General features: G+C 48.0%; 1 long non-coding RNA gene and 1 pseudogene across 3 annotated transcripts; one reads left to right on the top strand and one right to left on the bottom strand.

Moving 5' to 3' along the window:
• On the bottom strand, positions 6,628 to 7,541 carry Gm19208 (predicted gene, 19208; annotated as a pseudogene).
• Gm34828 lies at positions 32,450 to 108,858 on the top strand. Of its 3 annotated transcripts, XR_001779197.1 has the most exons (7): positions 36,836 to 37,748; positions 40,701 to 40,839; positions 42,414 to 43,438; positions 86,348 to 86,556; positions 93,388 to 93,498; positions 99,881 to 100,034; positions 108,099 to 108,858. It is a non-coding gene; the product is annotated as a predicted gene, 34828 (long non-coding RNA). The 3 variants fall into 3 exon arrangements; XR_379522.4 differs by lacking the exons at positions 86,348 to 86,556; positions 93,388 to 93,498; positions 99,881 to 100,034; positions 108,099 to 108,858 and adding exons at positions 32,450 to 32,782; positions 35,465 to 35,647 and having other exon boundaries at positions 37,658 to 37,748; positions 42,414 to 43,641; XR_001779196.1 differs by lacking the exons at positions 86,348 to 86,556; positions 93,388 to 93,498; positions 99,881 to 100,034; positions 108,099 to 108,858 and having other exon boundaries at positions 42,414 to 43,641.
• The last annotated feature ends 22,729 nt before the right edge of the window (positions 108,859 to 131,587 follow it).

The following is a 131,587-nucleotide window of genomic DNA, read 5'->3' as shown; positions in this document are numbered from 1 at the left end:
ACCAAGGTGGCCCACGGGTCGCCCCTGTGGAAGGGGCTGGCCTATGAGGACAGCAAGACAAGGCTGCCTGTCAGTTGATGACAACCCACAGAATTGGACCTTATGGGGCATGAATTTGAAGCTATAAATTCTGAGTGACTTTCTTAGGTGGCCATGGGTCACTACACAGTCCACAGAGAGGGGTTGTCAGGTTGTACAGTTCCTGTGTCATTGGTGTTTGGAGAATTAATCTGTGCTTGCACGTGTGCAAATACACACACACATGGATGTATGTGTTCATAGGAGAGCCTCAGTTGACATTAGGTGATGTTCACCTTTTTAAAAAAAATGTATTTATTTTTATTTTACCTTCATGAGTGTTTTGCGTGCATATATGTATGTATGCTGTGTGTGTGCCTGCCACCCATGGAGGACAGAAAGGGGTGCTGGATTCTTTGAAACTGGAGTTACAGATGGTTGTGAGTTGCCTGATTTGGGCACTGGGAACCAAACTCTTGTTTTCTGTATGAGCAACAGATGCTGTTAACCACTGAGCCACCTCACAAACCTTGCATGCCGTTTTTTGAGACAGAGTCTGTCACTGCATGCATGGCTCTGCCTGCAGTTGTCTCCCCTGCCCCTTCCGCAGATCTGGGCTTCTGAGGAAGCTCCTGTGCTGTGCAGGACAAGGTGGGTAGCTTCATAACCCACAATGATCCCTGTTTAGTGAGGGCTGCAAAACAGAGCTGAGCCTCCTCCCTGGCACCATTTCGCAGGGGCCTCCTGTTTCTCCGAGGCCCCACATTTCTAGATATTTTTGAACAGTACAAGATCCTGGTCCATGATGGTCCCAGAGCTTTAGCGGAGTGACAGCACTCTTAAACCCAGAAGATGCGTTAGTGGCCTAGCCTCCCCAGGCAGGGACATCCAAAGACTGGGGTGTGCTCAGTCTCGCTGGCTGCAGCTGCAGGCAGGAGTGTGTAAGGCCTGTGGTCAGACCTGAGTGGGGCTGAGAGGGGCCAGGCAGAGACCCCAGGGTTGCTCTTGGTCTGTACCTACCCCTTCCTCAGGCGTAGGAAGTGTGGCCAAGACCTCGTTCCAGAATGATCTGGGCAAATCAGCAGGGAAACCTGAGAGTTCAAGACCAGTTAGTTCAAGAGGGAAATAACCCACCAGCACTCATAAGTGGCTGCCGCTGACGTGAGGTCACTAAGTCATTAAATCGCATCTCTTGCCTTTTGCCTTCTGTGGCTTCTGGCTGGCTTTCAGCTTCACCACTGTGTGTGTGTGTGTGTGTGTGTGTGCTTCCTTTTTCTCTTTCTGGGGTGTGGGGGCAGGATCCAGGCCTCGGTTCTCCTCTAGCCCAGGCTGGACTCCAACTTAGTATGTAGCCAAGGCTGACCTTGAACTTCTGACCATCCTTTATCTACCCTTTCAGTGCTGGGATTACTGCTCCGTGCCATCATCCCTAGTTTGATACTGTGCTGGGGACAGACCTGGGGCTTTGTCCATGTTAGGAGAGCATAACTGAGCTACATCCGTAGCCAGCCTCTGCTAGGTGTCCTCCCCCTCCCCCATGGAGCTAGAAAGATAGGACTGGGTATCTCAGTCTCTCAGTTATACAGGGGTTCCTGAGAGATATTATCTCCTGGTTGGCAATGATGGGAAACTCCCAAGACAGCTTCAAATTGGTGACAATGGCAGTACCAAGGTCTCCGAATTCATTACCATGTCCCCCTTCAGAGGACTATTTGAATAAGACAGGGGCAGACCTACATTGTTACCAAGGAAAGTAGGGGTGTGTCCTGATTGACAGCACCTCAGGCCATCAGCAAAGGTTAGGCCCACAAGTCAGGGAGGAGGAGAAGGAAAAGTGTGGTAGGCCCCTGTCTTAGTTAGGGGTTTACGGCTGTGAACAGACACCATGACCAAGGCAACTCTTATAAGGACAACATTCAATTGGTGCTGGCTTACAGGTTCAGAGGTTCAGTCCATTATCATTAAGGCAGGAGCATTAAGGCAGTGCCCAGGCAGACACAGTACAGGAGGAGCTGAGAGCTCCACTTCTTCACCTGAAGGCCACTAGGAGAAAACTGGCTCTCACGTGGTTAGGAGGAGGGTCTCACTGTCCACCCTCACAGTGACACACTTCTTTCAACAAGGCCACATCTCCTAATAGTGCCACTCACTCCTTATAGTACCACTGTAGCCCCCAAACAAAGACATTGGGAATTAAAGTCCCTAGCAAGTGCCCAGTGTGTGGGCTCCAGCAGGGCCACTCACTCAGTCTGAGCCTTCAGGTTCCTGTCTTCAATGTGGGATGCTCTCAGGACTGCTGGCTCAAGCTAGGTCCTGGGGACACAGCTCTGGGCCCAGAGCCACATCCTTCTTTGTGAGGCTCACAGGGAGCTCTTCTGGCTTGGCTCTCAGGCCCAGACTTAGCCATCTCAGCAGTTGAAGACCCTGCTAGGGTGGATTTGTGGGTTGAGCACAGAAGCATCTTGGCCGGAATGAAGATCTTCTAAAGAGATAGCTGTGTCCCCCTCATTTTGGAAATCAGACTATTAAAAAAATTGGAATTACTCCAGGAGTCTCACACCAGGAAAAGAGAAAGGCTGAAGGCTGTTGCCAACCAGAGGGGGGACCTTGTCTCTAGGAAGAGATTTCACACAGCTCCCACACCTTGTCACACCACCTCACAGGACAGACCGGAGCCTGGATGATGGACAACATCACCCCTTGACCAGGACTGCTTAGCTACGCACACCTCTTGCCTCATTGAAACCTGGCCTCACTGAGTCAACCTTTTTTTCTCTGCTTTTTACTGCGTCTTTACTTGGCCTATTGAGGAGAGATGGCCCGAGCCCAGGCTTTTATGGCTGCAGGGGCTAAGGTATGACAATGACAACTTCAGTGACAGGTCCACCCAGGGTGTGCTGAGTAGTCTTGGAAGAACTTAGTCCCCTCTATTCGCTGCCAGCTCCTGCCCCTCCCCAACTTCTCATCTTCTGCAAGGTGCATAGAACCCCCAGAGACGTCCAGTCTGGGAAAGATGTATGTGACCTGGAATTAGCATGCCACAGGCAAGTGATCCCATGACTGAGAACTCAAATGGACTCTCTTACGAAGTCTCACCTTCAGAAGGAGGTGACAACACAGGACCCTGACACTCTGTCTCCAAGTCCCAGCCCCTCTCTGGCCAGCTTTGGGAGTCATCAGAGCTCAAGCCAAACTCTCAGACTGGGAACAAAAATGCAGATTCCCCTCTCCGTCTCTCTGCTTCCCCTCCCCAAAAGAGGGAGTCTGTGAGGACAGATGGCCCTGTGTCAGAGTCCCTGTGTGATATTGATGTGAACAGCGAGGGAAGGCGACACGTCTCGTGGCTGTAAAAATAGACACGCATGAAGTCGGCCTCCCCCTCCGGCCAGGCGCTATTCTAAACCCGGCACTCATGGCTTTGGTATCCAACCACCCGGCAAGGCAGAGCACTGGGCTGGAACTTGACATTTAAAGAGTTTGAAAGAAATAGAATAAAGCACAGAGATTTCTTTTTTTAAGTTAGTCTGGTTATTTCTGAATGGGACATGCCAACCCAGCACGAGATCAAATTCACAGCATTTCTGAACCGTGGCGTCTGAGACACCGTGGGGGCTATGGGAGCTGTTCTGTCTAGTGTCCTTCTCAACACAGGGTCCCTTGATAGCTGGTTTCTTCTCGGATGCCTCTCTAGATGGAGTGCTCTCTACCTCCAGTGATGGATCTCATGATTAGGCAACCCAGGATGCCTTGGATAACTACAGCTAAACGCTTTTGGAGAAATACCGAGTTAGTAGCTATCTCTCCAGAACAATCTTTCACAGATTGTGGGGGGTAGGGTCATTTTATATTCTTGAAGTTTATAGCTATTGGTTTTTTTTTTTTTTTTTACTGGGCTCCTGCTACGAACTCAGTCCTGCTCGAGAAAAGTTGTGGGAGCTAAAAGAGAAGATGGTTTCAAAAGGCAGCTAACACGCAATCTGGGCAGATAATGAACACGTGTGGCATAATGAGATGGCGCACGGAGGCAGGGTATTATCCGACATTGTGTGATGCAGCCTGTTTCCTCCCCGCTCAAAGTCAGCCGCCATTTTCACCGTCTCTACGTTAGTTAAGGACACCTGCATTGTAGAAACCTCTCTGGCTTCCGGGCTCAGGATGACCCTGGCTGTCTCGCCTGCCTCTTTAGCTCGTTCCCCCCAGGAGTCTCTACCACATCACGTTCAGTTTGGAATGAGAAGCTTTAACCTGGAGCTCATCACTTGGGCCCATTGGCCAGCGAGCACCAAGGTCCTCGCGCTTTTTTTTTTCTTTTGTTTTTTTCGAGACAGGGTTTCTCTGGGTAGCCCTGGCTGTCCTGGAACTCACTCTGTACACCAGGCTGGCCTCGAACTCAGAAATCCGCCTGCCTCTGCTTCCCGAGTACTGGGATTAAAGGCATGCGCCACCACGGCCGGCCGGTACTCATGCTTTTGCGCATTCAATTTCCTGACTGAGCTATCTCCCCAGCCCTCCCTCTTACTCAGATGTCCTCTCTGTTCTGGGAAGGCTTCGCCCCATCACCCACCTCCCAGTCTAGAATCCAGAGCCCCTTCCCTTTTACCTGCTCTCTGGCTGGCCTTGAGCTGTGCTTCTTGATTTTCCCATGGGTTCAAGCCCCACCTTTCTCCAAGGTCTGGGCCAGCTTGCCTCTGCTGTGGCCCCGTAGCTAGAGCAAGTGTGCATTTCCTGTTGGCAACAGTTATTTCCTGACTACCCTAGGGACCCTTACCTTGGCTCTGAAGCCTTCCGCCACCCCATGTGACAGAAAAAAATCATGGGTTTGGGTTCAAATCATGACTCTGACATTTATTAGCCACGTTCTCAGGCAAACCACGGGCTCTCACCGGCCTTTACTCTACACCTGCGCTGTGGTTTCCTTGGCTACAGGTAGAGACAATAATTGCAGCCAGACTTTGCCAAATATAAAATGCCTTCCAGGCATTCACTATTATTATGGTTGTATCTTCTTGGAAAAGAGGAGGAAGTGAGGCTTAGCTCTGTTTGATGCCTTTGCAGTGTTCAGCGCAGGTAGTTGTTAGGTACCTGTGGCTTGTCTAGCCATGTGGAATGCATCGAGGGGTTAAAAGTGAAGGCCTGGTTTCCAGCCAAGCGAGCTCCCACTTGGAAGACATAATGAACACATGTAGGATAATGAGCCTGTGGGATGAGGCAGGGTATCATTAAATGTGGTGTTGTCTGAGCCTGCCTGGAAGGAGGAGAAATGTTCTGAGCCTGGGATAAGGAGAGAGAGCCAGGATGATGGGAAAAGCCTGGAGCCAGAAGCTGGGAGAGGTAAATGGATGCAGTCCAGTAGGGAGCACCCCGCACCCCAACTGCTGATCCCTACCTCCTGGGGTTGGATGAGAGAGCTCACCGTCAGTGGATGCTGAAGACTGTTTGCTCCCTATCACAACCTAGGGCTCCAAGCTGGAGGCTGATCACAGCCATTTTTCATTTGTAGGGGAGAAAATGGTAGCTTGGGGACTTACTCAAGGGACTTCAATCTCAGGGAGATTTTTCTCAGCAAGCCAGCGAGGCTGGTAAGGGAAAGGACTTTCCCAGGGCTTTCTCAGCCAGCCCATGCCTGTGCTCGCCCTGGAACCCCAGTGATCTAAGACAGGCAGAGAACTGGACCCGTGGGCATCAACTCCCAGTGGGCCAGTGACCTGGCATGTGGCCTGGGATGAAAGGTGGGGTTGAGGTGGGCAAGTAGAATCAGCTTGGATGAATCAGGATAAGAGCGTCAGGGTGGATGAAGCCGGAGGCTCAGAATCCAAAGTAGTACCTCAGGGGAGGGGCAAAGCTGGGGTCAGCTTGTACAGGTTGAAGCTGGGAGACACGAGAGACCATAAAACAGCAGAAGGAGCTCTTCGATCTTGGGGAAAGGACTTGAGGTCGGAGACAGTGTGGGAGACCGTGAAAGGAAGTACTGTACTTTAGAGTCTTCCCAGTCAAATCCCATGAGGATCTCAATCATGAATGGGCTTCCCTAGTCCCTTCCTCCCAGGGTATTCTTCGTGCCCAACAGCCGAACAGTCAGACATTCTTGTTCTGTGGTAGGAGAAGGGATAGAGACTCAGAAAGGCTGGTGTAATAGGAGGAGGGAAGAGCATTGAAGACTATGATGGTTAATCAGCCTGGTCAGTTTGATTGGATTTAGAGTCACCATGGAACCATACTTCTGGGTGTGTCTATGAAGGTGTTTTCAGAAGGGTTTGCTTGAGGAGGGAAGACCCGCCTTGAATGACCACCGCGGGCTAGGGTCCAAGACTGAATAAAGAAGAGAAACTAAGGGCTGTTGGTGTGGCTCAGTGGTTACGAGTGAGTGCTGGCTGCTCTTCCAGAGGACCGGGTTCCATTCTTAGCACCCACACAGTGGCTTACAACTGCCTGTAACTCTCATTCCTGAGGATCTAGCGCCCTCTCTTGGCCTCTGTGAGTACCAGGCACAGGTGTGGTTTACAGATGAAGGCAAACCACCTACACACAGAAATTAAACTAGAAACAATAATATATTTTTTTTTCAGAAAGCTAGTTTTATTTCTAGGATGGTGTTATAAACTTTTAGTGGGTGCTAATAGTCACCTGCAACACTCACACAAGGTTGTCTGTGTACCACCAGCAAACAGTCTGACCTTCAGCAGACCACAGCAGAGGGGTACGGTGGGGTGGCTCTGCCTTACTGCTGGTGCTGGTAACCTCTTGCTTCAGTCTATCTATTGTGGTTTTGCCCTCTAAGTCCTGGATCTTGATAGTGGGGCCAGTGGCAGCACAGAGCCATAGAGGTTGGGGGCTGAATCACAAGGCATAGATGATGTCCCCGAGAACTGGTAGTGTATAAAGATGCTTGCCTTCATTGATAGCCTGGCCATCCTTGCCTCCAGACACACAGCGGCACCCATCTGGAGAGACCATCATTGTCTTTAGATAGCCATGTGGCCAACGTGGTTGGTGTTCAGCTTGCAGTGGGCCAACCTGACTAGCTTGTCCCATCCATAGGAGGTGATGATAGGGTGGCTGATGTTCTCAGAGAAGTGGATACAAGACACTCATTTTGAACGACTCTCATTCTAGACAGTGTACTTGTAGGAACCGAGAGTATTCTGAAATTTTATGGTCTTGTCTCAGGATCCAGAGACAATCTGCCAGTTGTCAGAGGAGGAGGCTGCATCCTTGGTATGGCCTACAAATTGTCTTGTGGTGGTGACTATTTTGAGATCCAAGAAGCACAGCATTCCATTCCAGGAGCCTGAGAGAGCAAACTGACCATCAGACGAGACATCACTAACAAACTAAGAGCGACCTTGCAGAGCATAGTGTAGTGTACGGTACTTGGTCTTATCTCTGGAAGGCTTCCCCGTGATGATGGCCTTGTTTTGAGACATGAACAGGATCATATCTGGGAGCTGTGGGGTGGTGTCCATCTGTGCTATCCAACTGTTATGGTCCTTGAGGATCCCATAAAGGGTCATCTGCTCCATCATGCCTGCAGCTGATGTGTCAGCGATGAGGATGACACTGGGTAGCCCAAAATGCCAAGCACTGCAGCTGCTGCTGCAATCCTGTGGAGAAGAAGTGTATAATATTTTTAAAAGAGAAAGTGAGCTGGACACCGACCGGCATCCATCTGTCTCTACTTCCTTACTGTGGGCACAGTGTGACCAGCTGCCATACCTTCCTGCCATGGTGGCTGTGTTCCCTTGAACTGTAGGATGACACAGACTCTTCCTCCTGGAAGGTCTGTCTCTTCATGTATTTTTATCACCCAAATGTCCCAGAAGACCAAGCTAGCTCCCTCAGGGCTCCCTAACCTCCAAGCATCTCCTACTTCACTAAACACACCCTTTTCAGCTTTCTGAGGTGACAGTGGCCAGGGTGTGGGCTTTAGGCCACACTCATTCTGACCTCTAGCTTGGCGATTTTTTTTTCAAGATGGCCTAGTGTGGTGGTTGAATGGGATGTCCTTGGACATTTGAATACTCTGTGCCAAGTTGGTGGCTATTTGGGGAAGCTTAGGAGGCATGACCTTGCTGGAGGAAGTGTGTCACTGGGGGATGGTCTTTAAGGTTTCAAGTATGATCTACTTCCTGTTCGCAGATGCAGATGTGGACTGTCAGCTGCTGCTCCAGATGCCATGTCTACCTGCTCCCTCTGCTCTGCCATCATCGACCATTATACCTCTGAAACCACAAGTCCCAACCCAACTCTTCTGTGAACTGCCTTGGTCATGTGCTTTATCAGAGCAACAGAAAGGTAATCAATACACCTAGTGAGAGTATTTCCTCTCTGCAGACAAGATAGCCCCATTGTTAAGGAGTATGGGCAGTGAAGGTAATGGGCCTGACACAGAAGGAGCTGGGTCCTAGGAGCCTCCGCCAAAGAGCATGCCACCAACTGCATCAGTAGCAGGAATACCTGTGTTCTGGCTTCCTTTCACCTCAGTTGTGGGCTCCAAAGGATCTATGAAGAGGTCAGATGGATGCCAATCTTGGGCTTTTAAGCCTTCTTGGATGAGAAGCCAGCCCAGGAACTGCCCACACCAGCAGCCTCAAACTCTGCCTCTATGCTTGTCCTTCTTCCTCTGGTGTCTGATGGCTGTAGTCTGCCCCACCCATAACTCAGCACCTCTTGAAAGGAAGCTTTCAAGGGCTGCAGAGTTAGCTCAGTGGTTGTTTGTCTCACAAGTGTGAGGACCTAAGTTTGATCCACAGATCTCAGGTAAAAATCTGCCACAGTGACATGTATTTACAATCCCAGTCATGGAGGCACAGGAACAGATACAAGTGTCTTCTGGGACTTCAATAGACATTTGCTGACTACCCTACTTGAAAGACACTGTTCTAGACAGGAGGTGGAAGATGGCTGAGGAATAGCACCTGAAGGTTGTCTTCTGACTCCACATGCAAGTTCGCAAACACGCATGAACATGTACATTCACCTATCCACAACCTCCTCTTTGTAGACAGCCTCCTGGGTGTTGGGACTCTCAGCTTGAAAGCTTTCTCTGGTGGCTGGCAGTGAAGAATCTTCTGACCTCTCCCTGCCTTTTCTCCCACTGAGCCATCTTGCTGGCCTTCATTTGGGTTCTCATGTCAACCTTATTTGACAGGATTCTGACTTCTTCCAATCTGGTTCTGGGGGCGAGGCCATGGCACCACACACAATTCACCTGGTCCTTGTGAGGGATACTGAAGACACCAGGCCTTAGATCCCTTGGCATCTGAAGAAGAGGAGTAGGTCAGAAAAGCCATGATAGAACCATGAGGAGCTGGCCAAGAGGCTGTGCCTGCACGCACTTATATCCCAAGTACTGTGCTGCACTGGGCATCACGGACTTGTCCATTCTGATCCAGCATTGCGTTAGCTCTTCCCTGACTCCACCTGTCCAGTTTCTGCCTTCCTCAGTAATTCTTTATGTCTGCCTCGTGAGAGCAGGGTCCAGCCAATGGTGGCCCAAGTAGTTTATATTAGTATTTTTTAAGAATATATATTTAGTGTGTGTGTATGTCTGTATGTGTATGTGTGTGTATGCCTGTATGTGTGTGTCTGTGTGTGTGTGTGTATGTGTGTGTGTGTATGTATGTATGTATGTATGTGTGTGTGTGTCTGTATGTGTGTGTGTGTGTGTGTGTGTGTGTGTGTGTGTGTGTGTGTGTGTGTGTGTATGCAGGTACACATAGGTGAGAGGACTGGCAGAAGTCAGTTCTCTCTTCTCACCATGAATCCTGAAGCTCAAACTTAGGCTGTCAGGTTTGGCAATAGATGCCTTTAGCCATGGAGCCATCTCATTGTTGGTTCGTTTGTTTTTTTGAGACAGGGTCTCATGTATTTCAGGCTGGCCTGGAACTCCCTACATAGCTGAGGATGACTTTGAACTTCTGTTGAGTCCTAAGGTTTGTCATCACACCTGGGGGTTGAACCTAGGACCTCATGCACACTAGGCAAGCACTTGACCTTCTGAGTCACAACCACAGCCCTGATGACAAGGTTTCATCAAGATCTGGCCACCCTTGGTGGCTTGTACATTGTCTGGAACGGTTTTGTGCTCAGATGGCCGGAGCTGTGGCATCAAAGATGCTAAGTTGGAATTAGAGACCTGGTCTTTTGCACAAAAAGCTTGCTGGTCCCTGGTTAGAAGATAGGCAGGCAGAGGTCAGGGGCTGGCTCTTGTTCACACCTCAATCCCTGGGCATAGTCCTTTGCAGAAGAGAAGCTGGACTTCCGTAAATGCTTAATTACAAGGGAAGTGTCCAAGCTGGAGAGAATCAATGAAGAGCATCCAGAGGAGACAGTTAAATTACTCAAGAGCAAAAACAGGTTTCAAGGACTTTAAAAGCCTTCATTTACATACACAGAGTTGATAAGCTAATTACACAACAATCTTGTCCTAACCAGTAAAGCTGCCCCCTAAGGTCTTGTTAGATAACACCTTGTTAACCTGGCTGTCTTGACAATAATCAAAGTTCAATTTTCTGTAATCCACACTTGACTCTCCCACCTCTCTGGTCTCTCTCTCTTGTCTGAACTAGACTTTAAATAGACAGTCCTGCTGAATTGGAAGGGCTGTGCGAATAGTTGTCCTGCACTGTGAGGGTGACCTTTCTTGGAGCAGGGCCTGGCTGAGGGCAGCCCATGTTCACCTGGCAAGCACTACAGATTCACCCGAGAACCACAGATTCTCCAGGGTCCAGAAAAAGGATTGTGGCTTGGAAGAAGTTTAAAACACATTGCTTTCAAAACTAACATTCCTTGCAGCTGACCATAACCAATGTGAAAGGATGTTTATTTAAAAATCTACTAGGTAAATGGCATTATGCTGATTATAACCCCGACTCTTAGGGTTATTCATAAATTTTATTAAATGAGGGATGTGGTTGCATTGAAAGATGTTTGCCACGGTTTAGGGACAATCCACTGGAAGAACGGGAAGACTTCTTAACCACTGAGCTATCTCTCCAGCCCCTGAAATCCAGGTTGTTGAGCTGATGACAAATGGCTGCACAAGATGACGTACATTTTGGAGGTAACAAAAGCTCATCTAGATTTAGGGACTTTCTTTAAGAACCAAGACACATCCATGTCTTGTTTTTGCATGTTTTATACACATACAGGACATTTTTATTTATTTATTTTGTGTTTGTACCTATGAATGGAGGTTAGAGGACACTTGAGGGACTCTGTTGCTTTAGGAATGGGACCCTAGGTCTGAAGGCTTGGTTGCAGGCATCTTAGTCTGCTGAGCCATCTTGCTGGCCCACATGAGCCTATGAACTGTGGATGCTTTGATAGGGGCCTTCTAGAGACTTGTAACTATGTGGAGGAAGAGCTCTGAAATTCATATATACATATATATACATATACACATATACACATATATGATTTATTTGTTTATGTGTTTTATATATATGAGGGTTCTATCTTTGTACATATCATTAATCATTAACAGGTCATCAGATCTCATTAAAAATGGCTGTGGGCCACCATGTGGTTGCTGGGAATTGGACTCAAGACCTCTGGGAAAGCAGCCAGTGCTCTTAACTGCTGAGCCATCTCTCCAGCCCAAAATTCAGTTTTAAAGAAATTAATTTTGATTTATGTACACATGTGTGTATGCTGTACATGTATGTGCCTGTGCCCTTGGAGGCCAGAAGGGGGCATGGGATTCTCTGGAGTTGGTGTTAAAGGCCATCTTGAGTGGCCTGATGCGGATGCTGGAACTCAAATGAGGGTCTGTCTGGAAGAGCAGAAGTCCTCTTAGCCAGTGAGCCATCGCTGTATTCCCTGAAGTCCAGTTATCAGCCTCCTAAACAGTGTCAACTGTAGCAGACCAAGCTCCGGTAGTGCTGCTGTATGGTCTGGGCCACGAGCCTGGTAGTGCTGGAGATGGTTTTGCTTGAGCTTTCAGTACGCGCTTTGCTGTGAACATATGCTTTGGTTTGCATGTGCCCCTGAGGTCTTTGTGTTGGAAACTATCCTTAATTCATGAAGTAATGGCCAGTGAAGGTGAGGCCTTTTTGATATAATTAGGTTAGATGAGGTCATGAGACTTGGGCCTCCGTGATGACATTAGTCATTGTTGACTGAGCCATTTCTCTAGCCCTCAGAAGAACTTCTAATATAACAACACTCTTTTGTACACACAAGCCAAATTCCACAGACTCAGTTTAGCTCAGAATTGTAAAAATGATGCCCATGTTGATGCATAGGAAGCACAGGAGAGATCAAAGCTCGCACCCTTGCCATACAACGCAGCAAGAAGATCCTTGGGCGGCCCCTAAGCAGACAGATGTTGGTATCATGCCTCTGGATATCCCAGTCCCAGAACCATGAGCCAAATACACTGCCATTTACAAATCATCCTGCCTCAGGCATGTTGTTATAGCAATGGAAAATGGGCTATAAGACATGGTCTTGGTGAACAGTTTTGAGCAACTGAGAAACAGGCAGGGTAAGGCTGACTTAGTTCCTCCTGGGCCCAGACCCTCAACCCCTCTGACTTTACAGCAGAGGAAGCCAGTAAGAACTTGGGCTGTCAGGCAAGGGTGGGACTAGCCCCTTACATTGGCTTCTGACTGCAGAGGTAGCAGGTGAGAAGGGTGTTTCCCATCGGCATGTGGTCATGGAAGACAAAGGCTGGCTTGGGGTTATACTTACTCACAAAGTCGTGTGTGTGTGTGTGTGTGTGTGTGTGTGTGTGTGTGTGTGTGTGCAGTGCGTGTGCACATGCCTGCAGAAGCCAGAAGTCAACTTCAGGTGTCATTCTTCAGGAAATGCCTACCTTCTCTCCTCAAAACAGCACCTCTCATTTTTACCTGGAAGCCTAGGATTTGGCTAGGAGTTCTTTCCAGTGAGTCCTGGGCTGCGTCTATCTCTGACTCCCCAGTGCTGGGGTTGCAAGAACGCCTGGCTTTTTTATGTTGGTGCTGGGGATTGAACTCAGGTCTTCAAACTTGTGCAGCAAGCACTTTGCTGACTGAGCCGCCTCCCCAGACTGTCATTAAGACTTCTAATGTAACAAAACCCATTCTCACAAACAAACAAGTCAATTTGCACAGCTCAGAATTCAGTTTGGTTCAGCATTATAAAATGAATGGCCATTTTAACCCAAACGAGGGCCAAGGGGACATGGTGCATGAATCCCCATCTTTGTCTCCAACAGCGTCGTCTCATTTTGTCTCTAACGTTTTTGGCACAAGACTAATGATGCTGTTGGCAGATCCCTGGGCAAAAGGAAAATGTTGGGGCCTCTGTTCAAAAGTTAGCCTGAATTCCAAGAGAACAGCGGGAGAGCATTAGGCCAGGCAGGAGCCCCGAAGCAGCAGGCCACACAGGTAAAGGCTGTGGCCAGCTTGGCCTTTTTCAAGGCCATGTCTTGTATGTGCATATGCTTAAAAAACTTTAAAAAATGATTGATTTTTATTTTATGTGTCTGCATTTTGCCTGCAGGTATTTGCATGCACGGTGTGCACACTTGAAGTCCTCAGAGCCAGAAGAGTGTGTCAGATTCCCTAGAACTGGAGGTAAGGATGGTGTGAGCCACGATGTTGGTTCTGGAAACCAAATCTGCATCCTTTGGAATGGCAGCCAGTGCTCTTAAGTGCTGAGCCATCTCTCTAGGCTCATATGCATATATATATATATATATATTTTTTGATACAGGGTCTCGCTACATAGCCCTGCGCTGGCCTGAAACTGTTTATGTAGACAACGTTGGTATTGAACTTACAGAGATCTACACGCAGCCACCTTCTGACTGCTGGCATTATAGATATGTGCTACCATGTCTGGGTGGTTTTGAAGATATTAAAGTGAATATGAAGTTCAGTGGTTGAAGGATGACTGCAGTTTCCATCATGGGCCAGACCTAGGTAACTGCAGAAAAGTGGTTAGTTTTTTTTTAAGAGGTTTTTTTTTTCCATTTTAAAAGATTTATTCATTTTATATATGTGAGTACACAGTTGCTGTCATCAGACACACCAGAAAAGGGTACTGGATTCCATTACAGATGATTGTGAGCCACCATGTAGTTGCTGGGAACTGAACTCAGGGCCTCTGGAAGAGCAGTCAGTGCTCTTAGCCGCTGAGCCATCTCTCCAGCCCCAGAAAAGCAGTGTTTACAAAAGGAAAATTTTGTTCCTTTTCCTGTGTGTGCTTGTGCATGTGGAAGGCCTAGGGTGATGCCAGGGGTTACCCTCCTTTGCTCATTGAGGCAGGCTCCCTCAGTTGAGCCCAGAACTCAGTGTGACTGATGGTTAGTCTCTCTAGCCAGCTTACTCTGTGGATCTCCTGTCTACCTTCTGAAGTCGAAAGTACAGGCAAGCTTCCAAGTGTGTCCAGCTCTTCTGGATTGCAGGGACTCAAACATTTGCTAGGCAAACACTTAGCCATCGAGCCACCTCCCCAGTCCCAGGTTGTATTTTGCAGAGTGACTATCGAATTGAGCATTCCGGGGGATCACTCAGTCTCCCCAGTGATCTGTCAGCTTGTATCCACCGATGTGCAGTCCTGATCCTTCTCATTAGCTGGCACATCCCAAGAGAAGGCAGCTCTAACCTGAGTGCTTTAAACCATTGCTGGTTACTATGCATTCAGGTACAGGAGCGTCCCTGTCTTGTAACAATTACCCCCTCCCAGCAGGGCGTGCAGTGACTGTCTTTCCTGTTGGTAACCATGAGGTGACGCGGTCTGAGAGTGTAAAAACAAGGGTGGGAACAGCTTGAGGACCTACAGTTTTTAGAAGCAGGAGTGTGGTGCATGCTGGGGCACAGTAGAGCAGTGGAATCAGGCCTGGCCCTGTCACTGCCTGCGACTTGGGCTACTGAAGCACGTGCACGCGTATGTGTGTGTGTGTGTGGCACTGCAGGCCTTTGAGAAGGATTTCTGGGATTCGTTGCTTCACAGGGGTGCTTATTTACTCCTATCTTAGTTTACTCTGAGGCTAAGTGGATAGTTGAGCCACTTAGCTTCCCCCGAGTGGACTTGTTCAGTGTAGTTTCCCAGTTGTAAGCTCACTGGGCTTCCAGCTACCAAAACCTAATCCTGCCCCAAACCAGAGATTCCCTCGGTTTTGCCCAAATGGGTCCTTTGTGTAACAAAAGGGAGGCTGAACTCTAAACTCTGAGGTGAGCAGGGAGGGTCACATGCTGCTGGCAGGCCCTGTATTTATGTATTCATTCATTCATTCATTCATTCATGCATGAATGCATTTATTTCTGCAGTTGGGGGCACCCTTCCTTGGCCTTGAACATAGCAGTGATTTTATCTTAGTTTTAGGGACTGGAAAAATGGTTCTTCAGTTAAGAGCCCTTGCTGTACTAGCAGAGGACTCAGGTTCTGTTCCCAGAACCTACACGGCTGTTCACACATGGTTTTAACTCCAGCCCCAGAGGCTGATAGCTATCTTGCTGGAGTAAATGGCACGTGGACAGTTGAGCCACGTAGCCTCTCCCCAGTGGACTTGTTCAGTGTAGACAGTACAGTTCTTCCCGTGAACTCTGACTGCTCTGCTGACCTTCACGCTGTCTGCACACAACCCGACTTGACCGGTTCCAGTGTGTGTGGACAGAACAGTGCACCTGTGTTTGAGCTCTTGGGCAAGAGGGCAAGACTGATTTTCTCTGAAAGTGAGGCAGTCCATTGATACGCTGTCCACAGCTCCTGCCTGGGTCAGAAGCCACAAAGGGTGAGATGTTGCTGGGCAGCTGCTGTTCCCATGATGCCTGCCTATTTTTTCTGTCTAATCACTATAGATCTTTAGGCATGCTGGAGAGATGGCTCAGTGGTTACAAACACTTGTTATACTTCCAGAGAACCCACTTTCAGTTGCCAGCACCCACATGGAGTGGTTCACAATCCTAGCTTTGGAGGATCTGACACTCTCTCCTGGCTTCTGTAGGCATTGCACACACACACACACACACACACACACACACACACACACTCAAATCAATTTTTAAAAATTTAAAAAGAAAATTCTTAGCTAATGAGGCTTTGATGAGAAGAAATCACTGAATCGCCATCAACTCCACCGTGTGTGTGTGTGTGTGTGTGTGTGTGTGTGTGTGTATGTCTGTGTGTGTGTGTCCATGTGCACATGCACTTCTGTGAGTGCCTATGGAAGCTAGAGGACAACCTCAGGTGTTTTTACTCAGGTGTGCTGTCCATTATTTTGAGACAAGGTTCTCTCATTTGCCTGGATCTCATTGAATAAGCTGGGCTTGACCTCGTGAACCCTAGGAACATAGCTGTGTCTCCCTCCTCAGGGCTGGGATTTACAAGTAGGATCCACCACTCTTAGCTTTCTACCTTGCTTCTTGGGGTTGAACTTGGGTCTTTGTGCTTACAAGGCAGGTACATTATCAATGGAGCCATCTTCCCACCTCTGGGCTCTCATTTCTTAGACAACCTGCTGTGCTCTTGCTTTGGGAGGTCCAGGGTCATCACTTCTCTATTGTCACAAATCACTTGTGTAGCTGGTGCCCTCTTCTATGACATTGGAACAGTCTCTCCCTATCTCTGAGCTCCTGATAATCCAGCCTGTCTATGGACCCACACACTGGCCTCTCTGTAATTGGGGAAGTGGTCTAAGAACTGGGAGGGCTGTGGTTCAGGAGGAGGCAGTCTCAGGGTGGTCAGGCATGGAGGAAGCTTCTAGGAGACCTGACATAGTGCTTCCTGGCTATGTCCAGTGCTTCTGCCTAGGTAGGGATGTATATGGCCTGGGCTCCAGGATCCCTTGGAGGGACATGCTCTACCTTCCAAACAGAAGCTAAGGCTCAGAGAGGCCAGGTTCAGCTAGCCAGAACCCAGGGCTCTCAAAGTGTACGCAGCTAAGGGGTCGGAGGAAACAACTTTGTAGGGCTGAGAGGATGGCTTGGTGGGTGCTGTCATGCCGAGCAAGCATGAAGACATGAGTTCAGATACCCAGAAATCATGGAAAAAGTCAGGCATGGTAGTGCACACCTATAGCCCTGGGAGGTGGACACAGGAGCAGCACTGTGGACAGCTGCTCTGTTGAGTCAGTGAGCAGCAGGTTCAGGGAGAGACCCTGCTTCAAAAAGATAAGGGGTGGGGTGATGGAAGAAGATGCTCAGATGTTGATATCTGGCTTCCATGTGCATGCAGACACATGCAGACACACACACACACACACACACACACACACACACACACACACACACACCACAGAGGGAGGGAGGGAGGGAGAGAGAGAAACTTACATTGGAGTTCTTTTCTCCCTTCCTGAAGCCTTCTGGGTATTCAGAAACTCCCACCTAAATGTTTCCCACCTGAGGCAGTTACCTCCAGGAAAAACAGAAAGGCCCAGTGGGCTTCTGAGGAAAGAACTGAGTCCCAAGCCCCCATCTCTCAGAAAAGTTGTTATTAAATTCTATGCTGGGCCCCGACCTGGATTTAAAGATTTGCAAGAAGACAAATGCCAAACAGATGCCCATTAGGGCCCTGACAGCCGAAGCTTAAAGATAACATTTACAGTCTGCCTGGGTCTGTATCTCTCTCTTCCCCACTCGGCCCCTCGCCTGCCTCCAGTGGGATCAATACCTCGGCTGAGGTTACGTGGAGGTGGTCACATTCTTTTAAGCTGTTTGCTCTGCTAACACTCGGGCTACTCCTTCCAACAGGCCTGTTTGCCCAGCATTAGGGCTGTTTGCCGAAACACCTAGTCCAATCCGAGGGGGCTCAGCTTTCTAAACAGTTGGTCCCCGAATCTGTCAATCAATAACACCAATTGGGTTCCTGACATGGACAGTGAGTGTGGCCAAGTCTAATATTTGCCCAGACACCACTGGTCCTCACTTTCCCAGCACCTGACAGTCCTCAGCTTGACAAGAAGGACATTAGCCAAGCGCACAGGCTGCTGGGAAGACATGGTGTTGTCACATAGGAGCTGATTCCAGGAGAGAAGGGCACACGATAAATATGATGCTCGCTTTAAGAAAGGTAATTTACTGAAACACACAGCTATTTACCTGCTCATCTGGCCTGGGGTCATTAAACATAGCTGGCACAGGCTTTGGCATCTCTTGGGCTGGTAAAGTAGCCAGGGTTTGGCCTCATAAAATTTGAGGTTGGATCTGGGGGCTGGCTTGGTGACCAAGGGGATGGTAGGAATCTACTCGGGCCAAAACCCAAAAGAGCAAGATACATTTCCTAAAATGAGAACCGTAGAGGTTGGTGAGATGCTTCAGTGGCTAAAGTCATTTGTTGCCAAGCCTGGTCATATGAGTTTGATGGGACACTCACAATGGAAGAAGAAAGCCAACTTCCCCTAGTTATCCCCTGATCTCCCATGTGAATGCACACACACACACACACACACACACACTAAATAAACATAATAAAAAATTTAAGAGTGACAGTTTAATGGGACCGGCTTTTCCTTGGTCCTTCGGGATGAGAAAATCTTTTGGAATCTGATAAAGGCATTGGCTAGGCAGCATTGTGAATGTACTAAATATTGCTAAATTATTCACCGCAGAGGTTCATTTTATGTTCTGTGCATCTGAGAGGCCCTCATGCCTAGCTCGGGCGTCGGCTCAGAGTACATGCTTAATAAATGTTTATTGAAAGAACGACCTAACATTTACACAGCCCACAAAGCCCTTTGTTATACATTGGCTCATTTTATCCTTAAAGAACCCTCTGCAGTGGGCGGAGGTGAGTGTTAGCATTCTCATGTTGTGAAGCAAAGCTAAGGCTTAGGGAACTGGGTACACCTCACCGTCTCCTGCAATGAGGGATGGTGGGTGCTGGGATTTGAACCAGAAAAGCATGTGGTCCCATCTGTGCCTGTAGAGCTCTGCTCTTTCCAGAATGGGAAAGAACTAAAGTCTTACAACTATCTCTGCCTCTTCTTTCAGGATACCTACTTACTTTTAAGCCTTTTAACTGGCGTGTATTGATTATATATCATAATGGGTTTCACGTTTCACGATGGGACTTCCACACGTGTATGTAATGTACTTTGATGGTGCCCATCCCTATTTCTTTCCTGTCTACTTCCCACCTCTGCTGACTCAGTTCCTCACTAGTAGTTCCCTTCTTCATCCATGTATTTGTATGCATGTGCCTGTGAATGCTTCTATGTGTGCATGCATGTACACATGCATGTGCGTATGTATGTGTGTATACATGTGTATATGTTCCCTTTTCCGGTCACCACTAACTGCCTATAGATTCTCAGAGAGGGGTGGGTGGGAGTGGGGTGGGGGCTCATGAACCAGTCTCCGGCTCTTACAATCTTTCTTCTCTTAACATGGTGTTCCCTGAACCTTGCAGATGATGATATGGATGCCTTTTTAGGGTATTTATTATGAAAAAATAATTAAAAATGGTTGTTAAGGCAGTGCTGGTGTCCCCCTCCGTAGCTAGGTCTTTACTAACTCATCTATGGTTTCGTTACGGGCACAGAGGCCTCCCTGCAGAGGAACCCAGGCATCTTGGAGCACCAGGGAAATCTCAAGACTGGTGACACAAGGTCTTTAGAGAGGAACTAGGTCTGGAATGGAGACTTTGCAGGAGGCATAGGGCCCTCCCTGTGGCCTGGGTGTCATGTGAGGGGGTCTGCCTGATGACACCTAAACCATCTTGCCACTGACACCTGTCAGACTGGGTGTGTCTGCTGTTGTCAAGGATTCTTGACTTCAAAAGCGCCATCATCACTTCTACATCTCGTTTCTTTTTCTGCTTCTTCTGTCTGTGAGGTCTTGGGATATCCCTAAGTGAATATCTCGTAGTCTTACAAGATGGAGCAATATTGTCATGTCACAGGACCATGCTGGCGAGGAGACTGAGGAAGTTTGGGGAGTGCTCCACGCAGTGCTTAGTGCCAGGGAGGAAAGATACCCAATACTTTCTCTGCTGATGCGATCTTGGCCTCATTTGAGGCACCTGGACTTGTGTGCGAAGGTTGGGCCCTAGGAAAGGTTTTCCCTAGTGCAGGCCATAGTTAGACTCTTTATTTAAAAATAAAACATCTCCAGGCTGGAGAGATGGCTCAGTGGTTAAGGACGTGTACTGTTCTTAAAGAGGACCGGAGTTCCATTCCCAGCATCCATGTCAAGTGGCTCACAACTGCCTGGAGATCCATTCTAGGGAATCCAACACCCCTGATTTCTTAGGGCACCTTCCCTCATGAGCCCCCCAGCCCTACCCCCCAAACTATGGATAATTAAAAGCAATACAAATAAACCTTAAAAAATACGTCCGACTGAAGTTTGTCTGCTCCCATTGTCAGGGCATCCTTTCGAAAGTTTGAGAGAAAAGGCTTCCCCAAAAGACAACGAGGAAACACACTGTAAAGCTGTGGGGCTTTGCAGGACTCCTGAGATACTGTCAGCGTGTGAGTCTTAGGCCAGGGCAGGCGTCTGCAGACCCTCTGACCCTCTGACCCTCTGGAGTGAATGGCACTCACTCTAGGAACATCTAGTCTATGACACTGTCAACAACAACTGTGTTGGAAACTAACTCTTCAGACAGGACACAAAGGGACAGTCATCCTTCCTTCCTTCCTTCCTTCCTTCCTTCCTTCCTTCCTTCCTTCCTTCCTCTGATCACCACACTTTTGCCTGCACACACACAGCCCTCACATACAGTAATTAAATAGAAATTAAAAAGATACATAGAAAAATGATAGAGGAAGACATGTGATGTTGACCTCTGGCCTTTACATATGTACATATGAGTGTGCATACTTGCACTGCGCGCGCGCACGCGCGCACACACACACACACACACACACACACACAGGATGGAGTAAGACTGAAAGCTCATGACCTGCCTGGGCTGCAGAGTCACTTCAAGTCAGGCTGAGATATATAAGGAGACCTTGTCTCAAATTAAAGTGAAAATAAGCCAGGCAGTGGTGGCGTCGCCTTTAATCCCAGCACTTGGGAGGAAGAGGCAGGCGGATTTCTGAGTTCGAGGCCAGCCTGTTCTACAGAGTGAGAGAGTGAGTTTCAGGACAGCCAGGGCTACACAGAGAAACCCTGTCTCGAAAAACCAAAAACTGAAAGGAAAAAAAAAGTGACAATAAACAAAGGGATTGGGACTGTAACATTTTAGTAGAGAATTTGCACAGTACATTCACAGGCTCAGGTTCAATCCCAGTGCACACACACACAAAAGTAATTTGAAAATGAACCCTGAAAACAGGGATTATAAAGCAATGCCAGTCACCAGGAGGTCATTTTTGGTACCCGCTGGAGTTTACTTTTGTTTAGAACTTAATAGGTCAGGTATGGTGGCACACACCTTTAGTCTGACACTCAAGAGGTAAAGGCAGGTGGATCCTCAGAAGTCCAAGTCCAGCTAGGGTTACATGGTGAGACTCTGTCTCAAAAAATTCGAACTGACCAACCAAACAAGTAAAAATCTTATATCAAACTTGCATGGACTGTTAATTTTAAATGTGTATAATTATGGTTTAGTTCTTGCTTAAAATGTTTGACTTGCTTAAAAGGTGTCAATAATGCTTTATAAATGGAGATTTAATATATTTTTATTTGTATTTTGTGTGTATGCTGTTTTTGCTTGCTTGTATGTTTGTGCATCACAAGGGTGCCTGGTACCCTCAGAGGCCAGAAGGTATCAGATCCCCTGGAATTGGAGTTACATATGGTCGTGAGCTACCATGTGGATGCCGGGAATCAAATCAAAATCCACTACAAGAGCAGCCAGAGCTCCTAACCACTGAGACCTGTTTTTTAGGCCCCAGATGGAGACTTTTTGTCTTAAAAATCAGAGAATAAATCCACATGGTGGATTAGTCAATAAATTGTACCTTTTGCTGGCATATTGGGTTTGTGAAAATTCTCTTAGTGGTCACTGGATAATTACTAATGTACGTGATTATTCTAGTAGTCTGTGACCTGAAGCTCAAAGTTCAACCTGATACATATACAGAAAGGCCACTGTGACACAGTTGCACTCTTCTGTCTTGTCCTTGGAGCAATTTAGTGTCTTGTGGCTCTGCAAAACCAGCCCCATAATCATAATGAATCTCCATTTCTAAGGAAGTTTGAGATAGGGGACGTGGGCCAGCCTCAAATGACATGAGCTCAGTGGAGCTGGACAACAACCACGGGGGGAAAAGAGGAAGAGAGAGAAAGAGGCGACCACATAGGGGTTGACATAAAAATACATCATGGTTGTGCTAAGAATATATGTGTGTGTATGAATGTGTTATCTATCTATCTATCTATCTATCTATCTATCTATCTATCTATCTATCTATCTATCTGTCGCTAAATATCTGTAAGAACAAAATAAAAATATGTTTTTAGGTGTGGTAGCACAGTTTTTATTCCAGGCTTCTAGGCAGGTAGCTCTCTATGAGTTCAGGGCCAGTGTGATAGTCTACAGAGTGAATTCCAGGTCAGGTATAGTGAGACTGACTACCTACCTACCTACCTACCTACCTAACTACCTACCTACCTTTGTCTGTCTGTCTGTCTGTCTGTCTGTCTGTCTATACATACATACATACATATACACACACATATACACATGAATGTATGCAAGAGCAGGAGGACATGAATTTAAAGAGATTGGGTAGGGGGTACATGAGAGGGTTTAGAGGGAGGAAAGGGAAAACAATGTAATTATACTATAATCTCAAGAAAATAAAAAAGAAAACCACGTCTCTAGGTATGGCGGTACATACTTTTTATCCCAGGCATCAGGAGGTAGAGATAGGCAGCTCTCTATGAGTTCAAGGCCAATGTGGTCTACCTAGTAAATTCCAGGTCAGGTATAGTAAGACTGTCTCTCTGTCTGTTGTCTGTCTGTTGTAGTTAGCGTTTTATTGCTGTGAAGAGAGACCATGACCACAACAACATTTATAAAGACAAACATTTACTCGGGTCTGGCTTAGAGTTCAGAAGTTTAGTCTGTTGTCAGCATGGCAGGAAGCATGGCTGCCTGCAGGTAGACATGGTGCTGGAGAGGAAGCTGAGAGTTCTACATCTGGATCTGCAGACAGCAGGAAGAGACAGTGAGCCACTAGCCTGGCTTGAGTTTCTGAAACCTTAAAGCTCACCCCACAGTGACACACATCCTCCAACAAGGCCAAATATACTCCAACAAGGCCACACCTCCAATAATACCACTCCCTGTGAGTCTATGGGGGCCATTTTCATTCAGACAATCACACTCTCTATCTATTTACACACCACACACACACACACACACACACACACACACACACACACACATCAAAAATCACATGGCATCAGTGGAAACTCTGAGAACTATGCCACAGGGTATAGCTATCCAATGTACGAAACAATCATTATTCATTTATTTCATGATTTTTATAGAAAACCATTTTGCCAGAAGGGACAGGGTTGGGCTAAACCAAGCACCAAGGAGCTTGTAGATAGGTCTTGGGCAGGGGTGAGCAGTTACCATGGCATCCTTTTCTGAGCCAGTGCCCAGCCCCGAGGAAGGCTGGAAGCAGTTGAAAACAGTTTGGGCTAGTATGCTGGTTAATGTTGTCAACTTGCCAGCGTCTAGAATCACCACTGGGTATGCCTGTGAAGGAATCAGTAGATTGGGTTAAATAAGGTGGGAATATCCACCTTTAGTGTGTGCAGTGCCATATTCTGAAGTCCTGGGCTATGTTCCAAAGGAAACCACAAGTGAAGCACCAGCAGCTGTCGGCTTTCCGACTGGATACATTGTAACCAGGCGCCTCAGTCCCCTGCCGCTCTTCCTTTCCTCCCATGTTGGGCCCTCAAACTGTGAGCCAAAATAAATTCTCTTCCTTACATTGCTGGGTCGCTGATAAAGAAAGCAACTTAAACAGCTGGTCCAAGTGAACTCATTCAACTGATGGAGGGCCAGTTTCTCTATCCTCTCTCACCCTTTTTGGAGCAGGACATAGAGGCTTCCTGGGGGACTTGACAATGTCACCAATCCTTAGAGCTGTCCCCTTAGAACAGCTCTTCTTCTCCATTTAGGTGACTAACAGTGAGGTCATCTAGCAGAGGTAAGTGGTTGCCATGTATCTTCCAAGGCCCTGTGGGGGATTCTTCTTCACTCAGTCTATTCTGTGTATTCTGTGCTTTGTTGGGACCAGGGATTGTGGTCTTTATCATATGCAAACTGACTGGACTCTGAGTGAGCTGTGTTGGGAAAGAACATCTCTTAGAGTCTGACACGCTGTGCTTGCCCTAGCTTCATGACCTTGAACAAGTACCCTGCCTCCTGGGACTCAGTTCCCTTCCCTCGGGAACCTTGGGATGGGGTGTAATAGTAGGGTCCTCTGAGCTGGATGTCCCCAAGATACACACAGGAGATGTCATTCCTGACCAGTGCTAACTTCTCAGTAAGAGATGATTGATGCCAAGGGCTCGGGGGGAGGGCTCAGAAGGGAAAGGGCTTGCCACAAAAGCATGAGGACCTGAGCTGGGATCTCCAGCACCACATGGAAGTCTGGGTGCAGTAGCACACACCCGTGACCCCAGCACTTGGGAAGCAGAAACAGGAGGCATCTGGGGCTTGTTGGTCATCTGGTCTTGCTAAATTAGCTGTGCTTAGGAGAGACCTAGTCCTTAACAAGCAAATAAACAACAAATAAATAGACACACACACACACACACACACACACGTGCTGGAAGACTTCTGATATTGATCTTTGGCCTCCGCATGTACTGGCATACCCACACACACATGAATAGGGCACACCTGAGAACATGAGGAAGAAAGGAAGACAGAGAGAAAGAACTGATGTCACATCCTAGACTCCCTAGACCCCCAGGATAGCCTCCCTCATAGAGGGGGCTCACTCTCCTCTTCTTCCTCCTCTTCCTCTTCTTCCTCCTTTTCCTCCTCCTCCTCCTCCTCCTCTTCTTCTTCTTTTTCTTCTTCTTCTTCTTCTTCTTCTTCTTCTTCTTCTTCTTCTTCTTCTTCTTCTTCTTCTTCTTCTTCTTCTTCTTCTTCTCTTTCCGTCCCTCCCTCCCTCCCTCCCTCCCTCCCTCCCTCCCTCTTTTTCTCTCTGTAATCCAGGATTTACCACAAATCTCACCCCGGAAGGCTTTTTTCATGGGGCTGTGCTAATTCTAGGCCTGTGCTTCTCTGCAGAGCAAATCACCTTGAACTTGAATACCTGGAGGAAGAGGCAGACTTCCCTGCCCCTCCTCTGCCCCCATGAAAATTTCCTCATATACAAAACCTCAGAGGAGAGGGTGTGAAGGAGTCTGACTGTTCTTGAGAAAAGCAAACTGTTTTCATTGTTAATGACCTGGAAGTAATTTTAGACTGTGTCTTGAAATCACAGTCTATCAGTGGACAACTTTCTTTCCATTGTTCACCCAAGGTCTGGCCCAGCACCCAGAATAATAACTTCACCATTCCTAACCTCATCACTGCGATTAGGAGATTACGACCAGGCCTTGCTCCCCTCTGCAAGGGCTGTTTGCTGGCTGTGCCAGGGATTTCAGGCACTTTAGACACATCAGCTGTTATAATCCACAGCTACCCGTGAGGGAGGTTACAGTAAGATTTCCACTTTACTGTACCTCAGAGAAGGTAAGGGGCTTGCCCACACTGGCTGCATCTAGAGCCTCAGGACCTAGCTGTCGTTTCTTTATCCTCTGAGGGAAACAGGCCGTGCTCTGGGAGCTGCAGGTCAAGGTGATCACATTGCAACAGGCTTCTAAGAGCAAGAACGACCGTGAAGTGGGGATCTAACTCAGCAAGGCATCTTAGCGGCACTCTGCTGATTTCAAGAGTCTGATCCGGCCTGCCCTGAAGAGGCCTTGAGTGTTCTCCATCTGAGTGGGAGTATTTGACTGAATAAGATGCATTGCAGAGGGGAGCTGGAGAGATGGCTCAGCAGTTAAGAACGCGTGGTTGGTTTGCAGAAGAGTGAGTTCGGTTCCCCTGATGTCCTCTTCTGGCCACATTAGGCACCTGCACACACACAGAACATAAATAAACCTTTAAAGAATCACATTTATACTATTTATAGGAGAAGCCCTTAACCCACAGAGGGAAACACAGTTTGAATGCATTTTCAAGTGGAGACACCCTTTTCCACACTAATAATTGATAGACTGCCCTCAAATTGCTCTTATTTGTTCGTTAACGTAAGTCCCCCGAGGGCTCACTAGGCAACACTTTATTAGCCTGGATGAAGTAATATATTTTAAAGTAATAAAATGACATTATTTTTAAATTATTTCTTAATGTGGACTTTGCAGCCACTGACTGCCCTCTCTGATAGGTCTGAATTAGTGAGTTTTAATTGTGTGTAAAAAAGCAATAAAATCATCATTATAAAAATGATGGGGTGTCTCACTCACGGCAGGCACCATGCAGCTTGTTCTGCTCTGCTTTGCTGAGCCCACACTGTGGGCACTGCACACCCTTGCCACAGGGCCAGTGGGCTCAGCTGGGCGGTCCTCATCCAGGGCCCTTGCTTGTGAGCGTTGTGGGGGAGGTTAAAGGTTAGGCTTAGCATCTCCATTCAAGATCACAGTCTGTGATACCCACTGGACCTAGCCAGACATGAACATAATGTGGTGATGAGTGTGATTTTTTTTCTTTCATGGATAAGTGTGTGTAATATGTACGCCAGACTTGTATATATGGGTTTCCCATGTGTGTAGGCACGTGTGTATACGTGTACATGTACAAGCACATATGTGTGGCTGCTGGAGATTGAAGTGTCTTCCTTGATTGTTTTCTACTTTATTCATTGAGGCAAGGCCTGCCAATCGAACCCAGAGCTCTTTGATTGGGTTTGTCGAGCTACCCGACTTGCTCTGAGATTGCCCTGCCATACAAATTCTGGAGTTACAGGGTGGAGCTGCCATACCTTCCTGGCTTTTACATGGGCATCTGAATGATTCATGCACTGAGCCATCTCTCCAGTCCTGATGGCTTATATTGATTGTCACCTTGCAGAATCTACAGTCGCCTAGGGGACAAGCTTCTAGGCATACCTGAGAGGATCCAGACTAGATTCTCTGAGATGAAAAGAATCTCCCTAACTTGGGTGCACATTTTAGGGACTGGAGGCCTAGGCTGAAGAGAAGGAGGAAGTGAGATAAACAACAGCAGCACATCACATCTCCTTCCTGACTACCCTGGGTGCAACGTGGCCAGCTGCCTCAAGCTCCCACTCCCATGCCTTCTCTGCTGCAACGGGCTGCACACTGAAACTGTGAGCCGGAACAAACCCTTTCCCCTTAAGTTGCTTTTGCCAAGCATCGTGACACAGAAGCAAGATAAGTCATCAATCAATTCATCTGTTAAGGCTGGCCCTTTGGACCAGGAAGCCCCAGGTTAACAAAGACTGTGAAAGAATAGAGACGTGCCTTGTACACACAAGGTTTCCCATGATCTGGCGCAGAGTTGATACTTTGGCACATGCTTGGTGGACACACAAAGCCCACGAGGAGTGCGATGGCTGATGGCATGTGTTGATTTGCATATGCTACGGTGACTGGTGGTTTAGTCAGACACCAGCCAAGGTATCACAAAATATTTTATGTCCGAGACTAACATTTAAATCAATCAAGCCCACTGCCTGTTTCTGTCTAGGTGATTAGAAATCCAGTGGATTCCAGGCCGATGTTGTGAAGTTGAACTAGAGACTGTGATCTAGAGCCGAGGAGCCCCTCTCTTTGGCTTCTCTGGGGGCATATTGGTTGATGAAGAGTTGTCTTGAGCTGCACTTTATTCCAGGGACATCCTACCCATGGCCCAGGCATTGCTAGACCAGGCCTATGGTTATTTTGAGTGGCAGCAGGCAGAATGACATCATCTACAGAGTTCGTGATTGAGAATCATGCACTCAAGTTACAAAAATTGCAACAGAAACCACTTCATAGTATTTTAAGTAAGTTTAAAGTTTTGTCTTGGGCCAAATTCCCATATATTCTGGCCTGTACTTGCTGTCAGGTGGGTTAGACACTCCCGGCTATGTCATCTCGTCCCAAAAGCTTTAGGCACTGGTCAGCTCTGCAGACAGTGGACAGGGGACAGTTCACAACAGTTTCCCCTTCTCCCTTTCGACCTCCTTCTTTCTCTTTATATGTATATTCATGAGCGCGCGCGCACGCACACACACACACACACACACACACACAGACAGAGAGAGAGAGAGAGAGAGAGAGAGAGAGAGAGAGAGAGGAGAGAGAGGCATGTGTCTTTGTATGTGGCTCTCCATACCTAGCCATACATCTCTAGCTATTTTACTTCTGTGTTCTTTGACTCTTGGGGATCCTAAGTAGGGCAGAATTAGGGAGGCTATTGTCCTTGTGAGTAGTGATGACCTTGAACTACAAGTTGGGGACACTGGAAGCAGCCTCTGCAGAGAGACAGTCCATGATGGAGAGGAGCCTGTCTTACTAGCAGCTCTTTTCTGATCAGGGTCTCCCTAGGCATCCCAGATTGGCTGGAACTTGGGATCCTCCTGCCTCAGCCTCTCTGGGTGTGGGATTACAGATGTGCACTACCATGCTGGCTCACTAGCAAGCCATTCCTCTAGGTGGTCTGTCAACAAGACACACCCTGCTGATCTACCCCTGGCAGCGGTATCATGCTTTTTTGGATCCCCTTGGAAAATGGATGGAGGGGCTGTTATAAACTGGGACAACCCAATGGGGGCAGGTGCCATTCCCCAGTCTCCCCTGCCAGCCTTGGTGCCATCCTCCAGCTATGGTGCAGGAGTGTCAAACAGTAGAGGGCACCAGAGGCCTGTCTCTGCTGTGACAGCCTGTTTTGGTGGCATCAGGCATGTGTGGGCGAAGGTGGTGCGGCTGCTGTAGGAGGTGGTACTCTGTCGTAAACAGGGAGAGCTCCGGATTGCTGCTGTGCCTTTTTAACTGTAGTTTCATATGGCTGTATGAGGCCAACTACATCCAGTGGGCTACAGAGAGCACCTGGGACCAGGACCTGGGGGTGTGACGCGCCTTGGCTTCTCAGGAGTGGGTCTTACATGATTAGGTGCTTTTTCTCTCGGTCAGCTCTGCATTTCACTGCTGTGCGTCAAACCTGGGAGGGCAAGCTAGGAGCCAGGACAAAGCACAGTGGGGCGCAGTGTACCAACAGCCAGGCTGCATGGCCCAAAGTGATGAGGCTGTCCCCAGACTTCTTCTCTCCAGTACCTTGAGTTTCACCATCACACTTCTGCCCACTGGCTGCCCTACTCCCACCTCTCTACTCTGCACAATGTTCTGGTTTCAGGAAGAAGGGAAGGATGGAGGTTGGGGAGGGCGGCGACTGACAGTAACAGTTTTCACGGACAGATGCGCCTGGGGGTGGGGTGATGCAGGGGTGGTGCCATGTGGGATGGAGAGCTTCATCCTTGCTCTGCTTTGAACTGGTGTTCCGTTCCAGCAGCTGCATGTATGCTCTGCTGAGCCTTTCCTTTCCAGAGCTTCGGTTTCCGTCTCTGTAAAAAGGGGCTCAGGTGATCTGGGGTTCTCATCTGGTCCTTGTACCTTGAGGTCCATGTGTTGAGGATCAGGCTCAGGGAGGCACTTTGGTCTTGGGGAAGGGATGGGAAGGAAACAGACTCTGAGAGTTGTTAGCTGGCTGTGCTGTTCTGCCAGGAGTTGTTCCAGCCTCTGCTCCTGTTTGATCTCCTTTGGTGTTGGCACGTGGTCATGATTGACACATCTCCAGATCACACAAGACCAAGGTCAGGTGAAATCTGTCACCTCTAGCCCTGCTTGGCTCTCTAGGAAGAGAGGTTGTTAGTGACACCAAATTTCCCACACTCCCTATCTGTCTTCTGTAGGTCACTGTCCTTTACTTCCCGGCTGTGACCCCTCCCACATGGGCAGATGATCTGTCCTCCAGAATGTCAGGCATGATCTGTGGGCAGTCACCTAGGGATGGATTGGGGCGGGACATGGAACTGTTCCTTGGCACTCAGCTGTGGGGTACTTCTTTTTGGAATGACTTTGTTGTCCCTCCTCTAGGATGGCCAACTCCTGAGGCTCCAACCTCTTCATAAGGCTACTCCTGGGTGGGACTGGCTAGAGATGCAAGTCTTCCTCAGTCCTTCAGTCTATTTACCTTGGCTCAAGCTCTGGATGCTTGGGGATGTAGTAGGGAGAGAGACCACTTTTTGGATGTCTCCAGCACTCCCAGGATTCCATCCTAGAGTCTTAGAGTTCAGCAGTGTCCACAGAGCTAATCCCTCACCACTGGGCTTCGTGAGCACCCTGGATGGCTCTCAGATGCCTGTTACCTCCTTAGAGCTCCTGAGGTAGGGTGCTAGTGTTTTCCTCCTCTTCATCACTGGAGGCATCTTCAGTCCTTGTGGAGTGTCTTGTTATACCACTAGGCCCACCCTGCATCTGGTTATTTACATAGGCCCAGCAGGATGCAAAGCCACCGGGGATGAGACATATGGAGATGAACTGAAAATGGTCCCCGTGGGGCTGGGAATTAGTGGGCATAAAACTTGTGAGTAAGTGGCCTGAACTGGCTCTAATGGAGCCAGTGGAAAGGGCCTGGCCCTGCCTAGGAGTGGGGCAGGAGTTGGAGGCCAGAGGTTGAAACCTGGCCTCTTTGAGTTAGGGCTGAGACCCCCCAGGTGAGAGGCCTGTCCGAGAAGGGTCAGGTTGTGAGAGAGCATATAACTGGGCAGGTATGGGGAGAGTGGCCTGTCTGCGGCTGGATATGTTTGGGGTTTCTAGAGTGAAGGCACCAGGGTAGAGATGAAGCAGAAGGCTAGGTGGGCTTTGGCCATAGAGCACTTTGTTGTCCAGGCTAAAGCAAGCCTGGAGGAGGCATGGGGACAGACAGGAGCTGTCACCTTGTTTTAGGGAAAGAGGAGGTGGTCAGGAAGATGGGAAGACACTGAGATATCCTGGGAGGGTGAAAGGGAGGAGGGTGGGAAAAGTGGGGGCATACACAGGTGAGGGTCCCATGATCCTCTCTACTCATCCCTTCAAAGGACTGTCAACAGGGAACAAGCCTAGCCATGATGATCTTCTGCAAGTAGACTCAGCTCAACTCCTATAGTTGGCAGATGGTTGACCGAAAGATTATGCTAGTTCAAACGGGACTGACGAAGTCAATTTTTAAAGAAATAACATTTATTTATTGTGCGTATGCATGCACATGTGCACACACAGAGGGCAATGTGTGAGAGTCAGTTTAGCTTCCATTGTGAGAGTTCTGGGGATTGGTCTCAGGTTGTCAGGCTTGGTGTCAGGCCCCTTTGCTCACTGAGCCATTTCCCTGACCCGAAACTTTTGTTTTTAAGGGTGATCGGTGTCTCATCTCTTCCATCTCTCTCTCTACCCGCAGAGTGAGTCAGAATGAGAGAAGCAATGGATGGGAGTTTCCAGTTCTTGTGAATCTGGAAATTATGACCCTATCTGGGAAAGATGTGAGACCCATTTGGAGTGGCATGGATTCTCTCTGGCTGGTGGGGATTCTGTTTTCCCTGGAGGCTTTCCTGCAGAGAGTAGGAACCAAAGGGCTCTGTGTTGCTATGCTATGGCAGCAAACACCTCTCTTTCAGGACTGGGCAGATAGGAACTCTAGCTGAAGGCAGTATCGACCAGGCAGGAGAATGGACAGATTATTGCAACTGTCTCTCTGGGCCTCAGTTTCCCTACCTACAGAGCAGGGCTTCCAATATTATAATCACAGAGGTATCCCACGCATCATATGGGATGATGGATTCAAAGGCAGTGTGAAGACAAGCAAGCAGAAAGTGGGATGTGGAGGAAATTCTCCTTGTCTGTTCATTCACTCCCACATTCCCTTGACAGAGAGTGACAAAGCATCCCCCAGGGGCTGTGGCCATACTGTGCTAAGTGTTCAGAGTAGAGCAGTAGACAGGCTTTATAATAAGAGCTTATCTTTGACTGTCTTATCCCTACCTCACTTTCGGCAGGGTCAGCAGGTATCAGCACCCTCTTGGGAGGATGCCACCTGAACTGAGGTTAGCCTCTGGGATGCTTGGGATTTCCCCTTCTGTTTTTTGGGGGGAGGGGTGCAGAGGCAGCCTCCCCTGTTATCTGGCAGTAATGATGCACAAGCTAATGTCACTCTCGGTCCTAAGAAGTGCAGTTAGGGGCATAGAGCAACTGTGGCAGACTGTCAACAGAACAGACCCTGTTTATGGATATGAAGGACCTGGGTTAATCACAGTGGATGAACTAACTTTTGATGAGATCCAGCTCTCCTCATCTGTGACATAAGACTCACTGCTTGCCAGTGTGCCCAGAGAAGACAAAGTGGGTATGATGTGTGGGCATTTCTTCCCGTTGTCCCTACAGCTTCAGGCTGGGTCTGACTGAGCTGGTGAGGTCCAGTAGGTGAGCTAGCTGCCTTAGCCCTCCACCTCCCTCTGTGACTGGCTTCTAGGCTAGACCCTAAGGCTTCCAGTGTTTCCAAACAGTGCCACGAGCTGGAACCAGGAAGGGTGTCTTGTTCTAGGCTTAGCTGTAGGGCAGCACCAGTGGGAAAAGGGTGGAGCCTAGGAGCCAGCTGGTGTTTTTATTCCTTTTAGGGATTTGGCTAGTTTCCTCACTAACTGCCAATCCCCAGCCCATCATGGTGGCTGTGGTGGGCTCCTGTGGCTCTGAGCCGGTCTGGGGAGAGGAAACTAGCGTTGCTCTAGATACCACAGGAAGACTAACTCTCCTGCCCTTCTCTCTGGGGGTTTCATCATCAACCAAGGAACATGAACACATCAGGCAGTGACAAACTAAGCAAGCAAAGGGAAGAGGTAAGTTCCAGAAACTTCTGGGCTCTGACCCTTGGACATTCTCCTGCACGCTGCTTCAGCTGTTTTTTTTTTTTTTTTTTCATCTGCTCTGCCTTGGCCTCTGTAGTTTTCAGGGGAATTCTGGGAAGGTTAGCTACTTTCCTGAAACATGAGGCTGACAGAAATAACCCCAGGGAAGAGTTTATTTTGGCTCCAGTTTCTAGAAGCAAGTCCTAGCGGTGCCACATAGCTCAGTGGGACAGAAAGCAGAGTGGTCAGGCCAGAACCAGAGTGGACATCACCTTCAAGGCAGCTCTCCAGACATCTAGTCCTTACCACGAAAGCTTCCACACCTCCTCCACTCAGTGCCACCAATGGGGACCAACTATTTAGATATATGCAACTGTAGGGGACATTTCACATTAAAGCTATGACAATGAGCTGAAAAGCCTCTGCCTTACCCTGGGCCCTTTGTCCCTTCATAGTCACCTGGTTGTTTACCTATCTGCTGGACTGTGGGCTCTCTGAAGGGAGGGAGGACTGTGTGTCTCTGCTGCCTGTGACCTCAAGGCTACTTTAAGCCCGGCTCAGAGGAGGGGCACAGAGAGCCTTAGCTGCAGGCTGAGGACTGTCCTTAATTGTCACTGGCTCTCAGCTCTCTGGTTTCAGCATCTCCCACATTGTATCTGTGGTGTCCATTTGCCATCCAGAGGCATGTATATGTATGTGTATGTGTATGTGTATGTGTATGTGTATGTGTATGTGTATGTGTATGTGTATGTGTATGTGTATGTGTATGTATATGTATATGTATATGTATATATATATATCCCTAGCTCATCCTCTTTCAGATTGGAATGAGGATGCTTAGCCTAGGGAGACGGGCAGATTCTCTTTTTCTGTCATAGTACATGGAAGTAGAACCCAGAGAATTCTGGATCTCTGACTTGCAAGCATCGGGGGAGTGGGGTGGACAGGGGAGGAAGCCTGGTGACTGGTTCTAGTCTGATAGAGCACGGGGTGGGGGGGCGGTCAATGATTATTCCATTGGAGGCCCTGGAGTGATCTCAATAGCTCTGGGCACTATAGTGATCTGGAGGAGCAGGGTGGGCACTGTTCAAGTGCAGGGTCCCCACACAGATATATCCCACTGTCTCCCAGCAGGCATCTCTGTAGAGGTTCAACTTTGAGAAACAAAGGATCTAGGCCAGTGGTTCTCAACCTATGGGTCTTGACCCCTTAGGGGTAGAATGACCCTTTGACAGGAGTCACTTAAGACTCAGAAAATACAGATATTTACGATTCATAACAGGAGCAACTGTTACTGTTATGAAGTAGCAACAAAAGTCGTTTTATGGCTGGGGTCCCCACAGCGTGAAGAGCTGTGTTAAAGGGGCAGGGCATTAGGAAGGTTGAGAGCCGCTGCACTGGCTTCACAGATTGAACTTGGCAAGTTTAACGGCTCATAAATGATTTCAGGGTCCATTTCCTGCTGCCGTTTGTAAATTGGCTGAGGTCATACAATTCTCGAAGCTTAAGGTTTCTGGTGTGTGTGTGTGTGTGTGTGTGTGTGTGTGTGTGTGTGTGTGCATGTGTGCGTGTTCATGTGCATGTGTGAATGAGGAGAATGGCTAACCTGAAAATAGAAACTTGGGGTTGCTAAAAGCGATTAGCTGTATTTGGTTATATTGGGTGGAAAAACTTGTCTGTGGCATTAGCAAACTGAGGGATCCACAAAACTCTTGAGACCAATTCTTTGGAAATATTTTAGGGAACTATATACATAATACAAGACCCCTCAAAACAACTAAAATATCCTTTAATAGGAATATGTATACCATAGACACTATAATGATGCTATATATTAAAAATAATTACTAATGATAATATGTGCTAATGTATTGTGTTTTGTTATAGCTGTTGGAAAAGCATAATTTAATAAGTAAAAAATACAGAGCGCAGAGGTGTTTCAGTGTAAATTCACTTATGTAGGTTTTTTGAAATGCCTGGGCTATAGCTCAGTTGGTGCAGTGCTTGCCCAGCAGAACAAAGCCTTGGGTTCCATCGTTGCTTCAAAAACTGTGCTTGGTGGCACATATCTGTCAACCCAGTATTCAGGAAGTGGAGTCAGGAAGATCAGAAGTCAAAGTCATATTTGAACTGTATAGTTAGTTTAAGGCTGTTCCACATGAGCCCCTGGGTGTGGGAGAAGGTTGAGGGCCTCAAGGGTGGGCCATGTATGACCTGTTGACTCTACTTGTCAGATGGGGTAGGAGGAGAGTGGTCTTTCACTTCTAAGCCTCAGCTTTTCGCACATGTTTGCAGTGATGGAGACCCCAACATAGCCCCTGATTAGAGTTCCTGATGTTACACTGTAGGACTCCGATAGCTGATTGGGGGTGGGCAGGAGCCTTCAGGGGCCAAGGTACCATCTCCAAACCTCTCAGGCTTCCTGGCCTCTGCTCCTGCTGCTTCAGTCCAGAGATCTTTTGAGGGAGGCAGCAGGAGAGGCCTGCTTCCCTGGAGCGCCCCTGTCTTCCAGGCTCTGCACACTCTATTGACTGCCGAATTGCCTTCCAGGAGTGAGGCCTAGACACCCCAAATCAATTTGCTAAAAGCCAATTTCCCAAATGATCAATTCATTGAATGACTAATTTGCCATGGGTTGAGGGTTCGTTTTTTTTTTTTTTTTTTCCATTGCAGTTTCCCGGCAACTGTGCACAGAAGTTCTGGCAGCCAGATTCTACATGAGTGCCGTTCTACATTCCGTATTTCACAGTACAAGGGCAAGTGCGCCCCACCCCCAGGCTGCCTGGCTCTGCCTTACTTGGCTTGTGAGGAGAGGTTCCTTTCAAAGCACTTTCTGTCTTCTGTGTTTCCTTACAGGTTTGACCCCATGTTGGCCTTTGGATATCAACAATGATTGTAGGTTAATGATTGGGTGGAGGCACAAGCCCATCAAGACCATGCATGGGGTCAATAGAAGGAATGAAAAAGATACATCTTGAATAGCTGAGTTTATGATCTAGGCCATATACATACATACATATACACATACATATATAATTGTTTGAGATAAGCTATGTATATATATGCATATGTGCATGTGTATGTATATGTTACATGTATATTTTGTATACATGCATGTGTATAGGTATAAGTATAGTATAGGTATAGATGTGGTGGTTTGAATGAAAATGGCCCCCAAAGGCTCATATACTTGAATGCTTGGTCCACCCTTGGTGGAACTGTTTGGGAAGGATTAGAAGGCATGGCCTTCCTTGTTGAAGGATGTGTGTCACTGGAGTTGAGCTTTGAGGTTCAAAAACTTGTGCCATTCCCAGTTAGTTCTCTCTCTTTGCTCTTGCTTGTGGATTGGCTATAACTCTCAGTTACTGCTCCATTGTCATACCTGCCTGTTGCCATGGTGATCATGGGCTTTAGCTTTCTGGAACCATGAACCTTCAAATTAAATGGTTTCCTTCCTGAGTTGCCTCCATCATAGTTTTGTCACATAAATAGAAAAGTAACTAGGATAATACATATATGGTTTCATTTGCATGTATATAAATATGCATGCATATACCTTTTTTGAGATAAGGTCTAATGTCTCTCAGGCTAGCCTCAAACTTAATGCATAGCTAAGAATGTCTTGAAGTTCTGATCCTCATGCCTCTGTCTCCTGAGTGCTGGGATTACAGGTGTATATTACCATGTGTGATGGTTTGTATATCCTTGGACCAGGGAGTGGCACCATCTGGAGGTGTGGCCTTGTTGGAATAGGCGTGACCTGGTTGGAATGGATGTGTCACTGTGGGTGTGGGTATAAGATCCTCACCCTAGTTGCCTGGAAGTCAGTCTTCCACTAGCAACTTTTGGATGAAGACATAGAACTCTTAGCTCCTCCTGTGCCATGCCTGCCTGGATACTGCCATGCTCCACCTTGATGATAATGGACTGAACCTCTGAACCTGTAAGCCAGCCCCAATTAAATGTTGTTTTTTATAAGACTTGCCTTGGTCATGGTGTCTGTTCACAGCAGTAAAACCCTAACTAAGACACCATGCCTATCTGTTTTTATGTGGTACTGGGAGGGGGTAGTTTCTATCCCAGGGCTTTGTGTGTTCTAGGCAATCACTCTAGAACTGAACTACATCTCCAGTCCTTCCTAGTCATATTCTTATTTATCACCATGTAAACTTAAGTTGTAATGGACACTGAAATACTGAACATTTCTAGTGAAAAATCTGTGTTAGCTAGCAGTCTGTTACTGTAACACAATACCCAGCACAGTCAACTTATTAGGAGAAAAAGTTTCTTTGGCTCATGGTTTCATAGGTTTCTTTGTACATTGGTAGGTTGGGTTGCATTGAGCCTGTGTTGAAATAGGATGTCATGTGAAGAGCACGTGTCAGAGCTTTCTGTTCATCACGCCATCCAGGAAAGAAAGAGGAGGAGACCAAGGTTCCACAAATCTCTTAGAATGTACTTACTCAGTGACTACTTTCCTTCCACTAGGTCTCACTCTCAAAGACTCTGCCACTTCCCAGTGGAGTGATAGACTGGGACCAAACCTTTGCCACAGGGGCCTTTGGGGGACATTTACACAAAGCACAGCAAGAGAAAACCTTTCGTTCAATTACCTACTAGGGTTTAGACTCTGAGGTTAGTTAGAGCCACCTCTAATGACTCACGGCCAGCTGAAGCCTTGCACTATGGAAAAAGATCAATTATTCTAGCCATTGATTTCCCTTTGTCTATTGTTTGTCGCTCTCTCTATGCCTTCATCTATAGCAGGCTGTTCAGGGAAGGTAGACACAGCTCACATGGTTTGGTGACGACATGCTGTTTGTCATTAGCTTTTCCAGTCTTTGTTATTCCCAACTATGTTTGTAGCTATCCTTCCAAGGTCACTTCACCACCGTCCTTGTCTCTTCATGGGGCCACTGTGGAATCTTGAACAGAAAACTGTGCAGATGAGTTTTGGGTAAGTTGGGTGTTTTTGTGTGTGTACATGTATGTGTGTGTGTGTGTGTGTGTGTGTGTGTGTGTATACTTACGTTTGGGTACACATAGAAAGGCTAGCCAGCTGTCTTCCTCTATTGCTCCCCACCTTATTTTTTGAGGCAGGGTCTCTCACTGAACCTGGAGCTTAGTGATTGAGCTAGGCTGGCTGCCCAGCAAGCCCCAGAATCCTCTTGACTCTGCTTCCACAGTGCTGAGATTACAGGATTGTGTTTCTGCCTGTTTGCTGGCTTGTTTGCTTAACGTGGGTTCTGAGGATTGAACCCAGGTCCCTCACACTTGTGTAGTGAGCACTTTGCTGACTGAGCCATCTCCCCAAGTTATATAATTGTACTGAGCCTCAGTATCATCTTCTGCAGGGTGTGGCTAAGGGACACCTACCCAATGTGCCTTCCATGGATGTGAAAGGAGACTCTGAGAGGGAGGATGTTGTAGTTCCTCAAATATGACTTGACTCTGCTCTAGGGGTTTATAAGAACACATTTCAACGTGTGTCTTTCTTTCCAAGAGCGGGCCTAAGCCGAGTTCTGGAGCAGGGACTTCCTTTGCAGAGGCAGATACTCCCCTCAGGTTCTCTACCTGCTAGTTCTTCCTGGCTGGAAGCCCTGCTTCTCCTCCAACCTCACTCCAGCCTCCTCTAACCTCTAGGACTCTAAGCTCTGACCACATGATTTCCAGACTTCTGGAATGTTCCACACTATCTACTGTCTCAGGACAAGCGGGTCCTACTTTTCTATCTCTTTGCTACAGACTATTTCTGGTCTCCACTAAAATATCATCCCCCCTCCCCCGCAAGCTTCCATGTCCTTCCCACAGGCAACCCCAACTCAAATCTGCAGAGATAATTCTATCCTTAAACTTACGTTTTTATCAATTTTGCTCACATGCACATAGGCATGCTCATGTCCCGCGGTGTGCGTGAGTCGAGTCAATTCTCCTGGGGATCGAACTCAGGTTGTCTGACTTAGGGTGAAGTGTCTTCATGTGCTGAGCTATCTTGCCAGTCCCCCACCCCCAAGTCAATTATAACAGTAATTAGCTTGTACTTGGTCAAGGTCTGCCCCTTTCCTGTCGTGGGATGATTCTGATGCAGAGGCCGTGGCTTGTCCTGTTTACTTTGGCACGTCAGCATTTAGCATCACACCCAGCACGCAGTGGGTTCCCAGCATTTTGCATCACGCCCAGCACACAGTGGGTTCTCAGGAGCCACCTATGAGTGAGTGAGGAATGGCTGATGGGAGCTGAGGGTCCACTTTGGTGCAGCAGTTACCTCTCTCCTTGGCTCGTTGGTTCATCCCTCAGTTCTGGTCTCTGCCTCTGCTCAAGGGGCTGCACTCAGTCAATCTGTAAACATCCTGCCAGGCTTACAGAGAGCAGCTTAAGTGAGGGAGTATAAGGTTTGTAAGTTCTTGAGTAGGAAGACAGCTCTAAAGCTGGGTAACTGATTGGGGGAGAGCAGAGGAAGTCCAGGCCTGTTCCACCTGCTGTCCTATGAGGGAGGACCTTGGCCATCCATCTGCACTCAGGGTTAGGGGTGGCTTAGGACCTGGTACCTTGGGTGAGCAAGGCCCTTTTTCTAGAGGTCTCCTCAGTCTAGGCCAACTCTAGCTAACTTTGGCCAGGGTGCCTCAGGGTTGGGCTTGGGCCCCTCCTGCCTGATGAGGCAACGGAGTGAGGGCAAACCGGCTGGCATGGGCTCAAGCTCTAATACCTCAACTTCTCACAGGATGCTGCTCTCTTTAGATCTCGTCTGAGCTCCTGCAGGAGGCAGCTGGCCATACTGCCTTGCCCTGCAGGCATGGGAGGCAGTTTTGGTCCCTTTCTCCCAAGTTTCTGCTGGACTGAATGGCCAGCATGTACACTAGCTGTTTGCCTCTCCCTTGGAAGTTGATTACAGGACCGGTGAATGCTGGGAATAGCAGCAAGCTGGTTCAGTGTGACTTTTGTAAGACAAGGGGCTGAGGCTAGAGGTAAACATGGATATCCTGACCTACCTGCCATACTCCTCAAGGCTGGGCTTCAGTCTAGAATGTTGAAAACCAGTGTCTTAAGCTATATCCATTCATCCATGTAGGAGTCTGTGTCAAACAGCTGACATCTGGGCCCCAAGGGTCTAGGAAGCAGGACAGAAGCCTGAGGCAAGAATGACAGAGAAAGTTATTCCCTCCTACCACACTGGCTGTGGCTTCTGATGAGCTGTGTGCATCTCAGGCTCTCTGTGGAATTCTAGCTCTGTTCTTGGATGCTACTGGCCAGGAGATCTGTGAGGACTCTACCAACAGTCTGTGGGTGGGAAAGTCATGTGGTTCTCAAAGTCATAGGTCACAGTCTTCCGGCTCACTACGACAGAATTTGTAGGTGGGGATGCTAAAGAAGTAATTAAATCAAGTGATGTCATCAAGACGGGGCCTGATCTAATGGGATTATAAGAAAGACATCAGCGATCAAACAATTCACTAATTCCTAATCTCTCTCAATCAACCAATCTGCTTTTCTCTCTCTCTCTCTCTCTCTCTCTCTCTCTCTCTCTCTCTCTCTCTCTCTCTCTCTCTCTCTCCATGAGTTCTTTATTGTGTGTGTTCAAGTATGATTGTATTGTGCATATGTGCACAGAGGTCAGTGGCCAGTTTCCAGTGTAATTCCTCGGATGCCATCTTTCCTGTAGTTTTGAGACAAAGTCTCTCACTGGCCTGGAGCTCACTACTGCAATAGGCTGGCTGCCCAGTGAACCCAGGAGATCCGCCTCTCTTTGCCTCCCCAGGGATGAGATTGGAAATGCGTGCCAAGAAGCCTGTGTTTGTGTGCACGTATGTGTGTACATGTGCGTGTGCATGCGTGTTTTCTGAGGATTGTACTCAGATCCTCGTCTTGATGCCACCTCACGTTCCAGCTCTCTCCATGTGTTCTTGCACAGAGGAACCCGAGGATGGAGAAAGAAGGCGGCCCTCTCTCTACAAGCCATCAACACAATGTGCTGGGACTTTGATCTTGGACTTTCAACCTCCAGAACTGTGAAGAAATCAACTTCTTTTGCTTAATCCACCCAACCTATGGTATTTTCTTGTAGCTGTTTTTGCTGTTTAAAGCAGAAAGCCTGGTTTATAAAGTCACTCTGTAATTGTAAGTGTATGTGCTGGCTTTTGTCAACTTGACACAAGCTGGAGTCTTTTGTGAAGAAGGAATCTCAATTAGGAAAATGCCCCCATCATATTGGCTCCTGGGCCAGACAGTGGGGCTTGTTCTTGATTAGTGATTGATGTGAGTGGGCCCAGCTCGCTGTGGACGATACCACCCCTAGCAAGTGGTCCTGGGAGCTATAAGGAAACAGGCTGAGCAGCTCAGGAGAAATAAGTCAACAAGAAGAGTCCTCCATGCCCTCTGCTTTAGTTCCTGCCTCCAGGTTCCTTCCATGATTTCCCTAAGTGATGGAGTTTGACCTGGGAGTTGTAAGCTTAATGACCACTTCTCTCCTGGGGTTGCTTTTGGGCATGGTGTTTTATCACAGCAGTAGAAATCCTGACTAAGACAGGGCGCCTGTCTTGGAGGTTGTCTTGGAGCAGGAGGCTCTTTACCAGGCAAAACTAGGAGAGAAGGCTACAGGGAGATTTGCTATGGTCACCTCCTGTGACCCTGGCTTCTCTTGGTCTCTTCCTGAGGGCTACCAGTCCCTAGCCTCCCTAGAACAGTCTGTCTGCTGGTGGGCCCATCTTAGTCCCGTCCTATATGAATGGCACCATTTCTAGATTCCTGATTAAAAGCTCACTGGGAAGAAATACACTAAGCAGAAATACTCTGTAAGATAGAAAGCCTGACATTTCCTCTCACATTTTATGGGGAGCTAATTGCTGACCTCAGCACCTTGGGGTCCAGTGTCTTCCTCTTCTGCATCCTAGAAATCTCATCTTTGTCAGGCTAATCAGTGGCCTTTGACAGGAGAGCAGTGTCCTAGCTTGACATTGCCGAGACAGTCACTTTATCCCAGGTACCAGCCTTAGGTGCATTGCCTATGCACCTAAGAAGGCATGACCTTCTGACCCAGCTCATTTCTTTCCATTGAATGGACCTGGCTCCCTTTTCCTCCCTGATGAAGAATAATGGGCTACCCTGTCCCCCACTATTCAATAGTCCTTCTTCCTTTTCTCCCCTCTGACCTACATGCAAGTGAAACTATTAGTATATAGAGAGGAATGGGATGGGATGGTGGGAGAGGTGACAGGCTGGGACAGGCAGGGTGTCCCTCCTGGAGAAGGAGACATTCCCAGATTGGGGCGTAAGGAAGGTAGGAGTCTTTGGACAAAGCCCGAGAAGACAGGAGAAGCTGTGGAGCTGGAAATGGGTGTGGGGACTCAGACGAAGCCCTGCACAGGCTGTTTGGTGGGGTGGATGTATGCCTGTGAAACCAGTTGGGAGGCCAAGGCCCAGGCACCCCCCCTCCCTGAAGAATGCGGTGGTCTCTTAGGCTGTGGTTGTCTTAGCTAAATAAAGCAGTCGCTGTGATTTTGAAACCACGATGGGCTTGTCCCTCTGTGATGGCAACTAATTATGGACTGTAATTGTCTAAACACAGGGAAGTGCTTTGACCTGAATAGTAATAATGAGACCAGGCTTCTCTGTTGCCTTCCCACAGCCAGCCACCAGCCATGGACACGTCTCCACACACCCCGCCCTGTTCCACAGGCCTGGCATGGACAGAGGTGAAGCCGAGGGCACTGTCCACTCCAGAACAGATTGGTCTTGTCTGCATGGGGATGGGCAGAACCACAGAGGAACCTCCCTCAGGGCAGTTGTGGGAAACACACCTGCACATGAAGGGCATCGGATGCAGGACAGCTCTTCTCCCTGTGGCTGAGCGGCTCAGCGATGGGGGCTTGATTTTACCCACGGATTTCTTATGGAATCCCACAGAACCATAGGTGGACACAACTTCAGAGTCTGCCACTGGTACCCACTCATCCACATCCACATGGTATGTTACCCCACCTCTGTATCTGTGACACCAGAATGACAAGCCGCTCACTGATGTGGTAATGCTGAGTGCTAGGGTGAGGGCTGGGACTCTGAGCTGGGCAATCTCTGAGCCCCATCCTGTGTCTCAGAACTGGCCATCCTCTTCTTCCTCCACCACCATCCAGCCCCACGTGGCTCGACTGAAGTCCCGGAGAAGCCTTTGGGGCTGCTCCCTGCCGCTGCCTCTGCCCCTGTAGGGAGAGCTGTTGGCCCAGAAGTGGGATGAACCGGGGTCACCAGGAGGCCAGGACTGGTGCCTGCTGCTGGCTGCATCTCACCCTGCAGATGTGACCTTTGACCCCTCCAGGAGGTTTGCTTTCGGGGCCTGACCCCTTCTTACCTTACAGTTTTCGAACGGTGTGCGTTTCCTGCCCGTCTTGTCCACCAGCCCTGGAAGAACAGGGCTGTGGAAAAGCTACTCTGGCCTTCCTGTGCCCCAACCTTGCCTGGCAGAGGCTCTCATGCATATTTTACAGGGTCTGAGTGCACAGTGCTCACTTTACAGCCAGAGGCTCCAAGAGGGTCCATCTTTCTGAAGTCAAGACCTGAAGACAGGTCTCCACCTCCTCCAGGTGTCTGCAGTCCCATTGAGCTGGCGCTGAATTTGTCCTCTGTCCCTCCAAGTCTTCCTGCCTCTCCGCTGAGGTACAGTCTGCAGGTCCTTTGTCCTTTGTCCCGTTCAGTGATGCTCCAAGCTGAGCCTGACTGCCACCTCTACCTAGTTGAATTCCCATGGGGATTGCTGGCACATATCATCTGGAACGGAAACCACACATTCCTCCTGCTACTGTGATCCACAATTCTCTCTCTCTCTCCCTTCCTTCCTTCCTTCCTTCCTTCCTTCCTTCCTTCCTTCCTTCCTTCCTTCCTCCCTCCCTCCCTCCCTCCCTCCCTCCCTCCCTTCCTTCCCTCCCCTCCTCCTCCTTCTTTTTCCTTTCTTTCCCTCCCTCCTTTCCTTCCATTTCGTGTTTTCTTTTTCTTTTTCTTTTTACAAAATCTGATTTAACAGAGATGCTATAGGTAGCACTGAAAAAATGTCAAAGCAGTTAGGAGATTGCTGGTGGGCCTGCTAGGACATTATAAAGGAGTCTTTTTTCCTGTTTGCAGTATGTATGTATGTATGTACAAGGGTTCTTTTTTTTTTGTCTCACTTCAAGCAGACTGTGATGGCTGGTGCACTAGCACCGACTTTGGGCTCCTATGTTAAGGTGTGCAGCAGAAGATCCAGCAAGCCTGGGCTTTGAGGGTCTCAGTGGCTCTGGTTCTAGCCCTGGGCTCTCTTCTTCCGGACTTGATTTCTGTCAGAGCTCAGCAGTCTTACTGCTGACCGCAGCCAGGCTCAGGCGTTCCATGCCTCCTAGCATACTGTGTGGCGATTAGATGTAGGGCTGTTCAGTATCTGTTTACTAGGGACCCTTACGGGGTCATTCAAGGAAAGAGAGGCTGTGATGGTGGCTTCAAATGACTGTATGAAACACTTTAGTGGCCAGGGTGCTTGGGACGACTTTCCATTCCCAGGGATAGAGCTCCTTAACATTATCCTCTAAAAATAGAATTTTAATTTTTCCAGTCTGCAAGTCTGATTGAACCCCTACCTGTAATTGTTCTACCCAGAACTGCTCCTTAGAATACACTAGGAACAGCACGCAAGAGGCCCAGGCTGTGCTCTCCTTTACCCACCCTCCAAGCACCGGCGCCTGGACTCATTTTCTCCCCCAGTGTGGCTGAGCATCTGCTGTGTGCTCTGTTTTATGTCCTTGAGAAGGCCAGAGTGCTGTGGGGAAAGCTGGTACCTGGGAAAGCAGTGGGAGGTGACTGGGGGTGTGGGTGATGGGTGGGTGGTAGCTGCACATCCTACTTGGCTCCTTGGGGCACCTGTGAGGTATCACCATGCAGCCATATGTGGCAGCCTCTAAAGGGATGCTGGGGAGAGTGTGGAAGAACAAAAAAGGCTCCTCTGGGCAGCGGTGTGTGTGCGTGCGGATGTGTGTGCATACATGTTTGTACAGGCCAGAGGGCAACCTGGGTGTCATTTCTCAGGTGCTAGTCACCTTGGTTTTTTGTTTTTTGTTTATTTTTGAGGAAGGGTCTCACTGGCCTGGTGTTTGCAGGCTGAGCTAGGCTTATGGGCCCTTGAGCCCCTGGGATTTACCTGTTTCCATATTCCCAGCCCTGAATTTGCAAGGTGTACCACCATACCCACTTTTGGGGTTCTGGGGACTGAGCTCAGGTTCTTGTGTGACAGTTTACTAACTAATCTATCTCTCCAACCCCTCCATTAGACTTAACTGGGTAGAGATTTGTATGGCGTTAGAGGCAATATGAGCATGGGAGTTGCTGCTTATATATGAGACATTAGCAAGAAAGATTAAACAGCCAATTCTAACCTTACATGTATGCTGGGGTCAAGTCTATATGATAATACCACTTGTGACAGGTAACACGGGGTGGGTGGAGAAGAGGATGGTGAGGATTAGAGAGTGTATAATTTGTTTGTGATGTAAAAACTTTCATCTCATCATATATAGTTACACAATCCCATCATTTCAGCAATAATTGTGCAGATGGAGATGGACGATCTCTCTGGAGAATTCCATTTGGATAGCCAGAGTGCAGGTGGGAAGCTCAGTGCTAACTGTCAACTTAACACAATCTAGAATCATCTGAGAACACAGTCATAATGAGGGATTATCTAGATCTAGTTTGTCTGATGGAGTGTCTCTTGATGTTGATTGAGATGAGGCCCCTCCCACTGTGGGTGGTACCATTCCCTAGGAAGGGGCAGTGTAGATCCTAGGTTGTATTAAAGTGGAGAAAGCACGCTGAGCACTGGCTTGCATGCATGCATTATCTGTTCTCTGTCTGTGGATGTAATTGTCTAGCTCCGTCACATTCCTGCTTCCTTGAATTCCCCACATGATGGACTATAACCTGAAACTAACTGTAAGTCAAATAAGACCTTTCTCCCTTAAATTGATTTTGTCATAGCAACAGGAAACAAAACAAAACTAAGAAACAAAACAGGACATGACTGATCCCTGTGGGCCTTCCTTGCCCAGGCCAGCAGCCAGACTCCTCCTCATTTCTTTTGGGAACTGGCTAGAAAATCACCCCCCCCTTTAATGGGACCGATTTTCTGATAATGCACCCCATCCCAAGATGGAAATTGGGTTTGTGTTGATGCCTTTTCTTTTACTTCTCAAAAGAGACAGGATTTCCTGTTATCTAGGCTGGCCTTGTACCTGCTATGTAGCTGAGGCTAACTTTGAATGTCTGATCTTCTGGCTAGCACTAGGGTTAGGATTACAGGTATGCACCATCATGCCAGATGTTGGGGATTGAACCCAGAGTTTCCCACATGCTAGGGCAGCACTCTATCCACTGAGCCACATCTCTGGCTCTGACACCTCCCTTACAGAGTGGGTTGTGTAGGGGTGACATCTGGCTGCATTTGGGCTGAAGGCATATCAGAATTACTCCTTGATGCTGCCAGAAAAAAAAGAAAAGGATGCTCATGCTTGCTCAGAAGTCTCTCAAAGCCTCCTTTTCCTTCCTTTACAAATGTTAAAAAGATTTATTTTCATTTTATTTATAATGTGCATGTGCTCACATGTATTTGTGTGTGTGTGTGTGTGTGTGTGTGTGTGTGTGAGTGTGTGTGAGTGCGCGCGCACGCAGAGGCCAAATGGGGTCTTGGGATTCCCTGGAGTAAGAGTTACAAATGGGTGTGGGCCACCTGATACGGGCATAGGAAACCAAACTCGGATAGTCTCCAGAAGCAATATGTGGTTTTAAATGCTGAGCCACCTCTCCAGTGCCCCAAAGCTTTATTTTCTTAATGTATCTATGCTGGGGTTGGGTTATAGTTTAATGAATGTTTGTGGAATGACTAATTATTGACCGATAGGCTAACAGCCCTCACTGAAGAAGGCTGAGCAAATAAACTGCTAAGTGGAACACGGTGTCTAGGTTACACAGTGCATTTACTAATGGACGGCCTCGGCTACTATTGTGTGAGACACCACAGCAAAGACAGCTTACTTGCTGGGCAGTGGTGGTGCACGCCTTTAATCCCAGCACTTGGGAGGCAGAGGCAGGCGGATTTCTGAGTTCGAGGCCAGCCTGGTCTACAAAGTGAGTTCCAGGACAGTCAGGGTGACACAGAGAAACCCTGTCTCAAAACAAAACAAAACAAAACAAAACAAAACAAAACAAAACAAAACAAAACAAAAAGACAGCTTACCTATGGAAGAGAGCTGACAGGGGATGAAGGCCCCAAATGAGATCCCAGCTATGTAAGAAGAGTGTGCAACACAGTATTGCTAAGCAAAATCTGGAAATAGGTGAAGTCCCACTAGATGTGTTGCTCCAAAACCATTAGTTTTTAAGAAACAGAATTGGTATAAACTTTGCTCAGCTTCTAATCCCTTTCTAGACAGGTCTTATGTAGCCTCGAACTCACTATGTAGCTGAGGATGACCTTGCACTTCTGATCTTCCTGCGTCTACATCCTGAGTCCCGGATTACAGGTGTATACCATCACGCCAGGTTTATGTGGTGCTGGGGATAGAATTCAGGACTTTAAGCATGCTACGCAAGTTCGCTACCAACTGAGCCATATTCCCAGCCTCTCTCTAAACTTAGCTTTATATTATTGTGACTTTGTTAGTTTAGTGAATCTCATTGCACTCAGAGGTGGGATGACAGCCAGTCTTGGAGAGATGCCCCATTAGAAGCCCTCATAGACACTAGGCCTGTCCCCTGACTCTCCTCTGGATCTCTAGCTAAGCTCATTTTGGTTTGTTCGGCTTTTTTCCTTTGCAGATTGGCTTTCTTTGTCCCACCTTCCCTAGGTCTAAAAGTATTCAGTTCAACCAGGACATGATACTTGGATGATGCTTTCGAGTTCCTAGAAAAAGAATCTGATTGGCCCCTGATTAACCAATGAGGTGCCTTTCCTCAGTTCAGGTCTGTGTCAGTCAATTTCTGTTGCTGTATTAATACCACAGGCCGTCGGCTTATGAAGAAGAGAGGTTGGCTTCCACTCTCAGCTTTGGAGGCTTCAATTCTGCTTCCTGCTTATCCTCTAAGCTTTGGGGGCCGTGCTGAGGTAGCATGCCATGGTAGGCAGGGCAGAGGACATCAGAACTATTTGTCACATGGTCAGGGTGCTGGGAAGGGAAAGTGGAAGGGGCAGAGCTCCACAATTCCCTTCAAGAGCGTGTATCCAAAGGACCTAAAGACCCCCAGATAGGCTGCACTTGTAAGAGATCGGCTCAGGACCCACAAGACCAAGTTCTCAGCACAAAAGAGATTTATTTGCCCCCAGAGAGACAGAAGGCAGGGATAAGGGACAGTAGCCAGGGGATGAGGGAGAAGAGGAAGGGAACAGGGGAAAGAGGACAGGGCTATTTGTCCCAGATTGCCTCTGGGTAGAGAGGAGACAGATGTGACACACAGGCATGTGGTGGTTTATAAAGGTAAAAGGGGAAACCCTGTGTTAGGATGAGGCATTTAATTTTGATTGGGCATGCTAAGTAGGTGAGCCAAAGGGGCTTTTGATTGCTGCATCTCAATACTTTGAGAGCTGGACCTTGGTAAACAGCCATAGAAGGAGGAAGAAGCCAAGTAAGGGAATAGACCATGGTGGCTAGCTTTAGGATTGTAATCTACTGTGATTTTTTTTTTTTTAGCAAGGCAGAGAGAATAAGGGAGAAGGGCAAGGCCTGCCAGAGTCATGTTTGCCAGACTGAGCTGGCCAGAGTCCCTTCAGCATTTCCTGAAGGTTCCACAACCTCTTCACGTATAACCCCAGGAGTAATCCCTTACCACATTGGCTTTGGCAGAATTCTCAAGGCTGAGTCAGAACAGCATCTCTGTTTCATCAGTTATAGCCAAGAATGGGTTGTGGCCAAAGGGACGATGTAGACGAGAGGGTGTTCCTCAGAGAAGAGAGCACTGACGAGGTGGGCATGTTTGCTACAGTGTCAGAAGATAAGGAACCCAGATGGCTTTGCCATTGGATGAAATAGTCACAGGCTCGCAGAAGATGCCCTCTCTGTATTTTTAACAAAAAAGAACTTCCCAAGCTTGGAGTCCAAGTTGTCACAGGGGCCTACGTGACAGCTGATTTGTAGTCCAGGTTGTCACAGGGGCCTACATAACAGCTGATTTGTGAGGCATTTCTCCCTCATTTACCAAGTCTTCAGAGAGAACAGTTAGTAAAATATGCTAATGGCCAATTTTTGCAAATGACCATTTTGGTGCTCCCAGACCATTGGGGCAGGCTGAAGCTAATTTCTAGAATGTCCCCTTGATGATGCTGGCAACCGCTTTAATACTGACCTAGAGTTAGGCCATGGATCCTGTTCCAAAAGTGCTAAGTCTGAATTTGCTTTACTTGTGGGCAATGAAAAGCCACCCTATGTGGGTGCCTTGCCCCTGGATATCCTGTGGCTGTCTAGTCTCAGGAATGGCTGGTTGTGGTGTGGGAAGTTGGGCACAACCTTGTGAGGTAGTCATCTTTAAGCACTTATTAACGCCGCCTTGAGCCTTCATCCCATACTGGCTTCATGAGCTTCTCTGCTCTCCATTGAGATTGGAAGCTATGTATGTGACACTGAATGTGTCCCCCCCACCCCCATCTTTTTTCTGAGACAGGGTCTCATGTGTCCCACATTGGCCTTGAACTCACCATGTAGTCAAAGATGACTCTGAGCTCCTGATTTTCCTGCCTGCATCTCTGGAGTGCCAGGATTACAGACGGTCTCCGTCATATTAGTTTATGTGGTGTTGAGCAAGTAATCTGCCGGCTGAGCCACATTTCCGGCTGATATGCATCCTTCCTCTATATCACCCAGGGCACCCCCAAAGGCTGACGACCACTGTGGCTTTTCCCCGACCACCCCTGCTTTGGGTAGGCCCCCAGAATGATCCTGACACCTATCCCTATACCCAAATATGAATGGAGGTCACCATGGCCCGTCTCCTGGGATGACCATTGAGAACATCTAATGGTGGCATATCATTAGGGCTGCCAAAACCATTCTTTCCAGAGGAGAGAGTTACTCTTAAATATGAACTCATAGCAGCATCAAAGCAAGCCCACAAAAGCCCACAGCGAGGAATTTTTTTTCTAAATCTATGTCATTAAAACATGGTAGGTGCAAGGGCTTGTCTGCAGGCCCCTCCCACTAAGCTACGGTGATTGACGTCCAGTAGGCCTTCATCTGTCATGCTCGGCTGATGAGGGGATTCATCGATTCTCTGCTTAGTCACCCGGGGCCCGTGAGTACCAGTCCCCACAGGCCTTTCCCATAGATGCCAACTACAGGGTTTGGCTAATAGCCCCAGACTTCTTTACCTTCCCTTTTTACTGACCCCACCCCTAAAGGGCAACCTCCCCTAGTAACCTTTCCAGTCGCTGTGACTCCTCTGGAGTGTTGACTGAGCCAGAGAGCATGCTCCCTCTCTCCCCTCTTGTGTTTGCTCAGTGGAGGAGCCAGCCTTAGGTTCCTCTGTCTTTACAGGAGCCTCTCACAGGGAGGGGTTGTGTGTGTGTGTGGGGGGGGGGTTGTTGGGGAGCAAGGGTGGGGGAGGCAGGGTGGCTTCCTGCCCTGCTGTTGGTTATCACAGGCTCTGCTAATGCTGCTCAAACAATATCGAGAAGAACCCAGCTCAATAGCACCAGTGTTAGGCCGCAGAGTCAATATTGGCTAAGCAAACACCAGAAAAGAAGGAGTTGCTATTTGCGTAGCTAGGAGTGCTTGTGTGCTGTGGCTGCCTTGTCAGGGGCCCTTGGAAAGGAAGGAAGGAGGTGGGGTTGTAGGTGGAGGGCCCAGGAGAGAAGGGCTAACAGGGACTCCTACCTAGCGGGTGCCAACAGTCGGCTTCAGGATTCCTTGTGGTACATCTGAGCACATCTAGCAACCTGCCTTCACCCCTCTGCGTTTTCTACCCAGAATGTTAGAGTGGTTGCCAGATGTCCATCGGAGAAGCAGGGAGGGAAAGCCTCCCCCTGCTGAGATCCAACTGGCAGGTTGTTTAGTTAGACTGAGGAACTCAGGGTCAGAGTTGGGAGAAGGTTTCCCTTCCATGTCTCTTGGGCCTCCAGCTCCCCGTTTTTCCTCTGTGTCCACACTGGCAGCCCCCTTGAAAAGAAAACGCAGTGTGCAAGTATTTCTGCAGCCCGAAGGCCATTCAGCAGCTGACCAGCCAGCTGTGGCCACCGCCCGGCCTGGCCTCAAGAAGCGAGGTGGCTGCGTCTCAGCTCATGTCCCATGTTTGTCTCTAGAGAATTTTGGGCTCTCGTGGCTCTGAGTGGTGACCTTCCCAGAACGATGTACCTATTTATAGAAGTCTGTCCTTGGTTTTGCTTCTTCTTCTGGGCCACCAAGGATGGGCCTGGGTGAGCTTGACCCCTGTACGTGGACAAGGCTGGGTTTGTGGGAGGGCATGTGGCAGGTTGGTGGGGGAACAGGCTGTGTCTTGGTTCTTCATGGAACACTGTAGAGTCCCTCTTTGTACTTGATGGGGTGTGTGGTACACAGACTATTTGTAGACTGGGGAAGGCACAAGGCTTGGGCTTCTGGTGCCACAATCACCAGTCCTAGATACCAGATTTGAGCTGGAACACCGGAGACAGTACCCAATGACTTTAGCCATGTCCTAATGTCCTAACCCTCGAGTCTTTGCCACTCAAGGCTCCTGCCACTCCCAGACAGAGGTGAGTTCAGGAATTCAGAGAATGAGGTACCATGCAAGTTTTAGATACTATCCCTCCTCTGGAAGCTGAGTGCTCTGTTGACCCTGGAGCACAAAGGGAGGCCACCCTTGAGCAGTTTTGAGGGTATGTGTGCGTGTATGTGAATGCCTGACCACAAGCTTTGGCTCTGAAACATGGCGTTTTGGCAAGGAGGGAGGGGAAGCTCCTTTGTGCTCACATATGGCAAAGGATGGAGATATGTTCCTGTGTCAGGATTGAAGGCAAGAGGATGTTGGTACAGGGCCATGTTTATGCAGACTGAAGACGGCCCCTCCTCCACCCCACTCAGCCTTCCCCTCACCCCTGGTGATGTGAGGACATCCAAGCAGGTATCTGCCTGTTTGGTTCTCATAGCTGTTAGCCTCTTTCTTGTCCCCAAGCCATTCTTCAGAGCTGCTGCTGATTTCTTCATAGACTTGGTTGGGGCCTGCTTAGCTGAATCGGCCCAAAGATAGAAGTATTTCCTATATGGGTACCCCATTTGTGAGGCCATGTGTGGAAATGGGGTCCTGTCCCCTCCAGAGGTTGATTGTATAAGAAGGGATATCTGGGAAGGCTCGGGACATAGCCCAGCCTAGAGCCTCTCACTGTGGTCTTATCCTGGGCCCTTCACTCCAGGCTCTCTGCAGGTGTCTTTTCCATTCTGGTAGAAGGTAGGTAATGAGACTCATGGTGTCACAGAGTAACCATAGGGACTCAATGGTGACAGGGAGGGCAGCCATGGGCTCCGCACACAGGCCTTAGGACCCAGCCTCATTCTTACTTCCTAGGTATTCTGAACCATGTGTCATGATTACGAAGGAAGGAGAGAATAAGCTCCAATTGAAAGCAATTTGATTTCAAATTCACATCCCGCCACTTTGGGCCATACAGGAGCTTTAGATATCCTACCCTTGGGGTGCTACAAGGATGGGAACAGATAGCATATGTGTGGATCATAGATATATCATGGTCTTGATGCCTGAAGCTTAGTCCTCAACACCCTGTGCCTTCCCTCTGATCTTTCCGAGCCTCACAGGCAGCACAGGTTTCACATCGATCAGATGGTCTCTGTAGGACCACACTTTTCATGCCCCAGTGGGCTCTTCTTTCAGGGAAGGGTGACAGGATGCCAGTGATGAGCACCTGATGGCTAGGCTTTAAATGCCAATTCAGAAGCTGTTCACTACCAGGCCAGCGCCTGAGCCCCTGAACTTGCTCCATCTTTGCAACAGGCCTTATGATGTTTAATTTAGAGGTCACAGAAAGTCTGAATGCGGACACAGTTACAGGTCCCGCTTTAGTGTGGTTTAAAGGCACAGCTAGCTCCAGAAGATTCTGATACACAGCAGGTTGTTGGAGTGAAGATGGCTGCTGGGAAATGTCCCATGATCCTGCCCCACAGTGCGGGCAGCTGAGCAACATGTGGCACTGACAACAATAATGTCTTTCATCCCTCTGGGTCCCCCAAGGCCATTTTGTGCTACAGTTACTAGCAGTATTCTCCACTCCCCCCTGCCTGGTCTCCCACTGGGGCCTGGCTCTGTGCTAAGGCTGTTTGCATGCTCCCTGCACCAGTTGGCAAGAACTACCTCAGAACATGCCAGTCTGTGGCCACAGCATGTTCTCTGATGTCTCTGAAGAGGCCTGTAACATGAGTACTCAATGGAGCAGGTCCAACAAAGAACACAGGATGAAGAAGTCTGGGACTCATGGTCACCTTGCCACTGGACGTGAGGACCACATGAGTGTCTCTAGCCAAGAGATCCTCAGCGTTATAAAGGGGTGGAGAGATGGATCAGCAGTTGAGAGTGCACAGTGCTCTTCTAAAGAATCCACATTCAGTTCCCAGCACCTACATTGAGGGGACTCATAACTGCCTCTAACTCTAGTTCCAGAGAATCTGATGCCCTCTTCTGACCTCTGAAGGTACACACACACACACACACACACACACACACACACACACACACACACAGAAGCAGGGCATGAATGCTATCCCTCTCTATCCCAAGAGGCTGAGTTCCTGGTGGTTTTTCCACCATCAGAGTCCCTGTGGCATCTTGTGAATGGCTGGGTGGAGTGTATACTTCGGGAAGTGCATAGGGACAGGCTAGTGACTCTTTGGGACACACACTTTTGCCTCTCTGTTCAGCTCCATGCCTCCCCCCAGGGGCTGCTTGCCTGATGACAGCCAGAGAGCCTGACTGCCAGGCTACTGTGCTGATGAACGCACACCTTGAGGCATCACACTCTGGTATCTGAGTCATGGTGTTCCTTTTCTCAAAGACTTACCAGCATCACGGGTGACTTTAGTGTCCCTGTGACTAACTAGCCTCTTCATCGCTCATGCCTTTTTAGACACAAGAGTGCTACCACTCTGTCACTCCTCCTGGGTTCTGCCCTAAATTCTGTGGCCCCCCAGAGCTGGTTGGTCACGAGCACCATGGGGTGGGGGGGCTTTAGATACAGATTCAGGAAGAAACTGTTGACTGCACCCCACGTGGGAATAGTGTGAGGTCAGGTGAGTAGAGGCCCCCTGGCAGGGCTCAGTCATTGCAGCAGGTCCCAGAACAGGTGTCTGTTGAGAGCTCTCTGGGAGTTGTGTGGAGCCTCCAGGATGTTTAGACAGAACTGCAGCTGTGTTCAGACACTAGCTGGACAGCAGCTGCAGCCTCACATCTGGCCATGGCTCTACTTGACTTGATTCCTCTCTTTGGCTTTCTGAAATGTACAGGAGTGCCCATTGGCAGGGTCAAGCCTGGGACCTTAGGGAGAAGAGGGGATTGGGAACTGGGAAAGGATATCCAGTATGAGAGAGGACAGTAGGGCTTGGATGCCACAGGCTGTCTCAACTTCTACCGTGCCTCGCAACCATGCCAACTCCTGTGAAACAGATGCTTAGGGAATGCATCTTTCCACCCTAGCCACTCTCAAGAGTAGTCTGAGATGCCTCGACTACTGGTTGCCACTGAAGGCAAGCACAACCCAACCCATCCTGCTCTTCTCTTACTTTGAAATCTCAGCTTTCATTTCGGGAGGAGTCCAACACTCAATGGGTGGGCTGCCAATCTTCTACTTCCAAGTTCTTTGTTCCAGTGTCACACTAAAGTGTGCTGTACATGACAAAAACTAGGCATGCTGAACCCATGGTGACTGTCGGGGTCTGGGAGTGTTATGTAGAGAGAGAAAAGAATGTCATTTTGACTCAGAAAATCCTGCTTCTGAGGCCTCCCACCCTGCATGAGGCACTGACTTGCTTGGCAAGAAAAGGGGGGTTTGGGGTTTAGTATCAAGGGATGGAGGGACAGACAATTTTCCATGTCACTGGGCGGCTCTGCCAGGATCCCTGGGGATTCTTTATCGAGAATCTGCCCCAGGCTGAGGGAACCTTCTTGAAGTTCATACTTTCATTCTTTTTTTCTCTTCTTATTTTGCAGAGCTGGACTGTGTGTGTGTGTGTGTGTGTGTGTGTGTGTGCTCATGCATGCACATATGTGCCTGCTTGTGTAGCTATCAAAATGACAGATTCTATGGCCTACATTCTTCATAAACTGCAAATATTGTGAGCTGTGTTCATGCTCTGGGCCAAGACAAATGTAATTTTGGATTATCAAGTCCGCATGACAAATGAGCACCTATTAATTTGTATTTATCTTGAGTGGGTTAACAGGAACTAGCAATGGGGGAAAAGGATGTCTTTTTGTTCCTCGGTAGAGAGAAGCGGATTCAGGGATGACCCTCAGAAATGGCAGCACACTACCATCAAATGCTGAAGCAGAAAGAAATATATTTACTTTTGTTCGACACAAATGCTTGCCTTCTAGGTCTCAGGCACTCAACACATTTGTATGGCATGCTTTGTAGGTGCTGGACGCTCAACACATATGCATGGTGTGCCTCCTGGGTTCTGGGCACTCAGAAGCAAACAAGGCTCTTCCATCACTGTCAGGGAGCTCAGAGCTCAGTAGGGGCAATGGAGGGAATCTGATGGCAGAACAAAGGCCATGGGAGGCTAGGGCCAGCTGTCAGTCACAGCTCCCTGAGGAGGAAAAGAGGGCTGGAGCTGGCCTCCTGGAGGAAGTGATATCTGTATTGAATTTTGTTGAATAAGTCGGAGTTTGTTAGGGAAAAGAGCTGGGGAAAGGTATGATTGTCAGAAACAAGAGTGTGGGTGTGTTCAACCGTGAGGTGGGTTTATAAATCTGGCCTTGTGAAGCTGTTAAGTGGAAGGATCTGAGGGGAGGGAGGTGGGCTCAGGCCTAACCTGCCAGCTGAGCTAAGCACAGGAGGGACTTTCCTCAGTGATGGGGAGCCAGCCTCAGGTGAGAAGCTGGGGGCAGACAACTCAGTTCTTCAGGAGGGTGCACTGGGGAAGTCAATTCTGGGGGGCCAGAGATCCTGAGAATACAGGTAAAAGCTGGGCAGAGGTGATGGGGAAGGAGGTAAGACAGACAGTGCGTTGTATCAGTTTCCTTGCAGCTGCTATGATAAGTCACTGCTAGCTTAGCAGCTTGGAAACATTGCATGTTTAATTTTTCTCCATCTCTGGAGGCTAGGGGTTCAAAACCAGTTCCACAGGGCTCAAGGCAGAGATGAGCAAGGATGATTCTGTCTCGAGGTGCAGGTGAACCGTATTCCCTAGCTGCCGAGGCCACCTGCAGTCCTTGGCTCTCTCCCTCCCACCATCAATCTGCATCCCTCCCATTCTGTATCCCTTATCCCATCACCTTCTATCCAGGTCTGGTCCTTGTGCCTCAGGTCCTTTGCTAACCACAGCTGCAAATTAGCCTTGTTGTGCAGCTTCCAATTTCCAGGCTCCCGGGATTAGGGTGTGAACACATCTGGAAGGTCATTACTCAGTTGACATCCACAGAGAAAGCCTGCACATTAGTCATATTTGCTCAGCTTTTTTTTTTTTCATTCCTCATCTCTCGCTGCCTGGAGCCCTTCAACCCTTAATTCCTGGAGTCACTTTTCTCAATTATTATTTATGCTCTTATACCTTGTCCTATGTTTTGCTTCCAGAAAAGCCCAAACCAAGAGCTCAGAGTTGTCTGTTACTATGGAGTCATGGGATGAGATGAGGGTCATGCTGGATAGGGGCTATTGGCCTTGGAAAAACTGAAACACAGGGAAAGGTGTCTCTGGTGAACCCCTGGTAGGTTGTGGTGTACCCCCATTTACAGCATCTGTTTCTCAGTGATTTACCCCCTATCTCTGGGGTTCCCCAATCCCTCCCAACAGAAGTCCTTTTCAAGGCCTCTGAATTTTGTGGTCAGTTCAGTTAGACTCTATGTTCTTGCTGTGTTGATGAGGACATGTGTGTCCCTTCTTTCCTCTCAGTGCCTTCCCCAGATGACAATGTTCTTGCATCAATATGGGCCTCCAACATCTTTGAGAACGGAGCGGATGAAGATGTCTTAAGCAGTACTGTGTGCACTTCTGCTGTCTCATTTACTCTCCACAGCACCGCAGGGAGTGATTGCTGCCTCTGCAGATGAGGATGCTGCAGCTCAGAGAAGCTGAATGGCCTTCTAGGAGTGGGCTGGCACTTGGATGTTAGTTTGTCTCTAACAGACGCAGGACAGGGATTAGAAGATGGCCCAGTTTACATACTGAGTTCCAGGGCATCCAGGGTTACATAGTGAAAGCCCCAACTCAGGAAAAAAAAAGACTCAGGGCCAGGGATATTGGTTCAGTGGGTGAAGTGATTAACATGCTGAGGACCTGAGTTCAGGTCTTCAGAGCCCTTGTAAAAAAACTAGACATGGCCAGTACTGGAATGCCAGCACATGAGGATCATGGGAGCTCACTGGGCAGCCAATCTGGCTATTAGGTCAGGTTCAGACACACACACACACACACACACACACACACACACACACACACACACACACGAAGATGGTGCCCACACTCACCTTCCAGTTCCTAGTCAGGCTCAGAACCACCATTCCTTTTGATGGTGCTTTGAGGGGTGTAGCTCCCTGGACTCTCAGACTTGGGCGATACTCTTTTATTTTTTAATTAATTGATTAATTAATTTATTTATTTTTGATTCATTTATTTCTTTTTTTATTATTAGGTATTTATTTCATTTACATTTCCAATGCTATTCCCAAAATCCCCCACACCCTCGCACACCCACTCCCACCTCTTGGCCCTGGCGTTCCCCTGTACTGAGGCATATAAGGTCTGCACGACCAATGGGTCTCTCTTTCTGCTGATGGCTGACCAGGCCATCTTTTGATACATATGCAGCTAGACACACAAGCTTTGGGGTGGGGGGTACTGGTTAGTTCATATTGTTGTTCCACCTATAGGGTTGCAGATTCCCCCCAGCTCCCTGGGTACTTCCTCTAGCTCCTCCATTGGGGACCCTGTGATCTATCCAATAGCTGACTGTGAGCATCTACTTTGTGTTTGCTAGGCCCGGGCATAGTCTCACAAGAGACAGCTATATCAGGGTCTTTTCAGCAAAATCTTGCTAGTGTATGCAATGGTGCCAGTGTTTGGAGGCTGACTATGGGATGGATCCCTGGATATGGCAGTATCCTATCCTCTGGTAGTACTATGTCCAATTTTTTGAGGAACCGCAAGACTGATTTCCAGAGTGGTTGTACAAGCTTGCAATCCCACCAACAATGAAGGAGTGTTCCTCTTTCTCCACATCCTCACCAGCATCTGCTGTCACCTGAATTTTTGATCTTAGCCATTTTGACTGGTGTGAGATGGAATCTCAGTGTTGTTTTGATTTGCATTTCCCTGATGATTATGGATGTTGAACATTTTTTCAGGTGCTTCTCAGCTATTTGGTATTCCTCAGGTGAGAATTCTTTGTTTAGCTCTGAGCCCCATTTTTAATGGGGTTATTTGATTTTCTGGAGTCCACCTTCTTGAGTTCTTTATATATATTGGATATTAGTCCCCTATCTGATTTAGGATAGGTAAAGAAAGATCCTTTCCCAATCTGTTGGTGGCTTTTTTGTCTTATTGACGGTGTCTTTTGCCTTACAGAAGCTTTGCAATTTTATGAGGTCCCATTTGTCGATTCTCGATCTTACAGCACAATCCATTGCTGTTCTATTCAGGAATTTTTCCCCTATGCCCATATCTTCAAGGCTTTTCCCCACTTTCTCCTCTATAAGTTTCAGTGTCTCTGGTTTTATGTGGAGTTCCTTAATCTACTTAGATTTGACCTTAGTACAAGTAGATAGGAATGGATCAATTTGCATTCTTCTACATGATAACCGCCAGTTGTGCCAGCACCATTTGTTGAAAATGCTGTCTTTTTTCCACTGGATGGTTTTAGTTCCCTTGTCAAAGAACAAGTGACCACAGGTGTGTGGGTTCATTTCCAGGTCTTCAATTCTATTCCATTGGTCTACTTGTTTGTCGCTATACCAGTACCATGCAGTTTTTGTCACATTTGCTCTATAGTAAAGCTTTAGGTCAGGCATGGTGATTCCACCAGAGGTTCTTTTATCCTTGAAAAGAGTTTTTGTTATCCTAGGTTTTTTGTTATTCCAGATGAATTTGGAGATTGCCTTTTCCAATTCGTTGAAGAATTGAGTTGGAATTTTGATGGGGATTGCATTGAATCTGTAGATTGCTTTTGGCAAGATAGCCATTTTTACTATATTGATCCTGTCAATCCATGAGCATGGGAGATCTTTCCATCTTCTGAGATCTTCTTTAATTTCTTTCTTCAGAGACTTGAAGTTCTTATCATACAGATCTTTCACTTCCTTAGTTAGAGTCACGCCAAGGTATTTTATATTATTTGTGACTATTGAGAAGGGTGTGGGTGACACTTTTGGTCTGCCTCAGCTGCAGGAGCACTGTGGCTCTTAGCTGTCTAAGAAACTCTGTGCTGTGGCATCACCCCTGCTGATCTGAACATTGTACCTCCCTCTCTGACCCATGATTATGTTTGCCCTGGTGACAGCCATGGCCTTGTGTGAGCTCAGATGAAGTTCTGGGCAACCTTCAACCCCTGATCCCTTCCTCAGAACTGCTGCCAGCTCAGGGTACTTCTGCTAACAATCATTTCCACTGTCGTGCTGGCCTTGACATGAGCCAGGACTACTGTCCTCAAGGCTTAGAGTAACAGTACAATAAAACCATATACAAATGCAACAGCTCTCTTCCTCTCCCTCCCTCTCCCCCTCTTCCTCCCCCCTCCTCCCTCATCTTATGTAGTCCAGTCTGGTTTTGAACACTTCTGATCCTCCTGTGTCTATCAGCTTACTACCATAACCTGTTTCTGAAGGTGCTAGCAGGGCCTTGTATACACACCAGGCAAGCACTCCATCCACTGAGCTACATCCCAAGTAGAGGCGTTAGTTTCTCTCTATGACTGTCCGTACACCTCTCATTCTCAAGTCGGTGGCTCATCCTCTGAGCCAAGAAGGCGTGCTTCTCCTTTGCTTTGTCCATGGGACCTAGTACAGTGGTTTATCCCCAGCAGATGCTCTGCAAGTACTTTTGTTGTCTAAGTGAGGAACAGACCCCTCCCCTGCCACACACATACCAATCCCGACCCCTCCCCCAACACCAAGCCTTCCAGTGTCATTCCACAGGGCAACTCCAGCATCTGGGGACTCTGGTACATACATGCACCCCAAACCCCCATCTTGATTCATCCTGCAGACAGATGTCCCTTGGGAGTGATGGGGCAGTATAACTGAGTAAGAAAGGATGCTCACACTAAGAGATCTGACCAGGTTCCCAGCACCAGCACCAGTACACGGCTGTATGCAGTTCCCAGCCCTGTAAAAGGAGAAGAAAAATAGGTCATATGCACCAAACCCACACTATACCATGTGATCTGAGAAATCTCTCTGCAGTCTCATTTCAGTGAGCCAGAAATAGCCACTCTCGCATTACTGTGTGGGCACACATGCAGGTTCACATGTACCTATATGTGCATATGTGTATGTGTGTGTGCACGTGCACACACAAGCCTATGTGTGCTCATATGTAGGCATGTGTGTGGAGGTCTGAAGACAACCTTAAGTGTCGTTCTTCCCCAGGCACTGAGCCTGGGTCTCTTGGACCCAGAGTTTACCCTTTGAGCTAGGCCTCCACTTCCCCAGCTCTGGGATTACAGGAATATGCTACAGCACCTGGCTTTTTATGTGGGTTCTGGGGACCAAACTCAGGTTCTTATGCTCACACAGCAAGCGTTTTACAGAGCTGCTTCTCCAGCCTCATCGCTCTATTTTTTTTTTAAGATGGAAAAAATCTAAATCAGAATAGTTCATAAAGCCAGGTGTGGTAGCAGAGAATCGAGAGTTCAAAGCCAGCCTGAGCTTCATGTCAAGAGTCTATCTCCAAAAGTTAAACCAACCAAACAACAAGAAAACAAAATTAAAAATTAGAATAGTTTATTTGCTCTGAGTTAGGGAACAGACAGAGGCGAAACCTGAGCTCAGGCAGCCTGTTAGTCAGCAGATACCCATTCGCATAGGTATCTCATGAATAAACAGAGCACCTCAGGAAAAGGCGACAGCCCCACGCCTTGCATATAGTAAGCACCCAGTTAATGCTGCTTCCCTCTCCTGCTATCCCTAACTTCTTAATTTCTCCCCTAATCATGGCAGTGCATGGGTCAGAGGTTGGAAGAACCTGCAGTTTTAATTAAATAATAATTTAAAAAGACTCTGATGGTGAGTCCCTGAGAAAGACTTGGGAAGGTATATAGCCTGCCAGCCAGGTGCTGCTGAGTTCTGGGTAGTCTAGGAGGAGGGACGGCCTGCAGCCCCAGGTCTTTGAGGGAAACATTCTTTCACCCCTGGCTTATCCCGAATCCTATCTCCTCTGTGTCCCCCATGCAGTCAATCAGTGGTTATACTGATACCACCTCAGCCCCTGGCATCTCTTCACCTGCTTCTCCCCGAGCTCAATGCCATGATGCTCTGAGCTATGAGAGGCTGCCCCTACCTTGGCACTGACTGTAGAGCTCCGTGTGTAGCCTCCGCTGGCCACACCACTGCAAGTCCTCCTGAGATGTGATGTGTGAGATGTGACGTGTGTGTCCTACACCAATGCAGGACATCACCGCAGGGGAAAGCACTCAGACCATCAGAACTTTGTGCAGGACCTCTCAGGACACCTCCTTCTGCCTGGGAGCCTCTCTACCTCTGCCTGGGTAACTCTCCTCCCGTGGGTTCTAGCTTGTACATTTCTTTCTCTTGGTGGTCCTCAGGCCACCCTCTTTCCTCCCTCCCCATCCAAGGATGTGGGCTGAATCCCCCTCATCCATGAGATTAGAGACCCTGCCTCTTGTCTCATCTCCAGGGCCTTCTTCTAGAAGCTGCTGTTGAGTTCTCCAAAGCCCACAAACACCTTGGCTTGACTCCAAGGACACATGAACACGAGCCATGTTCCTGGGCACAAAGCAGTTCTTGGTTAGAATGGACAGCTTGTCCAGGTCAGCAAAGAGTGCTGTGGGGACACAAATAACCCTTGCTGAGGAAGGAGGACTTCCTGGAGGAGGTGCAGAAATGGAGTTTACGGCTTCATTGCGAAAAAGGAGATCTAAAGGGAAAGAGACGCAGGTGTCCAGCTAGAGTCCTGGTGAGCTGCTGGGGACTGCGGGGCTGGGTCGGTATGACTCTTGCTTACTGCTGCTGTGCCAGGAGATCAGGAAGGAGGGCCAGAAGAACTCCCATGGACATGAGCAGAAGGACCAGGCTTGGGGAACAGTCAGGACACATAGGGTTTGAGTGGGTGCTCATGTGCTTCCGCACAGTATGAATGAATTCACAGTAAGCGTGAATGGCCTATGGGTAGAAAGGACAACACAGACACCTGGTTGAGGCTGGGGGAGGGACAGGGTGGGCCTGGTGAGCTGGGGGAATCCCGAGGGGACCCTGTCTTGTGCTATTTGCCTTTTTTTTCTTATCATCTTCACAACACCTGGCCACCAGCCCATCTTAGAGATTGAAGCTCAGAGGACTTAAAAGCTTGCTGAAGACCATGTCTCACAGAATGGGACCTGGTGGGCAGTTGGTGCTTTTACACATGAGTGATAAGTTTGAGAGTATGAATGAGTTAATGAATGGATGGATGGATGGATGGATGGATGGATGGATGGATGGATGGATGGATGATGGAAGGTGAGGCCAAACATGTCTGGCTTTAGCTCCAGCTCTGGCCTGTATCACATGGCAGGAGTCCTCTCCAACCACAAGATGATAATCCCATGGGAAGGAGGGTGAGTCACACAAGCTCCCTGCAGCCTGAGGTGCCAGTGACTTTGAGCACCATTTCCTCTCACGGCTGGCTGACCAATGCATTTCTACAAAGACCCTTCCGCTCTCTACTGTCCTTCCAGATGCCTGGGAGACCCCGTGAGTCTTTCCTGCTCACAGGCCACATGCTTCTGCCTTTCCGGAGTCTTTCTGACCACTCCTGGGACACTACACTAGCTGCCCTTTGCAAGGTGCTGTGTGCTTTCCCTACCTCAGGTTTTATCGTTTCTCCAGGACAATATTTGTCTTCCCATTACTTTAAGCGTGCCTCTCGGGTCCAGCAGAGAGAGGCCTTGGAGGGGAATTAGTCGGAGTTATTTTTTGTTTGCTGTACTGGGGAGAACAAACAGGCTTGTTTGATTTACCTGTGTTTTCCCAGTAGGTAGACCCCTTAGAGCAAACACAAGCAGCCCCTCTTCCTGCCCTTCCGACCTGGAGCATTTAAAACCCAGAGGGCTTTGCTAAGGCCCAGCAGGGGAGAGCTAGAATGCCAGTGTTGCTCTCTGTACCAGGTTGTCTGAGCTGAATTCCCAAGCCTAAAAAAGAACTGTTTTCTCTAAAGTAACAGCCAGCCCCAACCACTGCACGACTTGATCTGAATGAAACTGGAAGTAAAGGGCTCCGGGGATGAGCTCAGGATTAGAAGTTAAGACCCGGGAAAGAACTGGCATTTGTTGCTGAGCAGGGACCCTGGCTGTGGTGCCCCATAGAGCTGTCTCGCTCCAGTTCTGGAGGCGATGTCTATGCCCACTGCTCCTTCCACCACTCATGCTACCCTCGGGCACTTCCCATGAGCCACTGCGATGTTTTGGGGAGCAGAAGACGCAGCGATGTCTGCCTTCTGGAATGGGAAAGGGAGCGTGCACCTCACAGGGCAAGTTAGAAAGGGATGTGGAGAGTAGGCCCACATGAGGGAAGATGCCACAGGTGGGGTCAGGGACGGAAGGGGTGGATACGGGAACACACCTTACACTCAGTCTTCTGAAGGCTGATTAACTGCGTAGAACCTCAGTGACTATGGAGAGGTTGGAATGTTGCAAGTCCAGGGTCAAATTATCTTGGGCTAATCTTTACCCTTCCATAATAGTCATTTATTCTGCTCTTGGGCATGGGCCCTAACCACCAGGTAAATCCTAGTTCCCACCAACCAAAAGTCTACAAGACTGAAGGAAAGTCACAGGAATGCCGCCCGAGAGCATCTGACATCCAGAGTTGAGTTTTCCCCTCTTTCTTTTAGCCGCCTACCTGATGTGCCCACCAGAGAATTTTTAAAGTGCCTTGATTTTTCTCTGTTCTGTTACTATAACAACTCCATCAAACTGCTACCATGCTGGAACGTGGAATTTAAAGTGAATCTGTGTCCCCCAGGCCACGGTCACTCACATTTGGCTTCAGGATAAGCTATCTCTTATGCCCGTTGAGGCGAGAGCTGAGGTTTAACATCAACAGAAGAGAATCTAGCCCAGGTGAGATCCTTAAACCAAATTTCTAGGCTCATGCCACTTCCTGCCTGGTTGAGGGCTTCGAAAGCTGCTTTCAGCTTGGTGCTCTGTGACCGTTAGCTCTTCTCCCATCTGCCTCTGAGGATTTCATCAGCCAGGGAACAGGCAAGAGCTGGGTGGTGAGACCCCAGTATGGTGTTGTTGTTACATCAGAGCATGCATAAGGCAGGGAGCCCAGGGTAGGGAGGAGCCAGCACCAAGAAGGCTGTGAGTGCCTTTGAAATTACTGTGGACTGGCTGGGAGTAGAGTTGAACTAGGGAGGGACAGACTCAGTGATGTCCCTGCACTTCTCAGTGGGCCATGGAGATCAGTGAACCAACAGATCCATGGAAGGCTTACTAGCAACTGGTGGCTTCTGGGAGTTTTCCCACCTACATTCTTCTCAGAACTCTCCACTGGGGCAGGCAGTGAGCTCTCTGCCTTACTGTGTGGGGAGCCGAGACCCTGAGATGGAAAAGCTCAAGCTTGCTGACTGGTTGAAAATATATTATAGATTTAGATCTGTCTCTCTCTTTTTTTTCTCCCACAACCTCAAAATCACGATCAGTTTCTCTCAAGGAATAATCATCACCATCAATACCCCCAGCATCAGCATCACCATCATGGGTACTGCCATCACCAGCATCAGCATTATCCCCAGTCCCACATTGTGGGTACTGCCATTACCAACATCAGGATCACCATCAAATCCACATCATGGGTACTCCCATCACCAGCATCAGCACCACCACCAGCCCCACATCATGGGTACTGCCATCACCAACATTACCATCACCAGCCTTGGGATGGTGAGAGAAGGGAAGCAGGGTATAATCCTAGCCCTGCCACTCAGATGACTTTAGTCATGCCTGGGCATCTCTCTTGGCTCCAGCCTCTTTATCTATGAGATGGGGCTAGACAGGTGGAGAGCATAAGAGGGGAAAGGTGATAGAATCTAAGTTCTGCTGTCTCTACTCCTCCAGTGTCACCAGGGAGCTTAGTCACCAGGGAGCAGCACTATTTGAAAGGATTAGAAGGATTAGGAGGTGTGGCCTTGTTGAAGGAAGCATGTTATTGGGGGTAGGCTTTGAAGTGCCAAAGCCCATGCCTGATCCCTGTCTGTCTGTCTATCTATCTGCCCCACACACTCTCTCTTGATTAGGACGTAGAATCCTCAGCTACTTCTCAGTACCATGTTTGCCTGCTTGTTGCCATGCTTTCTGTCATGATAATAATGGGCTAAACCTCTGAAACTGTAAGCTAGCCTACAATTAAATGCTTTCTTTTATAAGAGTTTCTTCTATCAGGTCATGGTGTCTTTTCACAGCAGTAGAACAGTGACTAAGGTGCTGCTCTGGTTAAGTACACTCATCAGTGACCTCCACGGTGGCATCCTAAGTGGCCTCTGAGAACCTCTGATGCAGCAGCTGGCCACATCTGGACACATCTGGACACTTCTTCCTCCTGCCTGGGACACTTGCTTTCTACTTTTCCTTCCATCAGACCCTCCGACCTGACTCCCTTGCCGCCATTGTTAAGCCTCCCCATCTCCTAGACTCTGATGCTGCTTCTGCTTTCTACAGCCAAGGCTGCCATCTGCTTTCCTTTCTTTGAGCCCCCTCCCCTCCCCCAACACCAGTCTTACAGCGGCAGGACATGTTAACCCACTGACCTTAGAGTAGCTGTGGAGAGCCCCTGACAGAGGAGGAAGCTTCCCTTGTTATTCTGAGAGGAAAAGAAAGTTCTTTAAGGAGTTACAGGCCCAATCCTGAGCAGAGACTTTTGTAGGAGGTTTGAGGGCCTGTGCTTCTTGAGTGTGCATCCCTTTAGCCTTTCTGACGTTTACTGGGTAGACTAGCCCCTTAAGATTCTTTTAAAAAGAAGATTTATTTGCCTTAATGTTATGTCTATGAGTGTTTTGCCTGCATGTAAGTATGTGTACCACATGTGGGCCTGGTACCTGTGGCGGTCAGAAGAGAGTGTCAAATCTCTTGAATTTATGGATGATTGTAAACTGTGACAGGAGTGTTGGGGTCTGAACCTGGGTCCTCTGCAAGTGCTCTCAACCACTGAGCCACTTTTCTAGCCCCTAAGTTGGTCTATTTTTTTGTTTCTGTGGCAAAACACTAGCGATGAATCAACTTCAAAGACCCACCTTAGGGTTTCTATTGCTGTATAAATTCCATGAATAAAACCAACTTGGGGACAAGAGAGTTATTTTGGAGTGTTGTCCCAGTCCAACACTGAAAGAAGTCGGGGCAGGAACTCAAGGCAGGAACCGCGAGGCAGGAACTGAAGCAGGGGCCAGGGAGGAGTGCCAAGTTCCTGGCTTACTCAGTGTCTTGTTCTTTTGTTGTTGTTTGTTTTCTTGTATACCTTGGGACCATCTGCTCAGGGGTGGCACCACTCACAGTGGGCTGGATGGATGCCTTGATATTAATTATCCTTTAAGAAAATGCTCCTCAGTGGTGACAATTCCTCAACTGCTGTCACCTCTTCCTAAGTGACTAGTTTATGTCAAGTTGATAAAACCAAACAAACAAAAATTAACCAGCACTGGAGGGAAGATTAATTTGGTTTGAGGTTTCAGGGGTGCCTGTCAAGGTTGGACAGCTCTGTTGCTTTTTATTTTATCCTGGTTGGGAAGCAGAGAAGAAGCCAGAGTGGAGGAGGGCCATTGCAGATGGTTGTGAGCCACCATGTGGTTGCTGGAAATTGAACTCAGGACCTCTGGAAGAGCAGTCAGTGCCCTTAACTGCTGAGCCATCTCTCCAGCTCTCCAGTGGCTTAACTTTTGATGACATCAATGTCCTTATGATTCATTCACCTCTCTACTGAGTGACCAAACCTTCACCCCACAAGTCTCACAGGGATGTTTATTATCTAACTCATTAACACTCAAATAACACTGGGGGGTTTAGAACCCCCAAACTCCTCAGACCCCATGCATATCCATTCTGAGATGTCTGTGATTCAGGATTTCTTCAAGGCGTGTTTCTATACCCGCATTTCTACATGGAAGGGCTAAGCAGAGTGCCAGAGAAAAAGCCCGTAGTGACTGGGGACATCTCAGGTTGTGTTCCTGGAACTCTGAAATAGTGTTGCTTTGGGGTGTGAGGTACTGACTCTGCCTCCCCCATCAGGGGTCTGTTCAGAGACAGAAGGCCCCATTGGGCTGTACACACATACACACACACACACACACACACACACACACACACACACACACGAGCAGAAGAACTCGTTCGGGTCCTCTTGGCCTCAGGAGCATTCTGATCGGATGCCAGGAGAAACAGATTGCCAGCCCCTTTCTGGGACTGTGGGTGGCTGGGTTGAGAGAACTCTCTTCCAAGAATGTGTTTTCTCTTCCCTGTTCAGGATGCTACGATGCGCTTCCCGCTGTGCTCTTTTGAGGCTGGCATAGCAGCAAGAGCTGCTGCGAGGGGAATCCTTTATACTCCTCTCTGTGGTCAGGAGAAGTGTGTGAGTGTGTGTGAGTGTGTGTGTGAGAGAGAGTGTGTGTGAGTGTGTGTGAGAGAGAGTGTGTGTGTGTGTGTGTGTGTGTGTGAGTGTGTGTGTGTGTGTGTGTGTGTGTGTGTGTGGTCACCTTTGCCATTGTCCCCTTGTGCCTGTTGCATAGGTAGGACTACCCAATTCAGAATTGCCACTTTCCACACCTCACTACCAATAGCTCAATGCGATTGGTTAGTTCCTTGCTCAAAAGCTACACAATGGCTTCCATGATCTCTAGGATAACTTCACAGGTTTCATCTTTGCTCGAGGATCCTGAAGTCTGCCCTTCTTTGGTCTTTCTAACCACATTGTCTCAGTACTTACTGTCTCCTTCCTGGGCTGACAGGTCTGCCCACCCTTCTCAGAGCACACTGGCTTTGTGGCAGCATCCACACATCTCTCCCCTTCACACTGGCTGTCTCTCTAAACTACTTCCTGTTCTCTTATGTGGGCTGAGTATAGCCCTTGCAAAGGTCCACCTGCTGCCTGTGGGACCCACCCTATCTCTATTATCTTCTGTACTATGACTTTACTCATTTACTGAGACCAAATACCTAATGAAAGCAACTTAAGGAAGAGTTCGTTTGTGATTACAATTTGCCTGTACAGTTTATCCCAATGAGGAAGTCATGGTGACAGAGTGTGACACAGTTGCTCATATTGTGTGCATGTCTTTGTGTACATGTATGTTTGTGTGTGTCTGTATCAAAGTATCTCTGTGTGCCCCTGTATATGCCTCTCTGTGTGTATGTGCATTTGTATCTATGTCTCTTTGAGTGTTCTCATGTGTGTGTCTATGTGTGCACATAATGTATATACCTTTCTTTCTTTATGTGCATCTTTATGTGTTTCCGAGTGTGTGTATGTGTGTGTGTGGTATACTTTGTGTATTTCAAGGGTACATTCCTAGGGGTGGATCCTGATAGAGCTGTTACACTACAGCATGAAACACGGGGGCCCCCAGGCAGCGTTGGCTGCTCAGTGAAAGCAGAATGGTTTAAGGAACTCGCTCCCACGCAGATCCTGCTTCACGTTAGCTCTCTATTACCCAACGTCTTCCCACCTTTTTGGAAAATTAAGGCAGTTCTATAGTATTTCACAATTTTCAAAACTTCATGTTGATTCTTTATATCTCACAGTAAGCCTGCCAAGAGTGAGGGCAGAGACCACACTAGGCTACCTCAGATGAGGGAATGATCTCAGAGCTCTACTACACAACCCCAGGCAGACGGTGACTGAGCTGAATGGCGGACCTGTCTCTGAAGACCGTGGTGACCTTTGGATCATGCTGTCTCTTCCCCCACAGGAGCGCAGTCTCCGAAGAGCTTCATATTTTCTCTTACCTTTTTTTTTTTTTTTTCTGAGACAGGGCTTCTCTGTATAGCCTTGGCTGTCCTAGAACTCACTTTGTAGATCAGGCTGGCCTCGAACTATTCTATCTTCTCTCTGTCTTCTTTGTTCTCCTCAAAGGAAGATTCTGTCTCAAGCTACAGTGTCTCCACGTCTCTTCTTTTTTTTTCCCAAGTGTATTCTAAGAATTAGTTTTAAAAAATTGAGACAGGGTCTTTCTAAGTATCCCAGGGTGGCCTTGAACCTATGATCCTCCTGCCTGGATCTCAGGAGCTGTTGGATTCCAGGTGTGCCATCACACCCAGCTTTCTTGTTTGCTACTTGATGTCAAGAGTAACGGACTGCAAATCAGCAGATTTGTCAGGAAAACCCCACTTTCCTGGGGGGAGAAACCAGCTAGGCAGCTTTCTGCATTACAGTTCACAGCAAGTACAAGGACCGCAAACCATTGAGCAATCTTTCCTTGAACCAATTAGATCCTGACATCTGCTTATTGTTTAATTATCTTCTGACTAAAGAAATGGAAAAGTTGACAAATAGTTGAACCCAACAAGAGTCAGGTTCCGCGTCCCCCTCTTTGTGGACTGTGTATAGAACACCAACATCTCCAAGTCTGCCAACATCTCCTAGTCTCTCTGGGACACTGGCAAAAAACACAGACAAATATTTATATTGCATGGACTCAAGATGGTTTTCATTTTTTTTCATGTTTAACCAATTTCAAATGAACGACAATGGCCCTTAATGTGGTTACAAGAATTTGCCATTAATTGTCACTTGAAATTGGATCCAGCTGGTCTGTATGCCTTTGCTAGGTTCTGGTTCTTACTGACGTGGGCTGCTTCCCACTGGCTGGCTGCATACCAGCTTAGAGGAGGCACTGGTCCCCATTCCATGTGGACAAAAGGGAAGTTCAGAATTCTGCTGCTATTTCTGAGCTCTTTGCACACGGCACTCGAAGCTGTGAAGCTGTGTGAAGGCCACAAAATCAAGACTGGCTAGGTACACTGTCCTTACTCAGCAGAAAGATCCAGGCTCCAGGCTCAAATAGGTGGTGGCAGGGCTGAATGGCCAGGGGACACAGGGGTGTGCTTCAGGGTTTCAGAGTCTTTATATGGGCATGTGAAAGTCTGAGACTGAACTTGGGTGTCTTCCTCCGTATATCTCAATGTTATATTTTTGAAACAGGGTCTCCCACTGAGCCTGGAGTCCACCGATTGGCTAGACTGGCTGACCAGAAACCCCCGGGGATCCATTATCCACTACATCCCCAGCATGGGGGTTACAAGCTGGGCCAGTGTTTTAGACATGTGATGGGAATCTGAACTTGTATCATGCTTACCTGCCAGGGACTTTATGCTCTGCCTTCGGGGCGGGAATCATCATTTATACTTGGTGGCTTTCAATTTCTGTTTCATTACAGTTATATCGTTTATTAAATACTTGTAGAGGAAATGATTAATGGGATGTTAGGAAGACAGGTTTAATTAAAGTGGATATAAGGAACCTGTGAATAAAGAAGGGGTTAGATCACATGGTGGGATGCGTAGAAGTGGTAAGAAGGGTCCATAGTTCCATGACAAGGTTTCCTACATTCCAGGAGATGAAGAAAATGCAGCTTCTGCCTGAGCATAGAAAGGAAGAGTCACCTGGTTGATTAGTAATGTCTGCCCTGGTAATGGATGGGATGGTTGTACTTGGGATATGTATTTACCACTCAGGGAAGTGGATGGTCCTCTGAGGACCTTTAACAGGTAAGAAGTGAATGGAAATGGCCTCCCTCTCCGTCCATCACACTGGAGGTTGAGACCAGGAGGCCAGATAGAGAAGCTTAAAAGCAGGGCCTCTTAGCGTGTTGATCCGGAAGCAGGAGGTTGGGGCAGGGCCTAACATTCTTCATTTATAACAGGCTTCCAGGGACTGCTGTTGCTGCTGGGGTCTGAGCAGTTCCAGAATAGCAAGGACAGCTCTGGAACCTGAACCAATGTTCCTTTGCTTCAGGCACAACAGCCTGTGTGTGGGGTCTGTGCAATCTTACTCTAATCATGTCTGAAGGGTGACTACTCTACCACTGCAGACACTCACTGAGCAGATACTGAGCACCAGCAGGGTCTCCCCACTCTGCCTCCCCCGCCTCTGTGTCTGTCTGTCTGCCTGTCTGTCTTCTGTCTGTGTCTCTGTGTGTGTGCATGCACACATGCTCCGTCATGCGCACCTTTTTAAAATTCACTTTCATATTTTTAGTACCACTCTGCCCACCTGTTTGACTTGGGTTTTGGGGCTCCAACTCAGGCCCTTGTGTTTGCAAAGCCACCGCAGCTCCACCAACAAATATTTTCTGACTAAGCCATCTCCTCAGCCCTGGATTCAATGTTTAATGTGATGCTTTCCTTTTGCAATGGGTTAGGAAAGTGGGTTAGTTATTAAGTAGCATCGTCTCCTGATACAACAAAAACAGCTTAGACAAACTTCAAAACTGTTATTCTTTAGAGCACACCAGAACTGAAGGCCATGCAGGGGAATTAGAATCAAACTCCGGACAACTCCACTGTGACAGCAGCGAAGCCATCAGTAAGTTTCACAGCTTCTGCTGCCTGTGTCTTCAGTGTGTGGTGTTAATTCTGTTAAATGCTGTTGTCACAGAGTTCCTTAAATAGTTTTTAATGGGCTTTAATTTGCAGGAAAACGTTCTGTTCAGGATACAGGGGCAAGAATTGTCGAAAAAAATTAAAATGAACAGATAGGATTCCTCAGATAAACTTTCAAGCAGTCATTTTACTGGTAATGGTTCTAACAGATGATGGGGGTCTGTGTGTGTGTGTGTACTAGCAAGCAGTCAAGAGGGAAGAGAGGGAAGGAGGGAGAGGGAGAGAGGGAGAGAGGGGGAGACAGAGGTGGAGAGATGGGGGGAGAGGAGGGGAGAGAGGGGGAGAGGAGGGAAGAGAGGTGGGAGAGGGGAGGGGGGAGGGAGAGAGAGAGAGAGAGAGGGAGTGAGAGAGAGATTGTAGAAATTAATTCTCTCCTTCTGGGATTTGAACTTGGGCCACAAGTTTTGGCAGCAAGCCCCTTTACCCACTGAGCCATCTCATTGGCCTGAACCATGGAAGTAATTCCTCTTTATCTTCTCTGTGTTCCTGGAAGGGGCTCTTTCCACCACATGAACTAATTAGGATGGTAGGGAAAATGCCAGCAGGTTGGGAATGTCCTTGTGCTTTGAAATCTTAGATCTGCTTAGGTAATTAATATTACTGATTAGCTGTGAGGAAAGAACCTATAACATAAAGTCTTTCTTAAAGAATCTGCTGGAAGTCGAACTGCCACCATCCCAGCAGCCAGGAAATGGACAGGTGCAAGCAAAAGGTGAATGTCAATTGGACACTAGAGTTGGGATCTCTTCCCTGTGCTTAAAGATGTCAGCATAGTTCCATATGTCAAAAGCATGGTACTGATAAGGAATCCCATGTCCCTTCACAGACAGGGACAACAGCCCCCTACCCCCACCCCCGCCCTGCAGCTCCACCTTTGCCAGTGCCAGCCAAGGTGCCCATGTACTCCTGGCTTCACAGGGGACAGAGGTCAAAAGCCATCCTAGGAGGTTCGGGAGAATGACCCTGATCTAGAGGAGAGATTCTCAAGCAGGCCCCACTCTGTTTAGGTGGCATCTGGTGGGAACTATGTATTAGAAACATTATGTTTCTAAAATAGAGAGAATGTGACTTCTGCAGGGAGAAAATTGTCAAGCACAGTCATGCTGTGAGATTCCTACACTTGCGTGCTCTGTAACATGTCCTCAAGTTTGCTTAGCCAGCAAAGTGCAAAGTGGTAGGATTTGAATGTTCTTGTTCAACAGGCAGACACAGCATTCTGTAGGTCGCTATATACAGATACTCATGGGTACTACCAGGAGTATGACAGTTCAGCTCGTGTGACTGTAATCAAAGCTGGAGTAGAACTCTGTTGAAGTACACTCTTGTTGATTTAGACTTTTTTAAAAAGCAAACTTTATTCCCAACTACTACCCCCGCCCCCCAAAAGTATATGAACTGAAGCATGTAACAGATTTTATTTAAATTCATGTATTCACATCACAAACCACCAACCCCAAAATATCTCCTCAATTTGCCCAGCCATTTTCTTTTGTTGTTCTTGGAGACAAGAGTCTTAGTTTGTAGCCTGAGCTGTTCTGGAACTCACTGTTGTAGCCCAGGCTGACCTCAAATTTGAAGTTCTCCTGTCTTAGATTCTCAAGTGCTGGATCTCCAGATATGTACCACCACCCTGGCTCACTTAATAACATTTAATAATGAAACAGCTAGGAAACATGTAGATACCCAATGTACAATGTGAGAGCTGTTTAGTTAAGTAAATATTTAATATTCAGTAAAAATCATAGCATTAAAATTGGGAAGTTCTTGAATTTAGAGAAATGCCTATTTACCTGTTTTGAGATGGATTTGTGTGTGAAAATTGAAATATTTTAATTGAGAAGAAACCAAGTGTGTGAGCTTGTTTCTTCTCCCAGTGGACTCTCCAGGGCAGCCTTCATTTGACTACCGACATACAGTTTTGTTTGTCCTCTGGGGTGTCATGTATATTCAAAACCCTTTGCCAGGCTCAATATAGAGAGCATGTCTGCCACTCAAGAGAGCCCTGGGCTTGATCCCCAGTGCTTTGTAGCCTAGCTGTGGCGGTACAAGCCTGCAATTTCATGGGAAGCAGAGCTCATGAGGACTGGGAGTTCAAGGTCTGGCTCATACATGAGATTCTGTCTCAAAAACTATAAATGAATGAATGAATGAATGAATGAATGAATGAATGAAAAATCCTTTCTCTATGTGCCAGTCACACTTAACGCCATAGGAACTTCACCCTTGGACTCCCAGGGCCCCATGGCCTGGAACAGTACACAGCCCTAGGCTGACTGCAGTCTTTGTTGCTCACAATCTATTCACCTGGTGACCAAGGCCTCATGACCTGGGCCCAGCTTTATCCTGGGCTCCTGACATACCAAAGCTGCCTTTACCACTCAGTGGCTCTTGGTCCCCAGAACAGGACCCTACCTCTCTGCCCCTGCACTGTAGCCTCACCCTCTGCACCATGGTTTGTTTCCCATCCTCCAACCGCACTGGTCTGTCTCCTCCTTCAAGCCTTTGTTGAGGCATGGGTCCCCCGGCTCTCCGAGGCTCTGATAGGAAACACAATGAGTTTGTGTCCCCAGGGATCCATCTCTTAGGTTATTCTAGATCCTGTCTAGCTGACAATTGGGATTGACTGTCCCATGTGGCAAGCACTTTAGCCACTGAGCCACCTCCCAAGCTCTTCACTGGAATCTTGCAGCATGCTGAGTACCAGGTCTGAACAGGTACTTGGTGATGCCATATAATTTTATTAACCTTTAATTAAAAACATTAAAAATGTCTTCAGTACTGACTATTGATTTTAGCACTTGCTCCTCCATGGGCATCCTGAAAACAAATCTCTGGCTTTAATTCAGTGTATCGATCGCAGAGGGCTTGATACCTGGGAGACTTGAGAAGCAATGTGGTCCCAGCTGGAGAAGGAGCAGGCTGGCTCCTATTTAGGAAACTCTTAAGTCACAAAAGGAAAGCTAGGAACCCTACCTGGCTTTGAACAGAGGCAACCCTAAGCAGAGGTTTGGTATGTCCTTGGGCAAGTTATTTATTGTTCTCACTGTTTTTCTGCCAACTTGACACAAGCTGAAGTTATCTGGGGAGAGGAACCTCAACTAAGAAAATGCCCACATCTGATTGGCCTATAGGCAAACCTGTGGTGCATTTTCTTGATTGATGATTGATATGGGAGGGCCTAGTGCACTGTGGGTGGGGCTACCCCGGCAGGTTGTCCTGGGTTGTATAAGAAAGCAGATCCAGTAAACATGGGAGGCAAGCCAGTAAGCAGTGTTCCTCCATGGTCTGCATCAACACCTGTCTCCAGCTCCTGTCCAGACCTCCTTTTCCTCCTCTTCTTCCTCCTCCTCCTTCTTCTCCTCCTCCTCCTTCTCCTCCCCTCTCTTCTTTCTTCTTCTGATTTATTTATTTTATGTATGTGAGTACACTGTTGATTTCTTCAGACACACTAGAAGAGAGCATCGGATCCCATTACAGGTGGTTGTGAGCCACCATGTGGTTGCTGGGAATTGAGCTCAGGATCTCTGGAAGAGCCGTTGAGTGCCCTTAACCACTGAGCCATCTCTCCAGCTCTCAGATTTTCTTCATGATGGACTACAATTGTAAGCTGAAATAAACTCTCCTCACACCCCATATAGCTTTTGGCCATTGTGTTTCATTCAGCAACAGAAACCCAATTAAGACATCTATGCTCTTGGGACTTCCATTTCATCATGGGAAGATAAAAAAAGTCCTGCCCTTCCTATGGGGAGGTCTTGAGTGTTGAGGACTCTGTATGGAGACCCTGGAGCTGGTGCCTGGAAGTTGAGGCCCTCAGCAAATTGACTTTTCTCCCGACCCCAGGAAGCTCCCAGGTCATTGTGATCTGTCTGGCTAAAGACAGGAGCTCCTGTTGTCCTGGTCATAAACTGAAAGAAATCAGTGCTGGGTCTGCAAAGTTATGTAGTCCTGTTAGTTTTAACCTTGAATGTGAAATCTCTCATTTCCCAGCTTCTATGTTAATATGAATTGGAACTGTTATGGGACGAGAAGATGCCAAATTCAGACATCACCCTCCACCCACCCCCAGCCTCTCCAGAGCTGGGGTCTGGGTGCTTTATAGCTGTACCTAACATAGGCACCCTGGAGTGTCTGTCCATGGGCTATGCCTTCTAGATCCTGGATGAAGTTATAAGAAAGCCCTGTGGACCCCAGGGCTAACCCTGAGATAGAATCAAAGAGAAAGAAAATCATGAAATTGGTTAAGTCCTTGGGAGTTAGGAGAAAGGGGATTGGATGACACCAAGGCTCCATGTACTTCCGAAGCCTGAAGTTCAAGAGATGCTATCAGCCTGAAGAGAAGTTTGGGGCTCATCCACCCTTCCTGACACCATTCCCTGTCATGTCTCCAGCGGCTGCTGTCCACATCTTCCTGGAAACATTTTTATTGTTTCCCCTGGTAAATTTGAGTCCAGTGAGGTCTTTCCCAGGGTTGTTATTGGGGTTGGAGGTAGGGATGGAGATTATGAGTGCTGAAATGTCTGAAGATACAATGTAACCAAATGTCAGCCTCAGGTCTCCAGGGATGCAGCGAAGTGTCTGGCAGGTGTGGAAGGTTCTGCCGGACTCCAGCCTGCTCTGTCAGTTAGGGTCTGAGCATCTATGGGCAGCTACTTCAAGTTGCTGGCACTGTTGGAGCAGGTACCAGGGTTCCTGAGGGAATGATGCCTTCTTGTCACACACAGACCTGGTGGAAGGGATGGTATTTTCACTTGGCAGACTGAAAACAGATTTCAAGAAGTGTGGGCTGGGGAGATGGCTCAGTGGGTACGGTACCTGCTCTGTAAGCATGAGGTCCTGTGGGATCCCAGCACCCCAATAAAAGCATATGTCTTCCCAGAGCTAGGGTTAAGGTGGAGATGGGAAGGCCCTTGGAACTGATTGGCCAGCCATGTTAGCTTAATTGTTAAGCCTGAGAATCAGTGAGAGTATCAAAAATATGGTCGATTGTTTCCACATGTAGTCTGACCTAGATGGGTGCCTGTCCCAGCTCTCATCAGAAAAGCTTATCCTCACTATAGATGGCAATCAACACTGAGACCCTCGGCTGGTCAACACGGAGAGAATGAGACTGTGGAGTTCTCAGCCCTAAATGGGACACTCCCATCCCTCCCTCCCAGGCTCAGGGTTCTTTGTGGAAGAGGAGCTGGAAAAAGAGTCTAAGAGACAGAGGTGGCAGATGACTTCAAGGAGATGGGGGTTTCTGGACACAGCAGGGCAGCTGCATGTACAAACTCACAGTAACTGGGACAGCATGCGCGAGACTCCCACAAGCAAAAGCTGGGCAAAACTCCAGCCTGGAGCGGGGAGGTGGGCATGCAATCCCACCACAGTCTGAAAGGCTGTGGGCATTTAATGGCTTCTGGTATAGGGAGAGTCATTCTTCTTTAATGGTGTGTTCCCTGGCATGTTAACCACACTCCAGGACAGACTCCAGTCCAAGAGTGGCTGGCAACACAGACTGGACTTGATGGGAAAAGTTGGGCGGGTAGAGAGATGAGGGTAGACCTGGGAGGAGTTGGGGGAGGAGAGGTGACAATGATAGAGATACATAGTATGAAATTCCTGAAGTACAAGCATATTGTTTTAAAATAAGGTGGAGAATTATTGAAGAAACCATTTGACACCAACCTTTGGCCTCATCATGTATGCAGTCATGGGCATGCCCACACAAACATTTGCGCGCGAGTGCACACACACACACACACACACACACACACACAGGAGGGGAAGGGAGAGAGGTTGCGGTAACTCCTTCCTCTTTTGATTTCACAAACGTTATTCTGCCGTGGAAAGGTGTGGCTTTGGGATCATGCTCCCTGCTGTATGTGCGTACATGCTACATGTTTGAAGCTTAGATTCAAATATTTCCCAGGGGCGCTAGTCCTGCTGGCTCCTTGTCCCCAGCTGTTGTCATTAAGGCTCTAGCTTTGCAGTAATCACCCACAGAGATGATCATTCCTTCCTCCCTCCTTCCTTCCCTCCCTCCATCCCTTCCTCCTTCACTCCCTCCCCCTCCTCCTCTTCTAAATACAAGGTCTTATTATATAGCCTTGGATGGCCTAAAAGTTGCTATGCAGAGCAGATTGGCCCAGAACTCACAGAGACCCACCTGCCTCTGCACTCCCAGGACTGGAATTACAAGTGTGTACCACTGCGCCCAGATTTCTTGGGTGATTAGGGAGCTTGCAGTCAGGCCCCAGTGTTTTCATGGTAAAGTATCTTACCTGCAGGGCCATGTCCCCAGCCCCATTAAGCTAATTGTAGCTAGAATTGTGTCGCTACCTCATCCCAGTGTCTGCCAGAATCTCACTAACTTAGAATCTGTGGGATTTGAGCTCTGAATCTTTAATGAGTTCCCAAGATCTACTCAGCATCCTAAAATGAATGTAATGACTTTTGCTGTCCACATTGATATATATATATTAGGATTAAAAATCCTTACTAAGTTCTAATAATCAATATGTCATTTAGAGTTGTCCCTGTCTTTTGCAATCCAAGTGAGATTGGCTTAGACCAAGTTTCTCCTCTGTAGAAGGCCCAGGAACTCACATTTTCTGGGACTCTCTGGGGCTCCATATGCTGCTGGCTTTCACAGCCTCAGGCTTTTGGTGTTTCATGCACTGTCTTCATCTCCTCAGATGGACCAGATGGAGAGTTCAGCCTCCTCTCCATTTCCACAGAGCCATCTGCTGGCCCAGGGATTGGTGGGTGAGACCAGTTTCCTTTGAAGATGGGGCAGGGTGAGGTGGGAGTGGGCAGGGATTTACATCACTACAGCGCTAAGAAGTTCATGTTGTCATTAGGAACCCCCACTCTTGATCACACCATCTCTCTTGCTTTTCCTTAGGCAGCTGTGTTATCTTTCAGTTCCCCAGTCCTTTCATTCTCTGGTTCTTTCTCCTCTTTTCTGTGTCAAACCATTCCTCCTCCTTTCCACATGCCCTGCAGAGCAAGTTGGCCTTTGCCCCATGGCCTTGGCTGTGGCATGCACCATATGCTTTCAGACCCTGCCATCTCCTCCCGAAGGCATCGCTCCAAACAGAGCCCGTTTCCTCCTTAGAGGGGTCCTTGTACTAGCTGCAGATAATGAAGCCTCGCCTCATTTACCTCTATGAGGAGTGCTGAGGCTGGAAGCCATCCCGAGACCTCGAGGCAAGCTGATAACAGCCATTGGCCCAAGGTCGCTGGCAGGTAAGAAGCGGTGTAAAATCAGGATGAAGGCCCTGGCTCTGACATTGGTGTTCCTGTTGCTTAGCTGATTTTATTAACAATGTGGGTTTGCAAGGCATTCCTACAAGTGCAGTGATTAGGAGCAAGGCTTCGGGGTTTCCATATGGGCCACCCCATGATATGCACAGGTAGTTCTACACCCCAATCTGGACCTAGCCGCTAATCCTCAAGAGGTTGCTGCTTCTGTATGGGTCTTGGGTCGGCGGAATCCAGGATGTAGCCCCATTTCCACCGTCCTATCCTGAACTTAGATAGGAGTTGTTTCTTTGGGGGCCTCAGCTCACGGCATTCAAAAGACAGGCCTGGTTTTGGATGTTCTGAATAATTTGTAGACATGTCTCAGTGCACATTTGACTCTCCGTGTGAGGGAGAGCCAGGGTTCTTCACACCACTGAGCCAGAGTCAGGTCTGCTTACGCATAACTGCTTCACAGAGCTTTGGGTCAGAGGAAGGTCTCCATTGCACAGGGAATACTTCAATGCGTCTGGTCTAGCTCACACACGGGATCCATGCTTCCGTGACCCCTGAGCCTTCATGGCTGTAATGAGCTGGGCTTTTACATGGCCTTCCCTTTTGTGGGGACGCATGAGCAAAAAGGCACAGACGTGATCCATCACCAGGCACCCAAGGCAGCTGGGCCAGTGGGTGGGTCCCCATGGTGTTGGGTGTTTTGGGGGACTTTCTGGGTACTGGTAAGTGTGAATCAGGGTGCAAGTTTTCCATTTCCTCTGCCCAACACCCTATTTTGGAACTACACATAAGTGTACACTTCAGCAGATCATAGGTGTGGAAGGTTCCACAGGTCTGAAGGGGGTGTGGGAGAGTACAGAGAGCTGGGCCCAGGTGGGCACCCTCTATTTCCACTGTGGGTGGTATCCTGTGTATGAAGTCCTTGTCTTGTCTCCTGCCAACCTTCAGAGAGGGCTCTTTCCTTACTCAGCCCATATATTCTGTGGCTCCTCAGAGCAACCAGGCAGGGCACAGGTGACACCAGGGATAGATGCAGGCTCTGAAGCTTGCCAGGGGCAGGGGAGACTCTGCTCCCTGCAAGCACAAGTCTGACTGATCATTGACTTCCTTCAGCCTCATACTAAGAGTAAAGGGAACACCAAGGTCTACGTGTTAGACCTCAGCATTTGGCCAACACTCATGTATCTATGATCTCATTTCACCACCCACAATATCAAGAGAGGGGCATTGACAGGATCATAGTGACGGCATATAAGAGGCACGTAGGGATGTAACCAGGTCTGAGGGCTTAGCGTAGTGCTGTGTCTCCCACTCCAACTCCTGACCTCCATGTGTGCTCAGCCCACACTAGAATTCTCTATCACTACCAAGGAAAACGCAAGGGCAGACAAGTGTCCTTACCTAACAGTAGCTGTTGGAATAGCAGCATTAGAATGTGTTCCTCTTCCTGTCATTCTACCATTCTCTGAGCCCCTGTTTTGTCCACACACGCCCTGTTTACTCATCCACTCATTCGTTCATTCTTCCATCCACCCACACCTGTCTGTCCGAGCTTGGCTGAATGCATACCGTGTGCTCGCTCAGCCAATACTGGCATCTTAGGGAGTGCAGAGGGTGGTAAGGTGTGATGTTGAGAACTCAGAATCCGGTTAGGAGCAATGGGAAGGGGGTGTGGGAACCCAATTTCCCAGCCAGGGCAGGTACAGTCTCATCTGTTCTTATGGGCCAAGGTTGGCAGGCACGGGGCACTACAGGGATGGCTCCGTGGATGTCTTTTAAGCTTCAACTTTCCTGCAGCACCAGGACTCCTTAGCTCCACAGGAGTATAGAGAAGGGAGGGCTTGGATAACCTGAGTGGTCAAGGGGGACTTCTCGGGAGTGGAGGGACCTGACTCCACTTAAGAAGTTGGGGAAAAAGTAAAAACTAGGAAAGAGGAGAAAAAGGAGAATAACAAAAGGATGAAGAGGAGGAGAGCAGAAAAGGAGAAAGAAGAATAAAATGAAGGAGAAAAGAAGTAGAAGAGGAAGAAGAGGAGGGAGAGGAAGAAGAGGAAGAGGAAGAAGAAGAAAAGAAGAGGAGGAGGAGGAGCAGGAGGAGGAGGAAAAGGAAAGTAATTGGGAAGACTTCTGAAGAGGAAGGAAGTAGGGGGAGTATCAGCATTCAAGCAAACCTTAGACTGTAGAAGAACCTGTCTCCAGCCCTTCTGCCCTCCACTGGATGTGTGTCAGGTGAACCTGAAGTGGGTGGTGCAGCAGCGGTTGGCTGCTACCTCCAGTGTTGATAAGAACCTGGCCTGCTGGGATGGGACAATCTGTCAGCTCCTGGGGCCTCGAATGCTCCTTTGGCAGGCAGCACTGGCACACATCTTCCCCTCTCTCCTTTTTGTGTTGTTAGAGAAACAGAAGAGAGAACATGAGCCGCGAACGAACACATAGGGAGAGAAGGGAAGAAGAAGCAATGGGAAGGGAGAGAAAGGGAAAGAGAGAAAGAAGCAATGAGATTCAAACCAGATGAAAGAAGACAGAGAGGAAGCAGGGGAGAGGGGGGGGGAGGGAGGGAGGGAGGAAGGAAGGAAGGAAGGAAGGAAGGAAGGAAGGAAGGAAAGAAGGAAGGAGAGGGAATAAAGAGGAAGAAGAAAGGAGGGAACAGGAAGAGGTCGGGGAAAGGAGATTTTAAAAAGGAAAACAGTGGCCGAGGCCCATCAGCCTTCCTTTGAACTTTATTTTCATTGACTTCTGACCCTTGGACATACATATAGGGTGTTCCATCATGATTCAACACAGGTAATGAGCACACAGGGGCCATGATCTTTTCTAGTCACACAACCTATCCTTTTGAGACAAGGCCCATGTAGCTTGGGCTAGCATAGTACTCTCCATGCAGCTAAAGATGACCTTAAACTTCTGATCCTCCTGGCTCTATCTCCCAAGTGCTGAGATTGAAAGACTCACAACATGAGGACTCCCCCATGTTCTGACTCAGGAGAGGCGACACCCCAAAATCACCCACAAGAAACGGTCTTATTACAAACTGCAAGAGGATTTTTATTCAAGAGCGCTCTCGGGCCCACGGTCATACACCACGCAGGGGTAGAGGACCGTGGCGCCCCAAGTAGCTGGGTAAGGGGGTATTTAAAGGAAGAAACCACAACTCAAGGAAGTGGGGAGGGCATTGTTGGAAGATACCAAAGATACTAGTTAAGAGTCACAAGGAAGTGTAAAGTTACAAGAGTCACAAGGAATACCTGGTAATTGTTAACTCTCAAGACAACTTCTAAGAGCCCCTAACAATAGCACATTTTCATTTCAGGTTCTGGTAATGGTCAGGGTGACTTTCTTTGAATGAGCACTCTTTGAACCCAGGAAGCGGGTGGGTAGAGGAATGTCGCTATCTGTTTTATGATTAGCATACCTTTACAAAGGCCACATTCCCTAAATGTGAATGTGGGCCTAAAGGCCTAGAATTCTGTTTTTACTTTGTTATACTTTCAAGATAACAGGCGTGTGCCACCATGCCCAGCTTATGGGGGTACTTGGGATGGAGCCCAGGGCTTTGTGTGTGTTAGGTGTGGTTGTTTGAATGAGAATGAGACCCTTAGGCTCATGTATGTGCATGTTTAGTCCCTAGTTGATAAACTGTTTAGAGAGAATTAGAAGGTGTGGCTTGTTGGAGTAAATGAGTTCTTATTGGAGGAGGTACATCACTGGGGGTGGGCTTTAGGTTTCAGAAACCCATGACAAGTCTAGTATCTCTCTGTTGCCTGTAGACCAGGATGTAAGGCCCTCAGCCACTGCTCCAACACCATGCCTGTCTGTTTCCTGCCATGATGCTAATGTACTAACATACTGAAACTATAAGCAAGCCTTCGATTAAATGCTTCCTTTCATGAAGGTTGCTTTGGTCATGGTGTCTCTTAGACAAACCCTCTAGCAACTGAGCTCCAACATCCATTTTCCCAGCTTTCTTTCTTGTTTGAGAAGCCTTGGCACTCTCTACTCTCCTTCTTTGTAAGATTGTAATAAATGATTAGGTCCAGTACCACCCCACTGTGGCAGGGCTGCCTTCTTAATCCTCCAAAGAACTTTGACTAATTCTTTTAAAAAGTACTTGGGAAGCTGGGCATAACCATAACCCTAGCACTTGGGAGGTGATGTCCGAGGGTCGGAAACCCAAGGTCATCTTGGCTATCTACTGAATTTGAGGTCAGCCAGGCCTATTTATTGAGATCCTGTCTTAGAAACAAAAGCAAGTGTCTGGGAGTATTGTTCATCACTTAAGAGAACTGGCTATTCTTCCGGAAGATCTGTGTTAGATTCCCACTCCCACTCCCGTAGAGTAGCTCACAACCCTCTGTAACTCCAGTCTCAGTGAAACCAACATCCTCTTCTGGTCTCCTTAGGTGCTGGATGAACATGGTGCACAGCCATACAAGCAGATATAGGTTATTTCGTAAATCAGTTTTCTTATCTCAAGTGTTTTGAGAGATTGGAGGGGGAGGGAAGTGAAGAAAGGAGTATGGGATGGAGGAAAAGAAAGGGAGGAAGGATTGCTTTTTAAAGAATCATGTCTTCAAGGTCACTTCAAGGGGAAGGTAGAGGCGTTTCCCTGACAACTGTTATCCTCACTACCCATGATTCCATGACAGATTCCAACAGTGTTCATGGTAACACTCCTCTGACTGTGGTCAAGGCTTAAGAAGTCCCTCCTCTCCCACCTTCCCCCGGCTCTGTGGGTCCCTGGCTGAGCCAGAAGAGCCATTGCTCTTCTAAGGAAGCAGAAAACTGCTGAAAATTCCAGCCCAGATTTGTATCACAGAGTTTTGGTGTTTTGCTGTTGTTACTGTTGTTGCTTTGTTTTGATGGGGAGGTTTTTGTCTTTTATTTACTGTGTACAGACATGTCAGAGGAGTGTTACCATGAACACTGTTAGAATCTGTCATGGAATCATGGTAGTGAGGATAACAGTTGTCAGGGAAACGCCTCTACCTTCCCCTTGAAGTGACCTTGAAGACATGATTTTTTTTTTTCATTTGATTTTTTATTAGGTATTTTCTTCATTTACATTTCCAATGCTACCCCAAAAGTCCCCCATACCCTCCCCCCCTACTCCCCTACCCACCCACTCCTACTTCTTGGCCCTGGCGTTCCCCTGCATATAAAGTTTGCAAGACCAGTGGGCCTCTCTTTCCAATGATGGCCGACTAGGCCATCTTCTGATACATATGCAGCTAGAGACACGAGCTCTGGGGGGTACTGGTTAGTTCATATTGTTGTTCCACCTATAGGGTTGCAGACCCCTTTAGCTCCTTGGGTGCTTTCTCTAGCTCCTCCATTGGGGGCCCTGTGATTCATCCAATAGCTGACTGTGAGCATCCACTTCTGTGTTTGCTAGGCCCCGGCATAGTCTCACAAGAGACAGCTATATCAGGGTCCTTTCAGCAAAATCTTGCTAGTGTATGCAATGGTGTCAGTGTTTGGAGGCTGATTATGGGATGGATCCCCGGGTATGGCAGTCTCTAGATGGTCCATCCTTTTGTCTCAGCTCCAAACTTTGTCTCTGTAACTCCTTCCATGGGTGTTTTGTTCCCAATTCTAAGAAGGGGCAAAGTGTCCACACTTTGGTCTTCATTCTTCTGGAGTTTCATATGTTTTGCAAATTGTATCTTATATCTTGGGTATTCTAAGTTTCTGGGCTAATATCCACTTATCAGTGAGTACATATCATATGAGTTCTTTTGTGATTGAGTTACCTCACTCAGGATGATGCCCTCCAGGTCCATTTGCCTAGGAATTTCATAAATTCATTCTTTTTAATAGCTGAGTAGTACTCCATTGTGTAAATGTACCACATTTTCTGTATCCATTCCTCTGTTGAGGGGCATCTGGGTTCTTTCCAGCTTCTGGCTATTATAAATAAGGCTGCTATGAACATAGTGGAGCATGTATGATTCTTTAAAAAGCAATCCTTCTTCCCTTTCTTTTCCTCCACCCCATACTCCTTTCTTCACTTCCCTCCCCCTCAAATCTCTCAAAACACTTGAGATAAGAAAACTGATTTAAGAAATAACCCATATCTTGAAATAGGAATATGACAAGATATCTCTGTAGACACTATAGTTTAAAAAAGTTTTGGAACTTTTGGCCACTTCAAAGTTTCATAAAGTAGGAGTAGAGGGAGGGTATCTAGGCTATTGAAAAGAAAGAGAAGGGTCCCGGGCTTTAGGTCCTATGTAGAACACATAGCTAGAAAGTAAGAAATGGAGTGAGTGACAGACATTGTATAGCTGCCAATGCTTAGGGTCCCATATGGCTCAGGTTCACCAGAGAGCATCGTTGAAAGAGATGTATAACTCCAGGATCCTTGACAGTCTTCAGATAGCTTCTCATGGGTGAAGCGTCCACTCATCCTCCCACATATGAAGTGGCCCAGAGTTTCTGCCTGGACAGTTTCCTCGTTACAAAGTCGCATGCTCACAGGGGCTGCTGCTGTGTCTTCTCTGTTGTTACGGTTCTGAATCCCTGTCGTCGGCTCTCTCACGTGTACCTACGGACTAACTGCTCTGCTTTGGGCTAACTGCAGTGATGGAGGACCAAGTTCATGAGAATACAGCCTGAATTTCTCTTGGTTGATTTTCTTATTAATAATCTCTTTTCTCCCTTCCTCCTTTTTCTCTTTCTTTTTCTCTTACTTATCTACCCACTGTTTTCTTTCCTGCTCTCTCCTCCTCTTCCTTCCTTCCTCTTTCCCCTTCCTTTCTCCCTCCACATCCAGATGAGGATAACCCTGGCATTCTGTAACTGTTGGGATTACAGGATTCAATGCCATGCCCCGTTTTATGCTGGAGATTGGGTCCAGGGCTTGGTGCATGCCCAGCAAATACTCTACCATTCCCAGCTCCTTGTGAACAATCATTAGGGACATTAGCAAATATCCTCCCACACAAAATAAGTGTGTAAAAACTGAGACCTTTCCGACATACACACACTAATCAGACTGGAGACAGAAGCAAAGAAGCCCAGGCTCTCACCTGGGTGACTCTCATCTTCTGGGAGGAAGAAAAAAAGTCACAAAACCTCGTTATTGCTGTGTGAGAAAGACTTGAATGAATGGAAAGAGGCACAACATGCTCTCAGTTGGGGGAAAGGTCCCTGAGTTAATACATAGATCTAGAAAGAAATCTCAATGGGAACTCTTGGTCATTCCATAAACAACTCTCTGCTGTGTATCTGGAAGAGTAACAAGCTAAAAATCGTTGAATTTTCTCAAAGATCAAGGGGATAGGATGTCTTCTAATAGACATTATGATATATCTTACAGCTATGGTGCTCAGAGTTTGGGCTCAAGAAGCAAGAAGCATTGTGATTCCATGAGAAAACCCTGGGTTTAAAAAATCAGCTTTCCTAAAGCCAAGAAACTAACACAGATACAAAGCAGCATTCCGAATCAAGAGGAAGAGCTGGATGAAATGGTGTCGAGACTTTGACTGCTCGTGGGATGACCGATGTGGATCATTGTCTTTTCCTCGGGTAATTCCAGACACACCTCAGCATCAAGCACAAGAGATCCATTAGCAACTGATAGAAGCAAGAGGTGCCTCTGTGATCATAGGTAGAAGCAAGAGGTGCCTATGTGAGCTTAGAGATCCGTTAGCAGTAGATAGAAGCAAGAGGTGCCTCTGTGAGCTTAGAGTTAGTATGACCCACTTAAGCTCAAAGACAAGTCAAGGAATCGGAAAGGGAATCATCAACAGAACAAAACCCCTGAAAAATCTCTGCTTTAATATGTAAAGAGCTCTTACAAACAACTGATATTCCAGCAGAAACACTAGCAAGGAACATTAACAAAATAAAACACATACACACCAACCCGAGAACCTATTTTACCATTAACCAAAGACATACAAAGTAAAACGATACGGTTCTATTTCAACTTTCAATTGTGTGGGCTTTTTTTTTTTAATAGTGTCTCATGTAGCTTAGGCATGTGCTTCTATACCTGGTTTATGAAGCACAGGGGTTTGAACCTAGAGTTGTATTCATGCTAGGCAAGCTCTCTACCTACTGAGCCACATCCCAAGCCCCTCAATTGCCCAGTTGTCAAGATGAGATGATCGTGCTGATGATGAGTCCTGAAGAGTTTCCTAACCTGATTCAGTTTTGACCTCATGGTTAAGATTCTCTAGGCCAGACTTGGGTTCACAGGCCCCTTCAGCAAGATTCCTGCACACAGGGAGATGGAAGGATCAAGTAAACACAGCAGGTGAATCCATCCAACTGCCAGCTTCTGACGGTCAGCATCCAAGGCAGGGTCTGGCCTCTAGTCGGTGTTCAGGGTCAATTGAGTGAAGGAAGGATGAGTCTTGAGATAGAGGGATGAGCTGACTGCCTACATGGCAGGCTGGCTGGCTGGCTTGAGACAGTGTTCTCGGGGTCTCCTTCAACTATCAGGGAGGGGAGGGGAGAACTGAAGGTAAATATGATGGGAGGAGACAGGGGTGGGGCCAGAGGCCTCCCTGTCTTCTGTGGCAGCCAGCGAAGGAAGGCTGAGCTTGCTAGTTCTTTTGTGTACACACCATAAAAGTTAAGGTGGTGGTCCCAACAGTCCACGACTGGCCTATGCTGCCTGCCTCACCCACAACATGTGATTTGAGGCTCACTTTGTTTGTATGTATGTATGTATGTATGTATGTGTTTTATGTGTGGTTTGGCATGTGTGCATGTCTGTATGTCTCTGTGTATATAATACATATGTATATATGTATATAATCCATGTATGATTGCATGTGAGTGCATGTTTATATGTGTATATATTTCTATGTGCATGTGTATGTAAGTGCATTATTTCTATGTGTGTGTGAGTGCATGTGTATGTGTGTATGTATATGTGTGTGTCCATGTGTGTGCACATGTGTACATGTGTGTATATGGATGTGTGTATGTGTGTGAATACATGTGTGAAGATGGGTGTCCATATATGTGTGCACATGTATTTGTGTGCATGTGTGTATGTACATGTATGTGTTTTAAGTATGTGTGTTATAGTTTGTATGTGTGAGTACATATGTGTGGGTGTGGGTGTTAATGTGTGGGTGTATATATATTTACATATATATACACACACATATATATATATTTGTATGCTCATGTGTGCGTATGTGTATACATGTGTGTGTGTTTATTCATGTTCTTGAATGTAAGAGAAGGTACACAGGTACTACAGGGCACATTCAGAGGTCAGAGGACAACTTTGAGGTTTGAGATAAACTTGTTTGAGATAGACTTTTCACTGCTGAGGATGCCAGGCTAGCTGGCCCAGAGCCTCCCACCTTCCAGTGGGTAGTGCTAAGAGTACAGAAATGTGCGCTACTGTCCCCAGCTTTTATGTGGCTTCTGCAGATTCGGACTCAGCTCCTCAGGCTTGTACAGCACGAACTTCTAACCACTGAGTCATCTCTCTGGCCTTGGGGCCAGTTTAAGGCTAGGAGGTCAAGTTGTTATTCCCACTTGGTGTGCAAAACAATGACGTCAGGTAGGAGGAAAATTTGTCCCATGCTCAACTCACACAGATTATTCAAGTAAAGGAGCCAGGCTTGAAGCCGGATCTGTCTGCCTACCAAGTCTTAACCTTGCAGCTCTGTTCTCCAAGTACAGACTTAGTTCTCTCCACGGCAGCAGAGAAAGAATCCACTTTTGCTGCGTGCGCATCTTGGGAGGAACCCTGGCTCTACCTCTAAATCAAAGCCTGGATGTGAGGGTTGTTCTGGGAATGGGCCGTCAGCATGGTGGCAGATCTCTGCCGTCAATCATGCCCCCGTGGCACCCTAACACATGGTGCCGGAGTGTAATCAGAGCGATGGTGTTCTGATCTATGAGCGATGTTTATCATCCCAGAGCTGGTACCTTGACATATTACCTTAGCTTGCTGTCAGCAGGACAGCCCCTTAATGTATTTCTGTAATCCATCACCCACCACTGGCGGCCAAGGAGACCTGCTGACGCCGGTCTACCAGAGCACTTTCTGTGAGTCTGAGTTCTCAGTTCTTAAAAATTCATGTTTGGGAGTGTGAGTATCTGTAGAGTTAGCGAGGGAAGGAGCAAGGAAAAGGAACATGGAGGGAGAAGGAGAAGAGAGAGGAGGAGGTGACACAAGAAGACAGAAGAGAAAATAATGGGAATAAAAAAAAGAGAAAGGAGCTGAGGGAGGAAGAGGAAGATGGCAGAAAAGAGGCAGAGAAGGACCAAGGGAGAAGAAGGAGGGATGGTGGCCAGCCCAGGGTTTAAGCAGCCAGATGGAGACAGTGGGAGCAGTGAACTGGACCCCCACCCTACCTCTGCTCTATAAGATGTGGTTGAGGAGCCTTTGTCGTCCCCAGTGGACTAAACTAGATATGGGGCTAAGTGGCATTGCTGTAAGGGTGGGAAGCCAGGAATGGTTAATTCTTTCCCTTCTAGAGAGAACACCATAAGCCTCATGGGAAATCAAGACCCACTTACTCCGCCCCTGTGGCAGCTCCAGACCCTTGTATCCATCTGCCCATGGGCCACCTTTACTTGGGACCACTCCAGCAGAGAACCCCAAACTGTGGTCACCCCTCTGCCCTGACCTCCCCCTACCCCACCCCGCTTCCTTGTAGAGTTGAAAGGGCCACAAAGGCAAGGTCATCTTGTCGTCTTGCAAAGGGGCCACTCGCAGGGCTCGTGTGGTCTAGCCTATTTTTCTCTTGGCCCTTGCAGCACTCCCTAAAAGCATAGGAGCTTTGGAAACTGATCAGTCAGCAGGGATCATGCACTTCTAGAAGCTGGGGCTGAAGTGTATGTGATCCATTTCAGTTGCTAATATATATTAATCACAGGCATTGTAGATGAAGATTTTTTGAAAAGATTATTTTCATTTATGTATATGTATTTCTCTTTCTCTCTGTGTGTGTATGTGTATGTGTGTGTGTGTGTGCATGTGCGTTTGTGCATATGTGTGTGTGTGCTAATGTTGGCAGAGGTCTGAAGATGGCATTAGACTCCTGGATCTGGAGTTCCAGGCGGTTGTAAGCTACTTGATATAAGTGCTAGGAACTAAGCTCACGTCCTCTGGAAAAGCAAGGGAATGCCCTTAACCCCTGAGCCATCTCTCCAGCTCTGGAGCTGGGGATTAAAGTGATGGTAAAGCAAGAAAATTGGCATTAAAACTGATTTCAGAGGAAAACATGGGCTTGGGCCAGTGGCTCAGAAATGCACCTGTGAGTAAAAGGTGTGGTCTGGATGCCACATCTCTGTGGAGTCTGGCACTTGCCACTCAGGCATCACCTTTTATTGCTGTATAATATTCCATGGTACCAATATACTATAGCTTGCTCAAGCGTTCATCACAGGATAGTGTTCATTCTTCTAATGGGGTTATTTCACAGATCAATTTTTTTTGTTGTTGTTTAACATGAAGTACAATTATCCATTTTTCTTTAATGTATTATGCTTGGTATCTCAAGCTTAAAACCTTAGATCACGAAGATTTTCTCTGATTTAATTTTTTAAAAAGACTTAGTGCTTTTCATTTCTAAGTTGAATTTTATGTAAACAATTAAACTTGGGGCAGGCTCTTTTTTGAGTAGGGGTCAGTCCCTGGATGGGGAGATCTGGGTGCTGTCGTGCCCTGGGAACCACAGGGTAGAAGAAGAGAATCAGCTCCTTCCTCCAAGGTGTCCACAAGCACATCATGACACACAAATAAGTGTTTAGGAAAGCCAGAGAGCTCATGTACCTGGGTTCTTCCTGGTCCTCCCAACTGTCTATCGCTAGGCCATTACCACACACTTGTGATTCAGTGTCTATGGACATCCTAAAACCCACTAGGCTGGAGGGAGGCTGTACACCATGGAGGGAGGATGTGCACCATGGAGGGAGGATTGCAACATGGAGGGAGGATTAGACCATGGAGGGAGAATTAGACCATGGAGGGAAGATGTGCACCATGGAGGGAGGAGGTGCACCATGGAGGGAGGATGTGCACCATGGAGGGAGGCTGTGCACCATGGAGGGAGGCTGTGCACCATGGAGGGAGGCTGTGCACCATGGAGGGAGGCTGTGCACCATGGAGGGAGGCTGTGCACCATGGAGGGAGGCTGTGCACCATGGAGGGAGGTTGTGCACCATGGAGGGAGGCTGTGCACCATGGAGGGAGGTTGTGCACCATGGAGGGAGGATGTGCACCATGGAGGGAGATTGTGCACCATGGAGGGAGGATGTGCACCATGGAGGGAGGATGTGCACCATGGAGGGAGGATGTGCACCATGGAGGGAGGCTGTGCACCATGGAGGGAGGATGTGCACCATGGAGGGAGGAGGTGCACCATGGAGGGAGCCTGTGCACCATGGAGGGAGCCTGTGCACCATGGAGGGAGGCTGTGCACCATGGAGGGAGGCTGTGCACCATGGAGGGAGGCTGTGCACCATGGAGGGAGGATGTGCACCATGGAGGGAGGCTGTGCACCATGGAGGGAGGATGTGCACCATGGAGGGAGGCTGTGCACCATGGAGGGAGGATGTGCACCATGGAGGGAGGCTGTGCACCATGGAGGGAGGCTGTGCACCATGGAGGGAGGATGTGCACCATGGAGGGAGGATTGGACAATAGAGGGAGGGTGTGCACCTGAGCTGGTATTTTAATCCATTGCTTTCTCTCTTTTGCTTCTTTTCTGGGGGTTAAACTTGAGTTGCCAGAGTTATCCATCAAGTTCCTTTATCCACTGAACCATATCACTGACTCTTTAAAAGAAAATATTTGTTTGTCGTGAGTACTTTGGGGAGCTGTGCCTCTGCTTGCAATACTAGGATTACAAATATGGCTATGCCTAGCTTTTCATGTGGGTTCAGGAAATTCAAACTCCCGTCCTCATGCTTGCACAACAAGCACTCTCCTGAGCCGTCTCCTGCCCCTTCTATCGAGCTCTGAATGCATCTCTGTGTTTGCCCCAGACATCGTGTTCTGTGCACACAACTTTTCTACACGGATTGCTGTCATATTAGCAACCCAAGTGAGGCGTGCAATCCCTCACTCCTTTTATGTCTCCCCCATTTTTGACTTAATGATTTCTTCCACATCCTTTAGGCATTAGAAAGTGTTACAACTGTTGCCTCAGCCATCAAATATAAATGATAAAAACTCAACAATGGAGAGGAATCTCATTTTTATCCATGTTTATGATTAACACATTCTCTTTTGTGAAGTGGATAATTAATACTAACCATCAAAGCACGGGTGGTGGTGGTTTATTTTATTTATGTGTACATGTGGGTCTTTGTAGGTTTATACCATGTGTTTGTAGGTGTCACCAGAAGCCAGAAGAGGGCATCAGATCCCTTGGAGCTGGAGTAATTGGTTGTGAGCCACCTGACACGGGTTCTGGGAACTAAACTTGGGTCCCCTGGAAGAGCAGGAAGTACTTTTAACTTCTGGGCCATCCCTTCATTCCCTCTTTCTAAGGATTTGTTGATTTTTGGAAAAATTTCAGCCATTATTTCTTATAGAATCTTTTCAGTGCCTGTTTGTCTTTGGAGATCCTAATGACATGAAATCGGCTCTTTGGCTTTGCTCCCACGGTTCTCTGCTGCAGTACGCTCTGTTTTTCTTTTAGTCTAGTTTCCCTTTGCCTTTCAGATGTACACTCACTATGCCCCTGTGTTCAGCCGAGTGTTTTTCTCTCGCCTGCCTTCTGCCTGGAAGCCCACTCACTGGGCCTTTTCAGTTTGGTTATTGTATTTTTCAGTCCTAAACTTCCTGCCTGCTTCTCTCCCAGTCTTTGCTGGTGCGTTCCGGGTTCTTGTTTGTTCCACACATGTCCGTGCGGCTGCTGTAGCATTTGTCTCCTGTCTGCCTTGTGCTCTTTGTAAGATAATTTTCACAGCTCTGTCATCCAGTGTTGGCATCTCATAATGATCTGCTTTCATTCAGTGTGAGTTTTCTCTTCTTGATGATGAGTTATTTTTATTTGTGAGTGTTTGTGTGTGTGTGTATGTGTGTGTGTGTGTGTGTGTGTGTGTGTGTGTGTATGTGTGTGTATTGGCCTGTGCTAGCAGAGGCCAGAAACGGATAGCAGTGTCTTCCTCTGTGGGTCTCCAGCTGTTTGTTCTAGTCTTATGGAACCAGGGGCTCGCCCATTCATTGAGGCTGGCTAACGAGTTCTAAGGACCCACCTGTCTCTTCTTCCCCAGCACTTGGATGACAGAAATGAACTTGGCTTTTATGTAGGTGGGTGGATGGGTGCTAGGGATCTGAACATCGACTCTAATGCTTGTATAAGCCTTTTTCTAACAGAACCGTCTCTCCAGCCCCAAGGAAAGATACCTTTAACCTTCCTTATATTGCAGCATCCTAATCCGCAGGTAAAATTCAACTTTGTCCATTCTGTCCGTGAATTTGACTTGGGCCTGCTGTGTGTGCAGACTGGATCCAACGTCTTTCTGGATCATCACCCCCAGGTGAGAGGAGCTTCCTGGAGGGTCTGGGGCCTGTGGGTTGGGTGGACACTACATACAGCTCGCTCAACGCTCAGTCTCCTCCTCCCTCTTCTCCTTCATCCCCCTCCTCCTCCTTTACCTCCCAGCCCCCACTCTGCCTGCACGCACAGCTGTTTTGGCAATGTAGCAGCCTGATTATCTTTCAAGTAGCTTCTTGGAGCAGATGTTCGTGGCTCCTTCCTGTGCAGAAAACAAACAGGCAGGGTGTTGTCATTTGCTCCCCAGAGGAAAATCCCTCTGCTGCCACTGCCTTCTCAAGAGGTTGGGGTGTCTGCAGAGTCTCTGTGCACTTCTCCTTGCCAGAAATTTAGCTCCAGATGGGTGAGGGGAGTTCCTCGGGTCTTGTGGAGTGTGTGGCCTCACAAGGATGCTGGGATGGGAAGGCACACACTCATTAGAATCATACTTGGACCCCAGAGGCTGGAGGAGATGCCTCAGTGGGTGAGAGTACTTGCTGTGCAAGCATGAGGACCTAAGTTCGAGTCCCAAGTGCCCATGTAAATAAGAAGGGTGGAATTGGTTATGAATTTGCCTGTAACTCCAGGGAATAGAGACAGGAGGATCACGGGCTTGCTAGCTGCCAGACTAGTTCAGTTTCAGCAAGAGATCCTGTCTCAAGAAAATAAGGTAGAGAGTAGGACACCTGAAATCTTTCTCTGGCCTCTGTGCATACACACAGGTGCACATATACCACACACAGACACCTACACACAATGCAAATATACCACACACAGATGCATACATACAGGCAGGCAGGCAGACATACAGACAGATATATACACACACTGAGAGACATACATACATTCATAGACACATACACATAGAAACACACACACACACACAGGGACATATAGACACACACAGATGAATACACACAAACATTTACACACAGAGATACACACAGAGACACACAGACAAACACAGATTCACACAGGGACACTCAGATACATGCAGACACATACACAGACATGCATAGGCACATAAAGATGAGGGCTCACACACAGAAACACATGTACATGTACATGTACACACACACACACACACACACACACACACACACACACTCACTTCAGACTTCTATTTAGCCTCTAAACATCACCTAACTTTTGAAAACTCCCAGGGGTTTGTCCCAGGTTAAAAAATCCCATTTGTGGACTGGAGAGATGGCTTAGTGGTTAGGAACATTGAATTTGCTTTACAGAAGCCACATCAGGGATTCATTCTAAGGCTGTCTTCTGACTTCCATGGGGACTTGTCATTGTGATAAAAGAAGTGGGCTTTCATTTCTGGTGGATGGGAATGAAGGTCCCTTGTGATGTCAAATCTGTCTTTTAAAATGTGCCTTTGGGGCCATCTGGATGGCTCAGAAGGTTAAAGGCATTTGTGCCAAGGTGCCTGACACCAAGCCTAACAACCCCAGTTCAATCCAGGCCTGGCATGGGGGAAGGGAACCAATCCCTACCAGTGGAGCCTTCTGACCTCCACACACGTACCCTGGCACAGGCATACCTCCCCCAAATAAAATAATAAATGCTAAAAATATTTACAAATAAAATAAAATGTGACTCTATTAATGGAGTCGTTGAGGTCAGAGTCAGGATACCAGCAGCTGTAACAAGTGTAGGCAGAGTCACCCATCCTCCATGGGCTAATTAGAGACACAGGACTGACATGAAGAGAAAGGAGATTTAGTCAATGTGGCCACACGGGAGAGAGGAACAAAGGTCTAGTGATCCTCCTGACAGTCCATCTTCAGAGTCTCGACACCAGGGTTGGGGTTGCATAGAGGCCAAGAGGTATGCACAGCTAAGGAGTCCTGGTCAAGGAGTGGCCCTGTTCCTTACTGACCCATCAGTATTATCTCAGGTCCAGTCTGTCCTGAAGGTGGTCTGACAAGTTGTCAGAGCCCTGTGAAATCTCATCCTGGAGACAAGTTCCCCTCTGGCTGGCTCCAAGGCTTAGGGTTTCCTTCTTCCAGCATGGTGTTCCTGGGGAAATTCCAGTTTCTTGGGGTACATTGTTGCAATAGTCTGGACACCAAGGGCAGAGGCACAGCATCACTTTGGAACATCTTTATCCCTCCTGGTGCAGGCTATGCCCCCTTTATCTCCTGACTTCTGCTGGAAACCAGGGCTCCTGGTGGCTCAGGCAGCTGGGTGCAAGGTGGACAGGCTGCCCTGTGCCAGACTTGGGAGAACCTCTTGTCAGAGAAGCCAACTTTCACCATGCCATATGCAAGCTGCACTCTTAGAGTCTTGGTGAGCCTTAGGTGACATGGGCGTCCCCAGCACCTTCCATCTCCTCTGCTCTTCTGTAGAAGCAGTTGGCCTTCATGACTGTGGGCTATGTCTACAGCATCACATCAGCGACAGGGGCAGCCCAGGCTTGGTTTTTGGCATCACTTACCAATGTCTGCCCACTGACCAACGTCTACGGGTTCCCAAGGTTGACGGTTGGGCAGAAGCTCTTGGTCTTTCCTGAGTGGCAATGCCAGGCATGCACCAACTTTCCCACCGGCACCTGACTATACATGCTGAAGTTGGTCCTGTGGTGGTGCATACCGTCGGTGCTACCATGGCCTCCTGGGTGCTTCTGATGTCCACTAGTGCAGCTATTGCTATGGATTTTTGTGAGTCTGAAGTTTCCATGCTTCCCTCAGTCTGGGTGTCATGGTGGCAACCCAGAGGATACCAGTGGTGTGACTCTCAGTTTAGGTAGTCCATGGCTGCGAACTGTGGGCCTGTGCTCCACAGCCCTCTCATTTGTCCAGACTGGTTGGCATTGGTTGGCTACACCTGGTTCCACTCTGTGGAACCCCAGTCTCTTCTGTTGTCCTGCTCTGTATTAGCCTAGACTTCTGCCCTGACCAGTTCTTCTGTTCATCCCAGCCTGCTCTGGTGTGTTTGAACCAGGCTAGTAACTCTTCTCTTCTTTTCACCCATTCAGTTATGGTTGTTTTTCCTGTCTATTCCTATTCATACTATACTGTTCTTACTGATCCCTCCCCCAATGTGATCTTGTCCCAATCCACTCTGCTTCCTTGATTCTGAGAGACTGAATCTCCTCTGGCCTCATGGTACCCTAATGGACTTAGGAGGAGCCTGCTGCTGGGGCCCAACCGTCACTGTGGTGGTATGTGCTGGTGGTCCTTTTAATGGAGGGGAGCAGAGAGGTAATTGGGCCACTAGGACCCTGACTTTGAAAGTAGTTGATAAGGTCTCATGGGATGAGTTAGTTCTCACCAAAGTAGGCTGTTATAAAGCAAGGTGAGCGACCCCCTGTGCCTGGTACCTTCTGTACACAGGTGACTTCATTTCTGTCCCCTTTCCCTACTGAGGTGCAGCCAAAGGGAACATTTGTCAGAGGTCAGACAGGTGTGGACATCCCATTTTGGACTGTCAACCTCCAAAACCACAAGCTAAGTAAACATCTTTTTTTTTTTTGATAAAGTATCCAGCCACCAGTGTTTTGTTACAGCAATGTGAAAGGATAATAATACTGCATTGTGTCTTGTTGTTTGCTGGAAATCCATGAGACTATAAGGAGAAAAAAATCCATCCTGGGCAAGAGAAAATACCTCTGAAGAGGGAGTGAAAGATCGAGAGGAGAGAGATAAGGCCAAGGGGCTTCTGACCTGTGATGGGAAGGTTTGGTTAGGAAGTGAGCTTGTCTAGCATCAGTGGTACCCTAGTCTACAGACTAAGCATCAGTGGTACCCTAGTCTAGAGCCTGGGAAAACCTGAAGGATTCAGTGAGGTGGAGGGCTCTGAGTCCTGGGGAAAAGAAGTGAGAAGGTAGGTTGGATTCTGTAGGAGCATTGAAGGCTCCATGTGAAGTTACTGTGTGACTTGGGACTCTGTTGGCTGTAGAGCAAGTACTTAGCTTCTGAGCCACACATCTGACAGCCCTAAAGATAAGTAGTTCAGAGGGCTGGACAAGCACTCAGTCTAGTGTCTGGTCAGACTGGGAACTAACATCATTAGTTCTCAGAAAATGTTCTCCTTGGGCCAGCAAGATGGCCCAGCAGACAAAGGAGCTTGCTACCATCCCTGATAACTTGAGTTCAGTTCCCCAGGACCTACATAGTAGAAGGAGAGAACTGATCACAGAAAGAGGACCCCTGACTTCTGCACATATGCTGTGGTATGTGTGTGTTTTTTTGCCCACAGTGAATTAATATATAAATAAAATAGTAAGATAAAATACTCTCCCTGTCTCACCTTGCTCCATGTACTTAGTCCAGCTTGACTTTACTAAGTAAGCAGTGAGCCTCAGTTTTACAACTAGGTAATGTGGGTAGCATGGAACAGACACGAGGCAGGAGAAAGGCTCTGTAGAGTTGTTGCCTTGAGATTGAGGGGACTCCATGCATGATCAATATTTGTTGACTGAATGACTGATTGTAGCTCTCTCCCTTGGACCTACCATAATAACACTTTGTGGAGAGCTGAGCACACAGACGGTGCCTAATAAACATCCATGGGCTTGCAACAAATGGTAAACGAATATAAGAGAGTGGGAGGCAGGAGACCCCCGTTTCCAAAGCAGAGCAGACAGGTGGATGCTGGGGCCGAGCCGATGAGCCTCACAGCAGACCTCCGGGTATATTCTGAATCAGGGAATTAGAAGACAATGGGAGAGACTGCCAAAAAGAATTTATCTCGGAAGTGGAGTTTGGGGAATAGCACTAATATTTTCGGAAATTGAAACTCCAACCATGAAATTGCCTATCATTTATCATACGCGGGCTCTCAAAGGGGAAACGGAAAAGCATTTAGTCTTATTGCTTTTTAAACACACAGTTGTTGAGCACAGCCATCTAGGCTGTGGTTTGAGGAGATGGTGTGTCTGAGAGGGTTTGGCCGGCAGCTCAGTCCCACATAATGCAAGGCTGTTCTTTGCAGACTCTGGTCTGCCTGTACCTGAGCTGTGCATGGTGTAGATCTCCAATGAAGCCAGTCCTGGGAGGCCTCTGGCCAGTCCTTGGAACCCCTCTCACCCCACCCCAGCTTCTGCTAATGTCAATTAACTCTGCCACTTTGAGAGTCCCCCACACTTCCAGTGCCCAGTTGGCCTTTCTTTTCTAAGTGTGTGGTATATGTGTGCACATGTGTGCTCACATTCATGTGTGTGCATTAGCTTGCATGTGTGTGTACTTGGAGACCAGAGGCCAATGTCTTTCACACCTTGTACTTTAGGACAGGGTCTCTCACTGAATCTGGAGCTCACTAATGAGGGTAGACACAACATCCAGCAAGCCCTAGAGTGCTTCCTGTCTCCATGTCCCTAGTGCTGGGGTCAAGGCTTGCTGCCTTGCCCAACTTCTACATGGGCACTGGGGACTTGAACTCAGGTCCAAGCTTGTGGCATAGTGCTTTCCTCTGCCAAGCCCCCTTCCCCTTCCATTCGGTCTCTATCTTCTTTGTCTTTAGAAGCCATGACCAAGCTCAGTTATAGCCAACTCCTCTGTTCAGGGATTTTTACTCACACCAAGGTGTAGCTAGAGAGACAGCGGGCCAACTTGTCTCTACACTCATCACCTTGAACCCCAGGGCTGCTGTCTGTCTGTCTCTCCACGGTGCTGCAGTGGTCCTTTTTGTACTCCTCCATTCTCCAAGGAAACAGCTGCATCCTCCTCCTGTCCACACCTGCACTGCTGCCCACCTCGCCTGCTCCTGCTTTGTTCAGGAAACAGCATCTACAGAGAGATGTCTGCCTGTGTGAGCCCCACATTCCCACACCTTCCTCCCCTTCCTCTGATGAAGGTCCAAGGATGCGACCTACAGGTGGACTGTTGGTCCTCTTTCGGCATCTTCACCTTTCCCTCCCTGCTGTCATAACAGGGAGCTGGGAATGCGGCCCTTAGGATTCCACACCTCTCTCCAGTTTCCACTCCATTCTTCCTCTCCCCCCGGATTCTGCTCTAAGAGCCAATCAGCTCCTGCCTGCCCTCTCTCAGTGACATCCAATAGATTCCCTGTGGACACTCGGTGTCAGGTCATATGATCCATTTTCTTTCTCTTTCCCTTGGCCTTGGGCAGTGGTGGATTCAGGCTCCTTCCCTGTTTCCTGCAACAGTTGCCAGGCTGGCCTTCCACTTCTTGTCACGTTCCTTCTCAGGATGCTTGCCACCCCTGCTACCATTGCCCAGCCTATGTGGGACTCCTTCCCTATCTGGCTTTGAGGTCCTTCCCCTTTTAATCTCCCAGTTGTCCCGACATAACCTCATCCTACTTCATCCTGTAGCACATCCTAGCCTCCTGCATTTGACACCCTCACCCCTACCTCCTGCCCTAGCCTCAGCCTCCATTCAGGGGTACAACTACTTGCTTGACATTGACAGGAAATGCCTAGGAACCACCTCACAAGCAAGCAGCCAAGGCTGGGGAGATGTTTCCACCAGTACAGTGCCTGCCTCTCAAGCATGAGGGCCTGAGCTTGATCCCCACACAGACTGTCAGGTGTGATGGAAGGAAGCCATGGACATATAACAGCAGGTAGGTAGTATCAGAAGTAGTGGAGGGGGGGCTGTGTCAGATGCTGGGATGTGCAGAGTGCTGGACAGAGATGGCAGCAAATGTGTAAAGTGGAGAATGTGTATGTATGTATATGTATATATACATATATATATACATACAAACATATATATGCGTGTGTATGTACATATGTATATATACATACTTACAAACATATATATGGTATACATACATACACACACATACACACACATATGTGTGTGTGTGTGTGTGTGTGTATAAATGGTCTGCTTCCAGAGATGGTGAGGTCAAGGATGTGACCATTGTGGGAGTAGACAGACAATCAATAGTTGGTACCCATCAAGTAGAGGAACACGAGGCCCCAAGGTTGGATGTGTCCTTAAAGGAGATGTTGAAGTTGACAAAAATGAGATGCAGGGGAAGCCAGAGGCTAAGGATGTGCTTAGTCTACAGCACACAGAGAGCTACAGGGAGAGTGGGCCTCTTGACAAGGGGTTCAGGGGAGCTGTGCTTAATTTTGCATTTAAAGTTTTTATTAGCATATATTAATTATACATACCTCTTGCTTTCGTTTTGACAACTTCGCACATATATATGGTATATTTTGATCATGTCTCTGGTCCCTGCCATCTCTGCTGACTCTTGTCTTTTCCAACTAGTCCCCTCTACTTTCGTTTTTACTTTGTAATGAACCAGTGGATCCAGTTAGGACAACTTACAGGAGAGTAGGCGCCTTGCCAGAGGCTACACCACTGAAGGGAACGTCTTTCCTAGGGAGGCAGAATCCAGTGTGGGGAGGGACAGCAGTGAGTAGAAATGATGCCCACTTCACCTCTTTGTCCTTGGTATATGGGCTGTGGGAGCAAAGCTGGGTTCTCTTGGGTGGGGCAGGGAAGCCAGACACTGGTTAGGACAGAGTTCAGATACACATCTGGAATATGGGCATAGCTGGTGATCATGCCTGGGTGCCTCTCCTCTCCTCTCCTCTCCTCTCCTCTCCTCTCCTCTCCTCTCCTCCCCTCCCCTCCCCTCCCCTCTTCTCTTTTCCCCTCCCCTCCTCTCCCCTTCCCTTTGTGTGTGTGTGTGTTCCTGTACATGTGTGAGTGGAGGCCAGAAGTCAACCTTAAATGTCATTCCTCAGGATGACTTCTGCTTCTTTGAGACAGGGTCTCTCAGTGGGGTGGAGCTTGCTGACTCAGCAAGACTAGTGAGTCCCAGAGATTAATTCACAAGCCTGTGCTACCACACCTGGTTCTGGGAATCGAACTCAGGTCCTCATGCTTGCAAGATAAGTCCTTCCCTGATGGAGTCATATGCCACTCACGCTTCTCTCTGCCTCCTGTCTCTGCAGAGTGACACTTGGCTTCCTTGTTTGCCTCTCTGAACGCCCCCCCCACCACCACCACCACCATGCCCCAGGTTCTACTCTGGACTTCTCTAGCTTACTTAGGCATTCTGAGAGCAGAGATGGCGGCGTTAACCTAGCTAGCTCATGCCAGTGGGGTGTGGCTCAAGATGGTTCACTGGTAACCTCACCCCCACCCTTAATTCTTCATTGAAACGAGATATTGGCTCAATAACAAATGTGCCTGACCACAAGGGCTCCGAGGATAGCGGTTGCCACTGACCGGGTGCTTGCTCCTTGCTGGCTGAGACCTGTATTTATGTCATTTCACACCTTTGCCCTCTCCCCGACAGGATTTTTCCCTTTTAATTTTAGAGATTAAAAACTGAAACTCAGAGATGTTAAGTGACTCAACAAAATTCTCACAGCTTGGGAGCGGCGAAGCTAGGATTAGAACCCAGAAGGCTTTGACTTCAAAGTCTACCTCTTGCCAGGAGTCTTATCTCTGAGAAGTCCATCCCTGACTGGGTACCAGATTGCAGACCAGGACAAATAGACTCCTTGGGTGGTCTCACTGGCAGAGGTGGCTGGGTGGGTTGCTCCCCCCCTCTTTAGCTTCTCTGGCTGGGGCAGGCCTGCATGCACAGCAACGGTCTCCAGGCAGCAATAGGATGAATAACTGATGGTGATTAGCTAAATCATAACATCGCTCATGCCACGCATAAGCGATGAGACAACCGGTGCCAGGCCTCGATGAGCGGCAGCGGGCACCCCCGCGTCGCCGCCATCCTGTCCCCCTTCCCGCCCCCCAGCCTGGAGAAGCCACCGCGGCGCCCGATGCCGCCCTGTGTTATCAGGCACATGAAGTGCCGCTTCAATGAATATAGATTGACCTTATTATAGCAGCCGGCTGCTGGTGCCAGGCGCAGCCAGGCATACTTTGCACAAATTAAAGGTGTCAGCATGTAATTTACGGTTCATGGAGGAGGAGAAGGGCTGGTGGGGGTGGGGGAGGCGCCAAGGTGGGTAGGAAGGAAGGTGGGCTGCGGTGGGGCTGGCACAGGGGCTCTCACACACTAATGACAGGAGGTGCAGCGGAGGTGTCATTTCCATCCCTGGCTTTGCTCATTTTCCCTATTCATCGCTCAAAGGTGGGGCTGCCCCCTCCTCGAAGTCCCCCCCCCCACCTCCGCACCGTGTGCATGTGTGTGTATTTTGCAGCTAAATTACTGGTTTTACCTGAAGAGCGTAAAGTAGGTGTGCTAATTTACGGCTTGGCAGATAAAGCCTCAGTATGGGGAGCTGTCTGGGAGGCCTGTAATACGACATCATTTGACTAACACACCCCAGAGCGACTTGACATCTCAGAGTTGGGCCTGTGATTAAAGTTGTGGCTTTCTTCGCCTCCCTCTCCCTTCTCCGACACGGAGAACAGATTAAACTCTAAGTAATAGATCTCGGGTTTCTTGCCATCCCACTGATATACACAGTACACAGTTTGACACAAAGAGTAAGTTATAGATCACAAACAACAGCCTCTGCCCTTCACCGCCCAGAATTAATTTCCCATTTGCTGAGCTTCCCTGTTCTGCAGGCCCATTTCCTGGTGAGCAGGGCCGGCTCCCCTCCTGCAATGGCAGGGGATACAAATGGATAGGGACACTTAGCTCTGGACAGGTAGCGTGACCCTAGAGGCTTTCAGACAGGATAGCTGAAGGGAAGAAGTGACTTCCTAGTGTCATCTCCTGTGTTTGGGTGGCTGGGTGGGGGTGCTCAGCTGGGGCTTCTGATTGACAGCTCTGGACCCTAGATGTGGATGGGGTCATGCTAAGGGGGAAGAAGGCAGAGGGGCTAGACAATGCCCTGAATGCCCCCAAGTTGCCATGTAAAACTGTCTCCTCCACCCCATCTGGGTCATGCTTAGAGGTCACTGATGCCTTCATTGGTCCCCAGGCTTGGCTAGTGTGGGTACCAGCAGGAGATGGGAGGACAGAGCTCTCTCAGATCTTTTCTGCTTCTCCTGAGTGATACCCCACCCTAGGAAGAACTGCTCCTCAGACGTGGGAGGGGACAGTCCCAGAACCAGCTCCTGTACCCCCTAGGACAACAGCTGGCAGCTGCTCTTTCCCTTTAGCTACCTCATGATCCCTTATGGTTCCTTTAACCCTGTTGGCCTCTGTCACAGCCTCTCTACTCCTACCTCTGCAGCTACACCATCTAGGGGAATTCTCCCTCCCATGGGGACCTGACTGGTACCTGGGGTACCTATTCTTTCCCTACCCTCAAAGACTCTAATGCCCCAGTCCTCTGCCTGAAGGTATGCAGCAAGCAGGAGGCATTCAGATCTCCATGGCAACATGCTGTCTGTTAGGCCATTCTAAGACATACCGCAAAGGACTTTATACATGGAAACCCCATTGTGGGCCCACGTGACACTACCTGGCTAGGCCCAGTAAGTAGCAAAAGTGTAAGGCCTGGAGATGCGGAACCCAGGTCTGAACTTTAGCCTGGCTATAGGCACAATGTCCCCTTCATTGTGTGTGGTTTTATCATTCCTGGTTCTCATGTGTGCATACACATATATACCTAAACACAAGGCATGCATATACACACACACACACACACACACACACACACACACACACACACACACACATAGATACACACACCACACATACATATATGCATACACAAATACATATCTAAACACACAGGCACGCATATATACACACACACATATATATATACACAAACACAACTGCATACACATATGCATACTCACCTATTTTACACACCATGTGCACACATGACTTGTATATCTTGGGGACAGAAGTTGAGGATGATCAGGGAGGAAGGTCCAGAAGTGGCAAGGGCTAAAGATGGCTGATTGGGCCAGGGAAATCAAGAAGGATTTTTTTTTTCTGGAAGAGGCAAACTGGTCCTGAGATGATTAGACTGCCATTAGAACAGACTACATGGGACCACCAGGTTGCATGGCGGTAGGGAAGTGCATTAAACGTACAAACACCAGGGCCTGGAGAGGTGTCTCAGTCAGTAAGGTGTTAGCTATGCCAGCATCAGGACTTGAGTTCTGATCTCCAGCACCCATATAAAAGCTAGGCATGGTGACACATGTCCAAAACCCCAGAGCTGGGGCAAGTGGGGACATAGGTAGGTCCTGGAGCTTGCTGGTCACCTGTCACACCCAGTCGACCGGACGATCTCCAGGTTCAGTGAGAGACCCTGTCTGAATAAAACAAAGTAGACAGTGGGTGAGGAAGACACCTGATGGGCCCAAATGCTTGTCTATGTGTAGACACATGTCTACAAAAGCAAGCTCACACACCTGTCTATACACATCACACACATCACACACACACACACACACACACACACACACACACACACACACACACACACACACTACAGATCAAAGCCTTCTCACAATCTTCCCGAATCAGGCCCGAATTGGGGGTCGCAGCCCTGAGAACCATGTTGTTTTTCTTCCAAGGGCATCTAGACCCCTCCCCTAAGCCCCACTGCACACTGGGAAGGACAGAAATGAAATAACAGAGGCCGAGGGACTTGCTCAGTGTCTCACAGCAATAGTTCTAAAGCCAGGAGAGAACTCTGTTTCTCTGCTCCCAGTACAGTGCTCACTAGGGACAACTACCTACTCACACCCCCACCCCCAGCTTTCCAGAGGACAGAGTAAAAACGAAGCTTCCCTAGAGACCCGGGCTCAGCCTCCTCCCCCACCCTGCAGCCGGTTCTCAAGATGGCAAGTGGGGGGGTGGATGAAGGTGGAGGCAAAGTGAGAACACGCCTGGAATAACACGACATTTAGAAGCATGAGTCACACTGGCACTTGCTGTTTTCTCCTGCTTCCCCCTCTGCACCACACACCCCCAGGCGCTCTGAGCTGTAGGAACACCGAGTCTGGACAGGGCTTTGGGGAACCTGCCTCAGGGCGCCTGCAGGAAAGAGAGGAGATGGCTCTGAGCCTGGCGCTCCGCCTCCTTGCTTTGTAACTGTCTGATACATTGTACTTCTCTGAGCTCAGCCCAGGACCTTCGGCATCAGGCTTTTCTGTTTCCTGGTGCCACCATCTTCCGCTGGTTCTTGACAAGCTCTCTCTTTCCTGCTGTTCTAGAGCTCTACTGCTCTGGCGTAGTCAAGGAGTCTCTCTGGTGCCTGTGATGGCCGGAGAAGGGAGGACCTGGTTGGGTTAGGGGCTGGGCAGGTAGTATGAAATGCTTCAGACTCCTTGTTGCCAGTCTCAGCTCAGGATCAGTCAGCCTGCTGCATGACTAACGGGGGGATGTGGGACAAGGACAGCCAGTGGTCCCTTGGGCCTCCTCAGCTTGTGCCCTTTGTCTTCACTGGAAAAGGTGACTGGATCTTCTTTAGGGTGTGCTGGACATAGGTGCCTGGGTCTTCCACCTGTACTACCTTGAAGTTCCTACATTGATAATGGAAGAGATGTGTGTGTGTGTGTGTGTGTGTGTGTATACAGACCCAGCCAGATCAGGCAAGCCTACTGGATCTCAGGTCCCTGCAGTTCAACAAACAGTCTTGGGCACACAGCAGGTGCCTGGGACAGATGCTGAATGGAGCCTGTGACCCCCTTGGGTCTTCTCAGTAAGCAGAAGGCTAAATTCCCAAAGTGGTACCTTTGGGCAAGGATCCTCTGTGAGCCAGGGCAAGGGATAGGCTAAGGAGCCCTGTCTATGTGTGCCCTCTGGGGTCTTACTGCAGAGTGATCCCCCCAAAAAACAAAAACAAAATCAAACAAACAAACACCCCCAGACACCTGCATTATATGTGACTCTTAACATTGTATTCATTGGGGCTTAGATGTGGGTGGCACACAGTAGGTGTGCAGTTCATCTAGGTGGTGGAGAGAAGTGAATGAGAAAGAAAAATAGTTGTTGGGGCAAGGTGGGCATGTATAGAGAGCCATTTTATAGATGAGGATACAAAGTTTTAGGGACAATGTAACCTTCCCAAGGTACAACCTGCCTGGTCTCCCCGTTGGTGCCTGCCTGTCTGTGTATAGTCCACATAATGGGTAAACAACTTGCTGGACCACAGGAACCCTTAGTGCTCCAAAAGTTTCCCCTCCTCTTCTTCCGCTCTCTCCCCTCCTCCCTCTTCCTCTTCTCCCTCTTCTCCTCCTCCGCCTCCTCTTAGCCTTTGGTTTTATCATGGTATTTTCAGAAGTGCACACAGGATATTTTGGTCATATTATTCTGACTTCACTCACTCTTGACTTCCACCCCAATCTGGCTGATCCCCAATTTCACACAGACCTCTGTCTACTTTCATATACTTTGTTATTGCACTAATATTATCAGTTGTGCATATGCCTGATTATGCAAAGCTGTCAGAGGACAGCTTTGTGAAGCCCATTCTCTCCTTTCATATTTACATCAGTTTCAGGGGTCAACTCTGGTTGCCAGGCTTGGCACACCTTGCCAGCTATGTATGTATTTATGTATGTATGTATGTATGTATGTATGTATGTATGTATGTATGTATGTGTGTATAATATATGTATATACATATATGAATATATATATTTTTTCTGGTTTTCACATATGAAAGAAAATGTATGATGTTGGTCTTTCTGGACCTGATTTGCTTCACTTAATATAATAGTCTTCAGTTTCATTCACTTTTTTACAAATGACATAATTCCATTCTCCTTTATAGCCAAACAATACTTTACTAAATAGAAAATACTCATCAATTTAGTATATACAATTTCCTTACATATCCATCTGTTTACGGGCATCTAGGCTAGTTCCATACCTTGGATACTGTGACCTTTAGGCAATAAATATGGAAGTGCAGATATCTCTGTTAAGTTGATGTTTATTCCTTCATATGCTGTCTTAGTCAGGGTCTCTATTCCTGCACAAACATCATGACCAAGAAGCAAGTTGGGGAGGAAAGGGTTTATTCAGTTTACACTTCCATACTGCTGTTCATCACCAAAGGAAGTCAGGACTGGAACTCAAGCAGGTCAGAAAGCAGGAGCCGATGCAGAGGCCATGGAGGGATGTTCTTTACTGGCTTGCTTCCCCTGGCTTGCTCAGCCTGCTCTCTTATAGAACCCAAGACTACCAGCCCAGAGATGGTCCCACCCACAAGGGGCCTTTTCCCCCTTGATCACTCATTGAGAAAATGCCTTACAGCTGGATCTTTGTGGAAGCATTTCCCCAACTGAAGCTCCTTTCTCTGTGATAACTCCAGCTTGCGTCAAGTTGACACAAAACTAGCCAGTACAGATGCATACCCAGGAAAGGAACAACTGGGTCTTGCTGTCCTTTAAGGAACCTCCATGCTAATATCCACAGTGGCTACACTACTTTATAATCCCACTGCCCAAGCAAGACTTTTCCAGGAGAGATGCGATACACATGTCTATCACCCTGTAAGTGTTACAGCTCTGAGAGGAAAGGAATCCTGGCAGCTGGGAGCCAAGGAATACCCAAAAGTCACACCACAAAACAAAACTCACACCAGAGATTTACTGGGAAAAGGACAACAGGGTGCCTCTGTTCAAGAGAGAAGCAGCAAAGAGCTGAGCAGGAGGCAGGCTATACAGGATTGCTTGAAGCACGGAGTTTCCCAGAGTGGTCTGTTCTTGGGGCAAACTCAGGGATTGGTGGGAATTTGTGGCCTAATCTTGGGCTTTTTTTTTTCCTCTGTAGGCTGGAGCTTAGCTGCCTGCATCTTGAGGGTCTGGAACACGTCCTGATGGCTGTTGGAGTACTCTGGCAATGAGGCCTGGCTACTCAGGTCTCAAGGGGCTTACACACCCAGAAAGAGAGTCCACAACAGACCAGATTCCACCAAAGTCCATCTTAGTGAACTAAAAAATTTTACTTGTAGGAATATGGGTGAGGGGTTACTTACATGAGCAGAAATGACCCAGAAACAGATACATCACCAAAGCCACCCAGCATCGGTATAAAAGCTAGAAACCCAGAGCCCACTGCACAACTTGAAGGCAACTCAACAGGCTGAAGACTCCCTTTCAGGTGCCTCAAGTCTTAGCCTCTTCCAGGCAGCTAAGTTCTAGGCATTTTGGTCTCAGCTTCCTGAGTCTCCTTTACAGTATGGGTCCTCTGAAAATGACTATTAGCTGTCTTTAGTATTTAGTCTATGGGAGGCAGAGTGGCCTAGTGAATCTAATCAGTTTCAGGGACTTCCTGAAGTTATCTTGAGTTGTTTATTTCCTGTTTTAAGGAGCTTCCCTGAAGGATGGAGTTTCACTCTCAGAGGAAACTGCTACACAAAACACACCAGCAACACATAAACATTCATCTAACCCCCTACAGACACCAGCATTTGTTGATTTTTGGTTTTGTTTGTTTGTTTCTATGACAGCCATTCTGACTGCAGTGACATGGAATCTCATCACATCTTTGATTTGTCTTTCCTTTATGGCTATAGACATTAAACAGCTTTTCATGTCTCTGTTGGTTACTTGCTCTTTTGGGGACTATTCAACTCATTTGTCCTTTTAATTGCTGGGTTCAATTTCTGAGTTCTTTATACATTCTGTATACTAATCTCTCATTGGTTTAATAGCTGGCAATGATTTTCCTCTGATCCCAGACTGGCTGTTCACTCTGTTGCTTTTCCTTTGCTGTGCAGAACCCTTTTAGTTTGAGGCAAGCCATGGTGCACTTGTTTTAAGGAAGAGGAAAGGTAGAAGGAGACACGGAGACATTGGTGAGCTCTACAGCCCTAAGTGGTGTGCAAATGCAACAGACCTAAGAGCCACCGAGTGAGGGACCTGAGCGGAGGCTACCTGAAAGGACCAGAGTTGGCACAGGACACACCAAAGACCAAGATCTCAGCACAAAGGAGATTTATTTGCCCCAGAGGGACAAAGGACAGGGAGTAAGAGTCAAAGACAGGGGAGAGAGGACTAGGGAAAAGGGAAGGGAACAAAGGATAGGGAAGGGACGTTTGCCTGGGGGGTACAAAAGACTGCCACTGGGTAGAGAGAAGACAAATGTGGTCTGTAGGCAAATGGAAATTTATAAAGAGAAAGGGGGAAACCATGTGTTATGATGAACTGTTTAACATTCATTGGGCATGTTAATTAGGGTAGCCAAAAGGAGACTTTTGAGTACTGCACTTCAAAACTTTGATAGTTGGACATTGGTAGTCAGTCTAAGAGGAAGGAAGTGGCCAAACAAGGGAATAGACCTTGGTGGCTAGCTTTAGGAATGTCACATAACAGTTTAGCAAGGTAGAGGGAATCAGGGAAGGGCACGGCCTTCCAGAGCCATGTTTGCCATACTCAGGCTGGCTAGAGCCCTTCACTACCTGTATAGATCTGAAGCCTCAGAGGAACTATCCTGGCCTAAGTCTGTCAGACTCAACTCAAGCCCAGCATGCTTTGCTTCCTCGGTCAATTTTATGCAGGTTCCACCCTCCTAGAATCACTTCCTGGGTGCTGCCTGACTTCTAACTCAGCTCCAGTTCATTGATGACGGAGAGCTTGAACTTGTGTGTGCTTTGTGTTAGAGTTAGCAAGACCCTAGGCTTCGAGAAAAAAGCAGAGAGGGTCTAGGTGGCTGGAAGGGGTTCAACCCTTCAACCACCCTTCACACACATACACACACACACACACACACACACACACACACACCTCTACCTGCTACCTCTTAACAATGACCTTTGGCAACTAGGTCATTTCTCAGAACCTCAGTTTCCTTAACTTTTAAGTGGGGTGATCTTAACTACCTAGCCACAGGCTTTCTGGGTGAAAGCAACAGGATGTTATAGGTTATAACTGACTAGGGAGTCTGGCACATAATGGCTATACAATAAGAAGTAGTAACTGTTGTTATCACCAATCTTCACTGGGCAGCTCTTAGGTGGTCTCTGCCCCAGAATCCATCTTAAAGGAAGCCTGCCTCTTCAGCCATAGGTATGTGCCTGTGTAATTTGCTGTTGGTGCCAGTCTTGTGTCCTGCACTCTGTCTATTCTCACTCTGTCCCTGGACTGTCCTAGTCCTGAGAGGTGAGACTGAGTTTCTTGGGCTTCCACATAACAAAGGGATATGACAGCCTTGGTCCTAATACTGACTTCCCTGGCTGGCCTACTAGAGCCAGGGAAGACACCATTGAGATGAGACCAGGGGTGGTAAGTGGCTGACCAGGGGCAGGCAGAGCATAAACCTACAGACAGGTGCTGCCAGCTTCCTGCCAGCCACCTGTCACTCAGCCATCTGGACCTGTCTATGCTGGAGGAGGTCACTTAAGAAGGTAGCCAAAGCTAGCCTGTGAAACTCTAGTCACATGGCAGGCTTAGATGTCATAGCTTCTAGAATTTCCTCTCAGTCTGTGGGCTTAAACAAGGCTATCTTGAGTGCTCAAGTCCAGCAGACCTCTCAGGGGAGCTGGGTCCATCTGAGGCAGGACAGCTGTGGATGCAGGTTTGTGTGAGTGTGCTTATGTATGTGTGTGGTAGATGAACACATGTACATATACAGCTGGACATCTGCAGAGGACACAGGATGATTATAATACCCTGCTTTAGTATCCCCTGCCTTACTCCCTTGAGACAGGGTCGCTCATTGAACCTGGAGGTAGACTTGTGGCCAATATGCGCCATTGGTCCTCCTGTCTCTGCCTGCCACTGGCCTGGAGTTACGAGTGTATGTTAATTACCATGCCCATTTTTTAATGTGAGTTTTGGGGATTTGAACTCAAGCCCTGAGTCTTGTGCAACAAGCTGCCTTACCACCTGCTGAGCCATCTCCCTTGTCCAGTGTTGCTTTCTACACTGAATTTTTATTTGAAATGAGGAGGGAGGATGAGAAAGGGGCTTTGCTGTGCTTCTCTGCAATGGTGAATACAACCTGCACCATCCACCCATCCAATGCCCTGCCCTAGCTCCTCTTAGCTCCCCTGATGCAATGCAGCTTTTGTCTCTCTACTACCACTTCTCCATTGACAAAGTCAAACCAGCCCTCCTCTGTGCCTTGGCCATTCCCTCTGCTTGACATACTTGCCCCTCCTCCTTACTCAAGGGATTCCTTCTTTATTCCTGGGAATTTCCATGCCGCAGGGAAGGTGCCCTTTTAGGCCCATATCTCTAGTGGGAATTTAATTATTAATTATTAAATTAATAATTAATTATTAATAATTAATTTAATTATTTTTCCTTGCTTCTCTCTGTGTATCTCTGTATGTGAATGCATGCATGTGCTCACCATGCATGTAGGACAGAGGGCAGTCTATGCATCATGCGTAGACCATGAATTCCGGGAATTGAACTCAGGTCCCCATGCTCCTGTGATAAGGACCTCACACATTAAGCCATCTCCATGGCCCCATTGCCTCTCTTTTTAATCTCCCTACAATCATGGGGACTCTCTAGAGTTGAGTTAGTCTTTGGAAGTTTAACCTCTTTCTAAGGTGCAGTGCCCAATTCTACAGGTGCTTCCTAGGGTCTTCTGGATCCATGCTGTCAGACAGGGAACTCTGAGGCTCATCTGGAAAGTTCTTCTGACTTTCCAAGGAGGGTCATGGCATGTAGTGTAAGGCTCATTGACCACTAAAGAACCTACCACCCTCAGCACAGGTAAGGATACATAGAGGGACACATCACAGCTAAAAGGACAGGGCTTGTGGGAGACAGCAGCAGGATTGGTCCCCTAGCCTTCAGTAACAGCCCACTTATGAAAGCATGCATAAGGAAGGAACCCTGGAACTATGGAGCCTCAGCCTCCTAGCTACTGAAGATGGGAAATTCAAGTGGGGAGTCTGTGAAGGGGAGGCAGAGGCTCAGATGAATGCAAGCTGCAGCAGTATGGAGTGCTAGGCGCCAAGCTTTCTCTACCAGCAGGTGGTTGGTAGTGTTTGCAGAGTGCTAGGGACCAAAGCCTGGACCCTGGCAGCCCTAACTAGTTCAACAGGCCAATCAGACAAGTCAGTGAAAACAGGAAAAGGAGATTTATTCACTGTGGTTATACTAGGAAGAGGAACAAAGAGGCCCAGTAGACCCCACCCCCCTGCAAGTCCATGTAGGGATCCTGACATAGGGTTTAAATAGAGGCTATGCATAACCGAACAGTCCCTGGTAAGTAAGTCTGGCCCTGCCAGTCACTGACCCATCTTTGGTCTCAGCTCCAGTCTCTCTGGCAAGGTGGTCTGACAAGCTGTCAAACCGTATGAAATCTCTTGCTGGGAGACACGTTCTCCCTCTGCTGGAACTGGGCTTTAGCCTTTTCCTTCTCCCTGCGTGAAATTCCTGGGGAAATTCCAGTTTCTTGGAGTGCATTGTCTCAATGGTCTGACAGCAGAAGGGAGGAACATGCATATCTCTTTAGAGGTCATCGTCGCTGTCAGGATGGTGACAGGGGTCAAGCTTGCCTCTGCCTGGGTGAAGCTATGGGTCCCAACAGGGATATCAGAGAGGTTCTGAAGACAGATGGCTATCTGTAGTGTCTTTGGGGAAGCCCCTAGACAGGGGTCAGTACACGAAGAGAGTTAAGAGCAGACACTACTAAACATTTCAATTTCAACTCACTATGAAGAAAAATAAATCAGGTCCCAGAGCCTTAATCACTGTCTACATTTGAAGGTCATCTACCAACATAGACATTCTGAAATGAAAATTTCAAAAATATAAAAAGCATTTCTTCTTTGTGTGTGTGTACATCCCCTGTGGATAGACCTCAGGCTCACAGGTTCTGCTGTAAGGCCTGGCTTTCATCTACTGCTTGGTAGCTTAAACTTTAGAACCATGTTCTGTAATGTAAGAACATCTTCTTCTGTAAAATGGGACAATTCCTACTTGCTGCGATTTCAATGAGGTGATCAATACATGCACAGTATGTCTGGGATAGGGCTCTGCAGGCTGGTAGATCTCCTAGGTGGTAACCAGGGTGACTGTCATCGTGGGCGAAGGTTCTCCCTTTCACGCTAATGTAAATGGAACTCACCTCTAAACAGCAGGGCCAGCAGGCTCCGTTTTCGGGGTTGCTCCACTGTCACCAGAGATGCTAGGTCATGGCCAAGCACAGCCCTGTGACTAAGATGACAATTTCCCTTTACAAGAGCCAGTGCTCAGCTGCTCTGTCATTGCCAACAGGAAAGGTTAGCCCTGGAAGCAGGCTAAGAGAAGGCTGCCTGGTGTTTCCTAGGATGAGGCCAGGGAGCCGGTCCAATTTCAGATTCCTCTGTTCCTTTTGAAATAATTGAAGTGTCAGCTTGGGTTCACAGGCTGGTCACAGCTTCGATCCCTCCCTAACTTCCTAAGGCAAGTCCATGAATTATACAGTGTGGGAGCAGACGGTACTAAGGAAGGCTGCATCACAAGCCGGGCTTAATAAGGACACTCCAGCTATTCTTGGAAGGCATTTGCAAGTCAAAAATATGGTGCACACCGAGCTCTGATGTCGCCTTTAGAGTCTGAGCATTTCAGCTGGGTCAGCACTATTTTATGTCACATGCCATCAGCAAGAAGTGAGGAGGGGCAGGGTACTTTGTTTGGCTTTGTTTTCATCTTAACTTTTCCGTGATAGCACAAATGGTCAAATGGGCCTGCCTTTCCCCACCTCAACTCCCAGGCCTGTCAATGCCTCGCCCCTGGGCTGGGCTGGGTCCCTAGCTGGGGAAGGAAGAGGTGTCCTCGTCATCAGAGCCTTGGGCTAAGTGGCAAGGAGATGAAAGTGTGTCTGTTTTCTTTCATATGTTTTGGCAAGACTCTGTGTAGCCTTACTTACCAGTCCCTAGAACACGCTGGGACTATGTTAGAGACTTGGCTGACAAGAGGGAGAGAGGGCAGGATGAATATTTCACCACTGAGCCAAAAATAGCAAGTGTGTGTGTGTGTGTGTATGCACATGCGTGTGCAAGTGCATGTTTGTATTGAGTGTACCTCTCTGTGTGTGTGTGTATGTATGTATGTATGTATGTATGTATGTACATTTGCATACACACAGGCCAGCCTTGGTTATTGTTCCTTTAGTTGTCCCACATTGGTTTGTGTATGTGTATGTGTGTGTGTGTACATGTACACACAGGTCAGAGGTCAGCCATAGTTCTTGTTCCTTTAATTGTCCCACATTGGTTTGTTTGTGTGTATGTGTGTGTGTGTGTGTGTGTGTGTGTGTGTGTATGTACCTGGTCAGAGGCCAGCCATAGTTCTTGTTCCTTTAAGTGTCCCACACTGGTTTTATAAATAGGGTCTCCTGTGGGTCTGGCACTTGCTGAGTAGGCTCAGCTTCCTGGACAGGGAGCACCAGGCGTTGTCTATTTCCCATGCAATGGCATTATAAGCTTGGGCCATTGTGCCTGGCTCCTTTGCTTCTAAGATATCTTTTTATTTTTAACTATGTGCGCATGGCTGTTGTGAGGATATGTACACACACATGAAGTTTCCCTCAGAGGCAAGAAGACAGATTTAGATCTCCTGGAGCTGGAGTTACAGGTGGCTGTGAGCTGCCTGATGTGGGTGCTGGGAACTGAATCCAGGTCCTCTGCAAGAGCGGCAAGTGCTCCTAATCTGTGAGCCACCTCTTCATCTACAGCACTCCTCCTCAAAACATGGACCTAGGGGTGAAACCTGGGTTTTTCTGTTTACAAAATAAGTAGTTTACTGGCTAAGGTATCTCCCTGCCATCCCCACCCCGATCTATTTTTAAACATTAAATAGCTCAGAGGAGACAGACAAGGTCATCAAGGCTGAGTGTCATGTGGGACAGCCCAAAGTGGGAGCACCTGATGAATCCAAATGATTATCTTGAAGCTTCTGGGAGAATAGTAGCTTCCCTTCATGATGCTGGGAGGATGGAAGCTCCCTGTAGCTACGCTGTATGCCAGAGCTTCAGGCTTCCTGGTTAGACGTCTGAGTACATGGCGGTAGTCGGTCTGTCTACAAACTCAGGATGTGATGGAAAAGGCAAGCAGGTCTTATGCACAGGAGACTTGGACCAAGACTGTCTAATATGCCTCCATGCATCCATAGTCTGATCACTGGTGACAATGAAGACTCATGGCTTCCCTAGCTCATTTCCTATGATACTGGAGGGCCAGTAGCATCTTTGTGTTTGAGTAGATGTGTTTTGGAACCTCTCAAGTACAAACCCAACCTGGTACTGATGAATGGTTTTAGGGTGGCAACCAAGCACTGGCTGTCCTGTGTCCACTCAGGCCATCCATCCATCCTCATCCTCAGCAGACCATCTCTGCTCAAACCTGAATCTATCCAGGAAGCCCCTAAGGACCATGTCCTGGGAGGAAAAGCCCTGATTTGGAGGGTGGGTACCACAGCTTAGCAGGTAAAGGAGCTTGCAGAGCAAGCCAATAGTCCTCAACCAGAACCCACAGAAAAGTGTCCACAACTCCACATAGATTGTCCTGTGACTTCCATACATGCATTTTGATCTATGCATTCAATTATTCCCTTCTGTCTCTGTCTCTCTGTTTGTCTCTGTCTCTCTCTCACACACATACACACCTGGAACCCCCTAGGCTGTGTTGCTGCTGCTGGTCCTCACCTTAGGATGGACTAGGTCATTCTAAGTCTTCAGTTCAGATGCTGGGGGTGAGCTCTGGGCTCAGGTGCTGAAATAAATACATGTGGCTTTTCATCTACTTTAAGAATGTGCCCCAGGTATACAGGTTGTCCTGCTTAGGATTCTGGGTTAAGGGATACTGAGCAAGCATGGCAACAGGATACATACTGGACCACAAATCGGGACAAAGGGTTTCCTATTCAGCAGCATCACACAGCAGCCTGCCAGGGCTTCTCTACCTCATCTGCGGCACACATATGTGGGAGTCACAAGTCAATCCCATATTTCTTTCTGTAGAATGCAGTCCCCTGTTCCACTATCTCATCTGGCCTTTTAAAATATGGAATGCAGCTTAGGTCTCCATGCTTGCTCGGTGACAAGTACCTCACTGACTGAGCCATCTCACCAGGCTTCTTCCTCTTTATCCCCCCCCCCCAAGTTGCAACAGAAATGGAGTCAAGTCCATGGTCCCCTCCCATAGGATAATCTGATCCTGGGAAGACAATGGGTGTGGATGCTTGCTAAGCAGTGGTGATGCCTCACTCCCTTGGAGACTCAGATGCTGTCTTCTGTCGTTACTCAGGATGCACTTCTCCCCAACACGGCAACTGTTCCACTTTTGTTCATAGCTGTCCTTTCCTGCTGCACTCTGCAAACCCTGATGCACCCTGATGCATCCTCTGGCCTTACTTCCTGGTATGGATCGTATGCCTGAACCTCTGATGTAAGAACACGCACTCTTCAGCCTTGCCAACTGTTTCTATGGCCTTGGGCTGCGACATGGATTGACCTAATGAGAATGATCTCATTAGAATGTGTCATTGCTGGACATGCATTCACCATGTCTTTGGTCATCCATCAGTGTTACCTTGTTCCAGTGAGACTCTTTCATCAGCATCTGTTCCCACGGGTGTCTGCTGAGACCGGCCACCTAACCCTGTCTTTGGATAGATGTTCCCTATCTTTGCTGACATCAGCTGGGACATGACAATGTCGTTCCTCTTCTGGGCCCAGATGACAGCTTTGCCAGCTGTTGTGAGTCCCCTGGGAAGCTCTGTCTCCTCTCCACAGGCCTGGAGGAGCCTATCTGATAGCTCTACAGCAGACCGGGGAGTGGGGCTCTGTCCTGGACAATTTTATGTCAACTTGACACAAGTTAAAGGCACCTGAGAAGGGAACCTCAATTGAAAAATAATGGCTAAATTAAGATGGGGCTGTAGGCAGGCAAGCCTGTAGGGCTCTCTCTTAACTAGTGATTGATGGGGAGGACCCAGTCATTGTGGGTAGTGCTACTCCTGAGCTGCTGGTCCTGAATTTTGTAAGAAAGCAGGCTGAGCAAGCCATGTAAAGCAAGCCACTAAGTAGCACTCCTCTGTGGCCTCTGCATCAGCTCCTGCCTCCAGCTTCCTGCCCTGTTTGAGTTCCTATCTTGACTTGATTCTCAATGGATAGTAGTCCAGGATATGAAAGCCAAACAAACTGTTTCCTCCTCAAGTTGCTTTTGACCATGTTGTTTCATCACAGCAATCAGAAGCTTAACTAACGCAGGCTCTCTGGGTCCAACTGCCTGGTTCCTCCCTGGATTGTCGCCCTCCTTCAAGGCACGTGCCCATCCTAATCCCTCCTTTCTCATTTTAAAAACATGGCAGAAAATTCTGGTTCTGTAGCTTCCTTTGGGCCACAAGAGGCATGAGGACTGTGGTTACTTACCCCCACCCTACATATTGATGGACATCCTCTACAGGCTCCTTCCATACACCTAAGCATCTGTATCAAAACTCTGCAGCAAGGTGGCTTGGCTCTGCAGCTACTGCCTTTCGACACTCACTCGGTTCCTTCTGCATTTTGCTTCCGATGGCACTGGGAATGGACAGAGTTCTTACAAATCAGATCTCAGCATCCCAGGGCTTGTCTCTGCCATTCGTGCCTTAAATCTCTGAGATGAGACGAGCTGATTGATTCTCAGCATGATGATTCTAATGTGTGCTTGCTTATTCTTCTATTTGTCTTCCCTCCCTCACTTCCTCCTCTTCCTCTTTTCCCTTTCCCATCTTTTATGTAGCCCATGTTGTCTTCAAACTTGCTGTGTGACCAAGGATGACCTTGAATTTCTGAGCCTCTTGCCCCTATTGTATTCCAGTTAGTGGTGTGTCCACCTAGCACGCACAAAGTCGTGGGTTCACTCTCCAGAAACCAAGCATGGTGGCATGCATCTCTGATCCCTGTACTTGGAAAATGGAGGCAGGAGGACCAGAAGTTCAGCATCATTTTTGGCTGTGTAGAGGTTCGAGACTAGCTTGGGGGTACAGAAAACCCTGTGTTCAAAAATGGGGTTGTAGTGGTTTAAAATACTTGACAACTGTTTTTTAAATTTAAAATTGCATTATTTTATTGCTTTCTCTGTGTGTACTCATGTGCTCTCTCTCTCTCTCTCTCTCTCTCTCTCTCTCTCTCTGTGTGTGTGTGTGTGTGTGTGAGAGAGAGAGAGAGAGAGAGAGAGAGAGAGAGAACAAATGTACAAGTCAGAGAACAGGGCTGGAGAGATGGCTCAGCGGTTGAGAGCACCGACTGCTTTTCCAGAGGTCCTGAGTTCAATTTCCAGCAACCACATGGTGTCTCACAACCAACTGTAATGGGGTCTGATGTGGCTTCTGATGTGTCCAAAGAGAGCAATGGTGTAACTCGTATACATAAAAGAAATAAATAAAAATCTTTAAAAAAAAAACAAGTCAGAGGACAACATATGGGAATTGATTGTCTCCTACTATGTGGGTTCTAGGGACTGAACTCATGTTATCAGGCTTGGCAGCAAGCACCTTTACCTACTGAGCCATCTTGTCGGCCTGAAAAGTATTTCTTGCTTATCTGTTATGAAAGGGCTGGGAAGGTGGTAGGCCATACATAGTGGAGAGTCTGATGAGTGTTTCTGTCTGGAGGAGGAGGAAGAGAGATTTTGGAAACGCATATAAGCAGTAGCAGAAGACAGGGGCTCAGCAGGAAGCAGGGTAGAGATGGCTCAGGATAGGAACTGCTCTGAGGGGAACATTGGCCTATGTGCTGTGTTCTATGGCTGCCCATCAACTTCCCACCCTCCTGCATGAAGGAAGCACCTCCTTCCATGCCTGTTGACTTCAGACTTGGGGATGTGACTTGGTTTGTCCAATGACCCACTTTGGGGCTGACACTTTCAGTGTAGGCATGGATGTCACTTGGCTCCCCACAGGGACTGCTTAGTTCCCCCCAGGTTCCAGAAAGAGACAGCAATAGCAGTGAGTGTGACTTGTGGTTACCCAGCTGTGGTACCTGAGTCCATCGACACCTGGGCAGAAGTATTTGTTATTGAACCATAGCCTAGCCTAGCCTGATTGATACTCTGTAGTTGGGTGGGGTTAGGAGGGAGTTTATGTAACTGGGCATCAGCTTCTTTCCCTTTTAACTGGTTCACCTGGGGGCCTCTGGGTGGTTGTGACTAGAAAGAACCAGTATAAAGGACCCTGGACATCTCATCTGTTCAATCCATCCTCAAAGACTAAGAAATCGGGAACCAGAATGGGAAACATGGGAAACAAAGGGAAATTCAAAGCCTTTTTTTTTTTTTTTTTTTTTTTTTTTTTTTTTTTTTTGCTGGTTAGGATAAATGCAACTTTACAGAAAAAAATTAAATGGCTCTTTTTTTTTTTTTGGTTACCACAAAATGTCACTATTATCACAGATGATATTAATTTCTAAGAGAAAAAGAAGAAAATATGTCACAATTCTGTTTTGTACATATGCTGATTAAATGAAAAGTTTATAGCAGATGCCAGCTTCAAATAAGGACATATAAATATTTAATTGTTTGTCTGCATGTATATATTTCTGTATACACAATATGTCTGCATGCACACAGTACACTGGTTCTCAGTGGGATGGCTTCATTTCTAGGGAATGTTTATCAATACCTGGAAACATTTTTGTTTGTCCTGGCTGAGGGTCTGGGGTCCTCCTGGCATCCATGGGAAGAGGCTTGGAACACTGCTGATCTTGCAAAGCTCAGGACAGCCTCTGTTATCTGCCTTGGATGTAAACACTGCTGAGACAGAAGCCAGATGTTCTGGTGGACACTTGTAATTCCAGCACTTGGGAAATGGAGGCAGGAGGATTAGGAATTTAGGGTCATCCTCTGTTATGTGACCAACCTAGGCTAAATGAAACCCTGTCTCAAAAAAAAAATCACTGAAAAATAAGCAACAGTAAACTTTATATGCCCCAGTACAGGGGAACGCCAGGGCCAAAAAGGGGGAGTGGGTGGGTAGGGGAGTGGGGGTGGGTGGGTATGGGGGACTTTTGGTATAGCATTGGAAATGTAAATGAGCTAAATACCTAATAAAAAATGGAAAAAAAAATAAGCAAGAGTATTAGAGTTGAGAAGTATTGGCCTAGGCTCACATCTGTGATGGCTATTCTTGGATGTCAACTTGACTACATCTGAAATGAACTAAAACCCATGTGTTTGGACACACCTTTGAGGGATTTTTTTCATAATTAAATCATTTAGAGTGGGAAGACTTCTAATCTAAGTCTTTGGGGTGGGAAGATCCTCCTTTAATCCGGACCACACCTTCTCCTGGAAGCCGACATCGAAGACATGGAAGAAGGAGGCTGTTCTCCTTCCCTGCTTGCTCTCACTCTCATTAGCAAGTTCAATTCTTCACTGGCATTAGAGCCTACTTCTTCAGGATCCCAGCATCTCCTGAAGACCAGCTCGGACATCTAGCCCCGGCATGGTTGGATTCTTGGACCTTCCATTGGTAGACAGCCATTATTGGGCTAGCTGGACCACAGCCTATAAGTCATTCTAATACTCTAATATATATGTGTGTATACACATATACACATAACACACACACACACACACACACACACACACACACACTCCTCCAGAGAACCCTGACTAATAATAACACCTGAAACAGAAACTCTGAGTGTAAAATGTGTGATGACCCGGCGTTCCAGCACTTTCCTCAAGAGCATGACCATTTACATACCCAATAGATTCTTTTAACAGTTCCATCTTGCCTTACTCACACCGAGGTCACAGGCTGGGGGAAGGCCATCAGCCTTCACAGTCTTGGTGATGTTCTGGCTCCTGGGGAAGATACACAGGGTCAGTCCAGAGCCAAGTTCAGCTTTCTTATGGGAATTGCCGGTTTACCTGTGTGCTATGTGGCATCCGTGGAGTTCAATTGTGAAAAGGTGAAAGTGTGGGGTTGGACTGGGGAGGGACATTGGTAAGGAAAGAGCAAGGTGTTTCATAGCCTTATGAAGATACAGGTGTTGTTACTTTTATTTTATTCTTTCATTCTATGTGTGCATGCATGCTGCTGTGTGTGCAGGCACATGTATGCATGGGTTGTGGAGGCCAGAGGTCAATCTACCCTGTTGTTCTTCAGATAATGTTCACTTTGGTTTTTGAGACAAGGTCTCTCATTGGGACCTAGGGATCGCCAGTTAGGGTAGTCTAGCACCCAAGGATCCTCCTGTCTCTGCCTCCCCAGGTCTGGGATTAAAAGGCCATGCCCAGCCTTTTCTTAAAGAGTGAGAAGGCCCTCAAGTTTGCTTGGCAAACACTTTACCAACGGAGCCTGGCTTCAGGTCTTAGTCATGTGGTCTGAGAGGTCCTGGACTAAGCTGTGCTGGAGTCTTTTAAAAAATTTATTATATATATAAAATATTAATATATTATATATATTAAATATATATATGTGGGTATCAGTCTGCATGTAAGTATGTGTACCAGCTTCACGATATGGATTTTAATGTATTGTATTAAATATTGGCCCCTAGAGAATGCTTGGGTGTAGATTGTTCTTATGCAGATAAAGATGTAGGATTTTGTAGTTATATGCTCTGTCTGTCTGTCTTCTCTGTCTCTGTCTGTCTGTCTCAGTCTTTGTCTCAGACTCTCTCTCTCTCTCCCCCCTCACACTCATACATATATATGAATGAGACTTAGTACACACATTAGTAGTGGTGGGGGACTTTTACTGTCCAGATAGTCACTGCTAACTAAAGTCCCACACAGATCACCATCATTGAGACATCGCCGGGCTACAGTGATGCTGTAAGAGCAAACAAGTCACCTAAACCTGGAATAACAACAGCTGGGCTGCTGGGAAAATAGGACATTTTAAACTTTTTACTTCTCAGTTGAGGGAGTCAGAAAAAAATGCAGAACAGCCAGCAAGACGAGGACAGGCAAGATGGTCCAGTAGGTAAAGGCCTTACCACCCAGACTGATCTTGACAGAGACTGATCAAACCTTAGTTTGATCCCTGGAAACCAGCTGATGGAAGGAGAGGACCAATTAATGAAAGCTGTACTCTGACTTCCACACAGTTGCCATGATAAGACTTTGCACATACACATGGATGAGAAGAAATAAATGTGATTTTTAAAGTGGTGGGCTAGTGGGATGTTCGATGTCAGGTGGGTCCCATCAGAGGCTTGGGTAGGTGTGGGAGTGGGAGAGGGGAAAGCAGGAAGGTATTGTAGAATCAGAATGTTGGTTATGTTGTTACTTTTAAAAGTTTAAATAAACAAATAACATTGTTGTCAGAGCTCGGAAGGACAGCTTCCCACCCCATCTGATGCCCTGTGAGCTCATATTTTCAGCTGACAGAACAGAGTCTGGCTTCAGGTCTTAGTCATGTGGTCTGAGAGGTCCTGGACTAAGCCATGCTGGAGTCTTTTTAAAATTTTATTATATATCTATAAAATATTAATATATTATATATAAAATATTAACATATTATTTATATTTATATATATATATATGTGGGTATCTGTCTGCATGTAAGTATGTGTACCAGAAAAGGGCATTAGATCTCATAGTATTAGTTACAGATGATTGTGAGACACCATGCAGTTGCTAGGAATTGAACCCAGGACCTCTGGAAAAGCAGCCAGTGCTCTTAACCTCTGAGCCATCTCTCCACCCCCATGCTGGAGTCTAACATCTCAGTACAAGAACCCTGTTGTTTGGGTTTGGATATGAAATCTCCCCATAAGCTTTTGTCTTTGAACACTTGGTCGCCAGCTGGTGGTTCTGTTTCAGGAAGGTGTTGGGACGATTGAGGAGCAATCTTAAGGGTTCCTAGCTTATGGTGTTTTCATCTTTCTGCCAGATGGCTTAATTCCCCTGCAGGTACAAAGTCAGAAGCTTGCCCTGATGGACAATGAGTCCCTCAATGAGGCAGAATGCTGTGACGCAGGGGCTGTCAGGATTGCCCTGCTGGGTCAGGTACCCCCCTCTCTTCACTAACCTGAAGGACACTTTAAGCCTTAGACTTGAGTTGGTACCATGACAGCTCTTACCTTCCATTTCTTTCTCCTTCTGACATGCCTTCCTAGACTGCGATAAGAAAAAGACATAAATGACATTTTTGCCAGCTCTGGTGGCACAGGTCTATAATCTCAAGAAACTGAGGCAGGAGGATTGAAAAAAATTCAAGGCCAGCTTGGACTATGGAGCTAGTTTAAAGCCAATCAAAGCAATTTAGTGATACCCTGAATCAAAATAAAAAGCAAAGGAAAGAAACTTGGGATATAGCTAAATGATGGTGTGCTTGCTTGGCAAGTGAAAGGCTGTAGGTTCCCTGAGTATAAATAAGCAACTAAACAAACAAAAAATGTATAAGGCAGGAATGGTGATGTGTGTCTATAATCCCAGGACTAGGGAGGCTGGCATTTATCTTCCAGACTCCCTTGCAGCTAGATTTCTGAGGTGTGGAAGTAGAAGGGAGGTGAGTGTTAGGTTTTGGATGGGGAGGTGCCATGGAGGTTATTAGAAGAGTTGATTCCATGGACAGATAGAGGGGCAACAACGTGGTGAGAGCTCTGTGAAGAGTTTAGGACTGAGTACCAGAGACAGACAGAGTGATGGGGGTCTCTGAAGAGAGAAACTAGGGCCCACATAGCAGAAGTAGGAGGTGTTTCATAGCAAGAGTGTACAGCCTGGCTCTTTCAATCCCAGGCAGGAGCCAGGGAAGTGGGTAGGGAACAGGTTGCTTTGGTGTAACTCACTTCCCAGTTAAAAAATCCTGGTACCAAAATGTCTGTTAGCTAGGGTCTCACCCTGTCAGAGCAGGGGGCCTGGGAACCAGGGATTGGAGGCTGCTGTGGTCTGAGCAGAGTCTAGTGTCTACAGTGAGGTCATCTTAGTGTAGCTTTTTGTTGCCTTCTGTGGACAAATGCGGATGCCATATTCCCCAGTGGAAAAGCACTAAGTGATAAGTTGTGACCACTGGCCTTAACTAAGAGAGAAGCTGGCATCCCAATTTTCCACCTTCCTAGCTGGGTCACAGTGACAGCTCTCTGGTGGGTCAGCTCCCTTATGGTGATGTCTCAGAAGACATTCTTAGAAACCCCCAAAACACCATGAAACTTTCTCTCCTTTTTGTTTTCATGTATGTGTATGTGTGTGTATAAATGTATATATGAATATATGTTGTGACTAGAGATGAATGTTGGTTGTCCACCTCAATTGATCTCAATCTTATTTTTTTAGGTTATTTATTATTACTGTGTGTATATGCATGTGTGTATGGTGTGTTTGTGGTGTGTGTGTGTGTGGTGTGGTATATGTGGTGTGTGTCTGTGTGGTATGTATATGTGTATGGTGTGTTTGTGGTGTGTGGGGGATGTGTGTGTTTGTGTGGTGTGGTATGTATGTGTGTATGGTGTGTGTATGTGTATGGTGTGGTGTGTTTGTGGTATGTGTGTGGGGGTGTGTATGCGTGGTGTGTGTGTGATGTGTATGTGTGTGGTATGGGGTGTGTGTGTGTGTGTTTGTCTGTGTGTGGTATGGATGTGTGTGTGGTGGGTGCATGTGACATATGTGCCCATGTGTGCATGTGTGTGTATGTATGAGTGTATGGTGTGGTGTGTGAATGTGTGTATGGTATGTGATGTGGTGTGGTGTGGTGTGTGTGTATGTGTGTGTATGATATGTGTGTATGTGTGTGGTGTGGTGTGGTGTGCATGTGCACATGTATGTGTGTTTGGGCGTGTACTTGCCATGTGCATGTGTGGAGGTCAGAGGACTCTCTTGTGCAGTCAGCTCTCTTCTTTCAACTTTTACAGGGATTCTGGGGGGACTGAACAAACGTCTCATGAGGCCTTGTACAGCACTTTACCTGCTGAGTCATCTTGCTGGCCCCTCTACATTGTCTTTTGAGGCAGGGTCTCTCATTGAACCTGGAGCTCAGTGGCTAGATTGGCTGGCCAAAGAAACCCAGGGTCATCCTGCCTCTGCCTCCCCAGATCCGGGGTTCTGTGGGTGCTGGGGATTAAACTCGGGTTCTGATATTTACACGGCAAATCTTTTATTGATTCCATGACCAGCTCTTGCTCATATTTTCTTTTAAAAAAATCCCTACATTAAATCTCTTATTGTTGAAAATGGCTACCCTATTACTGTTTCCTGCTAACTGATACAGACAGGACAGTCTGAGACTGTCCTGACCCGCTGAGCTGACAAAATGGACTTTGAAATGCAAAGTCACTAGGGAGGTGTCACAAAGGAAGTAGAAGAATTCCAGTTAGTCAACAGGGTGACCCGGTGTCCAGGGTCAGGAGGACTGTCCCTACTTTTCTGGACTTACCCAGTTTTTCTTTCTTAAGCTGTCTTGGATTAGGGTGAGGCAAAGTACCTAAAAACAGCATTTAAAGAGGTACTCAGCCTCTGGGTCACATGAAGACAGGGCCAGCCAATGAGGAGTGCAGTGTGTAGACCTCTCTGTTCTCTCTGGAAGGCTTTGCAAGCCTGCTCTGCCCTGTTCTGGTCTGCACTCTCTTCTCTGCACCCTGCTTCTATGCCAGAGTCTTAGCCTTGGAATGGAAGATTACTTGGAATGGTGAGATCCCACTCGTCATATCAACATAGCATTTCCACGCAGTGTCATTAGGAAGGAATCTGGGACATCAGTTCGTAAACACTCCATGCCAGGACCCAATCGCAAGGTTGAATTAATGAGGGGGGAGGCAGCTGAGCACCAAACCAGCTAGCCAGATGTGTCGAGAGCAGCGGTTTTCAATCTTCTTGATGCTGTGACTCTTTAATCCAGTTGTGTTGTGGTGACCCCCCAACCATAAAAATATTTTCATTGATACTTTATAACTGTAATTTTGCTATTGCTATAAATCACAATGCAAATATCTGTGTTTTCCAATGATCATAGGTGATCCCTTTGAAAGAGTCCTTTGACCCCTCCCCCAACCCTTAAGGAGTCATGATGCACAGGCTGAGAACCACAGTGGTCTAGAGGGATTACACATCTGAAGGAGATCTGGGATGTTGGAGGCTTTGACAGCAGAACAACTGGCAAATGGCCAGTCAGCAGACAGACCGGGAAGAGCCTCAACTTCAATGGAAATGATGGAAGGACAATGAGTGGTGAGGGACGTTCTTCATCTGTCAGACTGCTGGAAATTAGAGCCGGTGATGCTGGCTGTGGCAACCAGAGCTAAGGCCCTCTCTCGTGGGGTGGGATAGAAGGAGGGAGACCTGAGCTGAGGCCAGGGGAACTCTTGGCTACAGGGAACAGTGTGCATCTCTGGGAGGAGGTTTCTCTTGTACCCATGACACCGGTGACCCATCCTCAGAGGGAAGGGAAAGGGTACAGTGTGGCTCTGTAGTGACAAGTTGTACCTTAGTCTCAGACTTACAATGTGAATGCTGCTCAGGTCTCCTGCAGAGTGTGGAGGGTGAAGAGATGCTGCAGCAAATGTTAGCTTGAGAATGCTCCCTCACTGACCACAGCATTTTCTAGTCTGTCCTTTTCTTCCTAAGTGCTTCCTTCTCCTGCTTCTCCCTCTCCAGTCCCTTCCCTGAGCTCCCTCTCCCCATCCCACCCCATCCAATCCCATCCCATCCCATCCCATCCCATCCCATCCCATCCCATCCCATCCCATCCCATCCCATCCCACCCCACCCCACCCCACCCCATCCCATCCCATCCCATCCCATCCCATCCCATCCCATCCCATCCCATCCCATCCCATCCCATCCCATCCCATCCCATCCCATCCCATCCCATCCCATCCCATCCCATCCCATCCCATCCCATCCCATCCCATCCCATCCCATCCCATCCCATCCCATCCCATCCCATCCCATCCCATCCCATCCCATCCCATCCCATCCCATCCCATCCCATCCCATCCCATCCCATCCCATCCCATCCCATCCCATCCCATCCCATCCCATCCCATCCCATCCCATCCCATCCCATCCCATCCCATCCCATCCCATCCCATCCCATCCCATCCCATCCCATCCCATCCCATCCCATCCCATCCCATCCCATCCCATCCCATCCCATCCCATCCCATCCCATCCCATCCCATCCCACCCCATCCCACCCCATCCCATCCCACCCCATCCCATCCCATCCCACCCCATCCCATCCCACCACATCCCATCCCATCCCACCACATCCCATCCCATCCCACCCCACCCCACCCCATCCCACCCCATCCCATCCCATCCCATCCCATCCCATCCCATCCCATCCCATCCCACCACATCCCATCCCATCCCACCCCACCCCACCCCATCCCACCCCACCCCATCCCATCCCATCCCATCCCATCCCATCCCATCCCATCCCATCCCATCCCATCACATCCCATCCCATCCCATCCCATCCCATCCCATCCCATCCCATCCCATCCCATCCCATCCCATCCCATCCCATCCCATCCCATCCCATCCCATCCCATCCCATCCCATCCCACCCCACCCCACCCCACCCCACCCCATCCCATCCCACCCCATCCCATCCCATCCCACCCCACCCCATCCCATCCCCAGCCTCAGTGGCTTTCGTGTGAGTTCCAGAATGACTTAATGCTATTTCTGGCCCCAGAGCCTTTGCTTACGCTGTTCCCTCTCCTATGGTGCCTATCCCCGAAACCTAGTTAGAAGAGCCAGTCCCCTGAGCTCAACCTAGCTGCTGTCACTGCAAGGCCGTCCTCATCAGCTCTTTCTTCATGGTTGCCTCTGTGAGCAAGATCACATCTTTCCCCTTGTCCAGTTCTCAGCTTCAAGGCCACATACACTTTACTCAGAGACAGGGACTGCCTGTCGCATCAGAGGTTTGTCACAGGACAGCCACCCTCCCTACTCAGAGGCTCCACAGTCATGGGCTCAACTCCATGCCCAGATCCAAGCCATATGAGTGGGTCACTTTAGAAAAGGGTCTTCCAGGGCAGTGTTGCTTTCAGGGGACTGCAACTCAGATTGGCACGAGTCTGCAACCTCATGTGACCTGCCACCAGAGCCAGCCAGCTAAACCACTCCAGTCCTAAACCCCCTTCAGGACTGGAAGTGGGGTATACGACTACTGTAGGTTCCTGCCACTATGTTTGGACCAAGTATTACATCAGACTGTAAATCAGAGAGGATTTAGGTACCAGGTGTATGCTGCCACTCACATGGACGGAGCTTTGGAACCGGACATGGCAGGAACTGGAGCAAGAGGGTGAGTGACAGTTATAAGGGGACTTGGCGACTCACAGAAGACACCGGCCTGGAGAAGGAAGCAGTAAGATCTTAGGAAAAAGAGAGGATGCATTATTTGAAACTGGAGGAGCATACAGCGTGGTAAAGGCTAGAGAGGCCATCACTTGAGATGACTTGGAAAACAGAGATGTTCCCAACAAAGAGGTGAGCCAGCAAAGGAGTGACGGGACTGCAGGGAGGCAAACACGGTCTTGCGCCTGTGCAATGGACTTGTGATCAGGAGACTTTAAGACACAACCTCTGAGAGGGTTTCAGAACTGCTATGGGCCAGTAGAAACACTGCCCCGTCTGTTCAAGGCCTCCGGGACTGCAGTCTCCACCAGTGAGACTCTGAAGGGATAATAAAGTTGATGTTCTTGCTTGAAGCCATTAACTTTGGAGGAAGCTTGCTGAGCAGCAGAGGGTGACTTAGACAACCTCACTGATCCCGCCTTCTGCATTGCTCCTCCCCCTGGCCTTCCCTTACGTATATGCCCATAGCTGGGCTGAGTTATGGGTGATACCTAGGGCTGCCTTTGACCTTGTGCCATCTCACCCTTGTTATGGATCATGTCCTGATGATCAGCCCTACATGGGCTGATCCTGCTTTTAAGCCCTTATACCCTAGACTTAAAAATCTGCCCAGAGTTGAATAGAAAGTTCCTGAGGTCCTTCTTATAGTCAGTACGAGTCAGGCATGCCAGCTCATGACTATCATCCCAGCTCTTGAGATTTGAAGCAGGAGGATTTCTACAAACAGAGGCCAGCCTTGGCTACATAGTAAGTTCCAGCAAGCCTGGGATATAGAATGAGACCAAACCAGATAGCAGATATGGAAAGGGAGGCTGGGCTGGCGCCATCAGATGAGAGCACTTCCAGTGGAACCCTAGGCATCAGTGGGTCTTGGGCTACTCTGAAGTAGATGGTGATATTTTGGTTAGTTTACAATTAAAATTAGTTTACAATTTAAATTAGTTTACAAACAGCCCCAGGGACAGCCCCAGAGGAGGTCACAAGAGAATGCTTTTCCTCTGAGCAGAGGAGAAGTCCCTTCAGGACTTCATGGAGAAGCAGAGGAAACAAAAACACACTAGCAACTGGGCATGGCAGTACATGTCTGTAACCTCTGCACCGAGGAGGTGGAGGTGGGGGCGGGAGCTGAGGCAGGAGAATCTCTGTGAGTTTGAGGCTAGTGTGGCTGACATATTGAGTTCCAGGCCAGCCACACTTATACATAGTCAGGGCTGTTTTAAAAGGTGGGGGAGATGGCTTGAGAGAAGACTCAGAAGCCAAGCACTTGTTGTTCTTGCAGAGGACCTAGGCTCAGTTTCCAGCACCCACATAGCAACTTACAACCATTCTTAACTCCAGCTCTAGGGGATCTGACTCTCTCTTAGGACCTCTGCACACACTGTGTGTACACAGTGCATGTACCATGCAGGCAAGACACTTATACACATAAAACCATCTAAAATGAAAACAACAACAACAACAAAATCACACTAGCAAAACTCAGGAGTGCTGTGCCTATATCATTCGATACATCCTGTAGCCTCATGGGGCACGAGCTGTTTCAGATCCCAGATAAGCCAAGTCCCTCACCTCCATCCCAAAGCATCCAAGAAGCTATGGCAACGGAAGGATTTGTCTGATTCAACTGGAGGCAAGTGAGGCCCGAGCTCATGTGGATGATTTACTGTCTTAATTACCTGCTGACTGTAAATATCTGTATTTCCCTGAAGAGAGACTGGTACAGGCCCGAATTTACTGGGTGTTACATAATACCACGGTGTAGCCTGAAGCTCCCTAAAATCAAACTCTCTCTCTCTCTCTCTCTCTCTCTCTCTCTCTCTCTCTGTGTGTGTGTGTGTGTGTGTGTGTGTGTGTGTACATGCATGTGTATGTTTGAGACAGGGTCTCAGTGGCATGGGACCCACTGATTCATCTGGGCTAGCTGGACAGTGAGCCCAGGGTTCTACCTGCCTCTGTGTCTTTGGCACTGGGATTACAAGTGTGTTTGTTCCATCACACCTGGCTTTTTTATGGGTCCTGAGGATTGAACTCAGGTCTTTATGCTTGCATGGCAAGACTTTACTGTGGAGCTCTGTACCCAGGTCCTCACCCTGCAGCTCCATAAAATGGAACATTGTAAAAGTCCTGAAACACTTGATTCACAAATATAGTATAGTGGACCAGTGTTCTCTTTTATGATACAGGTTAGGGGAACCAAGGTTCTCTGAGCCCTCGCCAAACACTGCAAAGCTTACAACAGAGGTTGTTCAAGTAGAGACTTGAACTGGGAGCCATCTCAACCCCAGGAACCGGTGCTGCCTCTTCCATACACGTGAATTCAGAAGTCAGAGCCATGGCATGCACTCCTTGCACCTCGATGACCTTCTGTCCTGTGGTTGGTTTGTTTTTTTAAAAATCAATATATTTGGGGTTGGGGTGGCAAATGTGTGCTCCGGTGCTCATGTGGAGGTCAGAGGGCAACTTGCAGGAGTACTGTGTGGGACCCAGGGATCAAACTTAGGCTACCAGGCTCTGCAGCAAGCACCTTCACCCTCTGAGCCACCTCACAAACCTCCACCTTTTGGTCCTTGGCAGGATTATGGCCCCATGCTAAGACACTGCCTCCCAACTTCTGCCAGCTCTGGGCTTTGTAGAGCGGTTTCTGTTATTTCTATAATAAACTTCAAAAGGCTTTCTGTGTTTTGGATGTTTTATTGTTACTGGGCCCAGTGGCAAGCAGACATTTATCCACAGAAAGCCTGGAGTTTAATGAAGCTTTTGTACTGCAAATATGTTCATGGGCTGGAAATAGAACAAGCCCTTGGGCGTGTCTCCTCCTCATCCCCTTCGCACCACCCCCCTCTCCTTCCCTCCAAGCCCTCACTTATCCGGAGTCTCTGCCAGCGCTCCCTCTGGTCCCCCTTCTCACCCAGTAACTGATGCGCTCAACACACGCCGAGTCCCATTTCAGCTGACAATGTGGCAGGCGAGTTTTTGTGGCTTACTAGGAAAGCTGATGGAAGATTGAGGTGTTGTTTGCTATGAGTCGTGAGACAACCGGCCCTCTCTATTTGGAACTTCAGCTTACTGTGTGTGA

Source organism: Mus musculus, chromosome 9 (genome assembly GCF_000001635.26).
Source record: "Mus musculus strain C57BL/6J chromosome 9, GRCm38.p6 C57BL/6J".
NCBI lineage: Eukaryota > Metazoa > Chordata > Mammalia > Rodentia > Muridae > Mus > Mus musculus.
This window is presented reverse-complemented; position numbering and strand designations above follow the sequence as displayed.